General features: G+C 37.6%; 2 pseudogenes; one reads left to right on the forward strand and one right to left on the reverse strand.

Moving 5' to 3' along the window:
- Positions 1–18,090: 18,090 nt before the first annotated feature.
- LOC100341532 (large ribosomal subunit protein eL15-like) lies at positions 18,091–72,244 on the reverse strand (annotated as a pseudogene).
- A 40,995-nt stretch (positions 72,245–113,239) lies between these two features.
- On the forward strand, positions 113,240–113,366 carry LOC138849899 (U2 spliceosomal RNA; annotated as a pseudogene).
- The last annotated feature ends 30,813 nt before the right edge of the window (positions 113,367–144,179 follow it).

Genomic DNA, 144,179 nt, shown 5'->3' on the forward strand with positions numbered 1-144,179 from the left:
CTCTGCTTGACCAGGCCTCACTGCAGGATCCATTTGGACACTGCTCTTTCAGTTGGCACTGTTGGATTGCTATGTATGTTGCAGCCAACAGGCTTTTTAGGTTCTGCCTTTGTAATCTCCATCTGAGGATTTGAGGGTCCTGACCTCAGGAATATGGGCCTCTGTGGAGCTTTTTCCTTCTTTGTATCTGCCCTTCACTGCATAGCATAGGCATCTACACTGTACTTACATTGATCAGTCTCAGCTACTGGCTCAGCAGTGGGAAAATCCAGAAGATAGTTGTGTGGGGCACGATGTTAAATTGGTTTATCTGCTTTGCTATGTCTGACAAATAGCTGGTACACTAGAGTGAATGTCAGACATGGGGTGTGGTGGGGATAACCTTAAGTTACAAACAATCAGCTAAGAGACACTAGGCTAGCCCCAGGATCCTCCAGTTACTAGTTGTATGAGACCCTGAACGAGTCACTTAACCTAAATGATTCTAAATTTTCTGATCTATGAACTGGAAACTGCTGTAGGAGAATCAAATGAAAAAAAAAAAATGTACATGATAGCAATTTGTAAAGTATCAGTGTATGATATTAGTAGTTTTATTTGCTTTTAAAGTAAAGCTATTATATGTACATAAGGCCTAAACAAAGACAAAGTGTTTAAACCCTGTATTTCAAAAGTTTACTTCTGTAAGGCAGGTTGTACACAGAGAAGTACCAGGGTTTGAAAAAAGTAAGTAAAATGTTCTCATTTTCAATGACCTCAATATAAAAATTGCATGTATAAATGAATTCAAGTCTGTCTTATATTATTCTCTCCCTAACATTAATCCATGTCATAAAATTATTGTGTTGAAAACAATGTGGGCATATGATTAAATTCCACTTCTTTAATAAGGTGCTTAAAAAAGAGAATAGGGAAGCATGATTAAATTTAGGCTGAGTGAATGAACACATGTTATTGCAAACATTGAAGAAAACTGTTACAGTTGGCACTGTAGATGTCAAGAGGGTTCTCAAAAGGAAATATTTAAGTTATGTGCATTTCACGTGGCTAATACATTAGAATTATCTGATCATATATTGCAAATAGCACCTAGGTACCTTATTACACAGCTCTTCTTCAGAGTATTTTAGTGCCAAACTCTATTTCTTTAGGTTTAAAATATCAACTTCAGTTTCATGACATATGCCAAAGGGGAATTTCACGTGTGCTTGCAATATGTTGGTTTCCACTGCAGTTCATTTCCCACTGTGCTTTCTGTATCACATGCGTGCTTGCTTCTGTGAGCGCAATGGCTCAGCGGCAGTGAGGGGGCGAGTCTCCTGCCCAGGTTGCTAGTAACAGCAGCTCACCGGGTTTCACTGGAACATTTATAAAGTTTTAGGTTGTGGTCACTGCCAGCTTAGAAGATAATTGTAATAAGTGAATTTTGTCTGGAAGCCAAGGAGAGAAAATCTATCTGGCATTGAGATAAAAGAGGATGACTTTATTGTTTTACTAGCACCTTGCTCTTGCAGTTAGAGTCTGTGGCAGCAGTAGGGGATGAAAATCATGCTCTCCCTCCCATGCTTTCTGAACCCAGAACAAAGCAATTACAGTTTGAGACAAAACCATTTAGAGGACAACCAATTTCACTGCAAGCATCCTGGAACCCAACAGCTTAACATGGCTCTGGTTGGAATGACATCTCTAAAATTGTATCTCTGCTGCTGTGTGGCTCCTAGTGTTTACTATAATTTGGTGGCAGAAACCATATGACTTAGCGCCTACTGTGTGCAGTCCCCTGTGGTGGGCTGCTGACATCATGGACCTGTGACTGCACTGTGGTGGGAAGTAAAGCTTGAAGTGGGCTCCTCTGAGAGGCAGGCTCTCTCTGAGTAGGAGAGAGAAAATTCTTCACAATAGCTGGCTAGAGAAGTGGCTAAGCTCATTACATGACTCTGATTGTCCACTGTGTCTCTTTTGCAACAAGATTCCCCATTCTTTTGGCAAAAGACTAAATTTACTTGTAAACAGGACTTTTCTCCATAGGTCTCAAGAAATGGCAGATAAGTAGCCTTGAAACAAATTCAGATGACTTAATTAAAGGCAAGGCAATATGCAATTCTAGTGAATTCTCAATCTCAGTAGAATTGTTCCTTTGTTCTAACTGGCAGTGCACATCACATGTGAGAGTGCAAGCATAGCATCTGATGTGAAAGAATTCATATAACAGCAGCTGTATTGATTTGGAAACAAGTTTTATCTTTTTGGTATAGAAAAAGCAACAACAGAAAATCCCTCACTTATAGGGCATTGGGAATCATCCATATTATCACTACAGTTAAGAACATCAGATGTTTTTGTGTCTGAAAAGTTGCCTGTTGATTCAACTTATGTAAATCAAATCTTTTCCACAATGATGGTTTTATGATCTGAGGATTTTGCTTCGGTACTTGGTCATAAAATAATATATTTTGGTTTCAGGAATTTTAAAAATTCAAAATTAAGGATATAAGCAAACTTAAAATGATATTGTTGCCTATATCTTTTTGATGACTGTTTTTATGACAAAAGGTTTAGGGACCAGCATTGTGGCATAGCAGGTGAGCCACCACCTATGATGCCAGCATCCCATATGGGCAATGGTTCATGTCCTGGGTTTTGCATTTTTAATCCAGCTCCCTGCTAATGGCTTGAGAAAGGCAGCGGGAGATGGCCCAAGTGTTTGGCCTCTTGCCACCCACATGGGAGACCAGGATGGTCTTCTTGGCTACAGGCTTTGGATGGACCCAGCCCTGGTCATTGGCAGCCATCTGGGGAGTGAACCAGCAGATGCAAGGTCTCTGTCTCTCTCTGATTCTGACTTTTTCAAAAAAATGGTTCAAATGTCATTATTGGAATTTCTTCATGGGTGATTATTGTTGTATTGCTCTTGCTCTCCTGCTTGTTTTGATTCATGTGTACTGCTTGTCTGCTTCTTATGCGTGAACAACATTTGAACTTTTAGACTTTGTCTAGCCATGAGAATAGGCATGCTTGTTTTTGCGTTCATGAGCAGATACTGTCTTTGGAATGGCCACTATCCTACTTCACACCTTACAGATAGCTTTAGAAAGTCCATCTGAGGATTGTCATATTCTCATAGAGCATTTCAAGAAACATCTGGTAACATGGTGAAAGTGGGATAATTTACTCTATAAAAATAATCTCTTGACAGAAGCTGAAATAAGCCGAATCCTAATAGTGTGCTTTTCTGGGTGTTGAGAAAGGCCTATGAATCTGAAAGGAATTATAAAACTTTTCATGTATATCTTCACTTTTTTAAAGATTTATGTGAATGGAAGGGGAGAGGGAGTGGGAAAGGGGAGGGTTGCGGGTGGGAGGGACGTTATGGGGGGAAGCCATTGTAATCCATAAGCTGTACTTTGGAAATTTATATTCATTAAATAAAAGTTTGAAAGCAAAAAAAAATTTATTTATTTGACAGTGAGAGTTACACACATAGAGAAGTTGAGGCAGAGAGAGAGAGAGTCTTCCATCGCTGGTTCACTCCTCAGTTGGCCACAACAGCTGGAGCGGTGCTGATCTGAAGCCAGGAGCCAGGAGTCAAGAGATTCTTGCAGGTCTCTCACACCGGTGCAGGGGCCCAAGCACTTGGGCCATCTTCTACTGCTTTCCCAGGCCATAGCAGAGAACTAGATCAGAAGTGAAGCAGCTGGGACTCGAACTGGCACCCAAATGGGATGCTAGCACTGTAGGCGGTGGCTTTACCCACTATGCTATAGCACCAGTCCCCATTTTATGGGTTGACATACTTGGTACCACATTTAAAGATGCAGCTTTAATGCAAAAAAAGATAAGCCATCATGCTGAAGGTGAATATTTGCCCTGAAAACAAATTTTTTGAAAGATTTCATTTATTTGAGAGGCAGAGTTAGAGCCATAGAGAGGGAGAGAGAGAGAGGTCTTCCATCCCCTGGATTAGTCCACAAAGGGCATCAGTGGCAATCTGAAGCCAGGAGCCAGGAACTCCTTCTAGATCTCACATATAGGTGCAGGGGCCCAAGCACTTGGGCCATCTTCCACTGCTTTTCCAGGCCATAAGCAGAGAGCTGGCTCAGGAGAGGAGCAGCCAGGACTTGAATGGGTACCCATGTGGGATGCCAAGCTGCAGGCAGAGGCTTAACCTGCTATGCCACTATGCCGGTCCCATGAAAACAAATTATAGCAGGAAGAAAGACTCAGATGTACAAGGGAGGGAAAGGCCAAGGAAGAGTGAACAAAGGAGTTACTGGGGTGGGTGCCAAGAGTATATTGGCTGACTTCTGAGGCCGTGTATAAGAAACAGGCTTAAAGATGCCATGTAGCAAAGCAATGGAAGTGGATTATTTTGAACTCAGATTCCAAAGTAGTACTATGTATGGTCAAGGTTGGCCTCTCGAAGCAGGTGAAATTTCCTTTTGGTCCAGAAGAAAAAGAAGAAAGAAATCACTCAAATTACAGGCAGAGAGAAGAACCTGTGCAAAGACTGGAAGTTGGAAGCATCTCAGTATGTCTGAAAAGCTGGAAGGAGTTCACCATGCTTGAGGAATGGAGATAAGGAGGAGTGTGAGATGAATTGGAGAGGGACGTGCTGGCTGACTCACATGGAAGTTTGGATATTACTCTATGTTCAATAAGTTGTTGAGCAATTTTAATCAGGGAAACAACTTCATACATTTTCATAGGTAAGCCTTGCAATTTGAGAGATAAAAGTAGGGCTTCAATTTTCTGGCTAGCAATTTTTACCTTGCCTAGGCTATGGAATTTGTGATCTGCATATGGGAATCTGGGTATCATCTCCATAAAGATGGCATTTAATGCCCTAGGAATCAATGAGATAGCTTAGGGTGAGAAAGAAAAGAGAAGATAAGCCAGGGTTCTCCAAAGAAGAAGCCAGCACCGTGCTTAGAAAATAGAGGCCAAGATAGTTAAGTGAAAATTGGGATAATGTGGCCACAGAAGCCTAGAGAGCAGACACTTTTGTGAAGGGAATCTTTAACTAGATCCAATTGTGAGACGTTGTATGAAGGGTCTTTATTTAACTCAACAACATGATGTAGACTTGTACAGAGTAGTTTCAGTGAATGTGGGAGATGACAGTCAGATTTTAGTGGCTTCTAAAAAACTAATTAGTGAGGATAATTCTTTCAAGAATTGTAGTTAGGAAGTGGAGCAATGAAACTTTTCATATTGAAGTCAAGGGAAAGGTTCTTTTTTCTTTATTCATTCTAGCAAATTTGAATGAAATTGGAATCATCCAATAGACCAATTTTTATTCAAGAGAGAGAGGCAAAAGAAACAAAATGTCAAGAAAATGAGTATATCACACAGGTATCACCATTTGAATAAAACCTAGCCCTGCTGGATCAGAAAATTTACTCTACTAGAATACCAATGACATTTTCCATAGAATTAGAAGAAACTCTACTAAAATTTTTATAGAACCACCAAGACCCCAGTTAGGCAAATGATTTTCTTAATGGACATTAAGGACCTCACAGAATCCCCAGGAGAGACAGAGTGTCAGGCCAGGAGACTCTCCATGCAAGGAACAACTCTCCAAACACACCTAGGAACTTCTGAGCATACACCCTGCTGCTGTTGGAGCTGGACCCACTCACAGAGACTGCTATCAAACAGCCAGGATTACTAATTCTAATGTCCCTGAAAGAAGTGCTTCTGTTGTCATCCTCAACAAAATGAAATGTGCAAGGTTCTTGCTACCTGCCAATTGTCTTCAAAATTGAACTAAACTTGGTGGTTCACTTGGAGGCAACAGGAAGACCATGCCTCATAGAAACCTGTGCAAAACATACACATGCTTTCTTCAACCTTGCCTGAAAGTTGAAGTCCTCTTTGAATTGCACTGTCAACAGTGCGAGCAGTAAAGGCCTTCACCAGTGGAACAGATATTTCCTCTTCAACATTAGCACTGTGAGAAATGACAGGGCTCAAATAACAGAAGTCATTGGTACATTTCAATGGCAAGTGCTTGAGCAGGATGACATGTTTTCTAGATTGTATGTATTCCAAATTCCTAACAGGGATCACTTTTCAGTTAAAATTTAAACACCAAAGAATAATTGTATGTTAATTACAGAGTTCAACCAATGGTACTAGAACAAAAAAATACTAAAATGGATAAAGTATTACATTGTACATGAACCGTCAGGACAAGAGCTGATCAAGTCACTGTTTCTCATAGTGTCCATTTCACTTCAAAAAGTTTCCCCTTTGGTGCTCAGTTGGTTGTCCCTGATTAGGGAGAACATATGATATTTGTCCCTTTGGGACTGGCTTAATTCACTCAGCATGATGTTTTCCAAATTCCTCCATCTTGTTGCAAATGAAAAGTGATCCCTGTTAGGAATTTGGAAAACATTATGCTGAGTGAAATAAGCCAATCCCAAAGGGACAAATACCACTTGTTCTCCTTGATAGGTGACAACTAACTGAGCACCAAAAAGGAAACCTGTTAAAGTGAAATGAACACTATGAGAAACGGTGACTTGATCAGCCCTCACCCTGACTGTTGATGAGCAACTTGATATGTTATCCCTCTTAGTATTTTTTTTTGTTTGTTCTACTTAATACTTTTGGTTGAATACTGTAATCAATACACAATTCTTCTTAAGTGCTGAAACCTAACTGAAAAGTGATCGCTGTTAAATATAAGAGTGGGAATACGAGAGGGAGAGATGTGCAATTCGGGACATGCTCAAGCTGACTTACCTCAAACGGTAGAGTTAGAAACATACCAGGGGATTCCAATTCAATCCCATCAAGGTGGCATGTACCAATGCCATCTCACTAGTCCCAGTGATCAATTTCTGTTCACAATTGATCATAATGATAGGACTAAGAACCAAAGGGATCACAGAAATAAGACTAGTGTCTGCAAATACTAGCTGATAGAATCAAAAAGGGAGAGAATGATCCAACATGGGAAGTGAGATACACAGCAGACTCATAGAATGGCAGATGTCCTAAACAGCACTCTGGCCTCAGAATCAGCCCTTAAGGCATGCGGATCTGGCTGAAAAGCCCATGAGAGTATTTCAGGCATGGAAAGCCAAGACACTCTGGGGGAAAAAAAAATGAATGAAAGATCTCCGCAAGTGAGATCCCAGTGGAAAGAACGGGTCATCAAAGAAGGAGGTACCTTTCTCTGAAGGGAGGAGAGAACTTCCACTTTGACCATGGCCTTGTCTAAATATGATCAGAGTCAGTGAACTCAGGGGGCTTCCATAGCCTTGGCAGCTCATGACAAGAGCCTAGGGTGATTACTGATGCCATAAACAAGAGTGTCAATTTGTTAAGTCAACAACAGGAGTCACTGTGCACTTACTCCTCATGTAGGATCTCTGTCCTTAATGTGCTATACATTGAGATTTAATGCTATAACTAGTACTCAAACAGTATTTTTCACTTTATGTTTCTGTGTGGGAGCAAACTGTTGAAATCTTTACTTAATGTATGCTAAACTGATCTTCTGTATATAAAGAGAATTGAAAATGAATCTTGATGTGAATGGAAGGGGAGAGGGAGTGTGATAGGGGAGGGTTACGGGTGGGAGGGACGTTATGGGGGGGGGAAGCCATTGTAATCCATAAACTGTACTTTGGAAATTTATATTCATTAAATAAAGTTAAAAAAAAGAATTAGATGTATGTAAACAATTTTTCAGGAGAACTTTTCCTCCTGTCTCTAGTAGACCAAAGGAGGAGAAAATACTTGAGTTACTTACTATATTTTACAGTTTATGCATAAGGTTGATAAGGTCACTTATAAGAATAAAATTAATTAGCTGTATAGTGAATACTGTTACTGGAATATTCATTTGGTGTCACCTAAGAAATTTCCTTAAGTTTTTCTTTTTAAAAAAGTTTAAATATATAAATCTTGTAACCTCTTAGTATCAAATAGTGCATAAGAATTCCCCACATAATGTAAGAAAATTAAATTTCGTATATTTATACTGTTTTGAAAATATTCATTCATTTTACTTATTATAAAACAAGTTAAATGGAAAACTTAAATGTTTTCAAAATGTCTGAAAAAATCTCATGCAGTAAATGGTTACTAATATAATAAGTATCTAGATAGGTTTGGGACCAATGAAAACTTATTTTATAGACACTAATTTTAGATTCAGGAAATGGTGTCTATATCAGAAAACATACGCGTGGTGTGGTAAGAACTCTGAACAGTGAGAGTGCAGTGAGACTAAGCCATGCACATAAGCTGTTTGTAGTTAACCAACAAGCAAGCAATCAGAATATTTATAAGTATATGGATATAGCCAAAGAGAGCTCAGTTTATTTTTAAATTTAAAGTAAATGTAGACATTTGAAGGTACAACATTAAAGAATTTGTACAGATAGAAATAAAGGTCCTAAATAGACTAAGCAATATTTAAATAGAGAAGGGCATAGTGTAAGGGTATTGTGGAATGTCAGATCTTAAATAAAACATATCTGGATTAGATAAGCAAGTGCTTAATAAACCAAATTGATTAAATATTTTTGCCATTATCTAGTAAGAAAAAACTAGAAGTTCATCTTGGAAACCAGAAGCATTTTATAGTGCTAAACATATCTTTGCCAAGTGAACAAAGGAATTATATCTTGTTTCCTGGAGCTTACATTCTAGCAGGGTAAGATAATAGTAAATAAGTAAATATATCACATATGCTAAGAGTGTTGAATGTGTAAACTAATATGTACAGCATGAGTATTTATCAAGGACAGTGACTGTAATTGAGCAAACAATGATTTGGAACCCATTGCACTGATTTTACAAATGACACAAAGGAGTCATTCCACATGCACATCAAGAAAGTGTTAGCAGATAGATCTCAGGGGGCATGATTTGGTATGGAATGGTTTCCATGATCAACGTTTTCTTCCTTTGCTTGTCTCTTAACTGTTTGTTGCATTAAGAATGTTTGGTGGCCATACTGACAGGACAGAAGAGTGCTTCTCTTCCCAGTGTTGATACCTGTGCTAAGGAGATACTCATAGTCTTTTCAACAGAGTCAATTATTTTTGTTCTCACTCCTCATTCTCAGTCCCATTTTAACAGTGATGCATTTGAAGAAGAAGAAATGGGAGGAAGAGACATTTGAGAACAAAACCGGAATGGAAGCAGTGTTAGGAACTTCGTGCTTTAGGCATACTGTGGAAAGTCCAGCATGGCCAGAGACCAGTTTGATTTGTTAATTTTCTTTCTGTTACCATTTTTGATGATTTTACTATAAAGAGTCTTTGTTAATTTGGATGTTGAGATTTATCTGGGTTACTTACCTTTAGATGATCTCATCTTTTAAAAATATTTTTATTAGTATCAAGAGAAAATATTTTATGCATTCCATAGGTACAGTTCCAAGAAGACAACCATACTTCCCTCACTCTCCTGATTCCCCCCCCAATCTACCTCCCTCCCTCCCCATCTTGCTCATAATTTCTTACTCTAAACATCCATAGAGGTGCTATGAAAAATAATCTTGAATCTACTCCTTGTAACTTTAACAAGTGGTACATTAATCAGCTTTTCATTACTACAGTTAAAACGCCCAAGAGGAGAGTCATAGAAATGAAGGTTTATTTCAGCTTATGTTTTGGGGATTCACAGTTCCAGAAAGGTGCATCCAAGAAAGGTTCAGGCATCTGGTCGGGCCAGAGCAAGGTAAAAGGATGATCACATGCAGTCAGAAAGCAGAAAGAGAAGGTAGGCTCAGCCAGCTGCAAGAGAACTGCCCTCTGAGAGCATAGCCCAGTGGCTTCCCAGATAGCATGATTAGGGTAAGTCTCTGGCCTTAACTGATTAACCATTACCATAAGTAAGACTTTGGAGGTACAAGACCCCAACACATGGACCTTTGGTGGACAACCAAACTATTGCCAAACTATACAAAGGTCTATACTTTACCTCTTTATTTAATCCATTCATAACACATGCTAAGTGACAGGTACTGTGCTATACCCTCACAAAAGTGAGATAAAACTGATTTTTTTCAATTCCTTGAAACTCAAAGTTCACCAAGAAAAACAAGTAAAAATTAGATTAGACTCATTCCTCTCTCTCCCTGTCATTCTTCCTTTCAAATAAAATAAATAAATAAACTTAAAAAATAGAGCAATGGGATATGGGCTTTTTAAAATAACTCTTTTTAATTTTAATTTCAAAGACAGAGTTACAGAGAAAGAGAGAGAGCTTCTGTGCTTTCATCCACTGGTTCACTCCCCAAATGGCTACAATGGCTGGGGCTGAGCCAGGCCTAAGCCAGGGGTCTGAAGCTTCCCATGTGAGTGCAGGAGCCCAAGTACTTGGACAGTCTTCTGCTGCTTTCCCAGGTGCATTAGCAGGGAGCTGGATCAGCAGTGGAGCAGCTGAGTCTTGAGCTTATATGGGATGTTGGCATCACAGGCAGAGGCTTAACCTGCTATACCACAAAACCGGCCCTGGGATATGTGCTTCAACAGAACATCATTATTGGGACACAAAGTAGGGGACACTTAACTGTTTTTTTCAGATATTGATCCATAATTACAAAAATTTATTGTTTTTTTTTTTTTTTTTCCAAAGAGATGAAGGCAAGAAGAGAGAACACTGAGTAGAGGGAATTCCACTATGGTACCATGGTATTAAAAAATAGAGCAATGGGATATGGGCTTTTTAAAATAACTCTTTTTAATTTTAATTTCAAAGACAGAGTTACAGAGAAAGAGAGAGAGCTTCTGTGCTTTCATCCACTGGTTCACTCCCCAAATGGCTACAATGGCTGGGGCTGAGCCAGGCCTAAGCCAGGGGTCTGAAGCTTCCCATGTGAGTGCAGGAGCCCAAGTACTTGGACAGTCTTCTGCTGCTTTCCCAGGTGCATTAGCAGGGAGCTGGATCAGCAGTGGAGCAGCTGAGTCTTGAGCTTATATGGGATGTTGGCATCACAGGCAGAGGCTTAACCTGCTATACCACAAAACCGGCCCTGGGATATGTGCTTCAACAGAACATCATTATTGGGACACAAAGTAGGGGACACTTAACTGTTTTTTTCAGATATTGATCCATAATTACAAAAATTTATTGTTTTTTTTTTTTTTTTTCCAAAGAGATGAAGGCAAGAAGAGAGAACACTGAGTAGAGGGAATTCCACTATGGTACCATGGTATCTGTGATGGTCATTTACTCAGACCCAAACATCAGTTTACCCTGGTAGGGTCTGTATTGCAGTTCAGGCTGTGCTTCTTTGTCTCCTGGATCATCGTGCTTCTGGCTAGGGTCAATGGGGGGCACTAGAAGTTGATCTTAAGTGCAGTGGGGTGCTGAGAGAGAATTCAGGCTATTTATTCCACCCACTTGTTACCTCAAATGGCATCTCCAGCATCAGCTGAAACTTTTCAGTGGCTCTAGCTCTGTAAACCAGCCCCTTCCATCATGGTCTCAAGTTCTACTGAGAAAACCAGGATTCTAGCCCTTGCTTGGATGGTTTTGACTTCTGGAGTCTCACTGTGCCATGTCTTTTATTGTGCCTGCACCTGTACAGATGATAGGGTTCTTGCCTTTGCAATTTTTGAGTTGCCTCTTCATCAGTAGTTTGGTTTATAAATTCTTTAATTACTGGGCAACATATTCACTGTGTTAACATCCTCTTCTGAAATACCTAGAGTGGTGACTAGTAGGGTTTCTGTCTTCAAAGTACTGTGGCTTCCTAATGAGTACTGACAATATTCTTTAAGGGCTGAGGGAGTGAACCTTCAAAGAAGGCTTGGCCTCTGGCAGAACAATTTGAACAGTCTTACTTCTGCACCCACATGTTTCCCTTTTGTATTTTTATTGATTCCTACTGCCTTCTCCTCAGAATGCATGCTGACTTTTTGCTTTTTCTACTATCTTTTTGGAAATATTACTTCCCAATAGCATCTCTTCCTAATATTGGCCCTTGTTTATTTTAGCGAGCTGAGACTCTTGCCCCACTCTTGCTAGTATGGCTCCTTTCACCTTTGATATTTTTATTTTTTGATTTGTTTTTTTTTTGGTATTCTTGGTGGTAGTGTTAATATTTGGCTGAAAACTTTCCTGCCACCCAACAGATCATGAGGTTTGACACAATAAAGACAAAAGAGCACTTGGTGAATGCATGAGTAACTCAGTTCCAACCTGCCTGCTTTTTAGGATACCATCTATTTTATAGCCAATTTAGTGACTTTATCATAATGTTATAGTAGAAAGAATACAGAGCTGTAGGGAGATTTGAGCTGTTTTTCTGGCTTTGTCTTTGAACTGACATATGATGTATGCGGAAAAAAATCTACATAATACCAGTGCTCCCACCTCCCAAAGTTGTTCAAAAAGCCAAATAATTTATCAGTAGTAGAATAATGGTAATATTTAACTGCTTACATATGTGATTACATTCCTACAATGATTCTGTGAGGTGTTTATAATTGCAGGTAGCAAAACACTGAGGCCAAGTGACTTGTCCAAGGTCCTATCTGGAATACATGGAATATCCAGAATTCCAACCCTGTTTGCTTGCTGTCGATGCCTACATTCCTTCCACTCCACCTGGATGCCTCTGAACATGAAGATATTATTAATCAAAACATTTTAGGAAAAAATTGTGTTATAAGCTGTGCGAATCCTATAGACCAGCAGACGATATCCTTCTTTGAATTAAATCTGTCACATACCAGAGAAAATAGCCACCAGATTAATTGTTCTCTCTAAACAGCTGACATGCTTAACTATCTGAGCTATTTCCTTTATGAGTGAAAGCATTTCATTTTTTAATAATCTGTGTTCACATCACTGTCTTTGGCAATGCAGCCTTTCTTCTTGGATCTTTAGACTCCGATGGGAGCAGGAGTCCATTTGATCACTTGAGCCTGCATACAGAGCCACAGTGCTGTGAAGAAAGAGTGAAGCATGCAGTAAGCAGCATTAGTTGACAGTTCTCTGCAAATCAAGGTAATCTAGCTGTCGGCTGTTTGCTTTAAGAGTTCAATGAAATGCATTGGCTTAAGTTTTGCTTTTGTTGTATCACAAAAAGGACACTAGGAACTTTCAAAGACATGCTAAAATAGTCATTCAAATATTTTCCCCATATTTTTACTGCTTTCTCAGTGTTCTGACAATGTGGTACTTTACATTTTGCCACATATTGGCTGTGATTCTGCTTGCTCCATGTTATGTTTATCGCTGCTTATTAAAATTATAATTTTAAACAAAAGCTTACCACACTAATACAGTGTGTAGACATTAAAAGATGGAATATTCTTCTTCATTGCATTTCTGATGTTGAAAAGATTCTAATCCCACATATCTTCCTTTGGTTGAACAGGCAGAGAAATGAATAAAGATAATCTTTTAATACAAAATTAGGAAGAATATTTTGAGTTTATTGATGACTATTCACTGTCAAAAAACACCTGCCTGTTTTATGGCAATAAAGATCAGTCTATCTGTCAGCCTCGTCTTGATGAGAGCACTCAACTTACTTCTTTATATGTCAGGGAGGGAAAATAGCTGTAGCTTTCAAGACTCCATAACACAACATTGATTTTATTGGGACATATATTAGCACATTCTCTACAGATGACAAAATTGCAATTATGGAAGGTACCTTGGGTTACCAACCAGTGGATGTAAGAGAGAGAGAGAGAGAGAGAGAGAGAGAGAGAGAGAGATCTTACATCCACTGGTTGGTAACCCAAATGGCTACAATAACCACAAGTGAGCCAGACTGAAACCAAGAGACTGGAATTCCTTCCAGGTCTCCCACCTGAGTGTTAGGGTCCCAACACTTGGGCTATCTTCTGCTGTTCCTAGACACATTAGCAAGAAGCTGGGTTTCAAAGCATAGCAGATGATGCCACAAGGCAGTCCCCTTGGCATTAATTTTACAACAAAATTATCCATATCAATTGCTTCATAAGTGATTTTCTTGCTTTAGTCTTTATGATGTCTTATATTTTGCTTTCAGGATTTGAGAACTGTTCCCATTATATCATTCCCCTGCCTTAACCTTTAATATCTCTTCTTTGCTTGCAGAATAAAATACATTTCCCTCAGCCTGCCATTCAGCCTTCCATAATTTGAACCCAATGTGTCTTCCTAGTTTTATCTCTAGCTCTCCTGTGTATCTTAAGTTCTTCCCATAAAGCTGTATTTGCCACTGCCCCAGGCAGAGCCTGGCCTCTGCATCCCTAGGCTGTTATTCAGCTGATCCCTCCGTGCTTCTGTTTCTCTGCCTTTGAAAATTCTCTCTGTAATTCTTAGTCACCAAAGAAGGTAATGATACCACAGTGCCACTTGTAATTAAAAGTAATTACTAAAAAATAATAGAAAGGTTATCTTTTCTTTGCAAATATATAAAATTTTAGGCTTATATTTAATAATGAAACCAGAGAGCTCCAATTATAGCAATTTAGAGTGTCAGACTTGGCCCCATTGAGCTTAGAAGGTATTATAAAGATAGCATACTGATTTCAGCAAATTGCACAGTTTTTATCTATTAACACCTTCCCAGTGTACAACCACCTCCTTGTGAGAACTGTTAGCACTCTTCTGTAAGTGACTCAAATCTGGGGAAGATTCAACATCACTGGCATTTGCAGTTTAAGTAATACTAACAATAGTATCTAGGATATAGGTGTCTTGAGAAGCAACAATACAAAGATTTAGAAATATGCCATTCTATGACTACATCATATTTTATTTTTGCAAAACAAATTTGGCTTAATGACAGGACACTTATTCCCTTGCCCTGCATCCTGGAGACTCTGAACATACAAATAAATCTCAAAGAACAAAATGTTATCATTGAATTCCAGTGTGTCTTATTACATAATATCCCTTACTACTTGGCTCATGTAATTTTGAATTTCTAATCTACATACTACTCGTTGAGGTCACTCATAAAATGCACTTGTTATACATAGTGATGTATTTCTTTGTGTAGCTTTCTTGCCCAATAAAACTGAAGCATATTTTGTGGGATAGATAATAACAAACAGGTCTCATGTTATATTTGCTTCTTCTTCCCATTAGATGTTCCTGAGAAGAGAAATATCTACTTTATAATGTAATTTTAAGTGTGAAATAAGATATTTTAGTATAGGGATTGCAGTAATATATGAATGACTTAAAGAATATACTCAAGATAACAAAGCAAGAAATATTTCAAAATAATATGAATTTTCTTCAAAAGGTTCATGGCAAATAAAAAAAACTATTTATGGATTTCAAAACTATTTGTACCACAGTAAATTTATATATTTCTTAAACTTTTATTTAATAAATACAAATTTTGAAAGTACAACTTATGGATTATAGTGGTTCCCCCCACCCTCCATAACCAGCTTTCCACCCATAAACCATCCCATCACCTACTCCCTCTCCCATCCCATTCTTCATTAAGATTCATTTTTAATTATCTTTATATACAGAAGATCAACTTAGTATATACTAAGTAAAGATTTCAACAGTCTGCACCCACACAGACACACAAAGTATAGAGTACTGTTTGAGTAGTAGTTTTACTGTTAATTCACATAGTACAACACATTAAGGACAGAGATCCTACATGAGGAGTAAATGAACAGTGACTCCCATTGTTGTTTTAATAATTGGCATTCTTATTTGTGACATCAGTAATCACCCGAGGCTCTTGTCATGAGCTGCCAAGGCTATGGAAGCCTCTTGAGTTCACAAACTCCAACCTTATTTAGACAAGGCCATATTCAAAGTGGAAGTTCTCTCCTCCCTTCGGAGAAAGGTACCTCCTTCCTTGATGCCTGTTCTTCCCACTGGGATCTCACTCACAGAGATCTTTCATAAAGGTCATTTTTTTTTTTTTTGCCACAGTGTCTTGGCTTTCCATGCCTGTGAAACTCTCATGGGCTTTTTAGCCAGATTTGAATGGCTTAAGTGCTAATTCTGAGGCCAGAGTGCTGTTTAGGGCAACTGCCATTCTATGACTCTGTTGTGTATCCCACTTCTGCTTCCTATGTTGGATTGTTCTCTCCTTTTTAATTCTATCAGTTATTATTAGCAGACACTGGTGTTACTTATGTGACAAACAAAATAACATTTTTGCTCATATGGAAGATGATGTATTATATAATCATATTTTTCCAATCTGTCAAGTAGAAAAGAGTAAGGACAAAGTTTGAAGGAGACAGTGCCATATAGAGATGGCAAAACTACCTAGCATAATATGTCAATAAGTATTGAATCACCAGGGAATAGACAGGAGAGGAGAGTGAAGGACAGGGAGGGTTGAACATCATGGTAGGACTTGACATGGATGGGGCAGAATGATGATATGCCTTCTGAGGATGAAATGTCTGTTTAATCTTTCTACAGATTAGTCTTTTTTGTTCTCTGTGTCTAGAAGGGTGGGATATCAGTGTCCCAGATTACTGTTTTTATAGCATAGGTCCAATTTGACCACTCAGTTCTAGAAAAGATCGAAGACGTAGTAGCATTGACAAGATTGTAATAGATTTACCCTTTATGGGTTGGTGACAGTTTTAGAGAAAGTTTGTTCTGATCTGAGTATACATCTCAAAATATCTCTACCACATTCTGCCCCTAGGATAATGTCTAGCACATAGAAATGATTAATGACATCCCTTACCTTCCAATGTTTCCCCTCATTTTGGAAATATATGTTACTTAAAAGACTAGAATGAGAGCCGGCGCCGTGGCTCAATAGGCTAATCCTCCACCTTGCGGCGCCGGCACACCGGGTTCTAGTCCCGGTCAGGGCACTGGATTCTGTCCCGGTTGCCCCTCTTCCAGGCCAGCTCTCTGCTATGGCCAGGGAGTGCAGTGGAGGATGGCCCAAGTGCTTGGGCCCTGCACCCCATGGGAGACCAGGAAAAGCACCTGGATCCTGGCTCCTGCCATCGGATCAGCGCGGTGCGCCGGCTGCAGCGGCGGCCATTGGAGGGTGAACCAACGGCAAAGGAAGACCTTTCTCTCTGTCTCTCTCTCTCACTGTCCACTCTGCCTGTCAAAAAAAAAAAAAAAAAAAAAAAAAAAAAAAAAAAAAAAAAAGACTAGAATGAAAGAGTTATAACATTCTTTCTGTATCTTTCACTTTTGTCGCTCCCCCTCTTCGCGGAGGAATAACACAGGACCCTGCGCTGTTCTTTTGTTTGCTCGGCCCTTCCCGCGTTTGCTGCTGGTTCTTCCCGGGTTGGCTGCCGTCCCTCCATCTCCGTGGAGGGGCGGGCCCCCCTGCCACTTTCCCCACTTCCGCAGGGGAGCGGCACACCGCCAGCCGGCTCTCTCGGGGGCTGCTCAGATGTTCCTCAGGTGTTCCTCTTAGATGTTCCTGGTGCATGTTGTCTCTCTCCTCCTTTATAATCCTCTTCCACCAATCCCAACTCTGCTACCCACACGCCGAGTACGCTGCTCTCCTCCAATCAGGATCAGCTCCTGCAGTTTATTGGTTGAACTGGAGGCAGCTGTGTAGAAGCTGTTTCCTCCTCTCCCAGCGCCATATTGTTGGAGAGCAGATGCATAGAATAAGTCTTAATTCGAGTAACTTAGTCTAGTCCGAGTTGCTCCCCACACACTTTAGCCTATTAATTACTTACTAAATACAAAGCAATCTTCAATGGTTTCTGGGTCTAAAAGAAAAAGTCATGGATGCTTCCTTCAGGAAGTGGAATGAAAGTCACAAATACATGTAAATAATAGTTACAGCAGCAAGATCTATAGAGACAAAAGTTATGTTTTAGAGCTAGCAGAGGAAAATAATTCAGCTCTATCTGGAATAAATCAGAAAAGGCTTCAGGAATGTGGTACCTTTCGAGCTGTACCATGAAAGATAACTTGGATCTCAACAAATAAGAATAGGAAAGGAATTTACCCCAGTGGTTTAAACTGCTGCTTTTTTTTTTTTTTTAGTTTCAGCACTCTTTTTTTTTTAAAGAGTTTATTTTACACCTATTTTTACCACACAGCATGTTTTAAACACTGACACATGAATCCCCTAATAAGGTAAAAGTTTACCTTATTAGAAACAAGATACACCTGTGTTCAAACATTATTGCACCTTTAACTTTCCTAATTTGACAAAGCATTCATGAAATTATTGGCAGGCTAGTTTTAACAGACAAATAACACCTTTAAGCAGACGATGACTATCCTAAATGGTTTATTAGGTATGAATTTTACAAACATTACTTGAGTTAGCAGTGACGGTGCAGCTGGAGGGTATTGCGCCTTCTCCAGGCTGCACTGCGAGAACCACCAATAGTGTGGTGGAACTTGTGACCCTTTCCAAGGCCACGACTCTTGTGGCCTGCAGATGTCAGCCCACGCATTTCCCTGTGCTTGTGGACTGGCTTGGTGATCCACTGGGTGTCAGGATTTCTTCTGATGGCTTTATGGAATGGATCAATGAGGATAACCTCAAAGAATTTGTATGTGGAATCTTCACCAACCCAGTAAGAATTCAGGACTCTCAGAGCTCCACAGTGGCACCCAGCTCATTCCTCGGCAACAAACTGAAGGCTTCGTGCAAACTTGAGCTGTTAACGCCCTGATGGACAGGCTTGCCGTAGGTCACACCCTTGGGCACCGGGCGCTTGCGGCCTCCACGGCGCACACGAATCCTATAGGTGACATAACCTTGTTTGGCCTTGTAGCCAGCCTGCACACCTTGTCGGGCTGCGTGCGGCGTGGCACTCTGTGCAGCGCTGATAGCTGGCGGTAGTGCCAGCAGCGGACCCGCAGGAGAAAGTGCATCACGTCCGACTGTTTCTTTCTCCATAGCTCCTGGATGTATTGTACGTGCCCACCCTGGCTTACCTGATGGCTGCCGGCTAACTAAACTGCTGCTTTAAACAACCACATCCCTTATCACACCTGGGTTTGAATACCAGTTCTCCTATTGAATGAACTACTGCTAATATGTGCCCTTCAAGAAGATGAATTTCTACCATCCATTTGGGAGATCCAGATTGAGTTCTCATCTTGTGATTTATGCCTGGCCCAACCCTGGCTATTTTGGGCATTTGGGATCTCCCAGTGGATAGGAGATCTCTCTGTTTAGTCTTTCTTTCTCTGCCTGTCAAATAAACAAATAAATATTTTCAAAAAAATGAAAACAAGCAAACAAAAACTATAAATAAAAATTGGGAGCAAGAATACATTCTCTCACTTACCATCAAGGAGGTAGATACAAAAATCTATGGAATATGAGCATAATTTAATAAATGATAAAATTCACCAGATCACTGATATGTAAGAAAATATTGTGAAAGAATATTGGCCTGCAAGATTATGTAACTAAATTACCAGAACCTTGAATCCCAGGTTTGGAAATCTAAATATGATATTTAATTTGCATGTGTCTACTTGCCATTGTTTTGACCTGAACATAATAAAAAAAGATGACACCTCATGGTAGGAGAAGTTTCAAAATATGGCAAGAGAAAGCCTGCTCCTGCTAGGCTTTTACAGCCCCAGCTGGATGATAAGGCAATAAGAAAGAAAAGAAGAGACAGGACATGTCAGTTGCACTTGTTGGAGAGGATACCTGATTTTAATGATACATAGTAGCTATTGATATAAGAAAATATTGTCCCAATGAAATGTTGTCTTAGAAAACACCAAATAGGTTATTTTTACTTTGGTTTCTTGGAAGGAGATTTTTGTCATGTTCTTTTGGAATTTCACTTCCATAGCAATTCAATAGAATATAGGAAACAAATATTATTCAACATGCGCAAAAAGGAAGGGTGTGGTAAGCATTTGAGTAGTAGATCATCATTACTCAAACTCACTCTTTCTTTTTTTTTGACAGGCAGAGTGGACAGTGAGAGAGAGAGACAGAGAGAAAGGTCTTCCTTTGCCGTTGGTTCACCCTCCAATGGCCGCCGCGGCCGGCACGCTGCAGCCGGCGCATCGTGCTGATCCGAAGGCAGGAGCCAGGTGTTTCTCCTGGTCTCCCATGCGGGTGCAGGGCCCAAGTACTTGGGCCATCCTCCACTGCACTCCCTGGCCATAGCAGAGAGCTGGCCTGGAAGAGGGGCAACCGGGACAGAATCCGGCGCCCTGACCGGGACTAGAACCCGGTGTGCCAGTGCCGCAAGGCGGAGGATTAGCCTAGTGAGCCACGGCGCTGGCCCTCAAACTCTTTCTTGACTACCCTCAACTTCTCTGAGAAAACTTGCATAAGTTGATGTCCCAGAGAATGTTGAGAGTCCTTCAACTCAACTTTCTAGGAAAACAAGCCCTGCTTGATGAATAGGGATCTTTGCAGACATCACAATACCACTCACATTGTTCTTAGTTGTAATGAAAAGTAAACATTTCAAATTCCTTGGGAGTCAGCATGTTACAAAACCACATAAAAAGGGTCCATGTACATAATTAAAGGGGCAAGATCATTCTGAAAGTCAATTGTGATGCTAGTGGAGAAAGATCCTTTCATTTGCTCAATAAAGGTGAGCCAAAGGACATGTCCATTGGAGAATGGAGTTCCTGGTGGTTGCCATTTGGGAAGTGAAATGAGATGAAAGTTTTTGTGTGTGTGTGTATGTCCCTTTCTGTTGTTTGCATTTTCAAATAAATAAGTAAATAAACAAATAAATAAATCTTTTTTAAAAAAATTGAAAGACTCTAGAGAATATCTTTCCAGAGAAATGGAGAGAAAACTGGAATTAGGGAAATTTGCAAACATCTTCGTAAGGGAATAAAACAGATCCCCAGGCACAGGATGACTTAGGAAGCAGAAAGGAAAACATCCTCATGTCCAGTTAACTGGAGATGTTTGCAAGTTTCCCTAATTGTGCTTTCTGTCTCAATCCTGTAACTGTCATATTTTGTTTTATTGCATTTTGCTTTTCTGTGCTTTGCAGACATTGTGTATTTTATGGATTGAAGGTCTGTAGCAATTGTGCATTGAGAAAGCCTGTTGGCACCAAGTTTCCAACAGCGTATGCCTACTTCATGTCACATTTTGGTAATTCTCACAATATTTCAAACTTCTTATTATTAATGATAGTTGGTGCTCATTATCAGTGATCAGTGATGTAAATCTTTGAGAGAGGGAAACAGCAAGAGAGATCTCTTTCTTCACAAGGTTTATTGCAAAGTATAACACACACACACACACACACACACACACACACATATACACACGGGGGAAGTGGAGAGACCAAGCTGGGGGAAGAAAGAAACAGAGAGAGAGTGAGAGAGAATCTTCCATCCATTGGTTCCCCAAAATGCCTACATCAGCAGCCAGGGCTGGGCAGGGCTGGAGCCAGGAGCCAGGACCACAGTACAGATCTCCCTCTTGGGTGGCAGGGACCCAACTACTCAGGCCATCACCTGCTGCATTCTCAGTCACATTAGCAGAAAGTTGGAGCAAAAGCAAAGGACTTGGGACTGGAACTGGGACTCCTATATAGGATGCCTGTGTCACAAACCATGCTGTACCACAATGTCTTCCCCTCTTGCATTCTTCTGACTCATTTCCCATATACTTGCAATGGCTGGGTTTGGTTCAGGCTGAAGCCCAGAGCCACAAACTTCATTCAGGTTTCTGACATGTGGTCAGGGACCCAGCCATCTGAACCAAGAGCTTCTTCCCAGATTGTGTATTGCAGGAAGCTGGAAGAAGGAGCCAAAGCAATGACTTGAACTCAAGTATCCTGATATGGAGTGCAGGTGTCCTAACTAGCAGCTTAACCAGTAGGCCAAATGCCCACCTCAATCACTGATCCTTGATGTGATTACTATAAGACAATGGACTTGATAGAAACTGTGTGTTATGACTGCGTCTACAATCAGTGTTTCTTCCAGGTCCCTGCTTAGGCCTCCGTATTCCCTGAGACACAACAATGTTGAAATAGAGCATTTAATAACCCACATTGTCCTCTAAGTGTTCAAAAGAAAGGAAGAGTTACACATCTCTCTTTTTAAAAGGGTTATTTTATTTGAAAGGCAGAGTTCTATATATAGGGGAGAGACAGTAGACAGAGAGCTCTTTTTTTAAGATTTATTTAATTTATTTGAAAGAGTTACAGAGAGAGGTAGAGAGAGAGAGAGAAGTCTTCCATCCACTGATTCACTCCTCAGATAGCTGCAATGGTCAGATCTGCATAGATCTGAAGTCAGGAGCCAGGAGTTTCTTTTGGGTCTCTCACATGGGTGCAGGGCCCAAGGACTTGGGCCATCTTCCACTGCTTTCCCAGGCCATAGCAGAGAGCTGGATCAGAAGAGGAGAAGCTGGGACTAGAAGAGGAGCCCATATGGGATGCTGGTGCTTCAGGCCAGGGCTTTAACTTGCTACACCACGGTACTGGCCTCATGCATCTGTCTTTAAATTAAAAAACAATAGACTTGATTAAGCTTTGTGATGAAGGCATGTTGAAAGCTGAGACAAGCTAAAAGCTGGCAGTTTTACATTAAACAGCCAGTTTGTGAATGCAGAAGAAAAAAGTTCTTGAAATAACTGTAAATTGTTATTCCAGTGAATATACAAATGGTAAGAAAGCGAAACAGCCTTATTGCTGATATGGGGAAAACGTTAGTGGTGTGGATAGGAGATCAAACTAATTATAACATTTTCTTATAGTAAAACCTAATTCAGAGCAAAGCCCTAAACCTCTCCAACTCTGTGAAGGCCAAGAGGGGTGTGGAGGCTGCAGAAGAAAAGTTTGAAGCTAGCAGAAAAGTTGAAGCTAGATTAGTTCGTGAAGTTAAGCAAAGATACCATCTCTATAATATTAAAGTACAAGGTAAAACAGCAATTGCTGGTGTAGAAGCTGCAGTAAGCTATCCAGAAGATCTAGACAAGAATGTTGGTGGATGTGGACTGCACTAAACAGCTTATTTTCAGTGTTGATAAAACAGACTTATGTTGGGAGAAGATTCCATCTAGCATATTCATAGCTAAAGAAGAGAAGTCAATACTTTCTTTAGTTTCAAAGGACAGCTGATTCTCCTGTTAGAGGTTAATGCATCTGGTGACTTTAATCCATGGCCAGTATACATTTATCAATCCAAAAATCCTAGGGCCCTTAAGAATTATACTGAAGATTTATGAAGCACTCTACATTTGCTTTATAAGTACAAAACAAAGCCTTAATGACAGCAAGTCTGTGTACCCATGGTCTAATAAAACTTTTTTTTTTACATTTTCCTCCATGTAATTACGCCACCCTGAAACTTTTTCTCTAAGTTAAACAAACTTCATGCGTTTCATAAATATGACTTTAGGAACCTAGTAATTCCTCCCATTCTTCTTAACCTCCCACTTGTACTGCCACCCTTCTTCCCCTCCCTTTCCTATCCAATTCTTATTTTTTTTACTAAGAACTAACTTTACACACATAAGATTAACTCCATACTAAGTAAAGTTTTCAACAAATAGTAAGAAAAAGAAAAACTGTTCCTCAACAATGAGACAAGAGCTGTTCAAAGTCATCACATCTCAAAATGTCAATTTTGCATGTGGAAATCCAATTTTCCCAGCACCATTTATTGAATAGACTGTCCTTACTCCAGGGATTGGTTTTGGCTCCTTGATCAAATATGAGTTGGCTGTAGATGTTTGGGTTGATTTCTGGTGTTTCTATTCTGTTCCATTGGTCTATCCATCTGTTTCTGTACCAGTACCATGCTGTTTTGATTACAACTGCCCTGTAGTATGTCCTGAAACCTGGTATTGTGATGCCTCCGGCTTTGTTTTTGTTGTACAAGATTGCTTTAGCTATTCGAGGTCTCCTGCACCTCCATATGAATTTCAGCACCATTTTTTCCAGATCTGAGAAGAAGGTCTTTGGTATCTTAATTGGTATTGCATTGAATGTATAAATTGCTTTTGGGAGAATGGACATTTTGATGATATTGATTCTTCCAATCCATGAGCATGGAAGATTTTTCCATTTCTTGGCATCCTCTTCTATTTCTTTCTTTAAGGTTTTGTAATTTTCATCGTAGAGATCTTGAACGTCCTTGGTTAAGTTTATTCCAAGGTATTTGATTGTTTTTGTAGCTATTGTGAATGGGATTGATCTTAGAAGTTCTTCCTCAGCCATGGCATTGTCTGTGTATACAAAGGCTGTTGATTTTTGTGTATTGATTTTATACCCTGCTACTTTGCCAAAATCTTCTATGAGTTCCAATAGTCTCTTAGTAGAGTTCTTTGGGTCCCCTAAATAAAGAATCATATCATCTGCAAAGAGGGATAATTTGAGTTCTTCCTTCCCAATTTGTATCCCTTTAATTTCTTTTTCTTGCCTAATAGCTCTGGCTAGAACTTCCAGAACTATATTGAATAGCAGTGGTGAGAGTGTGCATCCTTGTCTGGTACCAGATCTCAGTGGACATGCTTCCAACTTTTCCCCATTCAATAGGATGTTGGCTGTGGGTTTTTCATAGATTGCTTTGATTGTATTGAGGAATGTTCCTTCAAAACCCAGTTTGCTTAGAGTTTTCATCATGAAAGGGTGTTGTATTTTATCAAATGCTTTCTCGGCATCGATTGAGATAATCATATGGTTTTTCTTCTGCAGTCTGTTAATGTGGTGTATCACATTGAATGCTTTGCACAAATTAAACCATCCCTGCATACCAGGGATATATCCCACTTGGTCTGGGTGGATGATCTTTCTGATGTGTTGTTGCATTCTACTGGCGAGAATTTTATTGAGAATTTTTGCACGTATGTTCATCAGGAATATTGGTCTGTAATTCTCTTTCAGTTGCACATGCAGAATCATGAAGCAAGACCCCTACTGTCGCTCCCCCTCTTCGTGGAGGAATGACACTAAACCCTGCCTAGGCTTTATATCCGAGTCACGGCACCAATATGTCGCTCCCCCTCTTCGTGGAGGAACAACACAAGACCCTGCGTTGTTCTTTTGTCTGCTCAGCCCTCCCCGGGTTTGCTGCTGGTTCTTCCCGGGTTGGCTACCGACCCTTCCACCTCCGTGGAAGGGCGGTTCCCCCTGCCACTTTCCCCACTTCCACGGGGGAGCGGCACACCACCGGCTGGCTCTCTCGGGGGCTGCACAGGTGTTCCCTCAGATGTTCCTGGTGCATGTTGTCTCTCTCCTCCTTTATAGTCCTCTTCCACCAATCCCAACTCTGCTACCCACAGGCCGAGTACGCTGCTCTCCTCCAATCAGGAGCAGGTCCCACAGTTTATTAGTTGAACTGGAGGCAGCTATGTAGAAGCTGTTTCCCTTCTCAGCGCCATATTGTGGGAAAGCAGATACATAGAATAAGTCTTAATTCCAGTAACAGTCTAATCTGAGTTGCTCCCCACACCCTACCTTTCACCTTACACAAAAATCCACTCAACATGGATTAAAGACTTAAATCTACGACCTGACACCATCAAATTATTAGAGAGCATTGCAAAAACCCTGCAAGATAGAGGTACCGGCAATGACTTCTTGGAAAACACCCCAGAAGCACAGGCAGTCAAAGCCAAAATTAACATTTGTGCTCACATCAAATTGAGAAGTTTCTGTACTGCAAAAGAAACAGTCAGGAAAGTGAAGAGACAACCGACAGAATGGAAAATATATTTGCAAACTATGCAACTGATAAAGGGTTGATCACCAGAATCTACAAAGAGATCAAGAAACTCCACAACATCAAAACAAACAACCCACTGAAGAGATGGGCCAAGGACCTCAATAAACATTTTTCAAAAGAGGAAATCCAAATGGCCAAAAGACACATGAAATAATGTTCAAAATCACTAGCAATCAGGGAAATGCAAATCAAAACCACAATGAGCTTCCACCTCACCCCAGTTAGAATGGCTCACATTCAGAAATCTACCAACAATAGATGCTGGCTAGGATGTGGGGAAAAAGGGACACTAACCCACTGTTGGTGGGAATGCAAAGTGGTTAAGCCACTATGGAAGTCTGTCTGGAGATTCCTCAGAAACCTGAATATAACCCTACCATTCAACCCAGCCATCCCACTCCTTGGAATTTACCCAAAGGAAATTAAATTGGCAAACAAAAAAGCAGTCTGCACATTAATGTTTATTGCAGCTCAATTCAAAATAGCTGAGACCTGGAACCAACCCAAATGCCCATCAACAGTAGACTGGATAAAGAAATTATGGGACATGTACTCTATTGAATACTATACAGCAGTCAAAAACAACGAAACCCAGTCATTTGCAACAAGATGGAGGAATTTGGAAAACATCATGCTGAGTGAATTAAGCCAGTCCCAAAGGGACAAATATCATATGTTCTCCCTGATCAGCGACAACTAACTGAGCACCAAAGGGGAAACTTGTTGAAGTGAAATGGACACTGTGAGAAACAGTGACTTGATCAGCTCTTGTCCTGACGGTTGATGTACAATGTAAAACTTTATCCATTTTAGTATTTTTTTTTTGTTCTAGTACCATTGGTTGAACTCTGTAATGCACACAGTTTTTCTTAGGTGTTTAAATTTTAACTGAAAAGTGATCCCTGTTAGGAATTTGGAAAACATTATGCTGAGTGAAATAAGCCAATCCCAAAGGGACAAATACCACTTGTTCTCCTTGATAGCTGACAACTAACTGAGCACCAAAAAGGAAACCTGTTAAAGTGAAATGAACACTATGAGAAACGGTGACTTGATCAGCCCTCACCCTGACTGTTGATGAGCAACTTAATATGTTATCCCTCTTAGTATTTTTTTTTGTTTGTTCTACTTAATACTTTTGGTTGAATACTGTAATCAATACACAATTCTTCTTAAGTGCTGAAACTTAACTGAAAAGTGATCACTGTTAGATATAAGAGTGGGAATAAGAAAGGGAAGAGATGTGCAATTCGGGACATGCTCAAGCTGACTTGCCCCAAATGGTAGAGTTAGAAACATACCAGGGGATTCCAATTCAATCCCATCAAGGTGGCATGTACCAATGCCATCTCACTAGTCCCAGTGATCAATTTCTGTTCACAATTGATCATAATGATAGGACTAAGAACCAAAGGGATCACATAAACAAGAATAGTGTCTGCAAATACTAGCTGATAGAATCAAAAAGGGAGAGAATGATCCAACATGGGAAGTGAGATACACAGCAGACCCATAGAATGGCAGATGACCTAAACAGCACTCTGGCCTCAGAATCAGCCCTTAAGGCATGCGGATCCGGCTGAAAAGCACATGAGAGTATTTCAGGCATGGAAAGCCAAGACACTCTGGGGGAAAAAAAAACCTAAATGAAAGATCTCCGCGAGTGAGATCCCAGTGGAAAGAATGGGTCATCAAAGAAGGAGTTACCTTTCTCTGAAGGGAGGAGAGAACTTCCACTTTGACCATGGCCTTGTCTAAATATGATCAGAGTCAGTGAACTCAGGGGGCTTCCATGGCCTTGGCAGCTCATGACAAGAGCCTAGGGTGATTACTGAGGCCATAAACAAGAGTGTCCATTTGTTAAGTCAACAACAGGAGTCACTGTGCACTTACTCCTCATGTAGGATCTTTGTCCTTAGTGTGCTGTACATTGAGATTTAATGCTATAACTAGTACTCAAACAGCATTTTTCACTTTATGTTTCTGTGTGGGAGCAAACTGTTGAAATCTTTACTTAATGTATGCTAAACTGATCTTCTGTATATAAAGAGAATTGAAAATGAATCTTGATGTGAATGGAAGGGGAGAGGGAGTGGGAAAGGGGAGGGTTGCGGGTGGGAGGGACGTTATGGGGGGGAGCCATTGTAATCCATATTTTGTATTTTGGAAATTTATATTCATTAAATAAAAGTTTAAAAAAATGTCAATTTTACTTCTATAGATAACCTTTTAGGTTCTCCATTAGTTACCCCAGATCAAGGAGAACATATGGTGTTTTTTCTTTTGGGACTAGCTTATTTCACTAAGTATAATGTTTTCCAAATTCATCCATTGTTTTGCAAATGACAGAATTTCTTTTTTTTACTACTATATAGTATCCCATGGTGTACATACCCCATAATTTCTTTATCAGTCTTCAGTTGATGGACATTTGGGTTGATTCCACATCTGAGTTATTGTGAATTGAGCTGCAGTAAACATGGAGGTACAGATACTCTTTCATATGCTGATTTCATTTCCCTTAGGTAAATTCCCAAGTGTGCGATGACTGTTTCATATGGTAGGTCTATATTCAAATTTTGGAGGTATCTCTATATTGTCTTCTACACTGGCTGCACCAGTTTTCATTCCCACCAACAATGAACTAAGGAACTTTTTTCCCCACATCCCCACCAGCATTTGTTATTTGTTGATTTCTGTATGAAAGCCATTCTAACAGGGGTTAAACCTCGTTGTGATTAGGATTTGCATTCTCGATGACTAGTGATCTTCAAATAGGGGTAGATTGACTTCCTCATTTCCAATTTATATTCCTTTGATTTCTTTACTTGCCTAATGGCTCTGGCTACAACTTCCAGGATTTTATTTAATAGCAGTGATCAGAGTGGTCATCCTTGTCTGGTTCCGGATATTGTGGGATTACTTCCAGCTTTTCCCCATTCAGTAGGATGCTTACCATGGGTTTGTCATAAATTGCCTTGATTGTGTTGAGGAAAGTTTGAAAGTATGTTGTATTTTATCAAATGATTTCTTTGCATCTATTGAGATAATCATATGGCTTTTGTTTTCAATTTGCTAATATGGTGTATCACATAGATTTATTTGCAAATTTTGAACAATCCCTGCATATCAGGGATAAATCCTAGTTGGTCCAGGTGAATGATCTTCATGATGTGTTATTGGATTCCTATGGCTAGTATTTTGATGAGAATTTTTGTGTCTATATTCATCAGAGAAATTGGTCTGTAGTTCTCTTTCTCTCTTGTTTCTTTTTCAGGTTTAGGAATTAAGGTGATGTTGGCTTCATAGAAGGAGTTTGGGAGGATTCCCTCCCTTTCAATTGAAGAATTAGAGTTTGTTCTTTAAATTTCTCATAGAATTCAACAGTGAAGCCTTCCGGTTCTGGGCTTTTATTTGTTGGGAGGATCTTTATTGCTGAGTCAATTCAATCTTAGTTATTGGTCTGTTTAGGTTTTCCATATTTTAATGGCTCAATTTAAGTAGGTTGTGTGTGTCCAGAATCTACCCATTTCTTCTAGGTTTCCTGATTTGTTGGCATACAGCTCTTTGTAGTAATTTCTGATGATTCTTTTTATTTCTGTGGTGTCTGTTATTACATTTCCTTCTCCATCTATAGTTTTATTCATTTTTGTCTTTTCCCTCTTTTTTGGTTAGTGGGACAATGGGGTGTCAATTTTGTTTATATAGTCATGTACCCTGTAATTAGGTGCATATACATTTGTTATAGTCACATCTTCTTGGTGAATTGATGCCTTAATCATTACATAGTGTACTTCTTTGTCTCTTTTTAATAGTTTTTGCATTAAAGTCTATTTTGTCTGATAATAAGTTGGCTACACCAATTCTTTTTTTTTTTTTTCTGTTAGCATGGTTTATCTTTTTCCATACTTTCCTTTTCAGTCTGTATGTATTTCTTGTAGGCGGCAAATAGATGGGTCTTTTAATCCATTCAGCAAGTCAGTTATCTTTTAACTGGAGAGTTGAGGCTATTTACATTCAACGTGCCTATTGATAAATAATGACTTGGACATGCCATTTTCCCATAAATATTCATATTGTCTACATTAGATTTCCTTTTTTCTTTCACTGGGAGATTTTCTGGCTTCATCTTCTTTCATAGTGATGACCATTTTTGTGTTTTTCTGTGTAGCACATCCTTAAGCATCTTTTGTTAGGCTGGATGAGGGATGACAAATTTTTTCAATTTCTGTTTGCTATGGAAGATCTTTATTTCACCTTTACTTATTTAGAGCTTTGTAGGATATAGAATTTTAGGTTGACAGTTTTTTGCTCTTAACATTTGGTACTATATCTCTCCAGTCTCTCCTAGCCTGTAGGGTTTCTAATGGGAAGTCAGCTGTGAGTCTAATTTGAGATCCTCTAAAAGTAATTTGTTGTTTATCCTGTGCACATTTTGGATCTTTTCTTTATGTTTTATTTTTGAGAGTTTGACTACAATATATCGTGGTGAAGATCTTTTCTGGTCATGGGTATTAGGATTTCTGTGTGCTTTCTCTACTTGGACGTCCCTTTCTTTTTCCAAATTGGGGGTGTTTTCTGTAATTAAACCAAAAAGGCCTTCTAGTCCATTCTCTCTGTCCATGCCTTCAAAAATTCCTAAGACCCATATGTCGGGTCATTCAATAGTATGTCATAAATCTCCTACAATGTTTTTTAATTTTCTAATTTCTTCTTTTTTTTTCTTGATTTGAATTTAAAATTTTCAGAGATTTGTCTTCCAACTTTGATATTCTTTCTTTTGCCTCACCAAGTTTGTTGTTAAGGCTTTTTAACCCATTTTTAAATTTGATCTATTTATTGAATTGTCCATTTCCAGTATTTCATGGGAAAAATTTTCATTCATGTCATATATAGATTTCTTTAATTAGTGGATTTGCTTCTGATTACTTCTAAGTAATCCTATGATCATTTTTTTTTTGAATTCTATTTCTGGCATTTCTTCAATCTCTTCATCTTCACATTTAGTATTAAAGTGTTGTTGTGTTCCTTTGGGGGCATGATGTTTTCTTCCTTATTCTTTTTTTCTTGAATTTCTGCATTTATTTTTAGCCATTTGTAGAGATATTTGTTTGTTTCTCTATGATGGCTTTTATCTTTGGATTATGCCTCTGTGGCTTAGTGGAAATTCTGCTCTTTCAGTGAATACCCAGAGGTGTGTACTGGACCTGGCCCAGGGGCTTGTTCAGTGCTTCAGGGTCTGGGGAGTGTCCAGGGTGGTACGCAAGTTAGGTGTGGTAAATCTCTCTCTCTCTCTCTCTCTCTCTCTCTCTTTATGAGAGGGGAGGATTTAATCTCTCTGTTGGCTTGGTCTCTGTTCACCTCCCCTCCTCCAAGAGAACCAATGCCTGGGTGCTACCTCCAGTGGGTGCAATATTCATCTGCACTGCCACACGTACCACACAGCAATTTAAGCTGATTTTTGAGTTACTACTCAGAAAAAAGTGATTTCATTCAGAATATTCTACAGGTTGACAGTCCTGGTACACAAGAGCTCTGACAGAGATATGTAATGAGATTAATGTATTTTTTAAGGCCTTCTACCACAACATTCATTCTGAAGCTCAAGGATTAAGGAGAAATTCTGACTCACAAATCTTATTGTTTAAGAAATTTTGCTTGTCTATATGTGCCATAGATGGTAATCGCTCTGGATCTTAGAAAAGTCAATTGACAACCTCCTGGAAAGGATTCACCGTTCTAGATGCCATTAAGAACATTCATGATTCACAGGAGAAGCTCAAAACATCAACATTAACGGGTTTGGAAGACGTTGATCCCAACTGTTGACTTTCAGGAATTCAAGATTTCAATGAAGCAATACCAGAAGATGTGGTAGAAATAGCAAATAAACTAGCAATTTAAGTGGAGCCTGAAGATGTTACTGAATTGTTGCAATCTCATGATAAAACTTTAAAAGATGGTGCGTCTGTGCTTATGGATGAGGAAAGGAATTTAGAATTTTATATAAATTTTATATAAATTTAGTTGATAAGGCAGTGGAAGTATTTGAGAGAACTGATGCCAGTTTTGAAAGAGGTTCTTAGGGTAAAATGCACAGCATCACGTGCTATAGAGAAGTCTATGGGAAAGGAAGTGCCAATTAATGCAGTGAGATTTACTGTTGTCTTAATTTGAGAAATTTCCAGTTACCCAAATCTTCAGCAACCCCCATCATGTTGGTTCAAGAGTCAGCAACATCAGGGCCAGACCCTCCACTAGCAAAATGATTTCAGCCTCTTGAAGACTTGGATGATCATTAATATTGTTAGCAATATAGTATTTTAAATTAAGATCTATATATTTTACATGTAATAATCTTCCATACTTAATAGAGTACAATGCAGTGTAAATGCAACTTTTAAATGAACTAGAAAACCAAAGTGTGTGTGTGAGTGTGGGTTTGTGTGTGTGTGTATGACTTACTTTTTTGTGATATTGGCTTTATGTTGGTGATCTAGAACTGTACCCACAATGTCTCTGAGATAGGCCTGTTCCTCCAAAGTAAATCGCCAAATATCTATTTGCTCTCCTCCTAAAAACTGATTTACTTTGAATTTATGTATTTCATAAATTAGGTGGACTGTTTTATAGGGCCTTACTCTAATTATGTTTTATACTACTCTCAAGCCTCCTTATCTCACATTTGGCTCTTACATGGAACTTCAGGTTCCATGTCAATTCCTACATGAGTACCTTTTAACTTTGCTTCTACCCTTTCATTATCCTATGAGCTGGCTCCCACAGACCAGCTTTCCCAGTGTTGCCTGAGCCATGTCTGTTAGCACATCCTTATCTAAAACTTGCTTTTTTATTTTCTAGAACAGTATCAGATAGCAACAATATCACTGTGTTTGAATGAAAATGACTATAATGGCTGTGAAGGTTTATCTCTGTCTCCACAGTATTGTTTATACTGGTTTAAAGGGAAACATTATTAGCATTATTATACCTAGGGCAGTACCTAAGAAACAGAGACTGTTTCTCATATATTAATCATGTAACATTAAATCATTGTGTGCAGGTCTTGGCTTCACTAAAGAAGAATTTATGTCAGTTTGTGAATATACATTTTAATATTTTAAGTTGGTTTTATGGGCACATTGGTAAGGTTATTGAAAAATTTATACATCAGAGTGAACTATGTCATGGATGCTATTGCTTTATTTTCATTGGAATCTAAGTTATGTTATGACATAGAACATGAAGTTGAGACTAAGTGAGGAAGGGGTAGGGATGTAAATTGAAGTAATGATGATAGATGTAAGTGAAGTAGCACTGAAATGAGAATTTTTAAAAGAAATTTTTAAAAATATAAATATATATGGCAATATATATTTATATATATTGTTTATATATATATTGTTTATATATATATAATATAATATTATTATTATATTGCCATATATATTTATATTTAATATATATTAAATATATATGACACTATATATATAAATGTATAAGAAAAATTCTTTTTTCTTTTTGACAGGCAAAGTGGACAGTGAGAGAGAGAGACAGAGAGAAAGGTCTTCCTTTTCCATTGGTTCACCCCACAATGGCCGTTGCAGCTGGCGTGCTGCGGCTGGCGCTCCACACTGATCCTAAGCCAGATGCCAGGTTCTTAACCTGGTCTTCCGTGTGGGTGCGGGGCCCAAGGACCTGGGCCATCTTCCACTGCACTCCCGGGTCACAGCAGAGAGCTGGACTGGAAGAGGAGCAACCGAGACAGAATCCGGAGTCCCGACTAGGACTAGAACCCAGTGTGCCGGCGCTGCAGGCGCAGGATTAGCCTATTGAGCCACGGCACCGGCCAAGAAAAAATTCTAACAATGGTATTGAAGACATTATAAATAGAGAAATAAGCTTTCATAAATGATATAGTACAGAGAAAGTACATTAAAGAGTAATAATTTAATAGGGAAAATATTTTTCTTATATACAAAAAATAAGACTAATACTGACCTATGTCATGGAAAGGATAGATGGCATTTAGAAGAGAATAAGTTATCAATACTATCATTAAGTTTGTAAAATGCTTTAAAATATATTACAACTGGTACCGGTGCCATAGCTCAGTAGGTTAATGCTCTGCCTGCAGCACTGGCATCGCATACGGGCGCTGATTCTAGTCCTGGCTGCTCCTCTTCCTATCCAGCTCTATGCTATGGCCTGGGAAAGCAGTAGAAGATGGCTCATGTCCTTGGGCCCCTGCACCTATATGGGAGACCAGGAGGAAGCGCCTGGCTCCTGGCTTTGGATTGGTGCAGCTCTTGCCATTGCAGCCATTTGGGGAGTGAGCCAACGGATGGAAGACCTTTCTCTCTGTCTCCTCCTCTCGCTGTCTGTAACTCTATTTCTCAAATAAATAAATAAAATCTTAAATATATATATATATATATATTACAACTAAAATTTGCATAGGATGAGAAATAACTTGTAGATACTAGGTTAATTCAATGTACAAATGACAGAAGGGACAGAGACATTTCAAAGGATTAATTTATAGAGAAAATTTTAAACTTATTTCTCTGAAGAATGTAGAGGGAATATGTTGGTTCCATTCCCAATTATAAGGGGAAAGAGTCTTCCAAGGAATATCACAGTAGTTTTGAAGTTGTGAGGTCAGCTCAAGTGATGACAGGATCTTGCAAGTTCATCATACCTTTCTCAGTTAATGATCACAGCTTAGGCTAAACTATATATAAAGAATTGGCATCAATGCTGTCAGTGATGGGGCATCTGAGCATTCAGCTTCAAGGAAATATTATTATAAATATGATTCTTAAATAGAAGCCTATTTCCTATCACAGAGTTTCCACACTGCTCTGTCCCACATCATCATGTTGTAGCTGTTCTGATACCTGGAGTCCTATAATGTTCCCCTTTACCTGAATCTGTAACTCAGCAATCATCCCATTCCTTCATTCTTCAACAGTTGACAGCTGCTTTTACCTTATGCTTAGAGGAATTTTTTAGTAACCATTTGGTTATATAGCTAGTACTCATATTCAGAATCCTAGAATCATATATAAGTGTTAGAGCTGAGCAAAGATGGCTGTGTAAAATCCAGATGCATTATAAACTAGGCTTCCTCTGTGAGGGTCAGATGCACTGATGCATGTATCATTGGGTACCCTGGGCTTGCCTGCTTTTCCCTGGCCACAATTCCTCTGGCTTAGACCTACTTTTCTACCCAGGTCATCTCAACATGTATATTCTACCCATTCCAGGAGCTGGCAGAGCTGGTTACCATCCACTATTTCTTAGTTTGGGTTCCTCTGAAAGTGAAACCCAAGAAAAGCTCTTTGGCATTTACAATTTATTTGAGAGATTACCAGATGACTTAGAAATGAAGATATGAGTAAGAATGGCAAGAAAGATACATACTTTACTGATTATCACTGCTGTAGGCAAGATGAACTCTATTTTATCAGAAGCTCTGCAAAGCTAAGAAAATGCTTTGACAAAATGGTTTTGTGAAAAACGGAGTCTGAGTATTTGCCCAAAATTACCTTTCCCATGGGCTAAGATATTCCCATTCTCCATACAACATTCCCTACCTTTCCAGGCTGACCTTCCTTCCTTTGGAATGGTTTTATTTTCTCTTCACTATTTTTGTTGTTGCATACTGTCCATCCCCATTCTCTGCATCACATGAAGTTCATTCTATAGATCACTCACCATATTTGAAGTGGTAGGGATTCTGATGATATTTTTTACTAGTTTTTACATTTATTTATTTTCAGGGTCATTTAAGACAAGATAACTGCATTGGGATCCTGTATGTCTTTACATCCTTGAAGATTTTTCTTTCACGAAGACTTCTGGCAACTAAAGCCAGCCAACTCTATAATCCATCCTCCCTCCCTCCTTTCCTCCCTGTCTCCCTCCTTTCCTTCCTTCCTCTCTCCCTTCCTTACTTCCCATCTTTCTTAAATTTTATTTAATGTATGCAAATTTTATTTATTACTATTATTTTATTGTTATAAATTATGTTATTATTTTATTTATGATAAATTATTATTTTTTCATGCATACAGATTTAGAAACATAGTGCCACTTCCCAGCCTACCCTCCCTCCTGTCCCCACTCCCACCCTTCCTTTTCCTTTATCTCCTTTTCTTTCTCTTAAGTTTTACAATGATCTTATTTTGATTTTCATTATACTCAAAAATTAGCCTTATACTAAGTAATAAACAAATAGTATAAACAAATAGTATAAAGAAAAAAAATACTGTTCCTCAACAGTAGAGACAAGGGATTTAAACAATCATCATCAGAGCTGAAAATGTCAATTTCATTCCTATACACTATATATTCGGTAATCTGTTAGTTACCACAGATCAAGGAAAATAATAATATTTGTCTTTTTGGGACTGGTTATTTCACTAAGTATAATTTTATAATTTTCCAGTTATATCTACTTTGTTGCAAAATATGGGATTTCATTCTTTTTTGTGACTGAGTAGTATACATACCATAATTAGTGTATATATACCATAGTTTCTTTACTCAGTCATCAGTTCATGGGCATCTAGCTTGATTCCATATCTTAGCTATTGTGAATTATGTTAATTGTGTTGAGGAATGTTCCTTCTATACCCAGTTTGCTTAAGATTTATCATGAAAAGATGCTGTATGTTATCAAATGCTTTCTTTGCATCTATTGAGATAATTATATGCTTTCATTCTTCATTTAGTTAATGTGTTGTATCACTTTTATTGATTTGTGTGTGTTGAACCATCATGCATACTAGTTCCACTAAATCCTAGTTGGTCTGGGTAAATGATCTTTCTGCTGTGTTGTTGGATTTGATTAGCTAGTATTTTGGTGATGATTTTTGCATCTATGATCATTGTGGATATTAGAAATGATACTTTTCAATAAATAACACTGGGAAACTGGACATACATAATTGTAAGAGTGGAGTTGGATCCTTTCACCTCACCATATTACAAAAAATCATCTTGAGATGGATCAAAGACTTAAATTTAAGACCTGAAGCCATGAGATTGCTAGAAGGAAATAAGGGAAGCACTGTAATAATCTGGTGTAGGCAATCATTATTTTAGAATATTCTAAGAACACAGGCATCAAAAGCAGAACTAGATAAATAAGGTCATATCAAACTTGAAGCTTCTACACAGCTGGGGAAACAATCAATAGAGTGAACAGACATCTGAAAATATGGGAGAGGGCCGGCGCCATGGCTCATTTGGTTCATCTTCTGCCTGTGGTGCCGGCATCCAACATGGGACCTGGTTCTAGTCCCGGTTGCTCCTCTTCCAGTCCAACTCTCTGCTGTGGCCCGGGAGGGCAGTGGAGGATGGTCCAAGTGCTTGGACCCCTGCACCCGCATGGGAGACAGGAGGAAGCACCTGGCTCCTGGCTTCAGATTGGAGCAGTGCTGGCCATGGCGGCCATTTGGGGAGTGAACCAACGGAGAGTAGACTTTTTTTCTGTCTCTCTCTCTCTGTCTATAACTCTAAAAAGTAAAAAAAAAAAAAGAAAATATGGGAGAAATATTTTCATGCTATTTATTACAGAAAGGATTAATAGCTGGAATATATCAGGAACTCAAAAAATTCAACAATTGAAATCAATCAATCGAGTTAAGAAGTGGGCATTAGATGTGAATAGCTTTTAAAAGAAGAAATACAAATGGTCAAGACATAAATGAACTAGTGCTGAATATCACTAGCTGTTAGAGAAATGCAAATCAAAACCTCAATGAAATATTACCTCACTCCTGTTAGCTATTATCAAAATGACAGAAAGTGACAAATGCTGATGAAGATGTGGAGAAAGAATGCTTAATCACTGTTGATGTGAATGTAAATTAGTACAGTCTCTATGGAAAATAGTTTTGAAATTTAGTTTTTTAAGATTTATTTATTTATTTGAAAGGCAGAGTTACAGAGAGAGAAGGAGAGATACAGAGAGAGAAATCTTCCATTTGCTGGTTTCCTCCCCAGATGGCCACAATGGTGAGGGCTGAGTCAGGCTGAAGCCAGGAGCCAGAAGCTTCATCAGGGTCTCTATTTGAGTGGCAGGGTTCTAGGCACTTGAGTCATCTGCTGCTGCTTTCCCAGGCATGTTAACAAGGAGCTGGATCAGAAGTGGAGCAGCCAGGACTCCAACTCGTGCCCATATGTAATGCTGACATCACAGGTGGTGGCTTAAACTGTTACACCACAGCACTGGCTGGCACATGGAGATTTCTTAACAAACAAGAAATATATTTGCTATATGATTCAGCAGTCCCACTGTGGAATTTTTGTCTAAATGATGTGACTTCATTGTATCCACGAGATACTTTGTCCACTATGTTCAATGCAATACAGTTAGCATTAGCGAAGATATGAAATAAACCATAGTCCCCATCATCAGATGAATGGATAAAGAAAGGATGATATATATATATAATGAAATAATAGTCATACATAAAAGTATGCAGTCTTGTCATTTGCAGCAAAATTGCTGGAACTGTAGAATTTCATGTTAAGTGAAATAATCCAGTCACAGAAAGACAAATACTTTGAGTTCTTCCCTATGTGCAAGAAACAGACAAACAAAAAATACCCCATTCTGCACAGAGAATGGTGATTAGCAGAGTTCAGGAGGGATGAGGGTGTAGAAGGAGTTTGGATAATATGTACTGAATCAAAGTCAAGCTGAAAGAATAAGTCCTAAGTGCCACACATGCAGTTAGTAGACAGGAGCTCACATAACCTAGTGTATTCAAGTAGAAGAAAGAAACTCCAAGCTCCCAATCATAAGACAATGTTAAAGAAGGGAAAATATTGTTTACACTGTTTTGACTAGTATACATTGTATACATGTATTGAGATATCACTGTGTAGCATATATATGTACATTTTTAATAAAAATAGAAAAATCCAAAAATAGTCTGCATGAAAGATCAAAATTTGAGCTTTCGGAGGGAAGCCTCATAATGTAACTGGTGAGAGTTTTGGTATCGAAGCTGCAGAATCCTCATTCTTCTCCATTATTTGGGGTAAGTTATTAAAATCTTGTTAAACTTGAGTTTCCTTTTCCAAATGGTGATTTATACATGCAATTTACAGGAAAGTTATGAACCTAAATGAGACGATGTATGCAGATTGTCCTGTACAAAGCACTCAGTAAATATTACTCCTTTTGCCCTCAAAGAAGAAAACTCATATCATCAATGTATAATTATATATTTTCTATTTTGTGGTAGTATTTGGAAGAATAATAATTATGTGTTAATTCGTGAAAACATTTTACAATTTAGATGAGTTATATTTAAATATATTGATGCTCTCCTGCACCTTAAAGTCTTAATGATGATGTGGCTTGTGAAAATAAAAATTGTCTTGTGAGCCATCTGTTTATGAGAAATATTACCAAAATTTACATGGGAAATATAAACATTTTAACATTATGTAGTAATAGCTCAATGAATGTTTATTTCTCTTATACTTTACTTTCTTATAATTAAATATAGTTTCTTGACCTAGCCAAATACACAAATGTACTAATGAGTTGCTGGTAATTATTTCATAATGTATACATATATCAAAACATGTACATCATAAGCATATATAATTTTTATTTGCCAATTATAATTCAGTAAAGCTGGGAAAATAAAAATTAACAAAAAAGTAAAACTCATCCATTGATTTTAAATTTTCCCTTCACAGGAAATAAAATTTATATGAAATCCATTGTAACAAAAGTGCAGTAAATAATTCATTTATCCTGTGTAGTAAATTTGAGTCCATATCCAATTAAATCTAAATCATCAGAAGAGTAATAAAAATTCCTATTCCACTTGCAACAGCAATATTTTCATGCCTGGCCAGTCCTTGTCTCAGCAAAGGAAGTGAATAGAAATACCTATTTGTGACAACATAGAAATTATTATACTTTTAGGAAGTAAATAATTCAAATCTTATTTTTTCCTTGTGTGATTGAACAAATATGTGAAGCGTTACTTATTTCTTATTAGGAGGCTTTTATTTAATACATATAAATTTCATAAGTACAACTTTGGATAATAGAAGTTCTTCCCCCCATACCCTCCCACCCCCAGACCATACCACCTCCTACTCCCTCTCCCATTCCATTCTTAAGATTCATTTTTAATTACCTATATATACAGAAGATCAACTTAGTATATACTAAATAAAGATTTCAACATTCTGCACCCACATAGACACACAAAGTATAAAGTACTGTTTGAAGACTAGTTTTACTGTTAATTCTCATAGTATAACACATTAAGGACAGAGATCCTACATGGGGAGTAAGCGCACAGTGACTTCTGTTGTTGATTTAACAATTGACACTCTTATTTATGATGTCAGTGATCACCCGAGGCTCTTGTCATGAGCTCTCAAGGCTATGGAAGCCTCTTGATCCACAAACTCCAACATTATTTAGACAGGGTCATAATCAAAGTGGAAGTTCTCTCCTCCCTTCAGGGAAAGGTACCTCCTTCTTTGATGACCCGTTCTTTCCACTGGGATCTCACTCACAGAGATGTTTCATGAAGGTAATTTTTTGCCACAGTGCCTTGGCTTGGCTTTCTGAGGCATTACTTATTAAAAGAAGTATATGAGAAAATTTGATATCACTGTCTTTTCCATTCTTGGGAAAAAAAAAAAAAAAAAACGCCTGAAATGATTGGGACCACACTTCCATTTACAATGTAACCTAAAGAGTCCTAGCAAAGGTCAGATATTAGGTGATATTACCTAAACAGTTAACTGTGAGGACAGTTTACAATTTTAATATAGAATAAACTTAGATATGAAACAGTGTCTAAAAATTTGTTCTTTTACTTTGCACTGAAGAACTGGCAGAGACAAGCCTTTCCAGTGGATACTGTAGCTTATTCGTCCCTCTCCCGAGGCAAGATGTGAGAACATTCTATATTAAAACATAGGAACCAATAGTAAAATGTCCTAGTTAGGACTGTGTAGAAAGAAACTATCAACTTACAGTGATCACACCACTATCTCTGCTCTAAGAAGAAAGATTATACCAAAAACCTGTTTCTGAGTACAATATGGGTTTGTTGCTGTGACATCCTTGGCTTTGCTCACAAAAAATTCAGCCTGTGAGTTAAACCTGTCCATCAGGCTTATCATATAGAAATTCTGCTTCCTCCAAACGCTTCTATGCTTGTGGCGGACTGCACCGAACACAGAGCACGGGCTTACTGTCTGTATCTTTCTCAGAGCATCACAGAGCAACAATGCTGGAACTTGACTTCATCTGCTGCCTTCTGTTCCCAGCAGTGCACTGATTTTGAATCAGTCCACCCTCAAAGGACATGGATTTGTTGCCTTCAGAATGTGCTGCAGGATTTGAAGGTAAAGCCCACAGAGCAGTTCCAGATAGTTTGGGCAGTTGCAGTGTCATTAGAATAAGTGTAGTTTCGCCTAGAATGCTTACTTCGAAGGGATCAACACTCATTTAAGGGGGTAGTCACTGGTAGTTTTGCTAAAAGGCAACTCTCCAAAATCTTATTTAAATGCACTAATAACAATTAAATGAACACACAAATTACTCAGGCTTCAATATGTTTTAAGTGAGGTGAATCTGCCTTTATTTTACTTAAGGTCTGAATTTCTGTACTTTTATAAAATATCCCTCGTGTTGCCTGTTACTTTTTCATATGAATTCCGTGGTCAGCTCCACTCATCATTTGAATGACAAATTTAGCAGTCATATAATGGTTTTTAAAATACTGTTATTATGTTGTCTTTGAACTGTAGCCACACATGTCTTTCCTGTGATTATTTTTCTTTTTCTGTATAATTTGAAAATACTTCAGATATGAGTTTTTTTTCACCTATGAGATGATGTTTTCTCAGTTTTCATTCTCTCGGAACTCTAGGGCTTATCCACAATTCTTCTTTCTCCTTTTACCGCAGATCAGCAAGCTGTGTTTTGTCTCCTCCTCAGATACCTCACCCAAATCCCCTACTCCTTGCTTCCATGCCCACCACCTCTGTCCAAATCATGACCTTAAGTTTCTGGTTTGGATTCTTGTAGTACTTCCACAATGCACTTTCTGTTTCCTCTTTGCCTTCTACAAATTCTCTTCACGCAATCTGCTGTATCATGCCCTTGAAATGTGACTCAGGTCAGGTCATTCTCCTGCCTGTGTCTTCTTATTGCATTTGGAAATAAAATTTCTCTCTCAGGATCGCACTCTGTGCCTGTCTTTACCCTCAACCTCTTATTCAAGTCATTCTCCATTGAGTTGCTCACAATGATACCACTTACTCTCTTCTGTTTCGTATTGGCCTGCTTTACTCCTATTCTTATTCTTCGCTTTGAACTCCTTGTGATCAGCAACTCTTGACATTCATATACCAGCCCAAATGTCTTCTCATCAGAGGGCTCAATCCTATTTAATCTCAATTAAACACCTAGTCACTTTATAATATTAACAGACTTCTCTATTATACCTATTGCTATGTTATTTTCTTCTGCATAAATGCATTTTTTGTTCATTACACATAAATTTAAGATTAATGGAAAAAAGAAATTTGATACTTTACCTGTAACTCCCTGGTCACTCAAATGGAGCTGGCACGGGGCAGACATTCAATCAATATTTGTTGAGTAAATTAACAAGTATTAAGAATGGATCTATCTTTACAATATTATAATTTTCCCACCCTTGATCTCTCTGAACATTTACCCTTCTGGCTTTATTCCAGTCCTATTGTGTATTAACGGTTTTTCCAAACCTCAATCCTTAAACATATAGAGTTGTCTTTATGCAACACATACTTTTACGGTGGCTAAAACTGTTGGGTATAAATTGGATTGTTTGAATTTATATATAATTACTCTGTGTGACCTTTAGAAGGCAAATTAATATTTCTGAGTTTTATTTTCCAATCTGTAGGACAGAGTACTAGTAGTACCTATTTATAGTGTTAAATGAGATAATCTTTGAATGTTTAGATTTATGCCTGGCATGTAGTAAGAGGACAGTGCATGCTACCTGTGTATTTTCATTTTCACTATTTCTATGATAACTCCTATGCCTTGTTCCTCCAGTATATATTATGGATTTCAGTATACATATTATACTTAGTAGTGATGATAGCACTGACAACATGAAATGGAGCAGACTTAACCAGGAGATTTTGATTGGCATTAATTAATGAGCTATCTTAGGAAATTCATCTTATTTTTCTGGATTAAAGGTTTTTCATCTATAAAATTAGTAGAGTCAAGTCACATTCATCATAAAATTAAACTTATTTTGTAACATTATAAAAATAAAAAAGAAAAATTTAGCAGGAAAAAAACACTTTCCAAACTTTCACTGAATTTTAATGGAAACAACTCTCCAAAGTGTTGATTTTCTAATTGAAAGAGTTCAGCCACAGCTGGCATCTACCAAGTGTTTCCCCTCCTCTAATTCCTTTTTACTTCATGGCAGCCCCCAAGCAAACCTCCAGAAGTTGTGCTTTTCTCTGTACTTCGTGAGCATTTCCTAAGGATTTTACTTTAGTATACCTAGCCCTCCAAAAACAAGAGTTCTGCATCTGTGGAGTCAACCAATTGCAATTATTGTTATTCAGAGAAACAAAATTGTGTCTGTACTGAACATGTAATCAACATTTCCCCTCGTCATTCCATAAAAGATACAGCATAACATCTACTTACATAGCATTTATATTGTGTCCAGTATATTATGTAATGTAGAGATGATTTAAAACATATGGGGGATGTGTGTAGGTTATATGTAAATACCATGCCAGTTTATATAATTTGACTTGTGCATCCACAAATTTTGATATTTGTGATGGGCTTGGAATTGTCCCACAATAATATTGAGGATGGTTGTGTTTTGTTTTTAATCATTAGCCAATTCCATTTGTGTTTTCATTCATTTCTATTGTGTATAAATGCTACCTCAACTTATACAGTAGCTTTGGTTTCATAGCTGATTAAAACTTTATTCTATGCATGTTAGAAACTGATTTTTAATCATGGCACCACTTAGTTTTTCTGGGTTTACTTTGGTTTATTTCTGTTTGTTGTAATATCAGATGATAATGTCAATTCTTTAGAGTATAGTTTCCAGTAACCAGGCTTACAGTGGAGAAATGTACATATTTTACTTGGTACATATTTATTAAAATAAATGTTTTATAATATTCACTTCATCCTGTTCTGTGAACATCTGCAATATTTATATCCTACATAAACATTGAGCAAATACATTTCTACATATACTCTGTCTATATATTTCAAAGATTTATTTATTTGTTTGAAAGTTAGATTTACAGAGAGAGGAGAGGCAGAGAGAAATGTCTTCCTTTGCTGGTTTACTCCCCAGAGGGCTGGGCTGGAGCCAGGAGCTTTTTCCAGGTCTCCCACATGGGTGCAGGGGCCCAAGTACTTGGGCCGACTTCTGCTGCTTTTACCAGGCTTATAGCATGGAGCTGGATCAGAAGTGGAGCAGCTGGGACACAAAGTGGCACGCATATGGGATGCTGGCATTGGAGGTAGAAGCTTTGCCCGCTAAGTCACAGTGCTAGTCCCTACATATACTATATTTACATGAAACAAATATATGTGAATGATTCTAGGTTGTGTTTCTTTTCAGTTCTCAAATTCCAATATTGTCTTATGTGAAAAAAAAAAAAAAAAACATGTTCTTTTGGTCTAGGAAAAGGTCTTGGCTTAGTAAGGATTTACAGACTTGGAATAGACACTTACTGAGAATTTTGTATTTGAAGTAATTCTAAGGTGAGTATTTTAGAGCAATAACTCCATTTACTTAAAAAAATTTTTTTATTTATCTATATGAGAGAGAGAGAGAGAGAGAGAGAGAGTTTTCATCTGTTGATTCACTCCTCAAATGCCTTCAAAGCCAGAGATGAACCAAGCCAAAGCCAGAAACCTTTAATTTATTCCAGTTATTCCACTTGGGTGGCTTCTAGGGTGTACATTTTCAAGAACTTGGGTCAGAAGAAGAATCCGAACAAGGCAGGAGGTCCAACACAGGATGAGGTCCTCTCCAGCAGCACATTAAGCACTGAGCCAAATGTTCACCTTCAGTCCTTTTATTTTTTAACTTAAAAATCACTCATAAGTTATTTAATGTTTTGGATTGAGTTTTTATATATTCAGTTCTCTTAAAGCAGGTATTCATGAATATTAAGTATTACTTATCTCCTTCTTTTGCTTCTGACCTTAATTCTTTTCTGATGATGGGTAGCAACTGTGACTAATGTGTTGTATTGCTGTACCATTATTTTTAATGTAGTTCTGAATTCTAATTATATTTTCCTTTGAAATTTTCACCCTCCAGTTCGATATAGTTTTTAATTTTCTTTCATGTGGATGGATAAAAGTAGAAGGTAAACATTTCAGCTAGAGGATTTAATATTCTGTTTCTCTTCAGTTTTTCTGCCTTTAAATCTTTGTGTTCTATATCAGTACCCCTTTCCCATCTTATTATTATTATAAGCATAATCATCCTTATATAACTGTATTCCTGGATCATGAATCCTGGAATCTTCAGGTGGTCCTACAAGATTCCTACCTCTGTAGCCCACCCAGTGCACTCTCTGTCATCTCACAACACCATCTGCCAATGCTATGCAGATTATCCCCATTGCAGCTTTCCCCCTGTGTAAGTCAGTGGCCTTAGGGGTCACTGGGACTCTAAATGAACATGGTACCATCAGAGTGAGTCATATTTTCTTCTAACTGACACCAGAACTCCCTCCCTCCCCTTTTTGGTATTTTTCATAGCATAATTTTATGCTCTGAGATATTACTTATTTTCCTTATATATCTGTTTTTCTTTCTTCCTTTCATTTATTACATTGTAAGCTCTATGAAAACAGATACATTTCCTGCCCTGTTCAGTACCTCTGCTTTCTAGAATAATAGCAAGTACATATTATCAGGAACTTAATATTTGTTGAAAAAATGAAAAATAAATAAATCCCCCTTTGTCTATTGTCAGCCTTTAATATCTCTAGATAAAATTTGCTAATGTATTAGTTAAGTTAGTATTAGCTGCTACCACGCATAAGCTCTCTAATCTTAGTAGCTTGGCACAATTATTTTTTTCTCAAAGGCTTCCATGGGAAGTCTGAATGGACTGTTCATTGTCATCTCACAGCTCTCTTCCAAGCAGTGATTTGGCAAGCCAGGCCTCTCTGTCATTTGGCTCTGACCTCCTTGATACAAGCTTCTACTAATCCTGTGCTTATTCACATCAGCAGAAGGGAAAGACCATCAGCTATGGCATGTGACATCCACTGCATCAGGTCCTGTTTCCCTGGCCGGAACCCTGCGACAGCTTTCCTTTGCAGGGAGGCTGAGAAATGTGGACCTTCTAGGGACCCTGGGTGAAGAGAAAACTTGTCTGCTAATTAGCAAGCTAGTATCTGTTGCATTGGGAGGACCCCATTCCTCGAGCTTTGAGAAGTTAGGAAGACTTGCTGAAACCATCTCAGTATTCTTCCTATGAGATTTACTCCAAAGAGATCAGTGGGAGGGATGCCAAGGGGCCAGCCTTATTGGTACATCCATGACTATGTCTTTAATGATACTGTACCATATCCCTCTCATCTCTGTTCTTCTCCGCTCCCTCTTTTATCTTTTATTAAAAATCTTTTTATACAGTTTTTAATTCTAGGATGTCACAATCTCACAATCCAGACTGCAATATTTTCTTATCTTTCCTATATCCAACACCCAAGCCCATTTTAATCTTTAATGATTTCACTTCCCATGTAGCTAAGCAGGACCAAGAAATTAATTATGAATTTTAGAAGACAAGAGTTTTCTTTGTAATAAGTTAAATTTGAGTCCTCATTGAGTGAATTTTTTCCAATAAGAAATAATAACCAGGTTTGAGAATTGTTGCTGGAGTTTTAAGTTGTCACCCAATATCATGCCAAACAACCTAGATAATTACTACTCATTTAAGTGTGTAGGCCGCATGTTTGAACATTGGAGACAGCATTTTTTAAATGAAAGCTTTTCAGTGATTATTAAACTATGTGGGAGTAAAATGTAATGGGACTGTTTATTAAGACTGAGTGGTAGAGAGGGAGGAAGGAAGGGAACATGGGAAAGAGAGAGAAGAAAGAGAAGAGAGAGAGAGAGACAGAGAGAGAGAGAGAGAGAGAGAGTTAGTTCACCCACTGGTTCTCTCCACAGATAGCAGAAACAGCCACGTCTGGGCCAGGCCAAAGCTAGGAACCTGGATCTCCATCATGGGTCTCCCATGTGATGGCAGGAGTCCAAGTACTTGGCCACCTTTCGGTGCCTTCCCAGGTACATTAGCAGTGAGCTGAATGGGAAGCAGAGCAATTGGAACATGAATCAGTGCTCTGAAATGGGATTCTGTTGTTACAAGCAGTGGCTTAACCATTGTGCCACAATGCCAGCCCTGAAAGGAAATATTGTAAATGAAGACAATTGCAAACCAAGTATTAAACATATCCAGTGACCTGAAAATAGCATTTGTTGTAAATGGCACTGGCAGTCCCATAAAAGACCAAGATTTCCAGGAGCAGGAGATTTGGAATTCATAGGGACACTTCACTGAAGTTTCACTTTACACAAAGTGAGCAATAAACTAACTTTCTCTTCTTATCAGTTTGTAAGATAGTGTCATATCCTGAGATGTGTGAATATAGATGCAGGGAACCCTATTTTATGATATATCTAAATCTTTGAGGAATATGCTTATTGAAAAATTATTTATTTATTTATTTTAAAAGGCAGTGAAACGGAAAGAGAGAGCTTCCATTTGCTGGTTCATTCCCCAAATGCCTAAAGCAGCTGTTGTTGAGCCAGACTAAAGACAGGATCCCAGAAATTCAATCCATGTCTCCCCTGTGGGTAGCAGGGAGCCATCTACTTGGGCCATCCCCTTCTGTCCCAGGATGAGCATTAGCAGGAAGCAGGAAATGGGAGCAGAGGCAGGACTGGAACCCAGGCACAGCAACACAGACTGTGGGAGTTTCGAGTGGCATCTAAACCATTTGGCCAAGTACCTGCCCCTGTACTTTACTTATGTGACAAAATGGTGACCAAAGTGAAACACTCCTTATTTTTTCCCCCTCAAAGTCTAGAAATATTTATTGATGCTTATGCTGGAGGGCATTCAGAAATATTTGAAGTATAGAGGGGCTATTATCCAATTATTATAATTTTGTTATGGAGAAGAGTAGCATAAAAATCAGTGGTTAGTGTCTACTAAGTAGGCTATGAGAGTCATTTCTCTTCAATGAATACCTGGGCTGCTGCTGTGTGGAGAGGAGACAAGAGACAGGAGATGCTTTTGGACATTATTGCTATAAATGCACTGCAACTCCAGGTGAGCATCTGAAAGCTTCCTTCAGTGCTGGGTATCACCCTCAAGCAGCTGATACACAAGGTGGGGCAAACACAGGTGAGTGTGATCGGGAGGGAACGTGCCTTGATGACATGTCACACAACTTAAGCTAGAAAGAGGGAAAATGCAGTGAGACTGATAACTGCTTTCAACTGTTTGAAGGGTTGTCATTTCAAAGAGGGATTAAACCTGGTTTTGTGTGGCCCAACAGAATAAGGACCAATGAGTTAAAGTTTCTTGCAGGAAGCTTCAGGTATAATCCATGGGTAGAAATTGTTTTTTTTTTCCTTTTTTTTTAAGTTTTTTTTTAAACATTTATTCAATAAATATAAATTTCCAAAGTACAGCTTATGGATTACAATGGATTTTCCCCACCATAACTTCCCTCCCACACGCAACCCTCCCCTCTCCTGCTAACTCACCCATTCCATTCACATCAAGATTCATTTTCAATTATCTTTACATACAGGATATCAATTTAGTATATATTAAGTAAAGATTTCAACAGTTTGCACCCGCACATAAACACAAAGTGTAAAATACTATTTGAGTACTACTTATAGCATTAATTCACATTGGACAACACATTAAGGACAGAGATCCTACATGGGGAGTAGATACACAGTGACTCCGGTTGTTGACTTAACAATTTGACACTCATGTTTATGGTGTCAGTAATCTCCCTAGGCTCTTGTCATGAGTTGCCAAGGCTATGGAAGCCTTTTAAATTCGCTACTCCGATCTTACTTAGAGAAGGTCATAGTCAAAGTGGAAGTTCTCTCCTCCCTTCAGAGAAAGGTACCTCCTTCTAGATGACCTGTTCTTTCCACTGGGATCTCACTCGCAGAACTCTTTCATTTAGGTCTTTTTTTTTTTTTTTTCAGAGTATCTTGGCTTTCCATGCCTGAAATACTCTCATGGGCTTTTCAGCCGGATCCACATGCCTTAAGGGCAGGTTTTGAGGCCAGAGTGCTGTTTAGGATATCTGCCATTCTATGGGTCTGCTGTGTATCTCAATTCCCATGTTGGATTGTTCTCTCCTTTTTTAATTCTATCAGCTAGTATTTGCAGACACTAGTCTTATTTATGTGATCCCCTTGACTCTTAATCCTATAACTATGATCAATTTTGAACAGAAATTGATCACTTGGACTAGTGAGAGGGCATTGGTACATGCCACTTTGATGGGATTGAATTGGAATCCCGTGGCACGTTTCTAACTCTACCATTTGGGGCAAGTCCTACTGAGCATGTCACAAATTGTACATCTCCTCCCTCTCCTATTCCCACTCTTATATTTAACAGAGATCACTTTTCAGTTAAAGTTAAACACGTAGGAATAATTGTGTGTTAATTCCAGAGTTCAACCAATAGTACTAGAACAAAACAAAAAAATACTAAAATGGATAAAATATTAAATTGTTCATCAACAGTCAGGACAAGGGCTGATCAAGTGACTCCTCCCCATAGTGTCCATTTCACTTCAACAGGTTTCCTTTTGGGGGTTTTGATTTGCATTTCCCTGATTACTAGTGATCCTGAACATTTTTTCATGTGTCTGTTGGCCATTTGGATTTCCTCTTTTTGAAAAATGCCTATTGAGGTCCTTGGCCCATGTCTTAAGTGGGTTGTTTGGTTTGTTGTTGTGGAGTTTCTTGATCTCTTCATAGATTCTGGTTATTAATCCTTTATCTGCTGCATAGTTTGCAAGTATTTTTTTCCCATTCTGTTGGTTGCCTCTTCACTTTCCTGTTTCTTTTTCAGTACAGAAACTTCTCAATTTGATGCAATCCCAATTTTTAATTTTGATTTGGCTGTGCCTCCGGGGTCTTTTCCAAGAAGTCTTTGCTGGTACCATTATCTTGCAGGGTTTCTCCAATGTTCTCTAATAATTTGATGGTGTCATGTCATAGATTTAGGTCTTTACCATGATGAGCGGATTTTTGTGTAAGGTGAAAGGTAGGGGTCTTGCTTCATGCTTCTGTACGTGGAAATCCAATTTTCCCAGCACCATTTATTGAATAGACTGTCCTTACTCCAGGAATTGGTTTGAGATCCTTGGTCAAATTTAAGTTGGCTGTAGATGTTTGGATTGATTTCTGGTGTGTCTATTCTGTAGCATTGGCCTATCTATCTGTTTCTGTACCATACCATGTTGTTTTGATTACAACTGCCCTGTAGTATACCCTGAAATATGGTATTGTCATGCCTCTAGCTTTCCTTTTGTTGTGCAAGGTTGCTTTAGCTATTTGAGGTCTCCTGTGTCTCCATATAAATTTCAGCATCATTTTTTCCAGATCTGAGAAGAATGTCTTTGGTATTTTGATTGGTATTGCATTGAATCTATATATTTTTTTAATTTTTTATTTATTTATTTATTTTAAAATTTTTTTGACAGGCAGAGTGGACAGTGAGAGAGAGAGACAGAGAGAAAGGTCTTCCTTTGCCGTTGGTTCACCCTCCAATGGCCGCCGCGGCCGGCATGTTGCGGCCGGCACACCACGCTGATCCGATGGCAGGAGCCAGGAGCCTGGTGCTTTTCCTGGTCTCCCATGGGGTGCAGGGCCCAAGCACCTGGGCTATCCTCCACTGTACTCCCTGGCCACAGCAGAGAGCTGCCTGGAAGAGGGGCAACCGGGACAGAATCCGGCGCCCCAATCAGGACTAGAACCCGGTGTGCCTGCGCCGCAAGGTGGAGGATTAGCCTAGTGAGCCGCGGCGACGGCCGCATTGAATCTATAAATTGCTTTTGGGAGAATGGACATTATGATGATGTTGATTCTTCTAATCCATGAGCATGGAAGATTTTTCCATTTTTTGGTATCCTCTTATATTGCTTTCTTTAAGATTTTGTAATTCTCATCTTAGAGATCTTTAACGTCCTTGGTTAAGTTTATTCCAAGGCATTTGATTGTTTTTGTGGCTATTGTGAATAGGATTGATCTTAGAAGTTCTTCCTCAGCCGTGGCATTGCCTGTGTATACAAAGGCTGTTGATTGCGCATTGATTTTATATCCTGCTACTTTGCCAAAATCTTCTATGAGTTCCAATAGTCTCTTAATAGAGTTCTTTGGGTCCCCTAAATAAAGAATCATATCATCTGCAAAGAGGGATAGTTTGAGTTCTTCCTTCCCAGTTTGTATCCCTTTAATTTCTTTTTCTTGCCTAATGGCTCTGGCTAAAACTTTCAGTACTATATTGAATAGCAGTGGTGAGAGTGGACATCCCTGTCTGGTACCAGATCTCAGTGGACATGCTTCCAACTTTTCCCATTCAATAGGATGCTGGCCGTGGGTTTTTCTTTTTCTTTTTCTTTTCTTTTCTTTTCTTCTTCTTTTTTTTTTTTTTGACAGGTAGAGTGGACAGTGAGAGAGAAAGACAGAAAGGTCTTCCTTTTCCGTTGTTTCACCCCCAATGGCTGCTGTGGCCAACGCGTTGAGGCCGGTGCACCAAGCTGATCCGAAGCCAGGATCTAGGTGATTCCTCCTGGTCTCCCATGCGGGTGCAAGGCCCAATGACTTGTGCCATGCTCCACTGCACTCCCGGGCCACATCAGAGAGCTGGCCTGGAAGAGGGGCAACCAGGACAGAATCCAGCGCCCCGACCAGGACTAGAACCTGGTGTGCTGTCGCTTCAGGCAGAGGATTAGCTTGTTGAGCCGCAGAGCCGTCTGGCCGTGGGTTTCTCATAAATTGCTTTGATTTTACTGAGGAATGTTCCTTCTATACCCAATTTACTTGGAGTTTTCATCATGAAAGGTGTTGTATTTTATCAAATGCTTTCTCTGCATCTATTGAGATAATCATATGGTTTTTCTTTTGCAGTTTGTTAATGTGGTGTATCACATTGATTGTTTTGCGAACATTGAACCATCCCTGCATACGAGGTATAAATCCCACTTGTTCTGGGTGGATGATCTTTCTGATGTGTTGTTGCATACTATTGGCAAAAATTGTATTGAGGATTTTTGCATCTATGTTCATCAGGGATATTGGTTTGTAATTTTTTTCAATGCTGCATCTTTTTCCAGCTTTGGGATTAAGGTGATGCTGGCTTCATAGGAAGAATTCAGGAGGATTCCCTCTTTCTCGATTGTTCTGAGTAGTTTGAGAAGAATTGGAGTTAGTTCTTCTTTAAATGTCTGGTAGAATTCAGCAGTGAATCCATCTGGTCCTGGGCTTTTCTTTGTTGGGAGGGCCTTTATTACTGTTTCAATTTCTGTCTCAGTTATGGGTCTGTTTAGGTTTTCGATGTCTTCCTGGTTCAATTTAGGTAGGTTGCATGTGTCCAGGAATCTATCCATTTCTGATAGATTTCCCTGTTTGCTGGCATAGAAGTCCTGATAGTGATTTCTGATGATTCTTTTTATTTCTGTGGTGTCTGTTACATTTCCTTTTTCATCTCTGATTTCATTGATTTGAGTGTTTTCTCTTCTTTTTTAAGTTAGTTGGGCCAATGGTGTGCCAGTTTTGTTTATTTTTTCAAAAATCAGCTCTTCGTTTGGCTGATTTTTTGTAATTTTTTTTGGATTCAATCCTATTGATTTCTTCTCTGATTATAATTATTTCTTTCTCCTACTAGTTTTGGGTCTTGTTTGCTGCAGTTTTTCTAGATTGTTGAAATGCATTGAAAGCTCGTTTATTTGGTGCCTTTCCAATTTCTGATGTAGGCACCTATTGATATAAACTTCCCTCTTAACACTGCTTTTGCTGTATCCCATAATTTTTGATATGTTGTGTTGTTATCCTCATTTACTTCCAGAAATTTTTTGATTTCTCTTTTGATTTCTTCTGTGACCCAGTGTTCATTCAGGAGCATTTCAAGAATGTGATGTCATTTGAATATATATCTAGTTTTGTGTGATGAATTGTTATTCCAAACATGTATGTTCAACTGTGAAGGTGACCTTATTTGGGAATAGGGTCTTTCTAGATAAATTGAAGCAGAGAACATCCCAGGTTAGGGTGGGCCTTACCTGTTCCCAAGAATATGCTCACAAGAAAAGGGAAGTTTGGAAGTAGACAGGGAGAGTGTGCCATATCATCATAGAGGGAGAGATCAAAGCAATATGTCAACAAATCAAGGAACATCAAGGACTGTGGCAACTTCCAAAAGCTATGAGAGAGAGGTACAAACATATTTTTCCCTCAGGCCCTTAAGAAATATCCAGAGACCAATAATGCTTATATCTTGATTTCTGACTTCTGTACTCCAGGTACAGAAAATATTTGTTTTATACCACCCAGTTTATGGCACATTGTCACCACTTGGGAAACTACCACACCTAGGGATAGAAAAACAGTGTTGACCCTAGAAGAAGAGTTGAGACATATTTGAATGAAACAGACAGTGAGTGGCAGGGAGGAAGGAACAAGAATAAGATGAATTATCTAAGAATTCTCCTGAAATAATAATAATTTCAATAGCACTCACTAAATGCCAGATACCATTTAAATTCTGTAATACAAATGTATTGTCTCATTTATTTCTCACATCAACTCTTAGAGATAGGTACTAATGTTATCCTCCTTTCACAGATGGGGAAATTGAGGCAAGATGTTTAAATAACTTGCATGTAGATTCATAACTAGTAATTGAGGGAGTCAGGGTTAGAACCAAAAATACTTAATCTCTGTTCTTTTCACATTTTAGGTGGGATTAAATGCAGGGCTATGTCTTAGTTTGGGTATACACTCAAGGAGTTAAGTTCCTTATTTTCCCTTCCTCAACAGTCTTGTGCTATTAAAAAGACTTATTTTTCTGATTAGAATGTTTAAATACAACTTCTTTGAATGGTATAATAATTTCTTCTTTGTCTGTAAATCAGAACTATTTCATCTCACCTTACTACATTTCATTTCCAGAACAATGTTTAATAATATGTTAGTTCCTTACTGTGTTAGGTCACCAAGTCACCATAATTTTCTTGATTTCTTTACTCTTCTTGTCTAAAGAGTATGTTAATTGCTTCAGGAGTCATACTTTCCCCAGCATGGCTATAATTAATTTAGAAGACTAGGCTTGGATAACCAGAGCAAAATCCATCTTGTCGTCCATAGTAATTCTCCCCTAGGGATTTTCCAAGAGTGTTTCTAATTAGAGGAAAATGAGCCAGCACATTAGATACACCCTAATGTAACTTCCAAAAGTTTCTTTTAAATGACTTAGATTACTTCAAGTTTTAATTTGTGAAGCTATTTGATATGAGGATACTTCAATATGTCTGTGGAAAGAATTAGGAATTAGGCAAAGACTTCTTGGATTAGACTCCACAATCACAGGCAGAAATAGAAAAAAGGGGTTGTATTAATGTAAGAAGCTTCTGCACAGCAAAAGAAACTCTCAACAAAGACACAAATGACAGAATGGGAGAAAATACTTCCAAACTATATGTCTGATAATGGATTAATATCTAGGATATATAAGAAGCTCAAGTAACTCAACAACAAAACAAACAATCTGGTTAACAAATAGGCTAATCATGTGAACAGACATTTTTCAAAGGATAAAACACAAATGGCCAACAGAAACATGAAAAGATGCTCAGGATCACAAGCCATCAGGGAAATGCAATTAAAAGCCACAATGAGGTTTCACCTCACTCCAGTTAGAATGGATATCATCTAAAATTAAAAAAAAAAATGTTGGTGAAGGTATGGGAGGAAAAGTTGGAAATATAAACTAGTACAACCATTATGTAAAACAATATGAAGATTCATCAGAAATCTGAAAATAGGTCTACTATGTGACCCAGCTATTCCACTCCTAGCAATTTAACCTTAGGAAGTGAAATCAGCATATTAAAGAGTTAGCTCTACCTCAGTGTTCATAGGAGCTCAACTCACAATAGCTAAGATATGGAATCATCCAAGATGTCCATCAAATGAAGACTAAATAAAATTATTGTATAAATACACAATGGGATACTACTCAGCCAGAAAAAATGAAATCCTGTCTTTCTCAACAAAATAGATACATTTAGAGACCATTATATTTAGTGAAATAAGTCAGTCTCTAAAAGACAAATATTATATATTTTTCATGATTTGTGATAACTAATATGCAGAGTACAAAAATGTAATATTTATAAGAAAAATTGACATTCTAAGAGTTGATTATTGTTCGTTTAATATCCCTTTTCTATACTTCCGAGAATCAATTGATTTTCTACTTACTGATTTTTTTTATTTAGTGGAGGGTTAAGCTTGTGATTATAAAGTAAATTGAAAGTATGCCAATATAAAAGTTAAAAGAAAAAGAAGAAAGTAAGGAGGAAGATGGTAGAAATGAGGGCAGGAGGAAGGGTAAGTTGAAAACTGTCATTATCCTTTTTAAATTATGTATATGAAATACATGAAAATTTTATAGAAATAAAAAATTAAAAAAATTATTTTGATGCCGAAAATCATTCAGAATTCATGTACAATCTTCTCAAAGTACATATTTTCCATGAACTCAAGGGTTTTTAAAAAGTTCATGCAAAATATGTATTATGAGAAAACTATGCATGAATTTAAAAAAATATACTCCAAAGTATATTCATTGTTTAACATGTTTCTCTAAAATTTCTCCAAAATTAAAAAAAATATACTCCAAAGTATATTCATCATTTAACATGTTTCTCTAAAATGTTTTAAATACTCTCCCATAGTTATATATTGCAATAGTTTGTTTACTGTATTTAAAAATAAAATTCAGTACAAATGTTATGGCAAATTTATTTAAACATGACAGGTCACAAATTAATTTTCTATAATGTTTAATGAAAATACAACACACAAGTATACTAGACAACTATAGTTTGAAAAATTTACCTAAAATTGGTGAGGAAAATCTTTAAAATTCAAGGATAATAGAGAAATCAATGCATAATTGGAAGGGAGCCAATAAAATATTTGCCTAGGAGAAAAATAGAATGTTATATAAAACAATTCAGTACTCCTTGATTTTAAAATCATCTATATGCTAGATATTGGGATTAATTGGAAAATAAACAACATCTTTTCTAATATGTTTATCTCATGGTTCAGTGTAGAGTTGAGGAATGCTTATGTAAATATAATTTCTTTTGAGTTCAGTTTTTACGTCTCATACAAAGGATTGCGATGATAATATCAATGCTACTAATGCAAAAGTCATTTTATTAGTCAATCGGAATCCCTTGGAGATTTCCCCAGAGGTAAATTTTCTGGACTAATTGAAATAAAAAGTGTTAAATGTAAAAGCAGTTGGGGACGTGTTGAATCTGTTACACTGATGTGGAGTGAGGAGTGCAGTTGCATTGTAAGTGACCCAAATACACATTAATATAAGGTCAAATTTTCCTGCATCTATTTCAGATAATGATAAACAAAGATAATAGTAACTTGTTTTTATAAACTTTAACTAATTTAGAGTAACCTTATGGCAAATTTGAATTTATGAAAAAATCACATTACCAATTGATCTTTTAAAAAGCATACTAGTTGTTTCATTGTGGCTGCTAGTTACCTATACAATTAGCAGGGATGGACACTTTGAATTGGAGGATTCATTCTTTTTTTTTTTTTAACTTTTATTTAATGAATATAAATTTCCAAAGTACAGCTTATGGATTACAATGGCTTCCCCCCCATAACGTCCCTCCCACCTGCAACCCTCCCCTTTCCCACTCCCTCTCCCCTTCCATTCACATCAAGATTCATTTTCGATTCTCTTAATATACAGAAGATCAGTTTAGCATACATTAAGTAAAGATTTCAACAGTTTGCACCCACATAGAAACACAAAGTGAAATATACTGTTTGAGTACTCGTTATAGCATTAAAACTCAATGTACAGCACACTAAGGACAGAGATCCTACATGAGGAGTAAGTGCACAGTGACTCCTGTTGTTGACTTTACAAATTGACACTCCTGTTTATGGCATCAGTAATCTCCCTATGCTCCAGTCATGAGTTTCCAAGGCTATGGAAGCCTTTTGAATTCTCCGACTCTTATCTTGTTTAGACAAGGTCATAGTCAAAGTGGAGGTTCTTGGCCGGCGCCGCGGCTCACTAGGCTAATCCTCCGCCTAGCGGCGCCGGCACACCGGGTTCTAGTCCTGGTCAGGGCGCCAGATTCTGTCCCGGTTGCCCCTCTTCCAGGCCTGCCCTCTTCTGTGGCCAGGGAGTGAAGTGGAGGATGGCCCAGGTGCTTGGGCCCTGCACCCCATGGGAGACCAGGAAAAGCACCTGGTTCCTGGCTCCTGCCATCGGATCACCGTGGTGCGCCGGCCGCGGCGCACTGGCCGCGGCGGCCATTGGAGGGTGAACCAACGGCAAAGGAAGACCTTTCTCTCTGTCTCTCTCTCTCACTGTCCACTCTGCCTGTCAAAAACAAAACAAAACAAAACAAAACAAAAAAAACAAAAGTGGAGGTTCTCTCCTCCCTTCAGAGAAAGGTACCTCCTTCTTTGATGACACATTCTTTCCACTGGGATCTCACTCACAGAGATCTTTTTTTTTTTTTTTTTTTTCGCCAGAGTGTCTTGGCTTTCCATGCTTGAAATACTCTTATGGGTTTTTCAGCCAGGTCCGAATGCCTTTAGGGCTGATTCTGAGGCCAGCGTGCTGTTTAGGACATCTGCTATTCTATGAGTCTGCTGAGTATCTCGCTTCCCATGTTGGATCACTCTCCCCTTTATTCTATCGGTTAGTATTAGGAGGTACTAGACTTGTTTATGTGCTCCCTTTGACTCTTAGTCCTTTCATTATGATCAATTGTGAACTGAAATTGTCACTGGGACTAGTGAGATGGCATTGGTACATGCCACCTTGATGGGATTGAATTAGAATCCCCTGGTATGTTTCTAAGTCTGCCGTTTGAGGTAAGTCAGCTTGAGCATGTCCCGAATTGCACATCTCTTCCCTCTCTTATTCCCACTCTTATATTTAACAGTGATCACTTTTCAGTTAAGTTTCAGCACTTAAGAATTGTGTATTGATTACAGTATTCAACCAAAAGTATTAAGTAGAACAAACAAACAAAAAATACTAAGAGGGATAACATATCAAGTTGCTCATCAACAGTCAGGGTGAGGGCTGATCAAGTCACCGTTTCTCATAGTGTTCATTTCACTTTAACAGGTTTCCTTTTTGGTGCTCAGTTAGTTGTCACCTATCAAGGAGAACAAGTGGTATTTTTCCCCTTGGTATTGGCTTATTTCACTCAGCATAATGTTTTCCAAGTGCCTAACAGGGATCACATTTCAGTTAAAATTTTTAAACACCCAAGAATAATTGTGTGTTAATTACAGAGTTCAACCAATGGTACTAGAACAAAACAAAAAAAAATACTAAAATGGATAAGGTATTACATTGTACATCAACCGTCAGGACAAGAGCTGATCAAGTCACTGTTTCTCATAGTGTCCATTTCACTTCAACAGGTTTCCCCTTTTGTGCTCAGTTAGTTGTCGCCAATCAGGGAGAACATACGATATTTGTCCCTTTGGGACTGGCTTAATTCACTCAGCATGATGTTTCCCAGATTCCTCCATCTTGTTGCAAATGACCGGATTTCATTGTTTTGACTGCTGTATAGTATTCTATAGAGTACATGTCCCATAATTTCTTTATCCAGTCTACTGTTGATGGGCATTTGGGTTGGTTCCAGGTCTTAGCTATTGTGAATTGAGCTGCAATAAACATTAATGTGCAGACAGCTTTTTTGTTTGCCAATTTAATTTCCTTTGAGTAAATTCCAAGGAGTGGAATGGCTGGGTTGTATGGTAGGGTTATATTCATGTTTCTGAGGAATCTCCAGACTGACTTCCATAGTGGCTTTACCAGTTTGCATTCCCACCAACAGTGGTTTAGTGTCCCTTTTTCCCCACATCTTCTCCAGCATCTATTGTTGGTAGATTTCTGAATGTGAGCCATTCTAACTGGGGTGAGGTGAAACCTCATTGTGGTTTTGATTTGCATTTCCCTGATTGCTAATCTTGTTTTTTAAAAGTGGTGAATTCTCCAATTGTCTTCTTACACCCAGCTGCTTCTTGCACTTCAAGAATTGACTGCATTGATTCCTGTACCACTGTGTCTCACTTTCTCTCACCCCAATAGCCATTTTCTCTCTGTAACCTCCACTAAATCCTAAAAAAAATCAGAGGAATTGCTGACCTAATTGTAAAGCAGTGATTCCCTTCTAGGAGGCCTACCTGCCAGCCTGATATTTTTCCTCTGAGAGCTGAATTAGCATGGGCAGAGATAAGGAAGGAGAAGAGGCAGAACAGTAACTCTAAAGTTCAGAGGGTCTTCTAAGTGTAAGACAGGGGAAAATATGAGAGAGGATCAAAGACCAAAGTGGAAGGGATTCTGAAAATGCACTGTCCATGAGAGTAAACTCCACCTCCCCTCTCACTGTGGCTAATCCATTATTCAACACTCCTAGAGACCTATAAGGGTATATAAAGCATTAGCAGCATCTCACAAACTTTGATGTGTTGTGTGTTTACAATTCCATTCAAAGCAGATTCAAATTTCTTTTAAGGTCTCTTCTTTAAGTAAATGACTATTTAGAAAACGTTTGTTTGTATTTGCAGGGTGTTTTATTGTATTACAATCACTTATTTCTTCTTTAATTCCATTCAGATCAGTGAAAGGTATGATTTCATTATTTTTAAATTTGTAGAAATCTGTTTATTGGCAGATACAGTCTTTCTTAATAAAACACCATGTGCACTCAAGTGAATGTGCTTTGTCATTTTTTTTGTCCTGTAATATCTATTAAGTCAGACTAAATGAGAGTGTTCAAATCATCTATACTACCAGTTTTTCTGTTTTTTTTTTTTTTTTTTGTATAATTGTCCTATCAGTTCTCAGTAAAAATTGTGATGATTGTGTATGTGCCTGTTTTTCTCTTTAATTCTGTCAACTTTGATTTCACCTCTTTGGAATGCTTTGCACATTTGTGAATATTATGACATCCTGAAGAATTGAAACTTTTACCATTATGAAGTGTCCCTCTTTATCTTTGCTAATATATTTGATTTTCAAATACATCTAAAGTTAATACTGAAAATCTAGCCTCCTGACGCCTACTGATTATATAAGTTATCTTTTACATCTATTTATTTTAACTTTTCTGTGTATTTTTAAAAATCTGTAGTTTTAAAGAGCACAGAGTTTTGCCTTATTTTTATTTGTTTGGTTGGTTTAATCTACTATAAAACAACAAACTTTATTTGAAGTGGTTGGTCCATTGTTAAAACTTTAATAAACAGGATTATTTATATACATGGGTGCTGGTCCACCATTTGACATTTTGTTTTCTAATTAACTCTTGTGGCTTTTCTGTGTTTTTGCTGTTGTTTTTGTTGTTGCTTTTTGGTTGTTTTTGGTGGTGTTTTTGTTTTGTTTTGTTTTGTTTTTGGGTTCTCTATTCCTACTTTACTGTCTTTTGTGAGCATAGGGTTTGGGTATTCTTAGAATTTCATTTCAGATTTTCTATTTCAGTTATCTTCCTTTGCATTCTTTTTAACTTACTGACCTAGGAACTACACTATACACAGAGTAAATGTTACTGCTTCACATGAGATACAGAAACTGTACACTTTTAGATTAATATCTTCCCATTCTTTTCATTACCACAGTTGTATCTATATTGCATACATATATATGTATATATATAAATATGTACATCATGAAATTGTCAATACAATGTTATATTTAGTGTTTTAAATCTTGCAGGGTTTATAAAGACAAAAGGACAAAGGCAAAAAAAAGTTCTAATTTGCATCCACCCAGATACATACCACTTCTGATACTCTCTTCTTTCCTGAAAATCTGAATTTCTTCCTATCCTCTTTTTATCCCAAAGAAATCATAATTCTAAATTGATTCTTTACTGGGAATATGAATTTCTATATTATCACTTTTTTCATTATAAAGAGTCTGACGAATGATACTAATAAATAGAATGAAGTTTCTGTTAAGCAAGATAAATATGCTACTGAGTTCTGCTGTATATATTGTGTCTCCAGTCTACAATAATGGATTTTGAACTTGTATTTACTTGGTGGGTAGGTCTCATGTTAAGTGTTCTTACCACAATAAAATAAAGTTTAAGCATAAATAAATATTTAATGAAAATAAAGAATGTCCTCTTTCATATCTTTGAATACTTGGTCTGTGGCAGCAAATTTTCTTAACTTACTTAATATGAAAATTTCTTTTTTTTTCTTCATTATTGAAGGATATTTTCAGTGAAATAGACTTCTGTTTCTAAGGAATATATTAATACATTGGATTCTCAGGGTCACAGTAAATTCATGATAATTAATAAAACACAATTCTCATCAATTCTCGTGTCATTGTGATATTAATACAATGAGAACAAATTCTTTGTAGTTCATAGATACAATTCTAAGGATATAATGATCCTTCCTCCCTCTTTCTTCCCTTTTCTTTTCATTCTTTTCTTTTTGCTTTTTCTTTCTTTCTTATTTTTCTGGATTAACAATTTTCTGTATTCATGTTTTCTTTTCAGTACTTTAAAGATTTTTAAAAAGGGGATATTTTATTCTCTCTTGGTCTCATTGGTTTCTACCATCTGGGGCAAGTCAGCTTGAGCATGTCCCAAATTGTACATCTCTTCCCTCTCTTATTCCCACTCTTATGTTTAACAGGGATCACAGGAGGATACATTCTTAATTTTTGAGATATAAAGCATACATGACTCTTTAGTAGAAAAAATTACATTTTATTAAATCATATTCTTAATTAATAGTACACTTGAGAATGGAATCATCCACGTCAGTTTGAATATATGGTGTAGGTTTGGTGATAAATACATTGAGAGCAGGAGCGAGTGAGTGAGTGAATGAGTGAGATCTTCCATTTGCATATTCACACCCCAAATGTCCACAAGGGTCAGGGCTTGGCCAGGCTGAAGCTAGGAGTCTGGAGCTCCATCCAGGTCTTCCTCATGGGTGGCAGGATCCCAGGTACTTGCATTCCCAGGTGCATTAGCAGGGAGCTGGATTGGAAGTGGAGCAGCTGAGACTCCAGTGGGCACTGAGATGGGATGCCGGCATCCCAGGTGGAAGCTTAACTCACTGTACCACAACACTGGCCCTTATGTCACACATTTATTAAGTGTTTGTTATTCAAGATTCTTCTACTTCTTTTGGTGATTTTATTTTCTATATTTATTGGTTCAGAAGAAAATTAAGAAAGTTAAGCTTCTTACCTTTGAAGTACGTCTCAAAACTATGTATGACTTTACAAATATCCAGTTCACACTTTGGCCACGAAACTTCCTTGTTTGAAATTGCTTTCTCTTAATACTTTTTTTTTGACAGGCAGAGTTAGACAGTGAGAGAGAGAGAGACAGAGAGAAAGGTCTTCCTTCTGTTGGTTCACCCCCCAAATGGCTGCTACGGCCGGCGCACTGCGCCGATCTGAAGCCAGGAGCCAGGTGCTTCCTCCTGGTCTCCCATGCGGGTGGAGGGCCCAAGTCCTTGGGACATCCTCTACTGCCTTCCCGGGCCACAGCAGAGAGCTGGACTGGAAGAGGAGCAACTGGGACAGAATCCTGCACCCCTCGGGGTGCTGGCTCCACAGGAGGAGGATTAGCTTAGTGAGCCGCGGCGCTGGCCCTCTTAATACTTGTTACTATATTTTGATAATAAGTCACCTTAACGCTGGTCCTGTGGTTAGGACACAGAGTAAACCCAATGGAATTTGTGAGTAAAGCCCTACCAGATGCCACCCTAGGGAAGAGGGCAGATAACTGTTATCAGAGAATTACTGGGTGAATTTCATTTTCCATTATATCAAAATTGTTCATTTTCTATACAGTATTATTATCAGCAAAGAAAGAAGTGCAGAGGGCCTGAGCAAGAATCTTCAACATGTTGAGTCCTCTGTTTTATTTACTCTTTCATAGTCCAGCCCCCCTTCCCTAAAGCAGGGAAGTGGCTCCCTGTGACCTGACCACACCACTCTTTGGAATGTCTTTCTCGGGTTAAGAAGTGTAGATTATGTTTATCCAATATTTTGTCAGTGAGACATGACTTTCTTCTTTGTAAATAGTATAATTTCATCCTTATTGGCATCGAGTGTATCCGTTTCTAGCTCTATGGAACTTCTAGCTTCCTAGAACGCATGAGCAACATTCTTAAGTTGTTTGGAAAAGAAGCTTCTAATATGGAGTGGTGTAATAAATGGAGTTTTCCTCTTCTCCTAATTGCCAATGAAAAGTGATTCTAACTACAAGATGCCTTCCATAGCCATCCATGACTTCCTTAATGTCAGTAACCACTGTGAATTGCCAGGATTAGAACCTCAGCCACGCCAGTTGAGACCGTTAGTGCTCTTGGCATCCAAACTAGAACTGACTTTTCCCCCCAAAAATTTATCTTCTGTTTTATACTATTCCCACTTGGTTAGCATGTTTCTGTATAAAAGTTTTGCTTTGGCCGGCGCCACGGCTCACTAGGCTAATCCTCCACCTTGCGGCGCCGGCACACTGGGTTCTAGTCCTGGTCGGGGCACTGGATTCTGTCCCGGTTGCCCCTCTTCCAGACCAGCTCTCTGCTATGGCCCGGGAGTGCAGCGGAGAATGGCCTAAGTACTTGGACCCTGCACCCGCATGGAGACCAGGATAAGTACCTGGCTCCTGCCTTCGGATCAGCGCGGTGCGCCGGCTGCAGCGTGACGGCCGCGGCGGCCATTGGAGGGTGAACCAACGGCAAAGGAAGACCTTTCTCTCTGTCTCTCTCTCTCTCACTGTCCACTCTGCCTGTCAAAAAAAAAAAAAAGTTTTGTTTTAAAAGGTAACACTATATTTGTAAGATGAAGCTTTCTATTTTTCTTCTTTAAAAAGGACTGAATTTATATAGCTTATTTAGGTTTAACTTCTGCTTTTTTTTAATCTTGATTCTACAAGTTAAGAATAAAATGCATGTAATGATGACAGGGTGCAGTGAAACTAATTTTCACGATGATACTATTAAGACTTGTTTTATTGTTGTATTATGAGATCTTCAAGACAGTTCATGAAAAATGTATATCAAAAAGATCATTCATGGTTTCAATTTTTGCTCTAAAATAAATTTATTCTTTAATTCTGCCTTTACAGAAACTTTTTGAAGTTCCCATATATGTCATTGACTATTCTGCTTTGTTGAATTATATTTAAGGATAGGTTTCCAACTGACTTTTCTGCTCCTGCCTTGTTTAAACTCTTTGGATGTTAGTCTCCCTTTTTTAAACCTAAGCTGCTCTAAAGTAGAAAGAAACATCCTAGTATCACATAGAGTATTCAACTTAACACTTTGCTGGAAAATGCTATTTTAAAACCTTTTCTTATGCTTCAGACTACCCCTTTTGATTGATATTCCTTTACTCCTTCAAAGTTTCTATATCTTTCTCCTCAGCTGCCTCTGTGTCAGCACAGGCATGGCACTGGAAGCAGTGTCATCATTCTTTCTCCCAACCCATGTGTCTGGGTCTTACTCTGCTTGCCTTATGTGTTCATCTTTGTTAAATATTTCAGGATAAAATTAAATTTCATGACAGTATTTTTCTGTACTAAAAAAAAAAAGCAACCTGATTAGGGAGTATATAATTTTGAGCAAAATTCAACCTGACAGCAATTTGTATATGACTTATATAGCATGCTATTTCCTCATGAAGAATATAAGATGTCTTTATAATTATTATATAATCTATTACCACAAGACACCCTTACAGAGAAAAAGTAAAGGTCTCATTAAAGTTCATCTATCTCTTGTCCTTTTGAAGAATCCATTTCTCAAGAATCCATTCTTGAGAAAAGTCTGGGGAAGATTCCACAATTTTATCAATGCGTTTCAATCTAACACACAAAGCTGGCCCTTTGTGGTAGAGAGGCGGTTCCATTTTGAACTAGATGTGACTTTAAGAAATAGGAAACCAAAACACTCGCAAATGGAACTTTGCACCACGGGGTTTGATTGATTGCTGTTGTATCTGTGACCATGAAACAGACCTTCTCTATAATTACCTGTGTTCGTTTTATCATACAGTTCTCAATAAAGCAGATAGAAGATTTATATGCAAGGCTACTATCTTAGGTCAAGTAGAAAGGAAATGAAAATGGCTTGGGGGAGTGATAGTGGCTCAATACCAGTACTGGACAATTTTCACCATTGTTCCCACCATAATTCTGCTTGTTTTCCTTCCCACTCCCCATGTTTTTTTCTGTCTTCCCCTTGCTTATATTCCTCCAATGGAGCTCCAGCTTACAGTTCTTGGAATTCATGGGAATAGTCTTCATGCTTCTTTCAATTGAGAATACTGGTTACCAACATATACCTATAATGGGCTTCCTCAGCTCTCTTGGGTTTTTTACTTAGGCATCACATCCTCATTGAGGCTTTATTGAGAACCCATCCAAAATTGTGATTTCTTTGGCCACACATATACCTACCCCTTCCTCCTCTTCTGCCTCGCTTGTTCTTTTCATTATTTATCACCATCTAACACTATGCAATATACTAATTTATCATGTTTATTATCTCTCTATTCCCTCTGATGTATAAATTCCATCAAAGCAGGGATTTCTGTCTACTAAGCAGTTACCTCCAAATATTAGTGATTCATTCCAGAAAATTATACATTCTATGTAATAATGTTAACTGGGAAACTATTATTATGTATAGAAAAAATAATGTATTACATATCAACTCAAAAACTACAACCAAGTATATAGCTAAAATATGCATGTAAGAATGTAAAAAGCATGAAAAAATCATTTCTTTTTGCTGTAAGCAGATAATCTAATGCAGTCATCACCAAGTATACACAGGGGATAACAATATCCAGGACCACCTGAGGATACCAAAATCTAGGGCTTTTTCAATTCCCTTGTGTAAAATGGCATGATTTTTGCATATAGTCTATATTCATCCTCCTATATAAGTCATCTCTAGACATTGTTAATACCTAACACAAAGTAATTGCTATATAAATAGCTGTCATGCTTTATTGTTTAGAGAATAATGACCAAAAAAGCCTGTACATGTTCACTATAACTGCTACTTGTCTAGTTTGAATATTTTATTTTTTAAAGATGTTTTATTCACTTGAAAGACAGAGTTACAGAGAGAGAGGAGGAGACAGAGAGAGATCTTCCATTTGCTGGTTCATTCTCTAGATGGCCACAATGACTTGGGCTGGACCAGGCAGAAACCAGCAGCAGCCAGTAGCTTAACCTTGGTCTCCCCTGTGGGTGGCTGGAGCACAAGTACTTGGGCCATCTTCTGCTTCTTTTCCTAGGCCCTTAGCTGACTCAGAAGTGGAGCAACTGGGGCTCTAACCAGTAGCAATGTGGGATGCTGGCATTGCAGGCTGCATCTTAATCTGTGACAATACAACGTCATCCCCTATTTTGTATATTTCAGTATGTGCTTGGTAGAATCTTTGGTTGCAAAATCTGTGGATATGAAGGTTAATTATATAAATTGTTTCCTTATGCCCTGGCCCGTGGGGTAATCAACTAGCACACGAGGAGGGCAAACCTGAGTGGAGAGACAAACCAGACATGAGAAGGGAGATCAAGACAGTACTCTGATCAAGGTCTCACTTTATTGGAGAAGGAGGTAGCTTATATAGTACAAGGCAAGGATTGTAACAATCGAGGGTAAGCAGGGGTCATCTTACAACATAGTTCAAAGGAAGAATTTCACAGGAATCAGTATCAATTTGACAAAGGGAGTTACAGCAAGGTCTTAGAGCTACCAGACATGCTTATCGAGGTACAATAAAGAGAGCACTGAAGCCAGATGGCCAAGCGCTAACCATATCAGTGAGCTGTACAAATGGAATTTTCTAGTGAATCCTCATTACAGGAACACAGTTGAAGGTTAGTCTAAACAAAGGCCTATACAGGGAAACCAGCACAGTGGCTCCCAACATCCTTATATATAGTAATTCATCACTTCTTGGAGCCAGAGGCACCTAAAAAATATTCCTGTGTCGACACCATGATTTTCTAAATGTCTACATGTGATACTGATTTTTTTCTTTATTCATATCCCTGCTATTTCTCTGCTAGTCTATGGTCATTTTACTTTTTATTTAATGAGCTTTTGAAATGAATTTATTTTACTTTTTTAAATTTTTTTATTTTTTAAAGATTTATATATTTATTTGAAAGTCAGAGTTACACAGAGAGAGGAGAGCAGAGAGAGAGAGAGTCTTCCATCTGCTGGTTCACTCCCCAATTGGCTGCATCAGCTGAAGCTGTGCCGATCAAAAGGCAGGAGTCAGGAGCTTCTTCCAGGTCTCCCACGTGGGTGCAGAGGCACAAGGACTTGGGCCATCTTCTACTGCTTTCCCAGGCCATAGCAGAGAGCTGGATTGGAAGTGGAGCAACCAGGTATCAAGTCCACACCCATATGGGATGCCAGCACTGCCGGCGGTGGCTTTACCTGCTACACCACAGCACGGCCCTGATACTGTTGTTTTATAAATACATTTTCATTATAACTTGAGACTCTTCATGCACAATGTTTACTAAAAACTTATATTTGAGTTTTAGAGAGAAAATATGTTTTTCCAAAAATATTTTTGCTTAAACATTAATTCTAAAAATAATTTTATTGAAAGACACATTTTCTGTGACACATTGACAATGAAAGTCAAGATGTTCTATCTAGAAAATGTCAGCAGAGTAACTCAATACAGGATAAATCAGAATTTTTAAATTACTCTAGCCATAGGTATTAGAACCATGTTTGGCAATAGCTAAAGGCACAGTGAATATCTGATGAATGAATAATATTTAGTATATACTAGGCTCTGATCTCCAGACTGAAGGATCATGTGTGTATCATGTGTATATCTCAATTGTGTATCTGTACAAGGGTTACTCTACAAAAGCCTGGGAGACAAGATTCTTCCAGAAATGACCTAAGCTCTGAAGACTTGGGCTCAGCTCACTACAGCTTTATTGATAAGACATGACTCAAAGCAAATGACACAGTCTTCAGCAGAACTTCTAAATCTTTACGGTTCATTTCAATTTAAATATATTACTGTCTGTGATACGGAGATAAAAGCATCGATTCCTGACAGAATTTTTGAATGTAAATCACATGGCACAGTAGATGGTAGATAGTGTCCAATAAAAGGTAGCTATTGATAGTTTTTTTGTCTGTTCTACTTAATATGACTGGTTTAATTCTGTAATTAATACACAGTTATTCTTAAGTGTTGAAATTTAACTGAAATGTGATCCCTGTTAAACATAAGAGTGGGAATAAGAGAGGGAAGAGATGTATAATTTGGGACATGCTCAAGCTGACTTGCCCCAAATGGTAGAGTTAGAAACATACCAGGGGATTCCAATTCAATCCCATCAAGGTGGCATGTACCAATGCCATCTCGCTAGTCCAAGTGATAAATTTCAGTTCACAATTGATCATACTGATAGGTGTAAGAGCCAAAGGGGGCCGGCGCCGTGGCTCAATAGGCTAATCCTCCACCTTGCGGCACCGGCACACCGAGTTCTAGTCCCGGTTGGGGCGCCGGATTCTGTCCCAGTTGCCCCTCTTCCAGGCCAGCTCTCTGCTATGGCCAGGGAGTGCAGTGGAGGATGGCCCAGGTGCTTGGGCCCTGCACCCCATGGGAGACCAGGAAAAGCACCTGGATCCTGGCTCCTGCCATCGGATCAGCGCGGTGCGCCGGCTGCAGCGGCGGCCATTGGAGGGTGAACCAACGGCAAAGGAAGACCTTTCTCTCTCTGTCTCTCTCTCTCACTGTCCACTCTGCCTGTCAAAAAAAAAAAAAAAAGAGCCAAAGGGAGCACATAAACATGTCTAGTACCTGCTAACACTAACTGATAGAATAAATAAAGGGGAGAGTGATCCAACATGGGAAGAGAGATACTCAGCAGACTCATAGAATGGCAGATGTCCTAAATAGCACTCTGGCCTCAGAATCAGCCCTAAAGGCATTCGGATCTGGCTGAAAAGCCCATGAGAGTATTTCAGGCATGGAAAGCCAAGACACTCTGGCAAAAGATCTCTGCGAGTGAGATCCCAGTGGAAAGAACAGGTCTTCAAAGAAGGAGGTACCTTTCTCTGAAGGGAGGAGAGAACTTCCACTTTGACTATGACCTTGTCTAAACAAGATAAGAGTCGGAGAACTCAGAGGGCTTCCATAGCCTTGGAAACTCATGACTGGAGCATAGGGAGATTACTGATGCCATAGACAGGAGTGTCAATTGGTAAAGTCAACAACAGGAGTCACTGTGCACTTACTCCTCATGTAGGATCTCTGTCCTTAATGTGCTGTGCATTGAGATTTAATGCTATAACGAGTACTCAAACAATATATTTCATTTTGTGTTTCTATGGGGGTGCAAACTGTTGAAATCTGTACTTAATGCATACTAAACTGATCCTCTGTAAAAAAAAAAAAAAAAAGAAATTATCAACTCCCAACTTGACTCTCACTGGGATTAAACATGACAATAGGTCTGATCTGATTTCATCATCATTTAAAAAAAATCATCTATTTTTTTTTCACTTTATGTTTCTGTGTGGGAACAAACTGTTGAAATCCTTACTTAATGTATACTAAGCTGATCTTCTGTATATTAAGATAATCGAAAATGAATCTTGATGTGAATGGAAGGGGAGAGGGAGTGGGAAAGGGGAGGGTTTTGGGTGGGAGTAACGGTATGGGGGAGAAGCCATTGTAATCCATAAATCGTACTTTGGAAATTTATATTCATTAAATAAAAGTTAAAAAAATATTTTTCTCATTGTTTAATCTGTGCATAATGATGCATCTGTTCATGTAATTTCTAGGTTAAATTTTAAGCACTGTTGAGCCTAGGAACTATTTACTTTATAAAAGGTTTTAGAGAATATTTCTGATAATTGTTTACAAAATGGATGAGTGTATAGCCACACATATTATTGTGATGTGATCATGAAATTATTTGAAGAAGACATAAATCCTCAGTCTTTGGTAACTCTGACTGGAATTTTGATAGAGTTATATATGGTTTTGGTTTATTCATATTTGTGTGTCCTGTCATCATTAGTCTGAATAATTAAGCATGAACCATACAAAATTTTCAAACAAGGAAATTTTTTGATCTCAAGGTATTTCTTGATTCCATTCTTATTTCTTTTTATTTTAATTTTAGAGGGGGTTGCTTTTTTCCTCATATACCTTATTTTCCAAATTGGATTTTAATTTCTGTATGTTTGTAAGGGATATTTCTAGGTAGGATTGTTGATCTATGTGTGCTTTAACTTTTTTGTACTGCATTATAGTGAGAAGTGTGACAGTAGCAAAGAATAACTACATGAAGCCGAATCCCCACACTTATTTAAAATATTATTGTGGAATTGTCCAAAAGGGTTTGAGGATGAAGGGAGTAAGACTTGAAATTGTAAATACCAATGAACACACATTACTTTCATAGAAAGAAAACATTTTTTAAATGCAAAATTACTATGAAAAAAGCTCTTTTCAAAAAAGCACACCATTTTTTTTTTCATTTATGTAGAAACAGGGAAATTTCAAAGGTTTAGTTGCTAAGAGTCATTTTCTGTTTCCATTAGCATGATCACTGGACTTAATTAGCTCCTCTACAGATTTCAGAATATGGTGATTTCTTTTGAATGCGGGGCTCTTTTATGGGAGTACCAACAACAGGTGGGCATGTACAAAGGGAAATTCTCTTTTATTTCCTGAAAACTATTCCTGTTGGTGTGATAATAGAGAACCACACTGTGATAATTTTATTGAAGATTATCCATGGGAGAAGGAGAGGGGGAGGATAACTTAATAAATCACAGAAAAACTTGAGCATTGTAAAGAGCTAGTAATGTGGGAAGAAGGCAGTTGTTGATTATGCATATGAGTATGCCTGCATAAAAATGGATCATCCATTCTCTAAGTTACTGTACACCATTTTGAAATGAAGTCCAAAGCATTTAGCAACTGTCATCTGAACATTACTTTTCTTAACACTGCATCTCTCATTGACAAAAAATGTGAGAGAAAAATACACATACATTTCTGACACATGTAAGGTATCCAGGATAACTGCTTGGCTTTTCATTCAGTTGAGGAACTGTCATTGCTTCATGGTCTGCAGATGAATGAAGGTGCTAGAGAGGTGGCGAGTAGTTCATCTGAGCAAGGGTTAGCAACCAGTGGGCTTTGGGCCACATTGGGATTTTTTTTTTCTGACAGGCAGAGTGGACAGTGAGAGAGAGAGACAGAGAAAGGTCTTCCTTTTGCCATTGGTTCACCCTCCAATAGCCGCCGCGGCCGGCATGCTGCGGCCGGTGCACCGCGCTGATCCGATGGCAGGAGCCAGGTACTTATCCTGGTCTCCCATGGGGTGCAGGGCCCAAGCACTTGGGCCATTCTCCACTGCACTCCCTGGCCAGAGCAGAGAGCTGGCCTGGAAGAGGGGCAACCGGGACTGAATCCAGCGCCCCAACCAGGACTAGAACCTGGTGTGCCAGCCGCGCCGCAGGCGGAAGATTAGCCTACTGAGCTGCGGCGCCAGCCCACATTTGGATTTGTCATCCATTTTTTATGTCTTGTGATCCTAGGATGATTTTTTACCTGTTTAAAAGATTGTATGGAAACAACTCACAAGAAAGGTAATATTCCATGACACATGAACATTTTACAAAATTCAAATGTTAGCATTCATACAGTTTTATTGGAACCTAGTCATGCTCTTTTGTTTATATTATGTCTGAGGCTGGTTTCACAGCATAAAGTCAGAGTTGAGTAGTTGCCACGTGGACTGTATGGCATGCATACCCTAAAATATTTACTATCTTGTATATCATGGACAAAGTTTACTGGTCCCTGTTTTAAAGGAATACATAATCTTTGAAATGGGGATTTTAAAACTAAGTCTTTATTTTGTTTGAATCTTACCATTTGGAATTCCCTAACTGCCAGGACTGCTTTTATTCTTATGAAGAATTTAGAAGTCTCTAACTCAACAAGAAGTCAACCTTGCTGTTGGTGTTATAGACCTACTACCAAGGGACTTCCATTAGCCTTTATTTTGTGATCAAGTCACCACCTTTTACTGCACTTTAAGTAAACAGGATTCTCACTTTATTGCTGTGGACTTGAGACTTTTTCGTGGAATCCTGCCTCAATTCCTGTATATCTTGAGGCTTTAGTTGTGTCTTGCTCTTATTAGCACTTCGTATAACCATTATTCTTCTCCTATATCCTCATTCCAGTGATTGGATTCTTTTTACCTGATGTCAGACTACCCTATTGTTGCCTGCTTTCTTGCTTGGATTTTGGACTAGTCCCTGAGGTTTGCTTCCTTTGTCATTAACTTCCCCCATTCTTGTATCTCCACCACAGGTATGTTCTCAGATGACTTTTCCTAGTCCTGTGAATCTAGTGCTTTAAATTGGCGCTCCAAGCTTTGCTTCTAATGTGTTTTGGCCATCTTAAAGAAATGGCAACTTGCTGTGAAGTTTTGGGAAAGTTGAACCTTGTTGACCTAACCATTAGATCACACAGGCTTCTAGTCAGTCCAGCTTCATTGGCACTCCTCAGAACACCAGGTAAAGATGCAGAGGGGAAGATTCTTGGGTCTTCAACCAAGGAAGAGACTGAATATAGGTAGAGATAGATACACTAAGAGATCAAAATTTCTCCCACATTGGCTGTGGACCAGAAAAATCATGGAGACTAAAATTTGTGGAATTCTGACACAACTCCAGTTTCTAGTATCCATATACAACTGTCCATTGAAGAAGAATTAGTAGCTGAGTTTTTTTTTTAAATCCAATTCACATTATGTCCAGATTTTAATTAACTTATGATAAACATGTACTCTGTGGGTGTGATCTCTTTAGCATTGCTAAGATTTTATGCGTTTGTCTTCACTATACAGTCGTAGAGGAAGAAGTCTGTATTTTGTCTTAGGATTTGCTTTCCTGTATCATGATCAATTTTCTCACAGGTAAAATAAAGTAATACTTGCCTCACATTAATGACATATCATATGTAAAGTGGCTAACACATTATAGGTTCTAAATAAGGGTTAATTTGTTAGTAAAATTATAACTTTGTCTCCTTCATGTAACTAAGAAAGCAGACATTTTTTTTTTCCACGTTGGTTATAATAGTAGAGCAACCAATCTATTAAAGATGGGAAAATCAAGGACTTCAGACCTAGGTGGATTTCTAAATTTATCCATGAACATGTCAAATTAGGTAAAATAAGACTAAAAATGAAGGAGGGCTATCAAAAGGAAATAACTATAAGGAAAGTAAATTCTGACATTAAAATGACTTTAAAGCTCAGGGCAATGATCCTATTCAGATGGTTAGAACACAGATTAAATACACTCACATCGTGGGAAATCAAGGTGAGGTCACAGAAATAGAACTACCAACATTAGTGAATGAAGCCAGGAAATGTTGTTATTTTTCAGGCTTGAAGTTGAACTGGGAGACTTGTATGGCAATTTCAACTCTTATGTCAATGTTCTTTTCTTGAAGTCATATTACTCTAAAGAGTTCACTATGTTCATCTGAGACACATTAGTCAGTTTTTACTACTACAACTAAAATTCCTAAGAGAACCTGCTTAAAAATGAAGGATTATTTTAGCTCAAGAATTTGGAGGCTCACAGTCCAAGATTGGGCAGTCCCTTAAGTGTGGCATCTGATGAGGGCAGTGGATGTTGGACTGTGGACCGAAGAAGGGTTGCATGGCAAGCCAGGAAGCAAAGAGACAAGGAGTGCACTTGTACTTGTCTTCCTTGCCCATGTGCCTCTCTGTGTAAAGCCAGCATGATTTAATCATAGGCTCTGCCCTCAGCAATCTGACCCAATCTATTTAGCTTCCAGAAGTCCTGCCTTTAGACACAATAATTGGATTAAGTCTTGGACCCCTCATACATTAACCATTGACATTAATTCATAACCCATTAATGCTGTTGGAGACTAAGCCTCCAAAACATAGGTCTTTGGAAGACAGACAAATTCACATCCAAATTACACAGACTGAAGATCATTATTCTGCAAGTGCAGTTTCAAGATACATCATTGTGGGTGATACTATACAAAATGGGAAGTCCGTATGCCCTGCTCATGCAGCAGGTCGAGAAGACATGGCACTCCATGCCTCCAGGTAAGGACCCCACAATTTGACTGCTGGCAGGCAGTGGAAGCCCTAAGCACCTTCCCCTGCCCCCCACTCCCTGCTAAAGGGCCCTGTAATTGCAGATCATGTAAACAACTCTTGGATACAGCCCAGGCCCATTAGGCCCACCTGCAGAGCCATCCTGTCTATGTGACCTTCAAGCTGATTGGATAGGGATATTGGTGCCAGTGTCGGTTCTGTCCTATAGTCAGCGTTCCCCAGAGCTAGTTATGCTCTCTTTTCATCTGCTCTTTAAGACGTATGTGCCTGTGAATAAACACGGACATGTTCACCAAAGCCTGTCCCCAGTGTCTTTGTGGGGTAAAAGGGCACCGCCACCCTGCTCATCCTCCACAGTGTGGGTTAGCAGGACTAAGCTGCACACCATGTTAGTCAGAAATCTCTGGCCAATAACTTGCTATATCGTGATGGTCAATGTTTCATCTGGTATCCTTGTAAAGCTTGAGAGATTAATCCCATTTATATGGAATGATATTGTGATTTCCTCAGTCTAAATCTATAGATATGTGTATGTGCTACCTATACTTTGAAAGTTAAGTTTAAGAGTAAATTTCACATGCATTGGGTCAGTCTGAGTATATGTCAAATGTTATGTTAATAATGTTTTGGAAAACATGCTACATAAGAAAATCTGTCAATAGCCTTAACATTCCAACTTAAAATTGTCAGTTGCTTTTAAACAAGTGTTGTTGATTTGGAAGTTTTAAGAGATTTTCAAAAAACTCAGCTTGACTATATTTGTATGTCTTTTACATTAGAGTTATCAAATAATTTTTGAGGTGCTTAAAAATAAATCAGGAAAAACAAAGTGCATATTTATTGATAAACATGATTTAAGTATTTAAGGGCATTTATTTTAATTAAATTCATGAATGGCACTCACTGCCACAGTGGCATTTAAACTTCTGACTTATCCTCTCTGCAATTTAATGATGTTTACTATGATTCAGGTATTGTTCTAAGCCTTGCATATTGGGTAGGGAAGAAAAAAGCCATTATTTTAAATTGACTAACTTCTAGAACAGGAAACAAATGCTTTAATGACTACAAAATATCAGGCAGGTCAGATCCTTTGGAGGCAAAAGGCCAAGGAAGAGTGGGGAAGGAAAAGGAGGATGTTTAGGGAAGGGTGAGGGTTATTATTCTAGAAAAGTGGGCTAGGAAACCCTCATTGCCCAAATGATGTTTAATCAGAGACCTGTAGGAAATGAAAGAATGAGCCTTGGACTATTTTCCAGAAGACGGATGTGCTTTGGAAATAACAAGGAAAACAGGGCTCCAGAGAATAGTGAGGGAAGGTGGAGGATATTAGGATATTAGGATCTCAAGGAACCATGGAGGCCCAAACCACTTAAATCTTTATAGCTGTTTGAAAGGAATGTGGACTTTTATTCTGAGTGAACTAGGTGCCATGAGAGGATTTTGAATACTGGAGTGAACGAACAGATGAAAGATCTCTCTCTCTGCAATTCTACCTTTTTAAATAAATAAAATAAATAATGAAAAAAAAACCAATGAGACCAAGAGAGAATAAAATATCCTCTTTTTAAAAATCTTTAAAGTACTGAAAAGAAAACATGAATACAGAAAATTGTTAATCCAGAAAAATAAGAAAAAAAGAAAAAGCAAAAAGAAAAGAATGAAAAGAAAAGGGAAGAAAGAGGGAGGAAGGATCATTATATCCTTAGAATTGTATCTATGAACTACAAAGAATTTGTTCTCATTGTATTAATATCACAATGACACGAGAATTGATGAGAATTGTGTTTTATTAATTATCATGAATTTACTGTAACCCTGAGAATCCAATGTATTAATATATTCCTTAGAAACAGAAGTCTATTTCACTGAAAATATCCTTCAATAATGAAGAAGAAAAAAAGAAATTTTCATATTAAGTAAGTTAAGAAAATTTGCTGCCACAGACCAAGTATTCAAAGATATGAAAGAGGACATTCTTTATTTTCATTAAATATTTATTTATGCTTAAACTTTATTTTATTGTGGTAAGAACACTTAACATGAGACCTACCCACCAAGTAAATACAAGTTCAAAATCCATTATTGTAGACTGGAGACACAATATATACAGCAGAACTCAGTAGCATATTTATCTTGCATAATAGAAACTTCATTCTATTTATTAGTATCATTCGTCAGACTCTTTATAATGAAAAAAGTGATAATATAGAAATTCATATTCCCAGTAAAGAATCAATTTAGAATTATGATTTCTTTGGGATAAAAAGAGGATAGGAAGAAATTCAGATTTTCAGGAAAGAAGAGAGTATCAGAAGTGGTATGTATCTGGGTGGATGCAAATTAGAACTTTTTTTTGCCTTTGTCCTTTTGTCTTTATAAACCCTGCAAGATTTAAAACACTAAATATAACATTGTATTGACAATTTCATGATGTACATATTTATATATATACATATATATGTATGCAATATAGATACAACTGTGGTAATGAAAAGAATGGGAAGATATTAATCTAAAAGTGTACAGTTTCTGTATCTCATGTGAAGCAGTAACATTTACTCTGTGTATAGTGTAGTTCCTAGGTCAGTAAGTTAAAAAGAATGCAAAGGAAGATAACTGAAATAGAAAATCTGAAATGAAATTCTAAGAATACCCAAACCCTATGCTCACAAAAGACAGTAAAGTAGGAATAGAGAACCCAAAAACAAAACAAAACAAAACAAAAACACCACCAAAAACAACCAAAAAGCAACAACAAAAACACAGAAAAGCCACAAGAGTTAATTAGAAAACAAAATGTCAAATGGTGGACCAGCACCCATGTATATAAATAATCCTGTTTATTAAAGTTTTAACAATGGACCAACCACTTCAAATAAAGTTTGTTGTTTTATAGTAGATTAAACCAACCAAACAAATAAAAATAAGGCAAAACTCTGTGCTCTTTAAAACTACAGATTTTTAAAAATACACAGAAAAGTTAAAATAAATAGATGTAAAAGATAACTTATATAATCAGTAGGCGTCAGGAGGCTAGATTTTCAGTATTAACTTTAGATGTATTTGAAAATCAAATATATTAGCAAAGATAAAGAGGGACACTTCATAATGGTAAAAGTTTCAATTCTTCAGGATGTCATAATATTCACAAATGTGCAAAGCATTCCAAAGAGGTGAAATCAAAGTTGACAGAATTAAAGAGAAAAACAGGCACATACACAATCATCACAATTTTTACTGAGAACTGATAGGACAATTATACAAAAAAAAACAAAAAAAAAAAAAACAAAAAAAAAAACAAAAAAAACCAGAAAAACTGGTAGTATAGATGATCTGAACACTCTCATTTAGTCTGACTTAATAGATATTTTTTTTTTTTTTTTTTTGACAGGCAGAGTGGACAGTGAGAGAGAGAGAGAGAAAGGTCTTCCTTTGCCGTTGGTTCACCCTCCAATGGCCGCCGCGGCCGGCGCGCTGCAGCCGGCGCACCGCGCTGATCCGATGGCAGGAGTCAGGAGCCAGGTGCTTTTCCTGGTCTCCCATGGGATGCAGGGCCCAAGCACCTGGGCCATCCTCCACTGCACTCCCTGGCCACAGCAGAGGGCTGGCCTGGAAGAGGGGCAACCGGGACAGAATCCGGCGCCCCGACCGGGACTAGAACCCGGTGTGCCGGCGCCGCTAGGTGGAGGATTAGCCTAGTGAGCTGCGGCGCCGGCCTGACTTAATAGATATTACAGGACAAAAAAAATGACAAAGCACATTCACTTGAGTGCACATGGTGTTTTATTAAGAAAGACTGTATCTGCCAATAAACAGATTTCTACAAATTTAAAAATAATGAAATCATACCTTTCACTGATCTGAATGGAATTAAAGAAGAAATAAGTGATTGTAATACAATAAAACACCCTGCAAATACAAACAAACGTTTTCTAAATAGTCATTTACTTAAAGAAGAGACCTTAAAAGAAATTTGAATCTGCTTTGAATGGAATTGTAAACACACAACACATCAAAGTTTGTGAGATGCTGCTAATGCTTTATATACCCTTATAGGTCTCTAGGAGTGTTGAATAATGGATTAGCCACAGTGAGAGGGGAGGTGGAGTTTACTCTCATGGACAGTGCATTTTCAGAATCCCTTCCACTTTGGTCTTTGATCCTCTCTCATATTTTCCCCTGTCTTACACTTAGAAGACCCTCTGAACTTTAGAGTTACTGTTCTGCCTCTTCTCCTTCCTTATCTCTGCCCATGCTAATTCAGCTCTCAGAGGAAAAATATCAGGCTGGCAGGTAGGCCTCCTAGAAGGGAATCACTGCTTTACAATTAGGTCAGCAATTCCTCTGATTTTTTTTAGGATTTAGTGGAGGTTACAGAGAGAAAATGGCTATTGGGGTGAGAGAAAGTGAGACACAGTGGTACAGGAATCAATGCAGTCAATTCTTGAAGTGCAAGAAGCAGCTGGGTGTAAGAAGACAATTGGAGAATTCACCACTTTTAAAAAACAAGATTAGCAATCAGGGAAATGCAAATCAAAACCACAATGAGGTTTCACCTCACCCCAGTTAGAATGGCTCACATTCAGAAATCTACCAACAATAGATGCTGGAGAAGATGTGGGGAAAAAGGGACACTAAACCACTGTTGGTGGGAATGCAAACTGGTAAAGCCACTATGGAAGTCAGTCTGGAGATTCCTCAGAAACATGAATATAACCCTACCATACAACCCAGCCATTCCACTCCTTGGAATTTACTCAAAGGAAATTAAATTGGCAAACAAAAAAGCTGTCTGCACATTAATGTTTATTGCAGCTCAATTCACAATAGCTAAGACCTGGAACCAACCCAAATGCCCATCAACAGTAGACTGGATAAAGAAATTATGGGACATGTACTCTATAGAATACTATACAGCAGTCAAAACAATGAAATCCGGTCATTTGCAACAAGATGGAGGAATCTGGGAAACATCATGCTGAGTGAATTAAGCCAGTCCCAAAGGGACAAATATCGTATGTTCTCCCTGATTGGCGACAACTAACTGAGCACAAAAGGGGAAACCTGTTGAAGTGAAATGGACACTATGAGAAACAGTGACTTGATCAGCTCTTGTCCTGACGGTTGATGTACAATGTAATACCTTATCCATTTTAGTATTTTTTTTTGTTTTGTTCTAGTACCATTGGTTGAACTCTGTAATTAACACACAATTATTCTTGGGTGTTTAAAAATTTTAACTGAAATGTGATCCCTGTTAGGCACTTGGAAAACATTATGCTGAGTGAAATAAGCCAATACCAAAGGGAAAAATACCACTTGTTCTCCTTGATAGGTGACAACTAACTGAGCACCAAAAAGGAAACCTGTTAAAGTGAAATGAACACTATGAGAAACGGTGACTTGATCAGCCCTTACCCTGACTGTTGATGAGCAACTTGATATGTTATCCCTCTTAGTATTTTTTGTTTGTTTGTTCTACTTAATACTTTTGGTTGAATACTGTAATCAATACACAATTCTTAAGTGCTGAAACTTAACTGAAAAGTGATCACTGTTAAATATAAGAGTGGGAATAAGAGAGGGAAGAGATGTGCAATTCGAGACATGCTCAAGCTGACTTACCTCAAACGGCAGACTTAGAAACATACCAGGGGATTCTAATTCAATCCCATCAAGGTGGCATGTACCAATGCCATCTCACTAGTCCCAGTGATCAATTTCTGTTCACAATTGATCATAATGATAGGACTAAGAACCAAAGGGATCACAGAAATAAGACTAGTGTCTGCAAATACTAGCTGATAGAATCAAAAAGGGAGAGAATGATCCAACATGGGAAGTGAGATACACAGCAGACCCATAGAATGGCAGATGTCCTAAACAGCACTCTGGCCTCAGAATCAGCCCTTAAGGCATGCGGATCCGGCTGAAATGCCCATGAGACTATTTCAGGCATGGAAAGCCCAGGCACTCTGGGAAAAAAAAAAAAAAAGAAAACCTAAATTAAAGATCTCCGTGAGTGAGATCCCAGTGGAAAGAATGGGTCATCAAAGAAGGAGGTACCTTTCTCTGAAGGGAGGAGAGAACTTCCACTTTGACCATGACCTTGTCTAAAAATTATCATAGTCAGTGAACTCAGAGGGCTTCCATAGCCTTCGTAGCTCATGACAAGAGCCTAGGGTGATTACTGAGGCCATAAACAAGAGTGTCAATTTGTTAAGTCAACAACAGGAGTCACTGTGCACTTACTCCTCATGTAGGATCTTTGTCCTTAGTGTGCTGTACATTGAGATATAATGCTATAACTAGTACTCAAACTGTATTTTTCACTTTATGTTTCTGTGTGGGAGCAAACTGTTGAAATCTTTACTTAATGTATGCTAAACTGATCTTCTGTATATAAAGAAAATTGAAAATGAATTTTGATGTGAATGGAAGGGGAGAGGGAGTGGGAAAGGGGAAGGTTGTGGGTGGGAGGGACGTTATGGTGGGGAAGCCATTGTAATCCATAAGCTGTACTTTTGAAATTTATATTCATTAAATAAAAGTTAAAAAAAAAAGGCTTCCAGAGCCTTGGCATCTCATGACTAGTGCCTATGGAGGTTACCGACGCCATAAACAAGAGTGTCAAATTGTTAAGTCAACAACAGGAGTCACTGTACTTACCTCTCATGTGGGATCTGTCCTTAATGTGTTGTCCAATGTGAAGTAATGCTATAACTAGTACTCAAATAGTATTTTACACTTTTTGTTTCTGTGTGGGTGCAAACTGTTGAAATCTTTACTTAATATATACTAAATTGTTCTTCTGTATATAAAGAGAATTGAAAATGAATCTTGATGTGAATGGTAGGGGAGAGAGAGGGGGAAAGGGGAGGGTTGTGGGTGGTAGGGAAGTTATGGCAGGGGGAAGCCATTGTACTCCATAAGCTGTACTTTGGAAATTTATATTCATTAAATAAAAGTTAAAAAAAATGAGGCATTTGGAAAAAGAAAAAAATAAATTGGAATTGTTGGTATTCAAAAAAAGACTTATTTTATTATATTTGAAGGGCAGAATTACAGAAAGAAAGATCTTCCATCTACTGGGTCACTCCCCAAATGGCTGCAGTGGCCAACAGGAGCTGGGCAAGGTTGAAGTCACGGACCAGGTGCTTTCTCCATGTTTCCTATGTATGTGCAGGGACCCAAGCACTTTTGCCATCATTTTCTACTTTCCAAGGCCGTTAGCAGGGAGCTGGATTAGAAGTGGAGCAGCCGGACACAAATAGGTGTGCAAATGGGATGCCAGCATTCCAGGAGGAGGCTTTAGCTACTATGCCACAACACTGGTGAGGATTAACCACTTAGATGGGAGGAAGCAAAGGGTAGAGACTTATCTCCCTTATGCTCTGGAGGAAATGAAGAGTATAGGAGAAATCTTCAGTTCAATGGTACATCTCCAAGGATTCTGTGTGGTCTTCTCTCTGACAGGCACAGGGATTATGCCATCAATCTACCATCACTTCCCTGGGTTCCCAAGGCCCCATCCACTTACTATTTAAGAGGTTTCTATGAGATCCAACCGAATGCACTGGCATTGCCCACACAGTGTCTTTCAGATGGCGGCTACTCACAGTACTGGTGAGGAGATGTTTGACAATGTCTGGGAGCACAGAGGTGTAGCATCTTTGTTGCTGGACAGTGGGTGATCAACTGGCTGTATTGGTTTGGTGATCTTTACCAAGTGGGTAGAGAGGGAAAAGCCTCCGTTTGTTTCTGTGATTCTCACAAACTCCTAACTTGCTCATGTTGCTGCTCTCTCTTCCCAACCTGTGAAGTATTAATATTTTTCTTCTTTTCTCCACAAAAACACATTTTATTCTAATTCTTTTGTCAAATTGAATGCATCCTTACCCTTATAGTGTTCTCATCCTGAAATCCATGTGAAAATGAGTCTGAACTTAAATCTCACTTTTGACTGCAAGTAAAGGTTGAATATAACAGGGGATGGGCAAAGAAGACTGTTAAACATATCAACTAATATTTAAAAATGTTCCAGACAGAAGGACAAAGGCTACCTAAACATACAAATGGAGTTAAGAGAAAGGCACCTTGAGTATTTAGATGAGGAGATTATTTTCACCAATACATAGTCAAGGTCATCCACTAAGAATGGAGGCAGCAGCTTTACAATGTTCTGTATATGGAATCTCAGCATTCTGTATTTCTGTGAGATATTTGATGAATGAATGGGATAAATTCTTTTAGATAGTATATAAAACCATCACTTAAAACATCTGTAAAATAAAGAACATTATATGAGAATTACAGTTAAATTGTGAAAAGGATGAGTTTACCTTCAGAATTCAGTATTATTCCAAGTTGCAAAAATGCTTTCTTGAGTTTTTTTTTTAAATATCTTCTTGAAAAAAAAAGTAGATACATAGGAGTCAAAGAATTTAACTTAATCTCAGAATTTATCAAGACTTGTGTGATGTCTGGCCTTCAAATTCAGATTCAGCTGAAGAAACTGAGTTGAGGTTATTTCTTGTGCTGTAATAACCAATGTCCCCTCTTTTTCCTTTCTCAGTTATGCCAGCTGGCTCTATTTCTGCCTTTAGGCTGCCAGCATTCAGCAGCAAGACATTATTTAACTTCAGAAGAAAAATTGCTTGACTCTATAGCTTTAAAAGGACCATGTATTAGAATGCTATGTATGACAAGAATGTTCCCGTAAGGGAACTCGTTTTGTAAGCAACGAATGACCATAGGGAATAAACCATAGTATTTCATGAAGTGTTTGAGTCTCAGAATCTATCTCCTTCCTAAAACTTGCCAGGAAAGTCCTACCTACCGATTCCTACACTCATCAAGTTTAGAGAATATCTTCGGTTAACACCCCAACTACCTTTGGTGGCTGACTCTATTCTCTGTACTCTGTTGTTCTGCAGAGCAGGTAGGGGCTTCATGGAAATGAAATCAAGTCCTTGGATAGTATGTTGGATGCAGATGGCAGATAGCATCAAGCCCTAGTGTACCACAGTCTCTCCATCTCCCTCCCTAAGCTTATACTTTCCTTGTCTAGCTTTTATGATGGCAAGTTTTTTCTTAGTAAAATTTGCTCACTAAATTGAAGGAATGGTGAAACTGACCCTAGAAGATCCTTAATCACCAGATTCAGGGTGTTTTTTATTCCCCCTGTATATCACATCTTTGAGAGATTTTTTTCTCCCATAACCACAGGTCTCCAGAACAAAGGTATCTACCACCTCCACATACCCCTCTGATTGTCCTGTTTGCCGCATCAAAATTCCCTAAAAGACACCATAATGTTAAATGATCAGAAGAAGGTCATGCGCACTGCAAGACCAGCCAGGGACTTTGACACAAGCTGAACATGTGCCTCTCAGCCCCAGCTGAGAATTTTTACCCCTAATCTCTTGGCAGGCCTAGGAATTAAACGATAACTGCCTGGCTTCTTGCTCTGTGCTTTGCAGTAAACACCTTTCTTCCACCCTATTATCATTGATTAACTTTCTGTGCTTTGGGTCAATGGATCCAGTTTTAGAGCTTCTGTAGTAACCCCTCCAACTAGTTTGGTGGTGTTCTATATCAGAAAGCAGGTTTCAAGATAAGGAAAACGAGTCTCATTCCCTTCCTTTCCTTCTCTGACATTTCTTTTATTATAGAATCTTTTGTATGATATTTGGATTATTTGCTTAAAATTTTAATATTCTGCATATATTTTAGCCTTGGAAAATACATTCCTTATTTAACCATCTTTAAAAGGTTTGAACAATAGAGAAGGGTCTCCAAGACTGGTTTTTTCTCTCTCTCTCTCTCTCTTTCTCTCTTTTTGTTTCTCTCTCTCTCTCTTTTTTTTTTTTTTACAGATATATTCATCTATTTGAAAGGCAGAGTTGGGAGAGAGAGAGAGAGAGAGAGAGAGAGAGAGATATCTTCCATTCGCTCGTTCACTGCCAAGATGCATACAATGGCCAGGGCTGTGCCTGTCCAAAGCCAGGAGCCAGGAGCTTCCTCTGGGTCTTCCATGTAGGTAAAGGGGCCCAAGGATTGGCCATCTTCCGCTGCTTTTACAGATACATTAGCAGGGGGCTGGATCAGAAGTGGAGCAGCCGGGACTCTGCAGATTGTAGCTTCATCCGCTGTGCCACAGAGCTACCTCTCCAAGGTTTCTTTCAACTCTAGGTAAATTTGTTTTAAATTTGCTTTACTTGGGATACCCACTAAGCAAGTTTGTTTTAGTGTGTCTCCTTCCAGGATTGCAGAAAGAGGATAGAGTAGTTCCAGAGTTCTTTAGAAATTAAGTTGGTTATTATTTGTCACAGTGCTCTGGAGGCTAGCCATACTGACGGGATTTCAGTAGCCCTCATTACAGATACTTATTGAGGGGGTTCCAGGAGAGCTAGATGAGTAAGAAAGCATTTATTAAGGTAGTCTCCTATTTTCTCTCACTGACCAAAAAAGTTGACTGACCAAAAAAGCTGACTGACCAAAAAAGCTGACCACTTGTAGTTATAGTCATCTCCATATTTTGAAGTCATCTCCATATTTTGAAGTCACTAAACACTGCAAATTATTTATCTATAATGCAGTTATTGGTAAGAACTTTACAAATAATTGAATGTTTGCTGTCACGCAGATGAAATGGTAATTAGAATGTTTAGTTCCATGAGAATACCAGGCATCATGGACACATAGCCATAAGCGGGGTGCAGCAGTCTTTGCAACAGCAAAAATGTAGCATTTTTGTTTGATCTACTATCATTTATGCCTTTCCTAAAACTTAATTGTTTACATAAAGCTATGATACTTTATATAATTCTTGGTTTTCCGTTGAATATGCATGGTTCAGACTCTGATCCTTATACAGCAGAAATTTTATTCAGTATTTTATTCAAATATTCATTTCAAAGATTTTTATTATCCAAAAATTGAATAAAATTTATCCTGCAAAATTAAAATAATTGCATATGATTTAATTTTTAGTTTCAAACTTATAATATGCTGTATACAAATGCTGAAAATGTAATGTAATATTTTTTGTTTATATCATTCAGATCTAATGTTTACAGTTATTGTAAATTGTTTATTATTTTTCCTCACATACTCTAATTAGAATAAAATATTTGTGATAGCATGTAATTTAAAAATACATTATATTTGCTTTCAAACACATAAGTATCTTAAAACTATTTCAGAAAACTGTTCTCTTCTTGTACGTATATTTTATTCTGTGAAACAATACTAAGTTATAGTCTACTCTGGAGCACTAAAGCTTTAAAGTAAATCTCGGAGCGCAGATCAATATCATGTGATTTGGTTTGCTATGAAACAGATTTGAAAGAAGCTAAGACTTCAAAGACTGTCACAAAATAAAACAGCAAAAATCTCATTTCAAAAGGCTTTCAAAATTTTTCTAAATGGATAATACTTTTTTGCATTTACTACATTTTTGAAACTGCATTTAAAAACTTGGAGCTATTTACAAAGTGTATTTTATTTTTTATATATTACCTTTTTGAGGAATAAGAACTTTAGCAGCTTTCCTTGAACATCTTTCATAATTTAAATCATAAAGGAACAGAAAATCATTCTGAAATTACTCCACAATTTCGTAAATACATCAATAAAAATTTAATTCTGAATCACAACTTACTTGTATATTTATCATCAATGCTATATTAATTAAGAGTGAATTGTCCATTTTTGAGGAATTTGAGAAGAAACCTGAACTTTTCTAAGGTGAAAAGAGATGGTTTTAGTGTTTTTTTTTTAAATGTAGTACTACTTCTTTAGTAATATGAACCTACTTTGTATTTAATACTAGATTTTTTTAGAATAACCTATCAAAATTTCATTTCTTTCAAACCTATATACCTTGTGTAAAGTGGATACTCTTTGAAGGAAAGGAAATATTGATAGCCATTAGCCTTTAATTTGCCCAAGTTTTTCTCTGTGTCCCTCTGAACACATTCTGTAGAGCATGAACACAGTGAAAAATTTAAACTCACATCATCTGATTATCTGCCAAAGGTATTGATGAGAATGATTGTTAAATAAAATTATATCACTATGTTCTTATCAATATACTTCAGATTTTAGGAATATTTTTGTTTGGTCTCTTTAAATAAATTTTTCTGTGAATGCCACTTGAGTCTACTTCTTGACTCTCATGATTATTTCATGAATTTTCTGTGGTTTTAGTGTTCTTTTTATCTTAGGTCTTTTCATCCATCCTGCTACTTTCACTATCTCTTCAGAACAACTAGCATGGGAGAAGCTATAAATGCCATTGAAAGATAAGATGCAGGTTTGAGATATGGTTTTCCAAAGAGTTTTCAAATGGCAATAAAATTGTTCAGAATATGGGGGTTGGAAATTTGGCTTAGAGGTTAAGGTACCATTTGGGATACCTTCAAACTATATCAGGGTACCTGGGTTTGAGTATTGTCTTTTCTCCTGATTCCAACTACCTGCTACTGCATATCCTGGGATGCAGCAGATGACCCAAATTGTTGAATCCCTGACCATCCACATAGGAGACAGGTGGAGTTTTTGGCTCCTGGCTTCAGCCTGGCTCAGCCATGGCTGTTGAAGGCATTTGAGGAGTAAACCAGCAAATGGGAGCTCTCTGTCTTTCTAATCATTATAAAATAAATAAGTAAAATTTTACATTAAAATATTACAAAATATGCTTTGTGATGGATAGGATTTTTGACTTTTTATATCTGTAAGCATGTGCTACACTTTATATGAGGTTAAGTATATAATTTTTCAAAGTTAGTCAATAGTACTGTAGTAGATAACCTATTAATAGAATGAAATCCAATGGGATTTTTAAATGACTGGAAGGACAAGAAAGTTATGGTTAGGCAATGGCAGCTGGCAAACTTTCCTTAAATGCTTTTAAGGATAAGATTGCTAACATCAATGATTGGCTACAATTCAGGGTACCCAATTCCAACATGCTGTCAAAAGCATTCATTTTTATTATTGATTGACATTCTAGTTACATTCTTTTCAGACAGTTTTATATGAAAATGTTATTTTAGGAGTAGTATTCAATGTTTTTCTCTCAGACTTGTGATAAAATATACGAAAAGGACTCAATATATTCACTTTGCTACAATTGATGTTTCTATTAATCATATTATAAATCTAAGGAAACTATTTTATATCAAATCAATTTTGATAAAAACTTATGAAAAGAATATACACATTAGTAATCTAAGTACTGAATCAATATCTACGAGTAATGTATGATATTCCGAGTAGAATCCATACACTTGAATTACATGTTCAAAGTTAGAAACATTAAGCACAAATGTTGATGTCCATTCCAGAGAAAGGCCTGGTACTGTGCATTGGAGGAACATATTTCAAGAATTATCTATACTTCAAATTTTACACCTACATCCAACTTAATGACCTTGTTAGTCAATGTGCACAGACATTTATGTCACTTATAAGAGGTGGGTCATATAATTAAATTTTTCACTTGAAAAGTATTCATTGAATGCCTTATATAGTCCTCAGATCATTATAGGGATATAATATATTATGAAACAGACAAAAAGTCTGTTGAGCTTTTCTTCCTGCCCGGTTTCATTCAATAGTATTGTTTTGTCAAAATACGGTACAATATCACAACTAGGATACTGATATTGATGTAATTCACAGATCTAATTGCTACTTCCCCTGTGTTACTTGGATTCATTTGTGTGCGCATATGTGTGTTTTGTGTTAAGTAAGTTTATCCCAATTGTGGGTTTGTGTGTCCACAGCCACAATAAATGAAGAGATCATTTCCATTAATTCTAGAAGGTTTCCTATAGCCCATTAATAATCATTTCCAAATCTGTCAGGTGACCTTTCCCTGCCCCCCATGAAGCGATCACTTTTCTATTCCTGTAATTTTATGTATTCAGATTGTTACAAATTGAATTATAGGTGGGATTGGATTTTTATTGTTCAGCTTAATTTCCTAGAGATTGATCCAGGTTGTTGCATGTATTAATAGTTTGTTCATTTTATTGCTGAATAACATTCCATGGTTTAGATAAACTACATGTTTTTTCATTGTTCACCTATTGAAGGATATATGAGAAAAATCTTAATTTTAGGGGCTTATGTTCTATGGAGGATGCAAAATCAGCTAATAAATAAGTCTGAAAAATCATTAAATTATGTCAAATTGTAATAAGTAGTTTGGATAATAAATAAAGCAAGGAACAGGGATGATAAGGATAAATAAGATCCTGAAAAGCTGAAAAGTTATATGGGTAAAAACTGGAAAAAAAGCAAGATCGTGGGTCATGGATATCCATGTGGATATCCAGTGGAATGTCTTCCTGAAGTGACAGCATAATTGGAAATCTTGAGGACCATTGAAGACTCCAGTGTGATAGACTAAGTGAGCCAATGGAGTTTAGCAGGATAGGAAATGTCAAGATAATGATATTGAAGGGCAAATTATTTAGAGCCTCCTAAGCTACTGTCAGGATAGTTGGTTTTACTCTGTATGAATTTCGTGAACACCTGGAAGGGTTTAAGCAGAGGAGTAAGGATTTCTGATTTGAAACTGAAACAATACATCAGTCTGCTGTGCTGAGATTAGGTTCAGGGGTGGAAGCTGGGCAACAGTCATTTGAGTTCTAGTGTGATGTTCAAACAGCAGTAAATATGTATGGTGACATAAGTCTGTAAAGCAATAAACGTGCAGATGTACTAATTGCCTACAATTTATTTGCCTGATTAACAATCCAGTCAAGGTGTTGTACCTTACTGTTTCCTTCTCACATCTGACATCACCTTTTATTTTGAAAGAAAGCTTTATTTTTCAGCAATTCCAGATTTTATTGTGCTATGTTTCCCCAGGGTACAAAAACTTCTAGAGTAGAAAATAAAGAGATAATTCCAGATATTTTTATGAGCCATTCACATCTCTTCCACACATCATCATTCCCTTGAGAAATGTGCCTTTGAGAGGAAAACAAACTCATTCATTTCATTGTGTCACAGATGTGTGGCACCTCTTTGCTTCATTCACTCTTTTATCCACTTATTCATCCATATATCTATCTTAGAATTTAAATTTGAAAACACTGCTTCCATAGGGGTCTTTTTAAAAGACTATTTAAATTTTAAAGAATCAAGTCAGGTTTTTCTGACAGAAAATAAGTCTAAATGTGAGCAATTGGTTTGAAAATGAAAACTGATTTTCTCAGTTCCATTCACATTTTCTTTAAATGGAATTAATTAAATTTGCAACTCCATGGCTTTGAGCAAAAGTGTATATAGAGCTTGTGATGGAAATATTTTATCTAAAAATAGTTTACCCTAAATTGTTTGAAAAACAGTAATGTTTCTGTTTTCCTTATTGTTTCTAATTGTATCAGGTATAGTGATTAATAATTTAGTGATTAATGGTAATTTTTCATAAATTCAGAAGAATAATGACTCCAATGACAGGGTACCAAAAAAGGGTTGGAAATTAAAATATGTTTCCTTTTGACAAAAATGTCTTCATCAGTTGATAAATTATAGATATCAGGATAAATTACAGAAATAATTTTTATCCTATACTATAAATTTTTCTCATAAAATGTGGGTAGAGTTCAAATTATTTAGTGCCATTACGAAAAAATCTGTTCTAACCCTCTTATGTGGTTAAGGTGTCTCAGAATTTACATTCATATCTTGAGAAATAAGTAATATAAAATGAATTGTTTTACTTTTTACGAATATTGATACATTAGATTCTCAGGGTCACAGCAAAGGCATGTAATTACTGTAACACAATTCCCATATAGCCACATGTTAATGTAATATTATTACATGGAACAGACTCAGACTCAATGCAGTTCATAGAAACAATTCTAAGAATATAGTGATACTTTCTTACTCCCACTCTCCTGCTTTCCCTTCCTCCTGTGTTTCTATCATCAGATGAATTGATAAAGAAAATGTGATTTTTGTATATATAGTCTGTGTGTGTGTGTTTATACACACATACATATAGAGGAGACAGACAATAGGATTTTATCCAGCTATAAGAAAAAAAGTGAAATTCTACCACTTCCATTAAATTTGATGCCATTAGAGAACATTATGTTGAGTGAAATAAGCCAGACACAGAAAGACAGATACCACATGTTCTCCATTATAAATGGGAGCTAAAATTTAAATATAAAAACATAAAAAGCAAAAAGTAAAAGAAATGCCAGTGTGTATCAGTATTGCTGCAAATATTGTTTTGTGAAACTTTGTATCTGTCAAATCATTGGTTAACAATGATATACTACTATAGTTTTAATGATCTGTGGTGATTTTAAAACTTACTGTGTTTGAGTGAAATGGTCATGTTTTCATTTTTTGTTTATAGCCTTTGCCAATATTCCTGCTGAACTGTGATCCTTTTACTTTATACATGTTGAACTCTTTATTTACTGGAACATTAAACCTTTGACTATAATGTGCATTAAAAATATATTATCTATTGAGATAATCATATGGTTTTTGTTCCTCAGTTTGTTAATGTGATATATCACATTTATTGATTTTTGAATGATGAACCACCCCAGAATATCAGAGATAAATCCCATTTGGTCAGGGTGAATGTTCTTTCTGATATGTTGTTGGATTCAATCAGGTAGTAATTTGTTGATGATTTTTGCATATATGTTCATCAGCAATATTGGTCTATATTTATCTGTTGTATCATGTTCTGGTTTAGGAATCAAGGTATTGCTGGCTTCATAGAAGGAATTTGGGAGAATTCCCTCCCTCCCTTTCTTTTCTTTTTTTTCCTCAAAGAAACCTTTCATTTAAGGAATATAATCTTCATGCATTTCATTAGTATAATTTTAGGAATATAGTGATTATTACCACCATTCCTGTCCTTCCATCCACACTCCCACCTCACCTCCTCCTCCCTCTCCCATTCCCAGTCCCATTCTCCACTAAGATCCATTTTCGATTAACATCATACACTGAAGACCAAGTGTATAGTAAGTAAAGAGTTCAACAATTTGCACGAAAATAAACCAAAAATCTGTTCCTCAACAGTAGAGACAAGGGCTGTTCAAAGTCATTGCATCTTGAAGTTAATTCCACTTTTTTTAAACTTAATTAACTTCAAATAAGCACCCAAAATGATAGTTCTTTTGTGAGCACTTAGATATAATTATAGTATGACTATTTGAGGACAGAGGTCCTGTATGGGAAGTTAGTTCACAGTGATACCTGTTGTTAATTTAATAATTAATACATTGATGTATGACATCAGTGATCACCTGAGGCTTTTGACATGAGCTGCCTAGCCTTTGGAAGCCTTCTGAATCCACAATCTCCGTCAGTATTTAGACAAGATCATAAGCAAAGTGGAAGTTCTCTACTTCCTTCCGAAAAAAGTACCTCCTTCTTTGATTAACACTTCTTTCTACTGGGGTCTCACCCACCAAGGTCCTTCATGTAGGATTTTTTTTTTTTTTTTTTTTTTGCCACAGTGTCTTGTGTTTCCATGCCAGAAACACTCTCTTGTGGACTTTTCAGCTAGACCAGAATGCCTTAAGGGCTAATTCTGAGGTAAGAGTGCTATTTAAAGTGATTGACATTCTATGAGTCTGTTGTGTGGACTGCTTCCCATGTTGGAGCATTCATTCCTTTATAATTCTATTATTATTGCCAGATACTTAATTGAATCTATATGATCACTTTAACACTTAAGATGGTATTTTTACCACCCAGCTTAAGGGGATTTTGTGTTCAGTGGCAAGTTTTTAAACTATACCCTTAGAAATAAGTCTGTAGGAATGTATGCAAAACTACATAGCTTTACAGTTACAAACTTCATATACTTCATAATAACAACTTTAGAAACATGGTGATTCTTCCCAGTGTGCCTGCCCTCTCACCAATACTCCCACTCCTTTTCCTCCTCCCTCTCTTATCCCCACTCTTATTTTTTACTGAGATTTAATTTTGATTGACTTTATACACATGTTTAACTATGCTAAGGGAAGAGTTCAACAATAGTATAAAAAAGCAGAGTTCAACAAGTAGTATAAAACAACAACAACAAAAATAACCTGTTCCTCAACAGTCAAGACAAGGGGTCTTCAAGTCATTGCTTCTAAATGTGTCAATTTCACACCTACAAATTGCCTTTTAAGTGCTTTATTAGTTATCACAGCTCAGGGAGAATATATGGTATTTTTCCATTTGGGACTGGCTTAGTTCACTAAGTATGATGTTTTCCAGTTGCATCCATTTTGTTGCAAATGACTGGCTTTCATTTATTTACCTCTGTGTAGTATTCCATAGAGTACATATCCCACAATTTCTTTATTTTTGGGTTGATTCCATATCTTAGCTATTGTGAATTGAACTACAGTATAATCAAAATGCCATACTACCAAAAGCAATTTACAGATTCAGTATAATCTGAATCAAAATACCAATGACAATCTTCTCTGATCTATAAAAAAAGATGCTAAAATTCATATGGAAATACAAGAGACCCTGAAGCACTACGGTAATCTTATACAAGAAAAACAAAGCCAGAGGCATCACAATTCCAGATTTCAAGGCATACTACAGTTCAGTTATAATCATAACAGGCTGGTACTGGCAAAAACAGACATATAGATCAATGAAACAGAATAGAAACTCCAGAAATCAATCCATGCATGTATAGCCAAGATAGCTTTGACAAAGGAGCTAAAATCAATCCCTAGAGCAAGGACAGTCTCTTAAACAAATGTTGTTGGGGAACACTAGATCTCCATGTGCAGACATATGAAATAAGTCCCCTACTTTACACTTTACACAAAAGTCTACTGAAAATGGATCAAAGACCAATTACTATCAGATTACATTGAGGAAATTGTGCAGTCTATAGATGTGAAATTGTACTTGGAGTTGCCATGATTTTTAACGGCCCTTGTCTCAACTATTTGAGAACAGTGTTTTGTTTTGTTTTGTTTTCTGTATACTATTTGTTGAACTCTTTACTTAGTGTAGGTTCATCTTATGATTATAAAGTTAACTAAAAATAGATGTTTGTAAAAAATAATAACCTGAATAGGAGAGAGAGGAGAAAAAGGGTGGAAGTGCCAGTGGGAGGGAGGGTAGGCTGGAAAGTATCACTATGTTTCTGAATATGTATGTTTGGAATACATGAAATTTATATAGCTTAAATAAATTAAAATGTTATATAAATTAAATTTCTGATAAATTTTGCCCAATACATGACTTCAACTATGGATACATCAAAAAAAGGGAAAATTGTCCTATCAAGTAAAATAATAAGTAATCATTTCCCATAAAATTTTATATTTTCATTGATAGTTATAGAGTATTTTAAAATGTGGTGCTTTACTATCAATTGTATTCCATTCAAAATTGGAAAGATAACAATTCAAAATATATTTAATAGTCTTAAGATACTATGGGGGCAGGAAACAAAAATATCAAGTTGTACGCATATTTTTATGTGGAGAAGTTGTTAGATAATGATTAGAAGATTTTTTATCTATCCCTCTCCAATAGATGTTTAATTTTAATAGAAGTACATATTATGGGTCTTCATAAGGCCATGGAAAATGTTAATTATGAAAAAACTATGTATGGATTTAAATTTTTTTGTTCTAAAATAAGCTTATATTTTGATTTTATTTTCCACAAACTTTTTGATACCTTCGTACATAAAACTTATGTAATTTTAAATTTGTCTTAATATATAAAAAGGATCCGGCATTTGATAACAGCTATTAATATACTACTTGGGGTACCTGTATCCTATATAATACCTATGTTTGAGTCCCTGCTCTGCTCCTGATTCTAGCTTCTTCCTGATATGTATCTTGGAAGGGAAAAGGTGACGACTCAAGTAGTTGGGCCCCTGCTACCTACATGGGAGACCTAGATTGAGTTCCCGGCCTACAGCTTTGATCTGGTCCAGTCCTGGCTGTTGTAGGCACTGGAGAGTGAACTCGGAAATGGGAGACCTCTATCTGTTTTTGTTTCTCTGCCTTTCAAATAAATTAAACAAGAGGTGAAATTCATTTTCATAAAATAATTTTTGCACACTATGTCAAATTATTTTTTCAGTCATGTTATCAACAAAATATTCACATAAGCCGGCATCGTGGCTCAATAGGCTAATCCTCCACCTTGCGGCGCTGGCACACCGGGTTCTAGTCCCTGTTGGGGTGCTGGGTTCTTTCCCAGTTGCCCCTCTTCCAGGCCAGCTCTCTGCTGTGGCCAGGGAGTGCAGTGGAGGATGGCCCAAGTGCTTGGGCCCTGCACCCCATGAGAGACCAGGAAAAGCACCTGGCTCCTGCCTGGGCTGATCCTGCCTTCGGATCAGCGCGGTGCGCCAGCCACAGCACGCCGGCCATGGCACCCATTGGAGGGTGAACCAATGGCAAAGGAAGATCTTTCTCTCTGCCTCTCTCTCTCACTGTCCACTCTGCCTGTCAAAAATTAAAATATATATATATACATAAATGTATATATATGTATATATGTATATTATATAAGCATCAACTTGAGAGTTGGGATGGAAATAAAATTTAATTAGAAAAAGATGTAATTTAACATTTCCACTATTTATAAACATCTGTATTTATAAACTTTTTAAATTGGAAATTTAAAACAACATGACTTTTACTTTCCATGTGGTACACATAAAATAAAGAAAAACTTTTGAGACAATTAAATTCATAATGAAATTTGTTAGTTGTCAACTGGAACTGTTTAGTATTGTATATGAGCAAACATGTTTGAAAACTATACTGATAGCACTGTTAAGAGATGAAAGTAACTTGTGTCAGATGTTGAAAAGCAGCAGGATTCTGGATATATTCTTAAGCTTTGGATTACTCTCTAAATATTTTTAAGATATGTGTTTAAATGTTCCTTTCTAATCTTGACAATTTTGCTACTTAATGGATCCTGTGGGTTCTTATCAGGGATGTATAATACTTATTAGAACCCACGGTACATTGCAAAGACCATTAAGTAAAGCAGAACCTCAAGCGGTGCTGGGTTACCCTGGGTGGACCTCTGTAATTGCTGTGTCTCAATGTCACTGGGACTCTAATAGAGCTTGAAGCACAATACCAAGTTATCTGTGATAGTTTGGTGGGACTTTAATAATAATTATAGACATTTTCTTAATCTCTTTGGATTGTTTCCATTTTATTTGGGACTCTTTCTGTGTTAGAATTTGTTGCTCAGTCTGTCTGGTATATATTTTTCAAACACTCAATCCTTACCACAGCAGATTGGAGATGACACATCTATCATGTAGTTCTACACGATTCAGCTCTGGATTTCTATGGTAGATGGCAGTTTAAATGATTCGAAATTGGGTTGTCATCCAATTTTTTCAGGTTGAGTGCTTGTAAGTCTGAGCTCCTTCCCACCAAGGCCTCTGAGGAAAGATTACAGCAATTCCTTTCTGTGATTTCTGTTGATCTTATATCTCCCTATGGATTTTGAAGTCTTAGAAGAAAGATATCTTTAGGTGATAAAATTCTTACTTGAAGTAGCTTAAGTCAGATATTTTCTCACTGCCTTTATGTGACACTCTTTTGCAAGAGTATATGGTTTCAGTATATCCATGATTCTATTATTATTATTATTATTAATGGCTTCAGGATTCTAAAGAATCTTATTCTGGTAAAGGAAGAGTTTGGACTCTTAGTAAGCATAGATTATAGCTGTTGCTAAAATTCCTTTAATGTTGGCATTTATTATTTCTACCAAGGCCAAACCTTTTGCTTTGGATGAACAGGAACTCTTAGAACAGATATGATCATGATACTGCTATTAGCGTCTTCCTTTAAAATATTGACAAATTGAATGTATAGTCATTGAATATTTTCTGAATTATGAAGTCATATATAGTAGATGCTTTCAAACTGTTTGGAACAGTTTGCCAGGGTGAAATTAATCAAATTTGGCATTTTTTATCCAGAAGGATGAGACATTCATTGACATTCGGTATGTAGATAGTGTTAAAGCCATTCAAATATGTTGTTCATATTTCAGCCATGTTCAAATAAAACTTGGGATTGGACATGCAGCTTTGATTAGAGATTTTTTGGCCCTAAATGTTTGTATATTTTAAGTTTTTACTTAGATTCTTGATGTGTTTTTTAATGTGTAACATATCTGTTAAGAGCAAAATTTACTGAATATTTTGGTAATTCATTTTCAGGAATTTAAATTTCTGTGTGTTAGTTACATTTTAACTGTCTTCATATGTTTGCTTGTATATAGTATAATCCAAATACATTATATAAGCCACATGTAAATTAATATTGTATAAATCATACACTATATATATATAATGTACCCTATAAGCATGTAAGTTATTTGTATATTATTTAGGTAGTATTCAACATATATTTCTGCATATAAATTACATAAATATTATGTCCTGTATAAAATTTCAGGTAAATTTAAATTAGTATATTGTTCTTCTTTTTAAAAAATTATTTATTTATTTGAAAGGCAGAGTTACAGAGACAGAGAGGGAAACCAAGTAAATGATCTTCCATTCACTGTTCACTCCCCTAAATGCCTGCAATGAACAGGGCTGACCCAGGCTGAAATCAGAAGCTTCTCCCAGGTCTCTCACATGAGTTCAGAGGCCCAAGGACTTGGGCTGTCCTCCAGTGCTTTCCCAGACATATTGGTATAACACTGTTCAAGACCTCAGAATTTGGTATGTGTGTTTGATGGGCGTGAAGTGCTTCCATTGTCACCACCATCTGAGTGTTTAGTTCTTTGGCCAAGGGATTTATTTTAACTTGACATCATAGTTGATTTGTATGAGGGACATAACAAATATTGAATATGTTTTTAATTTTTCATATTTTAACAATATTTGGCCAGCCTGCTTTCAGATGAGAAATTTTTACTATTCATTTCCTTTAATCTTTTTTTCCCTCTTATGGGGTGGGGCAGATTTCCTATACATACCTTCAACATTTCTTTGTGTCAGATTAGTTCAGAATTTTGATTGCTTGCAAGTAAGATATAGTACAAAGTATTTATGGATTCTGCCAAACTGCTCATTAACTCACCCACCTATTCAATCCACATTGAGTGGCAACTCTATGTTAGGAATTCTGATAAGAACTGGAAATGTGAATCTAAGTTACAACTCCATAACTAACACATTTGGTCTAGAGGAAGATAGCATCATAAGCCAATTACTATGTGCTCATATTATCAGTTCTTTAAAATAAAATTATTAGTGGCAGACTTTGGAGACTGATTCCTATATTATTATCATTTTTGAAATTGAGAATGATACTGAAATTGGTTTGTAAGCATTATAAGAAAGCAAACATATTTTTAATCTTTTTATTCTCATAGCTTGATTTTGTCCAAAAATCTTTCTCCTGATTATTCATATAAATACACCAGATTTGGAACTGAATGACTCTTGCTATTTTAAAAATCAAATTTACTCTGAGATGGATAAATGACTTGCTTCATTTAAGATGATTAAGAGCTGATTTAGAAAAGATCATCTCAAAATGGTTTAAGCAACGTGCCAAACAAAACTTCAATACCACTCTGAAAAACACAATCTAAGAGTCTTCAGACATCCCTATATACATGTACACGCACATGTATACAGACATCCCTATATACGTGTACATACTCACAGTTCTGGGATAATTCAGCATCCTCTGAATCACAGCAGCATTGGCAAATCTGAACATGGTAAAGTTAGAGATACCTTTAAGAGTACTTTTTTTTTTTTAAAGATTTATTTATTTACTTGAAAGTCAGAGTTACATGGAGAGAGTAGGAAAGGGGGAGGAGGAGGGGGAGGGAGGGAAGGGAGAGGGAGAGGGAGAGGGAGAGGGAGAGGGAGAGGGAGAGGCAGAGGGAGAGGCAGAGGGAGAGGGAGAGGGAGGTCTTCCATCCACTGATTTACTCCCCAATTGGCTGCAGCGGCTGGAGCTGTGCCAATCCGAAGCCAAGAGCCAGGAGCCCAGAGCCAGGAGCCTCTCCTGGGTCTCCCATGCGGTTCTGGGGCCCAAGGACGTGGGCCATCCTCTATTGCTTTCCCAGGCCATAGAGGAGCTGGATTGGAAGTGGAACAGCCGGGACTTGAACCAGCGCCCATATGGGATGCTGGCACTGCAGGCGGCATCTTTAACTGCTACGCAACCATGCCGGCCCCTAAGAGTACTTTCAAAGGGGCATCACTGCAAAGGAAGTTTCACTTTCATTATTTTGGTAAGACCAAGAAGCATATTTAAATCTCAGCATATATGCTTATCTAATTATAGCCCCATTATATAAACGGATCTGACTCTGCCAGAACATGTTTCTATCTCTGGAGGCTATGTTAATTCATTTTATTATTTAAAAAATGTTTTTAATGGTTTATTTATTTAAGAGGAAGTGTTACAGAGAGAAAGAGCGAGAGAGAGAGAATCTTCCATCCACTGGTTAACTCTCCAAATAGCCACGACGGATGGGTGATCTGAAGCCAGGAGCCAGGAGCTTCTTCCAGGTCTCCCACGTGGGTACAGGGGCCCAAGCACTTGGCTCATATTCCAATATTTTCCCAGGCCATCAGCAGAGAGCTGGATCAGAAGAAGAGTAGCCAGAACATGAACCTGTGCCTGTATCAGATGCCAGTGCCATAGGCAGAGTCTACTATGCCACAGACTGGCCTCGATTCATTTTATTGATTGGCATATGGAAACTTCTAATCTCTTAAGAGGTTGGGAACAGTAGCCATAACCCAATGTTTATTTTATCCATCCTTTTTTGTTTCATGTAAAAAGAGATTTTCAAAAGGTTACCCCTACTTTATTTCTTTCAATTTATTTTTGACTCATTTCAATGAATTTAATTACCTTTTGTTACATAGTAATTGTTATCAACTGTGCTCTTCGATTTCAAGGTTTTTTTTTTTAAAGATATGAGTTATATCAACAACCAATAACTGTTAAATTTGTTTTCATAAAATTACAGATTTTAAGCACTCAGGATTCACAGATAGACTAAATATAAACACCTGAAGGTGACACATTTTGTGGGGATGACATTTGTTTGGAGTTGTATGTTTTGGTTCATTTATAAAATGTTCTGCTCTAGGTATTCATGGTAGCACTTAACATTACTAATGTGTGGCTGCTTTTTATAGCCCTCACTAATGGGGTCGTTCACAAGCCTGCACTTGCACAGTTGTAAGCCAGGCTTAAACAATCATGACATAGAAAGGTTAATGAAATGTAATGGAATTCATGCGGTATTGAGTAAAATGTCATAGGTCATGTGTTTCTTCTTCTCTGAACAGTTTTATGAAGAGTCTGTGGTTGTATTTTAGTTTCTTGCATTTCTTTCCTATCCCTTAAAATTTCTCAGTGAAATTATTGGTTTGAATGTCATCTCCACTGGCTATATTATCAATAAACAAGGACATGGGAGACCTGGATAAAGCTCTTGGCTCCCAGCTTCAGCTTGACCCAGTACTGGTTGTTGGGGCCACCACAGGAGTGAACCAATGGATGAAAGGTCTCTCTCTTTCCCTCTCTCTGTAACTGACTTTCAAATAAAAATGTAAACCTTTAAAAAATTAAAAAGGTAAAAAATCTGGCTTGTCTGTGGAATCATTTGATGCATCATGGCTCCAAATTAAGAAAAAAATACTATCTTGTAATTTTAGGTTACACCCTGAAACAATGATTTTCATATTTTAGTATGCCATCAGATAATGTGGGATTCTTATTGAAATACACATTCTGGTTCTGCAGCTTTACAGTGGAGCCTGGGTCCTGCATTTCTAATGGGCTGTCCCAGAGGATGCTCAGATTGCTGATGGAGAGACCATATTTTGAGTGGCAAAATTCCAAAATTACCCAAGATGCATGTGGAGAAACAGATATAGCAGAAGAAGAATATTAATGTGAGATCCGGTTTGCTTAGACCCCAGGCTAATTCCTTAGCAAGATGGTTTGCTGTTTCAGTTCTGACGCCTTTCTGTGGTTTTATCACTGCCACCTGCTCATGGAATCATTTTTAGTAGCAGAATCTGTACTCTTCAATTCAACATGCTCTGTTGATTACAGAGAAGTAATAAAAAACATGATGTCAAGCCACAACTTCAGGCCATTGGGACAGTTTTAATCCAGCAGGCAATAAATATCTATTATAAATAACTACAAGTCAGTGAGCTCCTTTGCTTTTTAAAGTGAGTGCACATTTTGTTTTATGACATGGGAATGGTTTATTGGTGTCCTCAAAATAATGATCATGGGAACTTGTTGAATTCCACTTTGTGTGTGTGTGTGTGTGTGTGTTGATTTGATATAAACACTACTTCAAATGCTTCATGGTAGCATGAAGGAGGGTATTATGGTTGTGTAGCATGGTGCAGTTATGCATATAATATAAAGTAGATTCAGAAGAACAGAAAACTATTTTCTTACTAATGAGAGCTTGTATTCTCAGGGCTCATTATGTCCAGGCATGCAGGTATACCCAACTTGTGATGATTTACTTATCTTTCATTATACATGATTTAATTCTAATACAAGCAGGAAGAGAGCAGAAAATGTGACCATATTTACAATTTTAAGATGTTTTATGAATTTAGGTTGTTTTGAGAACTCTGTAGCTGTAAATATGAATACTGTTCAAAAGTGAGAATATTTAACTTCTTTCTTCTTGTCCCTAGGGGTGTAACCACTTATTAGTAATGATAGTGGTTAGGTCTTTCTGGAGCATCTATCTGAGAGATACCTAGTAAGTATTCATGAATCAGAAAGACAAGTGGATGAATGCTCTCTAATTCATGTTTATCAAGAACAATAATTACTATACTTTACATATCCATTTTGGGCTAATGTATGCAATATAAAAATAAACCCATTTCCAGTTTAATGAATTCTTTCTAAAAGAATGATTTTGAGATTGTAAGCCAAGCTTTTGTCTATTATTAACCAAACTACTTCATTAAGTATCAGGGAAAGAGGCATGAAGGTACACTTTGTGAATAAAAATGATTTCATTACAGCGAATAGTTTTCCATAGTTGCTCAATGAGATCAGGAAATAGCTTTGCACTATACTTACAAATATCTGTTTAGGAAAGTACAGAAAAAGCTTACATGTGCAAAATTTTCTGTTAAGAAGAAGTGTAGTGATTGAAATTTCATTCTTTTTGTGTCACTGTGAACACCATTTCATTCTTAATAAAGTGGTAAAGTTTGTGAAAATAAGCTTTTTATTTCCCCTTTAATGATATTCAAACTGAAGTCACATCTCTAACTTGAACTTCACATACAGATCAAACGTTCTCTTTGAAACAGTTACTGAGGCTTTTGCCCTATTCTTGGTACTGATTAATGCGTTAGACAGACTCACTTTCTGCAAATTTGCCACAGGTTTTTAGATGATAGAATAGGAAATTGCAATAAAAAATACAAAAACTAACTATAGGTTTTTTAAACAATTTGTTAGTGAAAATATTTTCTTTGTCATATAGTGTCATTTAGTGGGAAGAAAACTTCCCACTAAAGAATACTTGTTCTCTCTCACCCGAAGTGAGGTGTTTCTATCTATGATATAGTTGATCCTAATCACATAAACGTGCATATAGAGCCAACCCCAAAATCATACAGCATTTCTTCTAATTGTTTCATGTTTCTCTTTCAATTTTTAAGTATATGCAGCCTATCTAAACGACTATTATATTTCTTCATATGTTCTTAGGGTTATAAATCTATAGATAACTTAGATCAGAACTCTAATTCATATAGCTGACACCTCATTTCTGTAATCTAAATGAAACCCTCAGATATGCTCATGAATGGCAAGTTGGTGATTTGCTGGCAGCATACTATTGCCCTTGGTTCACTGGTATCTGGCCCATTTACAACCTCCACTATTATGTTTCCTGTTCAAAATCTCATTAGGATGTGGTGATGTTGGCAGAAGATGATATAACAGAATGAATAGCTTGCCTGCATAGCTGTAAATGGAGATGACCAAAGTGAAAGAGGGGCAGAGTTAGGTGAATGATGGCAAAGAAGTATTGCATCAACCCTGTGGTATAGAGGGAGGCGGGAAGGCGTGGATCTCAAATGCACAGATCACTTTACTTGGTTTCACAAACCCTAAAAACCACTTTGACAGAAAACAGCTGCTTGTTCTGGCAGAAAACTACTTTCCAAGCATGAGCTTTACAAAACCTTTCATCAGGTCTGGTAGAGTTCAGTGAATGAAAAGAGGGGCAGTGCAGTAGCGAGAAATGTCAGACCACAAAGGCTGGCCTTGAAAACCCTTTGAAACACCTGTTATAAAGGATATTGCAGAAGTGGGTGGTGGCATGACATTAGAGATTTCAGTCAAAGGAGTTTTTTTTTTTTATTTTATTAGATTAAGGAAGAAGCCCACCTTCTTAACAACTTTTTAAGTGTATAATGTAAATTGGAATACATACATACTGTTGGAGAAGGCAAAAATTTTTCAGCCACCGTGGAAATCAATTTAATAGTTACTCAAAAAGTTAAAAATAGGACAACCATATGATCTAGAAAATCCGTATTTGGGTATTTATCAAAGAGAATAGGAATCAGGATCTCAAAGAGATATTAGCACTCTTGATTTCATGACAGCATTATTCACAATAGCCAAAATGTGCAAGTCAAGGAATGCTGTAAGTAGAAGGACAACTGGACATGTGGTGTAAAATTGCAGGCGGGTTTGAAATGCTGTGCATGGCACTGACAGTGGAGCGTGCTGGGAGGGAAGGAGCTGAGCTGAGAGATGAGGGGAATCAGATGGAAAAGAGGCCAGTGATAACAGCCTGAAGGCCAGTTCAATTCAGAAGGCACAATGAAAATTATACAGCAAGTTTGATGGAAATGTGGCAAATTTAATGTAGCCCTAGACCCAATTAGATATCTAAAGCTACAGGTCCTATCTGGGATGGTAATGCTTAGTAAAATCTAGGGATATGGGGAGGAAATAATGGAAATATGATGTATGTTGAAGCATCCTGGGGTAAATGAGGCAGTGAATAGTGAGACAGTGCCTGTCTCTGTGAAACAAGATTGGTGGCAGTCCAGTGGGAGAAATGGGCCCCAATGAATTGACTAGGCTGCAGGGCAAATCCACAGGAGTTTGTGCAATGTGGGTAGCAAGGGTCTCTACCATGTCTCAGTGCTTTGGGGATACTTGATGATTTCTAGTCTGAAGCTTCCACACACTTTTCATGACATAGGCCAACAGTGATTTTGCTTATTAGTTGTAGGATAGGCTGAAGAATTCCCAGGTAATTAGTGTTCAAGGCAACTAATTTGTGTATGCTGCAGAAATTCTGTACGAAGTTGTTATAAATAAATAGGTAAGATTATCTCCATAAACTAGTCTCAAATAGAACATTTTAGAGTAGAACTTCTGGTTTATTTCCTTTATTCTAATTGGTGCTGGGATTATTAAGTTATACACAAGAAACTGAAGCACTTAGTGAGAAGATGTACTACAATGTGATAATTTATGTTTAAGTAGTAGGTTTCATCTTGGATCCAATGTGAATTTTCTGGAGTTTTCCGTGGCCAGGCAAGTATTCAGATTAGCAGCACCATAATTCTTGTTCCACCTGGGGCCCCAAGACTGAAAAGGAGTACAATTTATAGTGGGGACACATTGAGCCCAAAATGACACAAAATCATTGGATTATTAAAACAATTTTAAAATGTTGTGAAATGTCATGGATAATAGTATACACCAATATTTATATACGTAAAAAATAGAGAATAGTGATAAGGAATTATGCCTCAAATTTCCATTAACTGGTGAATGCAATTGTCTTGGTAAAACAGGATTCTCTGCTGAGGTATTCTGAAGAAGACAAAAGGGCTGAAGGGAACTGGGATGTGAGTACTTGGAAAATGAACCTGTCTACAAAATGACTTCAGAGGACTTTTCTTTCTCAATAGTGATTGCTCATCCTTTCTGGATGTCTCCAAATTGACTTTGAAGTTCAATAGATACTTCTGGAAATTGCCTTAAGTCCCTGTAAATCCTCCTCCTATGGGAAATTGTTGACTAATTCTTTTCTAGAAGAGTGAACTTTTTCCCACTGCACCTAATTTACAGCCGGACTGGACACTGGCACAGCCCTTCACTAAGCACTCCCCTGACTCGAGGCATCTGATAGGGGAGGGGTTAATCTAGGTGGACCAGACACTTCCCACGAAAGCAGATCAGCAGACTGCAGCATGCCAGAGGCACATTATAGGCAGCATGCTGACAGTACAGGAATTCCACCTGGACTCCCTGAGCTGATCAGACTGCTCAGGTGCATCTTTAAGGGACTGCCTTCTGTTTACTTTGGTATTCAAGGCACAGCCTGTTTTCTCCTGGCTGGTTTTTTTTTTTTTTTTCCTTTTTAGCACCATGTCCTTAATCTGCAGGAAACATAAAGGAAATGTAATGGTATCTTAAAAAGTTTTTGGGAAATGGAGTTAGAAGAAAAATTTATCTTGGTGCAAAGAAATTTTTGGAATTTATGCATTTTTCCCAGAATAAGCATTTTCCGTGAATTTCATAAGGATCTCTCCTACATTCTTGGCTCAACTTTTCTTTTTTTAAATACTTATTTATTTATTTGAAAGTGAGAGGAAAAAAGAGAGAGAGAGAGAGAAAGAGAGAGAGAGAGAGAGAGAGAGAGAATCTTCTTTCTCTCTGTTGGTTCACTTCCCAAATGGCTGCGATGGCCAAGGCCAGCCCAGGCTGAAGCCCAGAGCCAGGAGCATCTTCCTGGTCTCCCATATGGATGCAGGGGCCCAAGGCTTGGGGCATCTTCTTCTGCTTTCCCAGGTGCATCAACAGGGAACGGGATGTGAAGTGCAGCAGCATGGCCATATGGGATGGGATACTGATGTTGCAGTTGACCTCTTAATTCTCTGCACTACAGCGCTGGGACTGATTTTTTTTCTATTTTAAATCTTTTTAAAAAAATATAAATAGAACAGATTTCATGTATCTCAAGGATATAATTTTAAATACATAACTTCTTACAAACTTAGTTTGTCAGAAATTCTACTTTTTTAAAAAAAAATTAAGAAAATGTATTTGTTTGAGAAACAGAGAAATAAAAAGAGAAGAGAAGAGAATTCTCATCTGTTTGTTCTTTCCCAAATGTCTGCAATGGCTGGGGCTGTGTGGGTCAAAGCCAGGAGCTGGGAAATCAGTCCAAGTCTCCCATGTGAGTGTCAGGAGGCTATTTGATCCACCACCACTGCCTCCTAGTGTCAGTGTTAGAAGGAGCTGGAGTTAGGAGTCAGAAGTAGGTATTGAATCCAGGCATTGGGCTTTGGGATGTGGGCAATCGAACTGGCCTCTGAACTGCTAGACTCAATGCCTGTCCTCCCAGGAATTTTACTTTTCTATCTCGGTTTCACTTTGTGGCAAAGTCACTTCTTATGTGTCTAACATCTTTTTTTTTTTTATTTTTATTTTTTTGACAGGCAGAGTGGACAGTGAGAGAGAGAGAGACAGAGAGAAAGGTCTTCCTTTTGCCATTGGTTCACCCTCCAATGGCCGCTGCGGCTTGTGCGCTGCGGCCGGAGCACCGCGCTGATCCGATGGCAGCAGCCAGGTACTTATCCTGGTCTCCCATGGGGTGCATTTTTAATCAATGAAATATTACATCTGTTAGAATTTTGAAGTATTAATGTTTAACTACCAATGATATTTTTGGTATGCTATATAAATATATCTATCAATATTATTGTGGTTGAATACAATGTGTACGTGTCAAAGGTAATTATGTTTTTAAATGTGGGAGAACACTCTTGGAAAATGAGATTAACTTGTGAAATAGAGAAGGTGAGAATATAATTTGACGGTAGAACCTTGCACATAAATCACTCCAAAGGTCAGAAAGAGGAATTGTGACATCTGATTGCTGTGGACCATGCCTTTTTAGTGGTGTTGAAGAGAGAACCAGAGTCTTTACATCGGATATTGCAAAGATCCCATAAGTTCAGATGTTTGAAAGGGCTCGCCCAAATCAACAGAGCACACTCGTTTTTCTTTATAAGCACATAGTACAGCAAGAGAGTATAGGCAAAACACTGGGAACCTGATAGACATCCGGTTGCAAGCAGCGTGGGGGTCAGTTTATGCCAGGACATATTCTGTCTCCGAATTAAGCTACCAAGTCTGTGTATGAGGTTCAAGATAGAAGTTCCCAGCAAGGGTGTTTATGTCCCTCCGGAAATGTCCTCAAGATTGGCTTACCAGTCACACCAGGTGAAAACCATGAATGAACAAATTAGTTATGAGGTGAGTCCAGGGGACATTGGACTTCAAACTGCACACCATAACTCTTACTGCATTCATCTTGGTCAAAGATCAAGGTTGACATTCACCAGAGAAAAAGGATAAGCCTTCCCCAGTTTAATTGTTAGTTAACTCTGCTTTCCACAAACACCTATATTTTCACCTACCCCAGGAAAGGCATTTGAATATATATTTAACATAATTAAGGCTAAATACTTCCAGAACTAAGAACATGGTTCTGCTGTATTTAAACATCAGCATTTTCCCACTAATCTCTACTATAACTCCTCATAGTTTAAAATAAATAGGCTTTTATTTGAAGCGTAAAGTTGATTCTTTGTCAGAAATGCCCATATTGTAGAAAACAGAAAGAAAGAGAGAGTCTTCCATCTGGTTCACTCAAAAGATATAAAAAGTCAAAAAATATATTACTTGTAAAAGTGAATATATTATTATTGTATTTGTATTAACAAAGTGCATTGTTATTAGTAAATTTAGTATATTTTTAATTAATAAGGTTAGTAATTTTATTAATAAGATTTATTTATTATTAAAGTAACTCATGTGAATATTTAAGAGGTAATAATTTATGTTGAGAAAAGAGTTTTCCCTGTTGTAATGATATTGAGTATGTGAGGGCCAGCGCCGTAGCTCACTTAGTTAATCCTCCACCTTGCAGCTCAGACATCCCATATGGGCACCGGGTTCTGGTCCCAGTTGCTCCTCTCCCAGTCCAGCTCTCTGCTGTGGCCCGGGAGGGCAGTGGAGGATGGCCCAAGTGCTTGGGCCCCTGCACCCGCATGGGAGACCAGGAAGAAGCACCTGGCTCCTGGCATTGGTTCGGCGTAGCGCCGGCCATAATGGCCATTTGGGGAGTAAACCAATGGAAGAAGACCTTTCTCTCTGTCTCTCTCTCACTGTCTATAACTCTACCTGTCAAATAAATTAAAAAAAAAGATATTGAGTATGTGAAATAGGCAAAGTTTAATTTCAGTTCCCACCCTCTAACTTTGTGGGAGCCACTGACAACAGGCTTTTCAGAAAATACTTTTAAGTTCTCATGTTCTGAAGAGAAGTAATCTGATGGCATTGTATACACTAGAAGATGTGAGGCATGTAATTTTTAAATTACTCTTTCAGGAAATTTGTGCCTTAAAATAGGATATTTTTACTTTATAACAAAATGAGGGAAATAAGAAAGCAACAAATCACTGACTGAAGACGTTTGGTGTAAAATGTGATATGCAGAATCATTGTCTGGATAGTTTTTCTGATGTTCCTAACAGTTAGACCATTACCTATTCCAATTATATTTGCTGTGAACACTAAGACCTTGACTATCCTGCAAACATACTATGGTCTCTAGGGGCTAATGAACTTGATCAAGCTCAATGTCTCATTCTTATTCTGAATGAATTAATATTCTACTGAGAAAAAAAGATGCTGCAAATGAATTATTTTTCCCAACAAATGTGAGTAATAATCAATATATATATATATATATATATTTGATTTTTATTTTCTGGAACTTCTTGTTTAGCTCTGTCAAACCATGAAAAAGGTGGTATATATTTAAAAAAACAGTAGAATGAGATAATATTATGTTGTGCACTACCCATTTTAATAAACCGATTATCTTTTGTTCTTAAATTGGCTAAATACATTCATCTACCTGATTTGAAGATGGAAATGTTTCAGCATTTTAGTGTTCTATAGAACATGAGAAGAAGTAACCTCTCAGTGATTTCATACTATGAGAAATAAAGCATTCCACAGCTTGTGAAAAATTGGGTTAATTTTTAAAAGGCAATTTGGTTTAGTAAGAAGAGGTTGGGTATTGAGATATAACCTTGAAAACAAGGAAGGAGAGCAAAATAAACTGCCAAGAATAGTTATCATCAGCATGTTTATTTGAGATAATGACATGAACATTTTTACTTCTGATTATGTTGCTTTTCCACCTCCTATTCAACTTTCTATGGACAAGCAAATAAATGATGTTTAGAATCACATTGCATTCAAAATGGACAAAATTGAGATTATGCTTGGATCAACAGCCTGATGTAGAGAATTCAACCTTCCACTAGGAGCCTATTGAGGATGTAATAAACTTTTCTACAGTGGCAAGTTTTCCTTGCATTGTACTGGAGAGCTAAGGAACATAGTAAAAGAAGACAGGGGAGGAAGAGTGTTTTTTTCTTTTTCTTCTTACTGTTTATTAAATTCTCTACTTAGTGTAGGGTTAATTGTATGAGTGTAAAATAGGCTGTGTGTAGCATTGTGAAAATTAAAGGAAGGAATGGGATAGGAAGGAAGAGGGAAGGGGGGAGCATTTGTGGGAAGGAAGGTAGGGTGGGAAGTATCACCATGCCCTAAATCTGTATATATGAAATACATGAAATTTGTTCACTTTAAAAAACTTAAAAATAAAAAGATTTAAAAAAAGAAGACAAGGTGAAAAAGGATCATCCTCAACTGATAATTAAGCACCTGACAGTTGCAAAATCATTGAGTGCATTTTCCCAATCTGGGAATGGTCAGATCTCTCAGCCAAGTGATAGATGATGGGGGTGAGGGTGGGATCTAATACAGAGGCAGCTTGGCTCTCTCTCTCTAAAGGACATGCTGTGTCTTAGGCCAAAAAATGATAGACCTTATCATTTGCATCTGTGTGAAAGGAAAGGTTACCATTCCAGGGATTGAGATCATAAACACACTGGTCCTGTTAATTAAGTCCAACTACTCTAATGATGTTGTTCGTTTTAGTGTTATTGCTGTTGCTTGTGCACTCACTGCTAAACCTGAAAGCAAATCACTAAGATTCTTTTGTCTAATGTTCCCAGATCTTTGCAGTACTGTTCTATTGAAATTTGGTTTGTACCACTTCTTTATATTTTATGGATTGAATAAATAGATTCATGAATTTTCATATATTAGTCACATAGGATAATATTTATTTGATCACTTTAAAAATGGTTTAGTTCTCAAGAGTTTGCCACTGGAAGACTTATAATTAAGAATATGCTTTTAAAAATTTGTTTATTTTATTTGAAGGGCAGATTTACAGAAAGAGGAGAGACAGAGAGAGATATCTTCCATCTGCTGGTTCATTCTGCAAATGGCTGGAATGGCTGGAGCTGGACCAGTCTGAAGCCACGAGCCAGAGAACTAGGTGCCAGGATCCTCATCTGGGTCTCCCACATGGTGCAGGGGCCCAAGGACTTGGGTCATCTTTCGCAGCTTTCTCGCATGCATTAGCAGAGAGCTGGATTGGAAGTGGAGCAGCCAACACTCAAACTAGCACCTATATGGGATGCCAGCACTGCAGGCAGTGGCTTTACCTATAATGCCACAGTGCCAGCCCCAAGAATATGCTTTTCTGACTTCTAAATTTTCAAATGCCCTGGCCGTACTGGACTCCAGCTTCTTTGTGTTCACAGCCAGCTGTTGTTGGACAGCTCTTAACTCCTGTAGATTGGACAGTTGTACTTCACATTGCCTAAGATCCTTCCAGATCCACCATAGTATGCCTGGCATAATCCTGTCTCTGTAGGGACAAGCAGAGATGCTTAGAAGAAGCTTGGAGGCAGCGCTGTGGCATAGCAGGTAAATCTGCCACCTGCAGTGCCGGCATCCTATATGGGCACTGGTTCAAGTCTGGCTGCTCCACTTCCAATCTAGCTCTCTGCTACAGCCTGGGAAAGTAGCACAAGATGGCCCAAGTTCTTGGGCCCCTGCATCCATGTGGGAGACCCAGAGGAAGCTCCTGGCTCCTGACTTTGGATCGGCACAGCTCTGGCCGTTGCAGCCATCTGGGGAGTGAACCAGATGGAAGACTCTCTCTCTCTCTTTCTCTCGTTCTCTCTCCCTCTCTCTGCCTCCCCCTCTCCTCTCTCTGTGTAACTCTGACCTTCAAATAAATAAATGAATAATTCTTTAAAAAATAAGAATCTCAAAAATTATCCATTTATTCCCATGAAGATATAATTTTTTTTTCAGAAGTATTTAGACGTTGACACTGAGTTTATACTCTACATCCTCACTGCACAGGTTCTTTCGACTTGTTGCAGCATCTCACAGGACACAGCAAATGTTAGCTCCCAGTGGCTAAGATTTTATTGCAGAGGAAGGAAACAGATGATGGCACAAATGTTTGGGTCCCTGCCACCCATGCATGATACCCAGATTAAGGTCCAGGCTCCTGGCATTAACCTGGCCAAACCCTGGCTATTGCGGCCATCTGGGGAATGAATCAGCAGATAGATGTCTCTCCATCTGTCTCTCTGCCTTTCAAATAAAAATGAAAATAAAAAAATTAAAAAAAAGGAAACAAAGAAAATCTGCAAAGGGAAAAGTCTCATGGGGTAGTGTCCTGAGGGACCAGGTGCAAGCCTCTATGAAGTTCTCTCCCCACAGAGTCATGAAGGACATGTTTAGCTCTTGCAGCATCAGTTTGTGTAAAATGCTATCTAGCAGTGGAGGTTATTAGAGATTCAGGCTGCAGGATCTTTACTGGTGAATTATCATGTAGGCCTCTTCTGGCTAGCAAGCACCAAAACTCCAGAATCTCAGAAGGAAAGCAAGTGGTCAGCACGAACCACATTGTTTGTAACGTTAGACAGAGAAACCACTCTTCTCAGTTTGGGAAGAGCAGGAGCACTTTCTGAAACTCCAGTTCTTAAAGAAAAGGGATTTTGGAGATGTTATTAATATTAAGGACCTTGAGATGGAGTGATTATTCTGAGTTGTCCATGTAGGCTCAATCTAATTATAACTGCTTCAAAGTTGAAGAGGAATGAAGAAGAGCCAGAGAGATAAAACGTGAGGACTTAAATCACCAACAATGCGAGCTTTGAGATGAAAGAAGGGAGACCTGAGCCAAGGAATGCTGGCAGCCTTTAGAAGCTAGGAATGCTTTCAGCTGACAGTCAGCAAGGAAATGCGGATCTTCATTTTACAACTGGAAGCACTTGGAGTTTGCCAGCAACCCGAATGAGCAGGTGAATAGGCCCTGCTTAGAGGCTGCAGAAAGAAACACACCATTGTTAGCATCTTGATAGAGAACCCAGTGAGATTCATGTAAGAGTCTTGCCCAGGGGATAGGTATTTGGTGCACTAGATAAATCACTGGAAAGGATTACTCACATCCCATATTATAGTGCCTGGGTCTGAGTATTAGCTGTGCTACTGATTCCAGTTTCCTGCTATTGTAGATCCTAGGAGGCAGCAGGCGATGGCTCAAGTAGTAGAATCTCTGCTGCCCACGAAGGAAAGTGGGCAGAGAAACAGAGAAACAGAGTTCCTGTCTCCTTTCACTTAGCTTGGTTCCAGCTGTTAGGGATATCTGGGGAGGGAAGCAGAGGCTGAGTACTCTGTCCATCTGTCGTCTGTCTGCCTCTGAAATAAAAATATATGTATTAAAAAAAATCTTGTCCTAACCTACAGAACTATAAGACAATAAATTTGTGTTGCTAAACTGTAAAATTTTTTGACAATATACTATTGTAGCAATAGAAAGCTAATAACAATGTTCATTGTCAAATACATTTATTGAAAACATCTTCCCGTCTATGCCTTTTTTCACGTTCAACATTATGATTTTCAGAGAATTTAATTTTTTTTAACTTTTATTTAATGAATATAAATTTCCAAAGTACGATTTATGGATTACAATGGCTTCCCCCTATACCGTCCTTCCCACCCACAACCCTCCCCTTTCCCACTCCCTCTCCCCTTCCATTCACATCAAGATTCATTTTCGATTATCTTAATATACAGAAGATCAGCTTAGTATACATTAAGTAAGGATTTCAACAGTTTGCTCCCACACAGAAACATAAAGTGAAAAATAATAGATGATTTTTTTTAAATGATGATGAAATCAGATCAGACCTATTGTTATGTTTAATCCCAGTGAGAGTCAAGTTGGGAGTTGATAATTTCTTTTTTTTTTTTTTTTTTTTTTTACAGAGGATCAGTTTAGTATGCATTAAGTGAAGATTTCAACAGTTTGCACCCCCATAGAAACACAAAGGGAAATATATTGTTTGAGTACTCGTTATAGCATTAAATCTCAATGCACAGCACATTAAGGACAGAGATCCTACATGAGGAGTTAGTGTACAGTGACTCCTGTTGTTGACTTTACCAATTGACACTCCTGTCTATGGCATCAGTAATCTCCCTATGCTCCAGTCATGAGTTTCCAAGGCTATGGAAGCCCTCTGAGTTCTCCGACTCTTATCTTGTTTAGACAAGGTCATAGTCAAAGTGGAGGTTCTCTCCTCCCTTCAGAGAAAGGTACCTCCTTCTTTGATGACCTGTTCTTTCCACTGGGATCTCACTCGCAGAGATCTTTTGCCAGAGTGTCTTGGCTTTCCATGCCTGAAATACTCTCATGGGCTTTTCAGCCAGATCCGAATGCCTTTAGGGCTGATTCTGAGGCCAGAGTGCTATTTAGGACATCTGCCATTCTATGAGTCTGCTGAGTATCTCACTTCCCATGTTGGATCACTCTCCCCTTTATTTATTCTATTGGTTAGTGTTAGCAGGTACTAGACTTGTTTATGTGCTCCCTTTGACTCTTAGTCCTTTCATTATGATCAATTGTGAACTGAAATTGATCACTTGGAATAGTGAGATGGCATTGGTACATGCCACCTTGATGGGATTGAATTGGAATCCCCTGGTATGTATGTTTTCGGCCTTTTAGCTAAGATCAAGTGTAGTATCTGTTCTTATCAGAGAATTTAATTTTTAAGAAGTCTGATTATAGTTATTGTTTATATGCCTTGTTTAATGAATTATTGCATACCTCACTTTCCTAAAATATTTCATGTTTCCTTCTACTATTTATATTTTTAACTATCATATTTTGTTAATATTTCATCTAGAATTGAATTATTGCTTATGGACTGAAGTAGGGTAAAAGTTCATTTTGTTTTGCCATCAGTGAATATTTGAGATAGGGGAAGTTTACTCAAGTATATTCCTGTGTTGGTAAAATTGATTTAGTAATTCTCTCCCTTTTTATCCTACATACAACCACTTATTGAGAATATAATTCCTTCAAAATAGTATTTTGTCAGATTTGTCATGAATCAAATGATGATATATTTGGGTCTTTTTCTATGGTATCTATTCTTGTGAATTGGTCCCCTTGTTTATACGAACAAAATACCTCACTGTCCTTTTTTAAAATAAAAAAAAATATTTATTTGAAAGGCACACACATACAGAGAGAGAGAGAGAGACAGAGAGTTTTTCCAGTGGAACTTCTGCTACTTCCTATTTCTTAAAAAAAATTGGGTTCCTGGTGGGCAGTAGTGCATATTTTAGTGAATCTTTCACTATGCCAGGTATGCTAAGAATTAAAGAGAGGGTGTTGATATCTATTGCACTGAATTATAAGAGGCCGATTACTGAATATCTGGGGAGGTCTAGGTCTATATTCCATAAAATCTATGAAAGGGAAAATAAATATTGAGAATAGGAGATTAGCAGAGAAATAGATGGAGGGCAGCAGAGAAACTCTGAAAGAAATGGGTATTGCCTATATTTTGTTGTTCATATTCATAAAATACAAAGTCTCCAGAGGCTCTATATTTTTGATAGAATCTGCTATGCAGCCTACTGCACAATCTTTATTTGTTTGCTTTGAAGAGGGAGAAATAAGGAGGAAGCTCAGTTGTTCTACTCCTGAAGTAGAATTATATGGAACAGTAAGTGTCCAGATCCAGATATAACATAAAAAAAGTAAGTTCACATTTCAGGGTTAATATTCATAAAGGTGTCACAAAACAAACAAAAAGCATAACATCCTCAACAACCCCTGTTCTTGTAATGTGATCTGCTTTGAATTTCTCACAGACGACAATAGAACACTAGCGACAGCAGGGAGAAGTGAAAGAAATCAACAGAGGAATTAGATAACATGTATTCTGGGAAACCAGAGAAGTTATTTTAAGTAGATTTAGCATACATCTAATTTGGCTAATAGACCTTATCATTTTAGTTTGGAATCATTTAGTGTGGAGCAAGTAGCTCTTTATGACTCGAGAATTTCTGAAGTTTCCTTACTTTGTCATAGTTCAATTATTGCTGTTTACAAAGAAATCATTATGTAGCAACACACATGGGAAAATTGTCAACAAATTTTGTATCAAACCTCAAAAACGTATTTGTGCCCAAGGGGTTAAGAATAGTGATTTGGAAATATGCTTAATGATTTCATTGACAAACTTTATTTCCTGTCATTCCTGATAAATGAAGCATTAATGCCTGCATACAAATGAATATATCCAGCTCTGACCATCTCTAACATAACCAGACAGGCATGTTCCAGCATGTGTGTTTTGAAAACATTGAAAGAAAAGCATATTTGTCACAGAGTAGTAGAATGCTCAAGTCAGAAAGGACCCTAGAGTTTATTTAATCAATGTTGGATCTGCTTGAATATTCTAATCTTATAATGTATGCTATGAACATTTATATAGCTTTTGCTTCATTGCTTATTCAGATGAACTTTCTTTTTTCTATATGTTTAGCATGCATAAAATAATATGATCAGACTACCAGTTACCTAAAATGAATAAGGAATTGGGTTCTTAAGTAAAATATTTTCCTGCAACTTTAATGTTAAGTAATTAGGAGGGAAAACTCAAATAGCTAGATTAAATGTAAAACTTAATGTTTAAAAATGGAGTTCTTGGAAATTAAGATCTATTCAAGCTACTTTGAATTAGACATTTTCAGTATACACAAACAGGAAGAAAAAAGCAAGCTAAACATCTTTGACAAACAAATGAAATTAATGTTGGTTTCATACAATAAAATTGTGTACAAATATGTACAATTCTAGTGTAAGGATATCATGCTACCTTTAGAGACAAAACCAAACCCCCCAAAAAACAAAGTGACCATCAAGAAAGAAGATTTAGATAATAATTCAACTATAAAATTCATTAACATGAATATATACACAATATAGAAGTGATGTATGTAATTGCAGATAAGTATTTGTGAGTGATACGATTTTCATAAGACACATTTGCAGTGTGTTCCAAAGATGCATATGTAAAAGTTTATATATATATGTATACTTCTTTATGTGTATATATATATGTATACACACTTTATATATATATTCTTTATATATATACATATATGTTTAAAGATTTATTTTGTTTATTTGAAAGACAGAGTTGCAGGAAGAGAGAGCGAAGACAGAGATCTTCCATTCTCTGGTTTATTACCCAAATGGCCACAACAGCCAGAGCTGTGCAAGAGTGAAGCCAGGAGCCGGGAGATTCTTCTGGGTCTCCCACATGGGTTCAGAGGCCCAAGCACTTGGGCCATTTTCTCAGGCTCATTAGGGATCTGGATTGGAAGCGGAGCAGCCAGGACTCAAACTAACTCCTATATGGGATGCTGGTCTTGTAGGCAGTGACTTTATCCACTGTGTCACAACGCTGGCCCCAGAAGTTTCTATATTAAAATATAAAGGTTAATTCTTAGTGAGTGACAAAAATATGTGTTACTTTTATTTTTATAAGTTTCCGTATTTCTTGAAGTTTTTACCAGGAATACTTTTGATTTTAGTGGAATAAAAGCTTTAAACCTTTAATCAAGTATAATTTACTAATACATTTTCACTCTAAAAAATCTTCTGTTCTACTCACCTATTTGGGGTGTATTCTTCCTTTCCTTTATCTGTGTGTTTCCACGTGCTTATAGATATTTTTACACAAATGCATTGTTTAACTATAAATGGAATCTTCCTACACATACTACTATGTATTCATTGGTCGACAATCTTACTGAATTTTTCATCTTGATGTTTTTTGGTCCAAGTCAATAATTTTAAGAATTGCTTGATATTTTACTATTAAAATTTGAAAAGGTTAAAAAGTTATTACCATTTGACTTATTTTCAACCTTGTACAACAATTTAGAGTGTTGTGCAGTACACAAGGACTGCCTAGGAATGTTTAAAAAATTTGCAAGTAAATAAAGTATAATATCAAAATGAAAAGTAGATAAAATTAGAGTAATATCTCAACAATGCAAAGAAAAAAAGCAGTTGAACAAAACTAAATGGGGCTGCACTAAAATGTTAGGAGTAGAGTCTACAAGGACTTTTCTGTGTCACAGTGTTAAGAGTAGTGGAATTGGGCTGACTTTTCTTCTGTACAAATTTTGTATTATCAGATTTTCTGACAGTCAGGTGTTGTTTGGACAATCTCAAAATTTAAAGCAAAATAAATTATTTATTTGATATCATTTACCTAAGTGTTGTTATTACAAAACCGATTTTAAATTCTTTCGAAACTTTCATTCCCAAGGGCCTAAGGACATGAGCTCTGGAAAGATGGAGTGCATGCATCTTTGAGGCTCCATAAATAAAACCTTTATTGTTCTAAAAGTGATAAAATGTAATAACAGTTGGTTGAGTGCCTTGCTTTTATTGTAGCTTTTATTTCTGGCTGAGATATTTTATGCTGAAATGAATGTAATTGTAGAATACTATCATCAAAATAATACTAAAAATAGCTTGGAATCATGCTTCTGACAAAAATTGAATTCACAAATCTTTTATTGCAGGATCATGGACATATTATTTAATGAACTGTAATATGTTGTATACTTATTTAAAATAAAAAATATTCCAGTATATATAAAGATGGACTAATCAAGAAGCACAGTGACTAGACCAAACCAACGTGAAATTGTATTCATTGTAACTCATTGCATTACAAACAGTTCCTAACTTCGCGGTTTCTTTATGTTACTCGTGTAGAGAAAATGAATGTAGAATTCAACAAGGCCTTGTTTAGGAAACCACCCTGAGATACTTAAGGCCATCCAATAGCTCTGTGTGAAAAATGTATCCAGTCAATTGTTAAATCAATAACGGGAGTCACTGTGCACTTACTCCCCATGTAGGATCTCTGTCCTGAATGTGTTGTACTATGCAAATTAACGGTAAAACTAGTCTTCAAACAGTACTTTATACTTTGTGTGTCTGTGCAGCTGCAAACTGTTGCAATCTTTACTTAGTATATACTAAGTTGTTCTTCTGTATATAAAGATTATTAAAAATGAACCTTGATGTAGAATGGGATGGGAGAGTTAGTAGGAGATGGGATGGTTGCGAGTGGAAGGGAGGTTATGGGGGAAAAAATCACTATAATCCAAAAGTTGTACTTTCAAAATTTATATTTATTAAATCAAAGTTTGAAAAATATATCCAGGATATCTCTTTTTGTTGCTCTCTCTTTGGCAGAATTCTCTGAGGTGGGCAGAGGCATACAGCATCAGTTGTTGCAACCATAACCTTCAGACACAAAGCCTTCCTTGAGAGGTGTCTGTCCAGAACCAGTGCCTTACCCTGGAGCCCTGCTGCTGTGCATGACAGAAATCCTGCCTTCAAAACACAGAACACTTGTTTGCACTATGATTTTTGTCTTTGGATCCTTACAAGGCAGTTGCTTCACAGTGTCATGGTCTCAAGGCTCTGGCTTAAATGATGACCCAAGTCAAAAGTACAAATATTTAGATTGATCTCGAGTATATAATATCAAGTCTTTCCAACTCAGGCACTATTCTTGATCTCTGCTATAAAATCATGGGTAGAAGTTCTCAATTTAGGATTTTTTTGTTAGTCATTTTTAACTTAATATTTTATTTATCTTTTTGAGCAAAAAATCATTAAACTATGGTAATATATAATTCCCATCACTTTGTTTGACAAGATTTGAAACAAAGATTAGGGTTGGCACTGTGGCATGGCAGGTAAAGCCAATGCCTGCAGCGCTGGCATCCCATATGGGCTCCTGTTCGAGTCCCTGTTGCTCCACTGCTCCACTTCTGATCCAGCTCTCTGCTATGGCCTGGGAAAGCAGTAGAATGTGTGGCTGTGTGGGAGACCTGGAAGAAGCTCCTGGCTCCTGGCTTCAGATTGGCACAGCTTCGGCCATTGCAGTCAACTGGGGAATGAACCAGCAGATGGAAGTCTTTCTACCTCTGCCTCTCCTCCTCTCTCTGTGTAACTCTGACTTTCAAATAAATAAATAAATCTTTAAAAAATAAAATAAAGATTGACAAAACACTGTATTTGCAGCAAAACTGATATAGAAAGCATTTCTTTTATTTTTAAAGTGTTGAACATATAATATAATAAGAATAACTTTTCAGAAATTAAGCAGAGTTGGCTGGTGCCATGGCTCAATAAGCTAATCCTCCGCCAGCTTCTCTGGCACATGGGGTTCTAGTCCTGGTCGGGGCACCGGATTCTGTCCTGGTTGCCCCTCTTCCAGTCCAGCTCTCCGCTGTGGCCTGGGAAGGCAGTGGAGGATGGCCCAAGTGCTGGGGCCTTGCACCCGCATGGGAGACCAGGAGAAGCACCTGGATCCTGGCTTCAGATCAGCGTGGTGCGCCAGCTGCAGCACGCTGGCCGCAGCGGCCATTAGGGGGTGAACCAACGGAAAAGGAAGACCTTTCACTCTCTTTCTCTCTCTCTCTCTCTCTCTCACTGTCCACTCTGCCTGTCAAAAAAAAAAAAAAAAAAGAAATTAAGCAGAGTTTTTGCATCCTAACCATTGTTAATTCCTTCAATATTTCTTTTGGGAGAATATATAGCTTTTCCAACAAGGTGCCATTGCTTAGTATTTTATGGAGACAACTTGCTATCTACACAAGAAGAAAATTTTTAATGACTTTATTGATAGAAGACTTTCTCCTTCCTCCCCACCATTCTTTTTTTTCTTGCTGTTTCTTCTTTTTAATTTCTCCTTTCTTACCTGTTCAATTTAATTAATTGCCTTGCCATTCATCCATTCAATCACTCTTTCAACAAATACTTCTTAAATACCATTTTGGCTCAACTCAATTTAACTCTTTGTTCCCTTTGCCCTTCTTTTCTGTTGGAGGAACAAGAATGGAGTCATGTTAATGGTGGCATCAGATAAATTACTAGAAATGGTGTTGTATAGGATTTGGCAAGGAATGTGTGGCCAGACATATGTTGAAGTTAGAAGTAACCTCTCCTAAGGTACATTTGGAAACTGATTAATATCTGAAATACACAGAGTTAGACTTCTAAAAATGTCTCTGAAAACAAGAGTGTATTTAGAGAAACTTTGTAAATTAATAAGAATAAAAATCTAGAACCATATGCCAAATCATTCAGTACATTTTTTTTAAACTTTTATTTAATGAATATAAATTTCCAAAGTACAGCTTATGGATTACAATGGCTTCCCCCCCATACCGTCCCTCCCACCCACAACCCTCCCCTTTCCCACTCCCTCTCCCCTTCTATTCACATCAAGATTCATTTTCGATTCTCTTAATATACAGAAGGTCAGTTTAGTATACATTAAGTAAAGATTTTAGCATGTCATGCTAAGTTAAGGCCTTTCACATTCTTTTCAGAGTCTCCTACTTAGTCTCTATTAGCCTGTCACTGCTTATATTTGCTGCTTAAAAAAAAATTAGTTGTGCTCACTTCTCAACCAGAGATATGTGTCCTTGTATCCCAGAGTGTATTTGGTAATATCTGGACACATTTTTAGTTGTCACAACTGGTATGTGTGTTTTGCCTGCATCTAGTAGGTAGAGGCCAGGGATGTTGATAAATGTCGTGCAATGCATACCATAGCCTCCTAAGACAGTTATCCAGCCCAGCAGTGCTGCGACTTAGAAATGCTGATGCTGTAGGCCTCTATGCAGCTCCTGTTTCCAGTCGCTGTGACATTCTTTTCACTCCTTTAGTTCAGGAACCTATAATCACTCACCTTAAAATTCAGCACAGAGGACATTCTGTATTTAAAATGTTATTACTGATTGATTCCTTTGTCCTATTAATATGATCTAAGAGGATTTTCTGATTGTTTCTATTTCCTCTTACACATTGTCATAATATTTTAAAAGATTTATTTATTTATTTGAAATTCAGTTACAGAGAGAGAGGGAGAGACAGAGACATCTTCCACATACTGGTTCACTCCCCCAATGGTAGCAACAGCCAGGGCTGGGCCAGGCTGAAGCCTGGAGCCGGGAGCTTCCTCCATGTCTCCCATATGGGTACAGGGATCCAAGAATTTGGGCCATCTTCCACTACTTTCCCAGGCATGATAGCAGGGAGCTGGATTGGAAGTGGAGCAGCTAGGATTCGAACAAGTCCCTATATGGGATGCTGATACCACAGATGGCAGCTTTATCTGCCTGCCCTACAGCACTGGCACCATAACTCCATTCTTAACATTTCTGTTCCCAGGGATAGGCTGTACACTGCTCCAGGAAAAGGAAAGTGTATCTTGTTAACCTTTATTTTTCCAGTGCTTGCTGCATGTTATCTGATTAATGCATGATTATAGGAAGAATGAAAAGCAATAGATGGATAATATCTAAAATGCCAGCGTTGAGTCACTGTCAAAGTCCAGTCACCTTTGCTTCAAGAAATAATAGCTCCTAGTACTTCTTCCTAATGATCAGAAGCACCATCAAAATAGATTTCTGAAAAGAGAAAAATTGAGTACAAGAGAACTTGTATGTATATTAGCTTAACTGCTAATGCATCACTATTTCAGCATTTTAAAATAGATTCTGAAAGATCAGAGATACATTGATGTTAAGGAGAAAGAAAATGTTTTGTATTTTGTGCTTTAGAATGTTTTCTAATAAAGTGGCAATCAACCACAGTATTCCAGAATGACAGGCTGAGAGACAATGATGTCTCCAGAAATGGTGACAAATAGCTGGGACTCTTGCACCCTGTCAGAGTTAATGAGCGAAGCCCTGCCTCTTGCAAGACCCGAGGAACACAGGGTAACTGCAGTGCTTCCAGATAAAGGACTTGCTAATCTGACTGCTCAGGCTGTGCTGAAAATTCACTTGTTTATTAGGGTTTTCCAGAGAAACAGAACCAACAGGAGCTAGGTAAGCAGTTAGATAAATAGATTGAGATAGATTTATTATGAGGAATTGGCTTATATGATTATGGAAGGGGAGGTGTTCCAAGATCTGCTGTCTGTAAGCTGGAGGTCCAGAACTGTCAGGAATATAATGATCCTCAAAGTCCAAAGGCCCCCAAAACTGGAGCCACAATAGTGTATGTCCTCGTCCAAGGGCAGGAGTAGACTGCTTCCCAGGTTGAATAGGCAAGCAAAGACGGGATCAAATTCTTCCTTCCTGTGCCCTTTGTGGATTGGAGACACTCATTCACATTGGGGAGGGTGGTCTAGTTTACTAGTTTACACATTGATGCAAATGTGAATCTCATTCAGCAACAGCATCACAGACATTCTCAGAATAATGTTTAACTAGAAAACTAGGCATCATCTGATCCAGTCAAGTTAACACAACCAATTATCTACCACTATCTGGGTGGCTTGTATTCTCCTTAGTCAGTGGAATGGGGATGGGATAAGAGTGTCTGAGAGAGTTTACATAAAGCTGGTACTTCAGAGGAGTCACGTATGTCTGCTTCCCTATGGAATGAAACACCAGTAGGTATTCTTTTCTTGACACATGAAAGTGGCTTTAAAAACAGCATTGTTCTTCATTTTGTAGCTTTCAGGTATGTTTTGAAATTTCTAACCATGTGAGATTTAAAAAAATTATCTTTACTTTTGGAAGGAAACTTGAAGAAGGCATGTGGGAATAGGAAGTCGTAATTACAACAGAGCATGAAAAATATGGGGAAGGGAAAGATTTCCAACTAGGACAGAACAAAAACAGCAAAAGTAACTTGAAACTTGCTGAGCATACCCTGGGAATATTTTTCCATTTTTATATTAACAAAATTGTACAACTTTTCCATTTTAAACATTATTTTATCTGAGATAAAATATGAGATGGACAAGAATGTTAAGTTTTTTTAAACCAAAAATTTTTATGCTATACCTAATTTAAAAAACTTGAAGGTAGTAGCTTAAAATGCACAAAAAGTATCAAGAAAAAAAGATGTAAAGTAAGCCAGGAGTCATAAGCAAAAATAATATGTATATAGGGAGTATGAAGGTATTAGGAAAACATGCAAAAGGTATATAAAAGTATACTTTGCAATCCTGGATTTCCAGAAGCAAATGTGAAGAGAGCTAGTTGATTTGTTATACATACCCCAGGATTCATATGTGCATGTATGCATGTATATAGGCATGCATGCACATACATTTATCATATATGTCTCCAGTACTGGAGAACTGCAGACATGTTCCTCATATGCCTGCATGAGATAGTGAACATGTTCCTCAACCATATCCTCACATAACCATGAGAAGGTAGTTCTCTTAAAGACTTTCCTGATGTGCCAAGGACATCACCCATGATTTGTTGCTCAGGACTGATCTGTTGATGTTAACTATTAAGGAGCCATTTTCTTAATTAAACACTATAGCTTAGCTTATAGCTTCTACAGAGATGGACACACTTATGAATAATCATTGTGGACCCTAATGTGTTGCCTTCCAGTCCCCATTCCCTACTCCATGTTTTGGTTGCTTTCTCCATGACTGCTATGGGTTTAATAGTAAACCCATAGCAGCAATTTTGCAAAGCATAGTTCAGATGAATCTCATGGTTAGATCAGAGGTGGGAATCTGATCCAAGATGAACCCTGGTGGTCTTCATTCTAGATCCTGTATGTGCCCATTATTATTAGCTTAGAATGAATCAGGTAACCTCTGAGCAATTTCAGTCTATTTCTCTGATGTTTGATGTTGGGTCAAACACGCAAGTGAGAAGCAGAGATGCTAGGCTCTGGTTTTGGATGTGAAATCCACAGAATAATCCCATATATTTGTCAAGATGATATATTTGTAGCCAGTCTTATAAACCAATGTAGCAGGAGTTGGCCAGCAAATGGGGGAGACCATGCATCAAGAATAGTAAGCAGATCAGTCATTGATGAAACACAGATATGAATCATTTCTGAGGGTTGATTGCATCCCATCCTTGATCTTGACTTCTAGGATATACCTATTTCCCATAAGAAGAGAAAGGGGGTGGGGTGGGAGCTCTGTTATTTATGATCAAATGGGCTTAAACTAATATAAATTATCCTCAGCATTACTCTTTATTTCACTCCACCAAGTGTTGTTGAGTAGGCCAGAGTTATATCCACAGAAAAGTGCTTGGGTAGCAGCTGTTCTGTGTCAGTTCAGTTTGTCAGCCTAGAAGTATGCTTTAATAATTGTCTAAGTTTGGGGCAGATACCAGCATTCTTTTATGAAAATTGGGCTCTCTAAAGAGGACATATGTGAAAATAAAATACAGTCTTGGTTTTAGTCTTATATATATGTAGCTTATTTGGGTTATTGTTTTATCTTATTTTATCTTGAAATCATATTTTAATATTTGCACTGGACAGTTTCAGGATCAGAAGATTGAAGGCCCTCTTGGGTGAGGTTCGAACAGACTTCCGAATTTAGTGAAAGGCTGGCTTAACTTTCTCCTCTGTCCATTTACTCATAGCTATATTTGGAAACATGTCTGTTAGATTATGATATTCTTGAAAGCCAGGACCATGGGCTTTTTCTCTTTTCATCCTCCCTAGGTGACTGCAGAATGTCTGTCACAAAAGGAAGCTCCGAGTCCTTGATGCTCCTTTTTCAAGAAGAGGAACTTTCCAGAAGGATTTGACTTGACAATGGCTTGTTTAGGAGAAGAAACACACCTTGATCTTTCATATGTTAAAATCATCAAGTGTCTTTCTAGGCTGAAATAGCTCAGCATTTTCCTACTCACTGTTGATGCCACTGCTGCTTTGGTAGCACCAGGACACCTGGAGAGGAGTCCATTCTCCAGCGTATGTAGCCAGGGATCCTATAATCCATCTCTATATCAGAGAGGCTTCCAAGAGAGGCAGGAAGTGGGGGCACACACTGCCAAACCTGCTTCCAGCAGAGGCTGCTCTCTCACACTCCCTGAAGGAGAAAAGCTGGACTTCCTTCAAAGTGGAAAGATGAAATTCTTCACCCCAGAGTTCATATATTAACTGGTAGTCAAGGTATGATCTCTGTTTATTACAGACTCTTTGGACCAAAAGAATACTTGTCCCTCTCTAAGGGAACAGGTTAACCTGAAAAAGAGCTTATTTCCATGAGTGTGTGAGATTGTATAATATCAAGACAAAGAATGGTCTATTCAATGCTGTATTCTCCTGCCCTCATGTAGATGGAGAGTCTGCAACCTTTGTGAGGCTCTTCAGCATTGACTTGGGTTGTCACATAGCTGGGCTCTGGGCCCACTGCCTTAGCATCCTTCTACCAGGCATGTACAGGCAAATGTAGTGCATCCCCTTTACCTATTCTCTATGAGCTCAGAGGGAGCGAAGATTATTTAATAATGACAGCATTTTCCACAGTAAAATATAGCCATGGTTTTCAGTTCCAAAAGCATCCTCATGCAAAGCTGACTTTAATCTGAAATACCAATGACATATATTTAGACAAGTTTCCCCTGCTTTGAGGCAAAACTCATTATGATGCAATCACTTTAAACGAGAGTACATATGGGTTATTAAGTATCAAACTGTGTGTGTTTATTGCTCATTACTATATTTAGAGGTTTAAATAGCTTTACTGCTTTGAGAGGTAGTTATAAGCTTTCAAATATTTAAAACCTAAACAACTAAACGTTTCGTTTATTTCAAGTTCTGATTTTTTGTTTAGACAGGAGCGAAATGTTTTTCATGTGCAACTTTCCATCAGTGAAGTGAATTCCAGGCACAAAATGTAGAGAAGACATTTCCTAAATTAGAGTGTCAGCAGGTAGAGGTAATGTGAATTTAAATGCTGAATCTGTTATCTGGACCATTCAGGGAAAATTGCCTTTGAGGAAAATAAAAGGTGAGTTTGGCTTTACCATGAAGAGGCAATTCTGTATTTGTGACAATGTAGTGCCATAGATTTCTAAATCGGGAACTATCAAGATAAAGTATGTGAAGCTGCTTTCTTTGTCAGATCAGCATACCATACCACAAGGGCACATATATATTAGTGACAATCACTTAATAATTGGCCTCACTTTCTTGCTCAGGCAACCTGAGATTTAAAGGAGATACTAAAATATGGGAGTGATAGGCTTCCAAAAATTGGCTTATAATTGAACTTAATTGAAGCCTTAGGGAAACATACCAAAATGTGACAAAAACCCAGTATCAAGTCAGAACTACTGCTGAGAACCCTTCCCTGTTTGAAAAAGTAAAAGATAATTAGGAGGTGGTGTATTTTGACATTTTTTTCCTGTATAAAGTAGTAGTATTAGTTACAATTAGAAGACTCTCATTGGAAAACATTTAAAGTTGTTATTGTGAATGTTCTAAGATAAGCCTCTTAAATGGAAATATTATTATTAATAACTAATAGTAATCAACACTTCTTTCTTTCTCTCTCTCTCTTTCTTTTCTTTTTTTTTTTTTTTTTTTTTTTTTTGACAGGCAGAGTGGACAGAGAGAGAGACAGCGAGAAAGGTCTTCCTTTTTGCCGTTGGTTCACCCTCCAATGGCCGCCGCGGCTGGCACGCTTGTGGCTGGTGCACCATGCTGATCTGAAGCCAGGAGCGCAGGTACTTCTGGTCTCCCATGCGGGTGCAGGGTGCAAGGAGCTGGGCCATCCTCCACTGCACTCCTGGGACATAGCATAGAGCTGGCCTGGAAGGGGGGCAACGGGACAGAATCTGGCACCCCTACCGGGACTAGAACCTGGTGTGCCAGCGCCGCAGGTGGAGGGTTAGCCTAGTGAGCCATGGTGCCGGCTTCAACACATTTTTCTTTTGAGATACATTTTTAAGAATAGCTGTTTATAGACACTCTCTTACAAGATTAGACTCAAAGTGAAGTTTTTTTTTTTTTTGCACATGCAAATGCTGATGTATAATTGTTTAATTTTATGTTATTTTTATTTATTTATTTATTTTTTAGGCAGAAAGCTTTTAACTTTTATTTAATGAATATAAATTTCCAAAGTACAGCTTATGGATTACAATGGCTTCCCCCCCATAATGTCCCTCCAACCCACAACCCTCCCCTTTCCCATTCCCTCTCCCCTTCCATTCACATCAAGATTCATTTTCGATTCTCTTTATATACAGAAGATCAGTTTAGCATACATTAAGTAAAGATTTCAACAGTTTGCTCCCACACAGAAACAGAAAGTGAAAAATACTATTTGAGTACTAGTTATAGCATTAAATCTTAATTTTATGTTATTTTTAAATTAAGCTTCTCCCAAACTTTTCGCTGTTTTTTGAAAGGATTTAGGCATCCATATTTTTTTTTTGTTGTAATGCTCAGCTGATCATCCCTCAGGGTCTGTTGAGTTCATGCAAGATGCTGAGAACTCATCTAAGAGAAAACTGCTGTCTCTCATGCAGTCTTTGTGTGTGATAGCTTTGCAGTGAGCAGAATATTGCATGAGAATCCTGCTGTAACAGGTATTTCCCTAACAGCTCTCATTAAGGACAAGTAACTCGAGGGAGACTTCTCAGAGATATAATTTACTTACTTAAACAGTACCTCAGACTACAGGCAAGAAAAAAAAAATCATGTAATAATGTTAACCAGGTGGAAATTTTCTTTATTTAATTACATGAAACATGGCTGAAGCTTACTAAGTTTAGTTCCTGGATGTAACACATTATTACTTTGAGAATCTGTACTTATCTCATTTGTAGCTGCTGGGACCAGTTTGCCACATCTCCTTCTCTACCCCCATTTCTTTCCTGTAGATAAAAGACTTGACTATAAAGGAATGCATTCATTCTGTAAGAAGAGTTGGGTGCAACTCCAACAGAGACCTTGTTGTTCAGAGTTATTTAATAATGTGTTTGATTTGTTTAATGATAACTGCCTAGTTAAGAACCACCTAGGAATTCTTTGCATGTCAACACATCTCCTTATTGTACAGTTTGACCACTCTTTCTTCAGAAACAGCAGTTTGCCTGTTGTGATCCAGGGCCTATGGCAGAGTAACCTGGTATGGAAGGTCTAATGCTGACCATGCTTATTTGTCAATTTAGTATTTACTGAGTTCTTCTAGTGTGGAATGCATGGGTATGGAAACACTGAGAAATAAAAATCCAGTCTTCGATAGATGGACAGTATATTAGAAGGTTAAAAAATGTGAGCGAATTATCATACTACAAAGTAGGATAAAAACAACCATATTTTAAATCAAGGAGGAAAGATGGATTATTCAAAAATTGGTGAGCAGAGAATTACTAATGAGACTGTAAACTGTAATAACTTCATGAGAACAATTTGGCAACATCTGTCAAATTTCACAGAAATTTTACATTTAGGAATTTGTATGGCAAATATACTTACACATAAGAGGCAGCATATATTTATGAAGATATTTATTGCAAGCATTTTCTTTGTACTTATAAAATGAATACGTACAATTTTAGGTGCCCATCTGTGGACTTTAATAATGTAATGATATCATTTCTTAAAAAGAATGAACCATAACTTGATAGGAAGCATGAGAAGTTCACACTATCACCTCTGTAATATTCTTCCCAAATCATCTAAGCACAAAAGCTGATCAGTCCCCAGTTGAAGAACTTCATACAAAATAAATGACCAGTCAGGGTCACGGAGGACAAGATAAGACTAGGGAAGTGTCCCCGACTGCAGGATACCAAGACTGTACAGCAACCAAATGATGTATGAGGTGCTGGATTGGTTCCTGGAACACTAAGAGAAGATTAGGAAAACAGGGAAAATTAAAGTAAAACCTATTTTATAGTTAATAGAATTGTGATTATGTTAATTTTTTAGTTTCATAATTGTACAATGGTTATGCAAACTGTTAATATCAGAGGAAACTTAGTGAAGGGTGCATTACGAATCTCTGCTGTTCTTGAGATTTTCCCATAGGTGTGAGAAAATATATACATGTCTAAATATACATAGACTATTCATATAATAAGCCTGCATATTGTTTGATAACTCAGGACTTGGATTCAGTCAGTACTTGCCCCGCTACTTATAGCTTTTCCCAGGGTTTTGACTTTCTAGCTCTAGGATTTTGCATTATTAAAATGATTATTATATACTACAGGTTATTGAGAGGGATCAAATGAGACATACATGACACTTTGCATTGTGTCTGGCATAGGTAAACATTTGGAAATGATAGCAGATAATATAAATGGAAGAATTGAATTAATAACAGAATTAATGGGAATAGTAATAACAGTGGAATAGGAGGATTAGTAATAGTGGTAGGTGGTGCTCATTAAACCCTGTGGGGGAATTAGAAAATGTATGATTCTTGCCCTAAAGAATGTAGGAGCTCATTGGATAGCATAGAAAGGTGAAAAGTTGAAGCAACGATAGTATTAAGGCTATGATACTGTGGATATAGGTTGTTTTCTGTGCAAATGGCATGGTCTTCATTGACATGAGAAAGCTTATAGTAGTACATAATAGTGTACTGTATTACATAGCTTAACATTTTCATACAAAGCTTCACAGGAGAGGAAAATTTAAGTTGCTTTGTGTACTAGTATAAAGGACTACAGATTTTATTCTTGGTGAGGAAGAATGTGGGTATGCTAATGAAAGAATTGTACTTGTAGGATATTGAAGAGTACTTAGGAAATAAGATGAAAATTCATGTGACAGAATGGGGCTATAATCATACGGGGAAAGAAGAAGAAAAAAGAAACATTGGACTTGAAGAGAAAGAGAATTATTTTAAAAGCCTAACATTTTGTTTACCTGTGAGACGATTATAATAAATGTCTCAAGATAATTGATATCCTAGAAAGAAAGGACAAAGTGAATTCAGCAGAAAAATAATTTGAAGTACTAATGCCTAAACAAAATCCCTGAATTTGTTGAAAAATTAGTCTTGCAGATATAAGAAAGTCTGTCAGTAGGACTGATAGAAAGAAAACTTACTCACAAATGTCATATTCAAATTGTTGGAAATAAAAGATAAGAAAATATTAAAAGCAAAAAGTTTATGCTGGGCTGACTTCTCATGAGAAATAATTGAGAAGTGAGAAAATAATTGAATGGAATCTCTAACGTGCCTAAAGGAATTTTTTTTTAAATGAGAGAAAAAAATAACAAATTTTTTATCTGCGTATCCTGAAAAAATATCCTTCGGAAATGAAGACAAGATAACTTATTCTCAGTCAACAAATCATGAGAGAATTTGAGGCCAAGATAATGCAATGCAAGGATTGTAAAGGAAGTACTTTCGTTTGAGTGAAATAACTGGCTCTAGATGGGAATTTGAATATTAGAAAGGAAACTAAGACATAGAAATTGTAAATATGTCTGATGCAATAAAACAGTATACATTTTAAAAGACTTATTTATTTATTTGAAAATCAGAGTTATAGGGAGCGAGAGAGAAGGGGGGAAAGAGAGAGATTTTCTAATTTATTTATTTTAAATATTTTATTTATTTATTGAGAGGTAGAATTATAGACAGTGAGAGGGAGAGACAGAGAGAAAGGTCTTCCTTCCATTGGTTCACACTCCCCCCCGCCCCCTCCAATGGCTGCAACAGTCAGAGCTGCGCCAATCCGAGGTCAGGAGCCAGGAGCTTCTTCCTGGCCTCCCACGCTTCTTCCTGGTCTCCCATGTGGGTGCAGGGGCCCAAGGACTTGGGCCATCTTCTACTGCTTTCCAAGGCCATAGCAGAGAGCTGGATTGGAAGAGGAGCAGCCGGGACTAGAACCAGTGCCCATATGCGATGCCAGCACCGCAGGTGGAGGATTAACCTACTGTGCCATGGCGCTGGCTCTGAGAGATTTTCCATTTGGTGGTTTACTCCCCAGATGGCCACAACAGTCGGCTGAGCCAAGACAAAGCCAAGAGCTTCATTCAGGTATCCCACAGGGGTGTAGAAGTCCAAACACTCGATCCATCTTCTACTGTTTTCCCAATGAATTAGCAGAGAGCTGGATCAGAAGTGGAGCAGCCAGGTCTTGAACTAGTGACCATATAGGATGTCCACATTGTAGGCAGCAGATTCACCCACTTTGCCACACACCAGCCCCCTATACATTTTATTTTCAATTTTTCATTTTTCTCTGAAAATGGTGTTACTTTATAATGTTACTATACCTACTTATGTTTGTGTATTTGTATGTATCTATATTGTATTCATGTGGTATATATGAGTATGTGTTTATGTGTATGTATGTGTGTATATGCAAATTTCTTTGTATTTTGAACCTGTTATTATGCCATTAACTCTAAATAAGCAGTCCTTGTGGTGGAATGAGAAGGCCATGCCAAGATGGCCACTGGCAAGCGAGTGTCAGTTACTCGGGAATGGCTTTGAAACCCACCTGGCAATGGAGCCTGCCTGGTAACAGGCTGTGATTGGTTAGGGCATAAACTGCCCCTTGACCGGATTGGCTGTCTTGGCTATATAAGCTGTTGTACCAACTGAAATAAATGAGAGTGCGGGCTGCTCGCCTCTGGCCCGCTTTCACCCGACTCCCTGGATCTGTGTGGTGAATCTGCACCTCTTGCCCCCACCATGCTCCTCTCTCAGAACGAATCCTCCTAAACAAGTCCTAATTTTAGGATACATACTGTAATTATAAAAACAATAATTAAAATTAAAACACAAAAGGATGTTGTTAAAACATAAAAATACATGGAGGTAAAATGAAAGATTAATATTTGTTTAAACAAAAAAAGTTAGGAAAGCAGGGACAGAGAAACAAACTCATGACAAAGAGACAAAGAAGAGTATGGCACATCTCATACATATTTGTAGAATATTACAACTGAATAATAAATTGAAACAACAAAGTTAACAAAAGATTTTAAATGGCTTTTCAAATAAAGACATATAAATGACAAACACAAAAGGCAATGCTCAACATCTCTAAGAAAAGTACAATTTACTTCAATTTTATTTTAAAAATATTGATTTGTTTGAAAGGTAGTGTGGGGGGAAAGGTAGGGAGGAGAGAGAGAGAAACTAGCAGGTGAATAGTTGCCAGTGGCAAGGGATCAGGAGAGGATATTAACCACCAGGAGGAGTGAGGGAGCCTTTTAAATACCAGGTACAGTAGTATATTTCAATTGAAATAAACTTTTCCAATTATATACTTACATGGTGAATTTTCTGTTATATAAATAAATTCTATGAAGAATTTGAGACTAACATTTCAAGTGTGATTTGGAAATGTACAGTCTGTATTTCTGTACCTATACTGCTTCATAATCTGCATCTTCATCTCTTTAAATGTTTCTGGTCTGATATTCTTAGAGCAATGAAAATTTGTGAACTTCCCTGCCACATAGCACCATTTTTCTCTCTTTAGGCTTTTAAAGGACTGTTAGATGTTCCTCACCTCTGTTTCTTCCTCAGTATTTTTAGGCAAAGTTAGGTTGATTCTTGTCTCATTTTATACTATTTACGAACCCAAGCTAGTTTTTGTTAGAAATAAAAGAATCATGGAATTAAGCAACCATATTTTCTTGCTCTTTCCTGTTCATATATTTCCTTTATTTAATTTTATTTGTTCAGTATTACGATTTCTATGTGATGGTAAGTTTTCAATAGATAATTTTGTACTGGAATAGAGAAAAGTTTTTTTTTTTTTTTTTAAGATGTATATGTTTCTTTGAAAGAAAGAGTTACAGACACAGAGAGATGGAGAGAGAGAGAGAGAGAGAGAGAGAGAGAGAGAGAAAGACAGAGAGAGAGAGAGAGAGAGAGAGAGAGACTCTATCTAATGGTTCATTCCCCAAATGGTTGCAACAGCTAGGCCTGGGCCAGGTTCAAGCCTGGGGCCTGTATCTTCAAATGGTTTCCGATTTGGATGGCAAGTCCACAGCTATTTGAGCCATCCTCCACTGCTTTCCCAGGCCCATTAGTAAGGATCTGGGTTGGAAGTGGAGCAGCTGGAACTCCAACTAGCTTCCATATGTGATGTCAGTCCCTCAGGCAGTGGCTTAATCCACTATGCTGCAATGCCAGCCCCAAGAAAAGCTTTTTAAGTCAGTATTATTTTCTGTTTTTATCATAACCCTCATTACATCAATTTAGCACAGTATCTGCTATGTACAATGTGTTGTGGTAAGTATATAGCAACGTAGGGCAAGAAATAACATATACAATTTATAAAGTACTTGAAACTAAGATATAGCTAAGGCTAGATTTTCATGTAGTTTTTCTAATAAAACTTCAAAAAATTTCAATAAATACTGGCATGTTGTTTGTACAAACTGCTGAACCTTCTCAGTTTTCTTTTTGTGTAATTCACCATGTCACAAGCTTTGAAGTGCTGTGACTCTGTCTTTCACAAGGGCTTTCCCAATGAAATTTTATTTTGCTCATTTATTTTGGTTTTATCTCTCTCCCTTCTTGTCACCCAGCAGCTTCCTTATACATGTTCCGTTCCTTCCTTTTCAATTGGCCTGAAAATTTCTGGAAACAAAAAGGGAATAAAAACTCTCATGGTTCTAAATTTTTAATTTAAGAACTCAGAAATATGAAAATTTAAGGACAAATGTCAAGATTCTACAAGTCTGTATTTTTCACTCAGTACACCTGAATATCTTGTTATTGTGTCTTTGAATGTGTAAATAAAACATTTGCTTTGGATAACAACATTATAAATTACCTCTTGGTCATAAATATCAAATCCATAATCAGTAATAAAGCTGTTATTCTTTAATTACTTTGCTTTTACCATCTGCTGGGGGAATACATTACAGAACGTAGTAAACAAAAGGACTGAGCTGTAAACTCTGCCTGAAATGCTAGTGAAACAGCCGTAGGAGTTTTCTCTTGCGATAAATGACACATCACTGCAGTGTAAGATTTGAGGTAGGGGGAAGGAACGGTAGCTGTCAGGGAAGATTGAAATCAGGTGCCTGATGTGTTTAAGGCAGACAATGCTGTTAAGCTTTCTTAAATTTTAACTCGTTGTTAACCTACAGTACAATGATATCTGACCCTCCGTACACTGCATACATGTAAAAAGGCATTTGCATGACATTTTGTTATATTTTTCAAATGGAAGTGTGCTAACAAATAAGGCAGGAACGATGTCAACTCTGGGTAAAATTTATGTCAGTAACTGTTGGCTTGAAATTTTGAAGAATGTATTTGAGCCTGAAAATTGTTTTCTATGCTTGGGCAATATACTCTTTTCCATCAATTTGTGGCATATGGAAAGTTCAAGCTGGAAGAGTTTTGGAAATCAGCTTGTCTAAAGATTTATTTAATAGATAAGTAAATTAAGATAAAATTATAAAAAGTGTAAAGGTGAACCTGTGCATTTGTGTGATGATTCAATTGTTGTTTCATATTACTGTAGCTATGAGAGGATAGGACCAAACCAAAACAACAACAAATATAACAAAACTATACTGGCATAAAGTGATAGTGCTTTGAATTAAAATGATAAAAAACACAATAAAGGCTTCATTTGTTAAAATGAAAACCATGCTACCTGTGGTGGAGGTTACTGTAATGACTTGCCAAGTATTTATGGAGGAGCTTGGTGGCAACTGTTATAAATAAATATTCCTATTTAGGTGAAATCAGTAATCATAAGAATTTCTGAAGGACAATTTAATTTTGTTAATGTGGTCATTAGCATTCAGTATATAAATTTTAATAAGCATGATTTTTATGATAACCTTTAAGAAATTTTGGAATATGCATCATGAGTCATTCTACCAGCATATTAAGGATTTTAAATATTAGGAATAAAACTTTTCTTTTTTAAACATATGGAGCTGTGTTTTATTTTTGTACCTAGAAACCTTTTATTTAAGGTATACAATATTTGTGCATTTCATATATACAAATTTAGGAACATAGTGATTACTCTCACCCTACCCTTCCTTCCACCCACACTCTCACCCTTCTTCCACCTCCTAATCTTATTCCCATTCATAGTTTTTAAAAATACTTTTAAAATTTCTAATATTTATTTTATTTCTTTCTAATACAAAGTTACAGAGAGAGGTAGAGACAGACAGAGAGAGAGAGAGAGAGAGAGAGATCTTCAATCTGCTAGTTCACCCCGCAAATACTTGGAACTGAACTGATATGAAGCCAGGAGCTTCTTCTGGCTTTCCCATGTGGGTGCAGAGCTGGATTGGAAGTGGAGCAGATGGAACTCAAACTGGCACCCATTTGGGATGCTAGTGCTGCAGGCCGGGGCTTGAACCTGCTGCACCACAGCACTGCCCCCCCACTCATATTTTATACAAAGATCTATTTTCAATTATCTTTGTATACATAAGATTAACTCTAATGTGAAGACAAAAAACACTTATCTCAGCAGTTGAGAAAAGTGCTCTTCAACATCACCACATCTCAAAGTGTCAATTTCACTTCTATAGATCACCTTTTATGTACCCTATTAGTTACCGCAGAGCAGGAAGTAAATATGGTATTTGTCTTTTGGGGACTGGCTTGTTTCACTAAGCATACTGGTTTCCAGTTGCATCCATTTTGTTGAAGATGACAGGATTTCATTTTTTTAAAATTTATTTGACAGGTAGAGTCATAGACAGTGAGAGAGAGAGACAGAGAAAAAGGTCTTCTTTCCATCGGTTCTCTCCCCAAATGGCCGCCACAGCCGGTGCTGGGCCAATCTGAAGCCAGGAGCCAGGTGCCTCCTCCTGGTCTCCCATGCGGATGCAGAGACCCAAGCACTTGGGCCATCCTCCACTGCTTTCCAGGCCACAGCAGAGAGCTGGACTGGAAGAGGAACAACTGGGACTAGAACCTGGCGCCCATACGGATGCCGGCACCGCAGGCGGAGGGTTAATCTAGAGAGCCAGGGTGCTGGCATGGGTTTCATTTTTTTTAACCACTGTGTAGTATTCTATGGTGTACATATACCGTAATTTCTTTATCCAGTTTTCAGTTGATGGACATCAGGGTTGATCCATTCCTTTGCTATTGTGAATTGAGATGCAATAAACATGGGTGTACAGATCACTGTTTGATATGCCAATTTCATTTCTCTTGGGTAAATTCCCAGTAGTGGGATGGCTGGGTCTTATGGTAGGTCTGTATTCAGATTTCTGAGATATCTCCATACTGTCTTCCATAATAGCTGCACGCTGCACCAGTTTACATTTCCACCAATAGTGGGTTAGGGTAACTTTTCCCCCACATCCTTGCCAAAATTTGTTTCTTTTTGATATCTGTTTAAGTGCCATTCTAACCTCATTGTGGTTTTGATTCATATTCCCCTGTTGGATAGTGATCCTGAACATCTTCTCAAGTGTCTATTAGCCACTTAAGTTTCCTTTCTGAAAATGCCTATTCAAGTCCTTTGCCCATTTCTAACTGGACTGTTTGTTTTGTTGTTGTTGAGTTTCTTGAGCTTCTTATAAATTTCGGTTTTTCGATTGAAATCTTTACTTAATGTACACTAAACTGATCTTCTGTAAAAAAAAAAAAAAAAAAAAAAAAAAAGAAATTATCAATTCCCAACTTGACTCTCACTGGGATTAAACATGACAATAGGTCTGATCTGATTTCATCATCATTTAAAAAAAATCATCTATTATTTTTCACTTTATGTTTCTGTGTGGGAGCAAACTGTTGAAATACTTACTTAAGGTATACTAAGCTGATCTTCTGTATATTAAGATAATCGAAAATGAATCTTGATGTGAATGGAAGGGGAGAGGGAGAGGGAAAGGGGAGGGTTGTGGGTGGGAGGGACGGTGGGGGGGGAGCCATTGTAACACATGAGTCATACTTTGGAAATTTATATTCATTAAATAAAAGATAAAAAAAATTTCGGTTTTTAATCCTTTATCAGTTGCATAGTTTGCAAATACTTTCTCTCATTCTGTAGTTTACCTCTTCACTTTGCTGAGTGTTTCCCACTGCAGAAGCTTCACAGCTCGATCTAATCCCATTTGTCAATTTTGACTTTGATTGCCTGTGCTTCTGGGGTCTTTTCCAAGAAGTGTTTGCCTATGCCAATGTCTTGCAGTGTTTCCCAGTGTTCTCTAATAATTTGATGGTATTGCATCATAGATTTAGGTCTTTTATCTGTTTTGAGTGGATTTTTGTGTGAAGTGTAAGGTATGGGTCTAGTTTCGTACTTCTGCATGTGGGGATCCAGTTTCTCTAATACCATTTGTTAAAGAGAATGTCACTCCTCCAGGGATTGATTTTAGCTTCTTTGTCAAAGATAAGTTGGTTGTAGATGTGTGGTTTGATTTCTGGAGTTTCTGTTCTATTCTGTTCTATGGGTCTACCCATCTTTTTTTTTTTTTTTTTTTTTTTTTTTTTTTGCCAGTACCAGGAGCTTATTGCCTAGGCTGGGCTAGATAGTTAAACAAAGTAGAAAGAGTGCAATCTCAGTAAACTGCAGTGGAAATTCCATGGAAGGAAGAGGGACTCTGTGACCCTACGTGGAGGGTGTGAACCCACAGCATGAGTTGGACACAGCAGCTGAGAACCTCGGGGCTAGCTGTGGAGAGAGAGGTGAGACCGGACTGTAGCAGACCAGGCAACTTTTTTTCTTCCTATGATGAATTTCAAAAGTTTATTAAGTATATGATTGTTTTTAGATTAAATGGTCCTATAATGATGATAATCACAAAAACTCAATTATCTTTTTTACTTGTGGAACACACATTCAAGATTTGCTTTAGTAAGGTATTCCAACATTGCTTCTGATAAAACTATTTGGGTCAATTATAAAATGTGAAGTCTTATGTAATAACACTGGGACCCTAAGACAATGAATGAGATTCTTCATAGATACATCCAAATATGAATCGAAAGAAGAAAAGGTACATGCTGATACTAAGATAAATAACAACTAAAGGAGGTTCTAAAATGTGTTACCAATGTGAGGAACCAAAAATAATTCCCTGTAATTAAATATTCTGAGACAGTTTTCTGAGGCATAAGTGCTGCATAAGTCAGAAAAATAATGTTCTTCAAATCTGCCAAATTACTTACTATGTTCAAAGATGGAAAAAAAAGTAAAGAGCAAGAAAAATGAGTTTGAGTTTTGAATTTTGGGGGATTAAAATTTAATACAAATAAAAAACCATGGGGCTCAAATTTAGTTGCATGCCTATCAAAATTTCAGTCCTTGGAATCGTACAAAAGCATGAATGTGTCTGGGTAGTAGAATTTAAAAAAATGATGGCTTCAAGCAATATCTAGGTTCAATTCCTAGCTCATCACAGTTTAGCTTTTTGATAACCTAAATTTGTTTCTTTATAAGACCAGGTGAGAGGGATACTGCAAGGCACCCTTTGCTTGAGAACCTGTGATTCTCACTCTATTAGATACATAAAAAATGAACAAATTGAATCTTTTCACAAAAAAAGTTAGACAAAGTAAATGAAGTTAGTAAAATGCAGAGAAGGAATGCAAAGACTCTTGAAAACTTGTTAGCTAAAGCCAATGCATTAGTTAATTTACCAAGGTTAGAGACAGAAGGAAAAGCAATTTATAAAGGTAAGGTTTGGTGGTAAGAAAAAACAGAATCAGAAAGAGTTTTTTTTTTTTTTTTTTTTTTTCTAACTGAGAAGAGAAAATAAAAGGTTATTAGGAAGAGTGGAAAATTTTTAAAAATAGTCAAGCTGGTATTATAAGCTAAAGGACTCACACTTGGGAATTCATGCCAGCCAGCACAACTTTATGAGCCTCTAATGAGGATCTAATCCTGTCTAAGTTAGACAGGAGATTATATGTTAATGGTAGAGGAGATAGAAAACTATTATTTCAATAACTTATAACTATTTTGTGAAGAATGTAGAATAAATTGAGGGTTCATTTCCCATGTGGTATAGTGTTAGCAGGTAATATTGATGCTCTTCTGATTTTTGTGAAATTTTAGCTTATTTTATTTCTGCTTGTATGTAATGATGAAAGCTTCAAAATGTACAAATGTGAACAAAACAAATGAAAGGATAAAATGTAGTCTGATGATTTACACTTAAATATAACAGGAAGCATAGAGGCGATTAAAGGCATGTGCTTGGGTTAGAGGTAGCCGGATTTCAGTTTTGTGATATTTGTTTAGTCATTTAATAGTTTCATGCCCAGATTTTGCTGCCTGTAAAATGAACTTATAAAAACTGGTATGCTTGTGAACCATCATGTTAGCATAGTTCTCAACATAAACCCACATGTAGATTAGTTCTTATTAGTTTTGAATGACTAAACACCAGGAAGTAAAGAATGGGTGGAATAATAGAGGAAGAAAAAGAGTGGAGACAAGAAAAGGAAGAAAGAATGAGGAATGAAGGAAAGTAGGAAAAAGGAAGAGAAAGAAATTAAGAATTTATTACAAAAGTAATTTTTTGTTGTTTTTGAAGACAAGTTACATATTACATAAATAGATGCCATGTGAACTGAATTATCGTTTCCTTAAACGCAATTGCTGTAAGACATGTCAAATGAATATTGAGGGATTTCATATGGGCATGTATGGAATTTGCAGTGAATATAGAGGTTGGCCATCATAATACCCTGTCCATCAGCTTCTTTTTAGAGGTCTTTAAATCAAATTCACTTGGGAAAGAATTCAAGTGATTTACAATAGCTAGCTGAAATATCAACTAGAGTCTGAAATTAAGATTTATTTCTGTTCTAATGCCAAACCAATTGAAGTATGGTGTCCTTAGAAAGTGTCATAAGTGATGTTAATGTTCTTAAAGGTGAAGTAGATGCAGTATAAAGCTGTGTGGGTGCAAACTATTGAAATCTTTACTTAGTATATACTAAGTTGATCTTCTGTATATAAAGATAATTGAAAATGAATCTTGATGAAGAATGGGATGGGAGAGGGAGTGGGAGATGGGATGGTTGCGGGTGGGAGGGAAGTTATGGGGGGAAAAGCTGCTTTAATCCAAAAGTTGTACTTTCAAAATTTATATTTATTAAATAAAAAAGCTAGCATACATGAAATAAAATTTAGGAAATTTCGCTTTTAATTATACTCATTACATTTCAGTATTTTTCCTTGATATTTCCATATTTTAGGGAGAATGTCTGGAACATAGATGGTTTGTTTATATTGTTTGAGGGATTAGCCAAAGGAAAACAATAATTTTGATATAAATCTAAGGAACCACAAAAATTTACATAATCATGACTTTTTCTAATTCAAAATTTATCAAAAACAAAACCATAAGATGACAGTCTGTGAAAAGTATTTGCAGCTGTCATAAAATGAAAGGTACACATTTTCCTAAGCTATAAGCAACTGCTACAAATCAGACAAAAATATTAAGTGTACAATAGGACAGGCACCCAGCCCTGTATATCAAGCAAGATGGTTGTGCACATAGGTAAGTGCTTCCAAACCGCTCTCTTTTCATGAACACTGACAAAATGATAATGTGTCTGTAGACACCAGGACCCACATATAAGTAGCAATGTCAATCTGCTTTGGGAGAATAGTCATAGCTCATTCAAGGGAACCTCTCCATCACGTTCTAGAGAGGTTCCACTGACATCCCAAGTCAATTTCTGTGTATGATGTCATATACTTCTCTAAAATTCAAAGATTGCCCTCTGTAAAAATAAACGGTGACTACCCAAACTGACTACTTTGAGATTCCTGATAATTTTAACTTTTCCTCCATGTACCAGGGAGGGTATTCTCTGCCTGCAATGGTTATTTTTCTGTGTTGACTGCAATGGAATAAGGGATGGCCAAATAGCTGATAAACATTACTGCTGCGTGGGTCTGTGTGGGCGATTCTAGGTGAGTTTTGCATTTGAGTCAGTAGACAAAGTAAAGAAAATGGCTCTCACAGCTGTGAATGGGCATCACATAATCTGCTGAGGGCTCAAATAAAATAAAAAAGGGGAAGGAGGGCACATCCATCCTGTGTGCCTGAGCTGAGACACCCATCTTCTCCTGTCCTCAGAAATCAGCTTTCCTGGGTCTGAAATCTTTGGACTCAGAGTGGGACTTTCACTTTTGACTCCGCTGGTTTTGAGGCTTTCAGGCTTAGACTGGGACTTTTCTGCTTTTTCAGCTTCCAGTTGGCCAACCCTGGATTTCTCAGCCTCCATAATCATGAGTCAGTCTCTCAGAATAAATCTCCATCTGTTTATCTCATGAGTTCTATACCTTTGGGGAACCCTAACCTAGCCTTTGCTTCAGTTTCTCCTACACATTCTTACCCACAGTCTTTTTTTCTAGGTACAACCTTCCCTTTTAAAATCATCTGATGGATTTACACCGGTTTTTCAAGGTCCCAGGTAAATTACAACTCCTTCATGAATTCTTCTCTGAACCACTCATTTAGAATTAGTTTCTTCCATCTCTACTTACTTTTGTTGTTAAGAACAGTACTTACCCTCGTGGACCTTCTCAAATCATTTCCCAATTGTAGTTTCTAGTGATTTTTTCCCTCTTTGGGCATTTCAGTAGCCAGTGAGCCTCTCAAATCTCATGCCAAATGTCAGGTTTCAATGTCCCTGGGATTGTGGTCCAAGTGGTCATCTGAAATGGGGATAGGACTTCTTCTCCAATGCATCCAAGGTTGAGTGACCCTGATGTTGCTTCTAATTTTCAAGTAAGACACATGGGTTATTTTAGTCATTTGTTTGAGTATTTAATTCATTTGCATGAGACTGATCATTTAAAATTTAGGGAAGTTTGGCCAAATTCACTATGTTGAATAACTGATGTTAAGCCCTGTTTTCTAGAAGTAAAAGACACAAGTATATTATAAGCATATTTTATTTTATACTATCGGGGGAAGAAAGGTTCTTATTTAACTATTTGCTTGGGTAAGTAGGCATAAATCTATTTCAACTATTTCCTCCTTCTGAGAGGAGGAGCGTGATGGGGGCAAGAGGCACGGAGTCACAACACAGACCCCGGGAGTCAGGTGAAAGCGGGCCAGAGGCGAGCAGCCTGCAGACTCGTTTATTTCAGTTGGTACAGCAGCTTAAATAGACAAGGCAGCCAATCCAGTCAAGGGGCTGTTTATGCCCTAACCAATCACAGCCCATTGCCAGGCAGGCTCTGTTGCCAAGTGGTTTTCAGGGGGCTTCCCAGGGGGTTCCCCAGGGGATTTCCAAAGCCACTCCTGAGTAACTGAGGCTCACTTGCCAGTGGCCATCTTGCCATGGCCTTCTCATTCCACCACAGTTTCTGTGTCAATTTATTTATATTTAAGATTTTAGATATGCTAGGAATGACAACTAGAGTTTAGAATAATTAAGTTACAATTTCATTGTTCAGAGGACTGTTCCTACTCTTTCTAATTGGTTCTCTAAAAGCACAAATTTTGAAAGGCCTAGTTTTATATTTAGATGGCAAACATTAGCTTATAAAGATTCTTACTACATAAAAAAGTAATAAGAAATTTTTCAAATTTTATTGTGAAATTATTTTTGTACAAAAAATGAATTGTAGTAGCATTATGTTTTATCACTGTAAATTTTTAGAATTCTGTCTGTATGTAGTTTCTGATTAGCCCTGATCACAAAAGATACTGAGTTTTGGAGAGCGCATGTGAAACATCAACTGTAATTTGTATGCATTGCAATATGTACCAAGTACCAGACATGCGGCTGAGTTGACAGCTTGCTTTGTGGGAATAAGGTGACTCTGCAGCCATCTCCTTCTCCAAATCTGGTACTTCTTCCCCTTCAGTGCTTCATCCCTGGGCAAATACTGTGCAGCTCCGTGGTGAATGAGGCCAGCTTTTCCTGAATGTCACCCATGTCAATGAGGCTGGACATGCCAAGAGACAGGTGGGGTTCGACTTCATCCTCACAACTTCCAATTTGTTCGTTTCTAGACCCAACTTTCCTTCTCAACTGCTACTCTGGATGATGCATAGTAACCTTAGGTTCCAATAGGAGGCAGGGGATGATAGTGCACAAACACTGCTCTCTCAGCTTCCAGCAGTACATAGGTCCAATCTCAGGTTTCCGTACTCTATATCGCTTACTGTAAGGTGGTTCTGCATCTCTGTGATAGCCCTGATGAATACAGCACAACCTAAATCCTCAGCATCTGGACTCAATAATTACTACCATGTGACACTGGGGGTTCTATACAGGTTCTATAAAAATGGAATTAATAGATGTCTATTTGGGGGCACAATTTTGGAATTCTTGAATTTTTTTCATTATACACATTTTTATGGACTTTTTGAAGTCTACTAATATGCATGGACTTAATTTTTTTTGCACTGAAATAAACATTTTAATTCCATTTTCTAAGACCTTTTTAAAGTGTCCTAATGTATTACTGTATTTACTTTTTCTGTTTACAGAGTTACTCTTTTTCTGGGGGGAATGAAGTTGGGCCATTTGAAAATAAGCTCAAGAAACTGACACTTCATGACCAAACACTGTGGAATGCATTTTCTACTTATGATATGATCCTTATAAACACATGCTTTAATTAAACTTGCAAAATGCTTACAAATTCCCTACATTGTTATCCCCAGACCTTATACAAATTTGTCTAATTAGTCTAAATAGATTTTCATAGCTGCTTTATATAATCAATCACACTTCCAATCAAGATTCACATATTCACTTTTTATATATCCTGTTTCTTTTAGTATAGAACAGTTCTCTAAATATTTGTATACCCAATGGCACTGGCTTTTTGTAGACATAAGGCCACTTGTATTCTACATTATGAACTTGCCTATTACTTCCTAATGGAATTCCTGTATTACCAATATTTCTTTTTTGATTTTTTTAACTTTTATTTAATAAATATAAATTTCCAAAGTACAGCTTTTGTATTACAGTGGCTTCCCCCCCTCCATAACTTCCCTCCCACCTGCAATCCTCCCATCTCCCTTTCCCTCTCCCATTCCATTCACATCAAGATTTGTTTTCAATAATCTTTATATACAGCAGATCAATTTAGTATATATTAAGTAAAGATTTCATCAGCTTGCATCCTCACAAAAACACAAAGTGTAAAGTACGGTTTGAGTACTAGTTTTACTATTAATTCACATAGTACAACACATTAAGCACAGAGATCCTTCATGGGAGCAAGTGTACAGTGAGTCCCATTGTTGATTTAACAATTGACACTTATTTTTGACATCAGTAATCACCCAAGGCTCTTGTCATGAGCTGCCAAGGCTATGGAAACCTCTTGAGTTCACAAACTCTGACCTTATTTAGACAAGGCCATAATCAAAGTGGATTTTCTCTCCTCCCTTCAGAGAAAGGAACCTCTTTTGATGGCCTGTTCTTTGCACTGGGATCTCACTCACAGAAATTTTCATTTAGGTAATTTTTTTTTTTTTCTGCCACAATGTCTTGGCTTTCTGTCCCTGAAAAACTCTCATGGGCTTTCTAGCTGGATCTGAATGCCTTAAGGGCTGATTCTGAGGCCAGAGTGCTGTTTAGGACATCTGCCATTCTATGAGTCTGCTGTGTATCCAGCTTCCCATGTTGGATCAATCTTTCCTTTTTAATTCTCTCAGTTAGTATTAGCAGACACTAGTCTTGTTTATGTGATCCCTTTGACACTTAATCCTATCATAATCTTTACTTAGTATATATTAAGTTGATCTGTATATAAAGATAATTGAAAATAATCTTGATGAAGAATGGGATGGGAGAGGGAGTGGGAGATGGGATGGTTGCAGGTGGGAGGGAGGTTATGGGGGAAAAGCCGCTATTACCAAAA

Source organism: Oryctolagus cuniculus, chromosome 5 (genome assembly GCF_964237555.1).
Source record: "Oryctolagus cuniculus chromosome 5, mOryCun1.1, whole genome shotgun sequence".
Classification (NCBI taxonomy): Eukaryota; Metazoa; Chordata; class Mammalia; order Lagomorpha; family Leporidae; genus Oryctolagus; species Oryctolagus cuniculus.